Source organism: Sciurus vulgaris (assembly GCF_902686455.1).
Source record: "Sciurus vulgaris genome assembly, chromosome: 8".
Lineage (NCBI taxonomy): Eukaryota > Metazoa > Chordata > Mammalia > Rodentia > Sciuridae > Sciurus > Sciurus vulgaris.
The window spans coordinates 12,554,749-12,681,198 of record NC_136468.1 but is presented as its reverse complement, the minus strand read 5'-3'; the positions used below and the strand labels follow the sequence as shown (position 1 = coordinate 12,681,198).

The 126,450-nt window shown below is 45.7% G+C and overlaps 6 protein-coding genes across 17 annotated transcripts; 5 read left to right on the top strand and 1 right to left on the bottom strand.

Annotated features, from left to right (window-relative positions):
* Positions 1 to 13,446: 13,446 nt before the first annotated feature.
* TAS2R40 (taste 2 receptor member 40) lies at positions 13,447 to 14,418 on the top strand (the record flags this gene model as incomplete). Its single annotated transcript, XM_079152622.1, has 1 exon — positions 13,447 to 14,418. One exon carries the CDS (start codon positions 13,447 to 13,449, stop codon positions 14,416 to 14,418), a length of 972 nt encoding a protein of 323 aa, XP_079008748.1.
* An 18,976-nt stretch (positions 14,419 to 33,394) lies between these two features.
* GSTK1 (glutathione S-transferase kappa 1) lies at positions 33,395 to 38,881 on the top strand. Of its 5 annotated transcripts, none has more exons than XM_079151485.1 (8): positions 33,407 to 33,577; positions 34,122 to 34,203; positions 34,403 to 34,645; positions 34,793 to 34,893; positions 35,051 to 35,086; positions 36,791 to 36,907; positions 37,247 to 37,340; positions 37,623 to 38,874. In XM_079151485.1, exons 1-8 carry the CDS (start codon positions 33,506 to 33,508, stop codon positions 37,670 to 37,672), a joined length of 795 nt encoding a protein of 264 aa, XP_079007611.1. In that variant the 5' UTR covers positions 33,407 to 33,505; the 3' UTR covers positions 37,673 to 38,874. The 5 variants fall into 5 exon arrangements, with proteins under 5 accessions (XP_079007614.1, XP_079007611.1, XP_079007615.1 ...); XM_079151486.1 differs by having other exon boundaries at positions 33,413 to 33,577; positions 34,403 to 34,531; positions 37,623 to 38,848; XM_079151487.1 differs by having other exon boundaries at positions 33,438 to 33,577; positions 34,119 to 34,203; positions 37,623 to 38,881.
* A 7,778-nt stretch (positions 38,882 to 46,659) lies between these two features.
* TMEM139 (transmembrane protein 139) lies at positions 46,660 to 48,512 on the top strand (the record flags this gene model as incomplete). Of its 2 annotated transcripts, none has more annotated exons than XM_079151100.1 (4): positions 46,660 to 46,781; positions 47,144 to 47,190; positions 47,646 to 47,895; positions 48,113 to 48,512. In XM_079151100.1, exons 3-4 carry the CDS (start codon positions 47,663 to 47,665, stop codon positions 48,510 to 48,512), a joined length of 633 nt encoding a protein of 210 aa, XP_079007226.1. In that variant the 5' UTR covers positions 46,660 to 46,781; positions 47,144 to 47,190; positions 47,646 to 47,662. The 2 variants fall into 2 exon arrangements, with proteins under 2 accessions (XP_079007226.1, XP_079007227.1); XM_079151101.1 differs by having other exon boundaries at positions 46,765 to 46,781; positions 47,069 to 47,190.
* Positions 48,513 to 48,520: 8 nt separating this feature from the next.
* CASP2 (caspase 2) lies at positions 48,521 to 71,481 on the top strand. Of its 4 annotated transcripts, none has more exons than XR_013765719.1 (12): positions 48,521 to 48,658; positions 52,235 to 52,385; positions 52,789 to 52,956; positions 53,104 to 53,185; positions 53,769 to 53,863; positions 54,121 to 54,297; positions 58,341 to 58,469; positions 58,621 to 58,711; positions 61,723 to 61,860; positions 61,995 to 62,104; positions 62,228 to 62,540; positions 71,470 to 71,481. XR_013765719.1 is itself a non-coding variant. In XM_079151098.1 (11 exons), the coding sequence occupies exons 1-11, from the start codon at positions 50,003 to 50,005 to the stop codon at positions 62,357 to 62,359; spliced, it is 1,347 nt and encodes a 448-aa protein (XP_079007224.1). In that variant the 5' UTR covers positions 49,933 to 50,002; the 3' UTR covers positions 62,360 to 64,883. The 4 variants fall into 4 exon arrangements, 2 of the variants coding, with proteins under 2 accessions (XP_079007224.1, XP_079007225.1); XR_013765720.1 differs by lacking the exon at positions 48,521 to 48,658 and adding an exon at positions 49,933 to 50,076; XM_079151098.1 differs by lacking the exons at positions 48,521 to 48,658; positions 71,470 to 71,481 and adding an exon at positions 49,933 to 50,076 and having other exon boundaries at positions 62,228 to 64,883.
* CLCN1 (chloride voltage-gated channel 1) lies at positions 69,337 to 100,931 on the top strand. 3 transcript variants are annotated; one of them, XM_079151095.1, is made up of 23 exons: positions 69,337 to 69,597; positions 72,538 to 72,658; positions 73,057 to 73,188; positions 73,753 to 73,881; positions 74,100 to 74,233; positions 75,342 to 75,419; positions 76,483 to 76,561; positions 81,568 to 81,693; positions 81,980 to 82,064; positions 82,278 to 82,379; positions 82,689 to 82,773; positions 83,029 to 83,178; positions 88,003 to 88,072; positions 88,248 to 88,358; positions 90,723 to 90,936; positions 91,152 to 91,285; positions 93,370 to 93,602; positions 93,975 to 94,080; positions 94,366 to 94,445; positions 94,667 to 94,705; positions 98,041 to 98,145; positions 98,223 to 98,309; positions 98,871 to 100,931. In XM_079151095.1, exons 1-23 carry the CDS (start codon positions 69,418 to 69,420, stop codon positions 99,240 to 99,242), a joined length of 2,952 nt encoding a protein of 983 aa, XP_079007221.1. In that variant the 5' UTR covers positions 69,337 to 69,417; the 3' UTR covers positions 99,243 to 100,931. The 3 variants fall into 3 exon arrangements, with proteins under 3 accessions (XP_079007221.1, XP_079007223.1, XP_079007222.1); XM_079151097.1 differs by lacking the exon at positions 69,337 to 69,597 and having other exon boundaries at positions 72,593 to 72,697; XM_079151096.1 differs by lacking the exons at positions 69,337 to 69,597; positions 72,538 to 72,658 and adding an exon at positions 72,664 to 72,733.
* A 173-nt stretch (positions 100,932 to 101,104) lies between these two features.
* On the bottom strand, positions 101,105 to 109,845 carry FAM131B (family with sequence similarity 131 member B). Of its 2 annotated transcripts, none has more exons than XM_079151792.1 (7): positions 109,580 to 109,845; positions 107,073 to 107,182; positions 106,703 to 106,738; positions 106,322 to 106,415; positions 105,834 to 106,031; positions 104,233 to 104,376; positions 101,105 to 104,021 (listed from the first exon to the last, which is right to left on the bottom strand). In XM_079151792.1, the coding sequence occupies exons 2-7, from the start codon at positions 107,124 to 107,126 to the stop codon at positions 103,549 to 103,551; spliced, it is 999 nt and encodes a 332-aa protein (XP_079007918.1). In that variant the 5' UTR covers positions 107,127 to 107,182; positions 109,580 to 109,845; the 3' UTR covers positions 101,105 to 103,548. The 2 variants fall into 2 exon arrangements, with proteins under 2 accessions (XP_079007918.1, XP_079007917.1); XM_079151791.1 differs by having other exon boundaries at positions 109,584 to 109,744.
* Positions 109,846 to 126,450: the final 16,605 nt, after the last annotated feature.

Genomic DNA, 126,450 nt, shown 5'->3' with positions numbered 1-126,450 from the left:
ACAGAAAACTCTCCAGTGTTTCAGGATAAACAGAGGAAACAATGGGCTTCCTAAGACCCCCTGGCAAACTCCCCCTCTCTAGGAAGATCTTTCCAGTCTGTTGAATTGTTAAATGGCTTTTCTCCAAAAATCATCATTCCAGGTTTGTTGGGTGAGCTGGATTGTGGGAAGTGTCAAGAAAGACTTTCTCTGTCTCTGTCCTTGCCATTAGTTTTTCTATTCTTGCAAATCCTTTCTCCGGCCAGAAGCATCCTTCCAGGTAGAGCCCAGGGCTCTCCAGATAGGTCAGGAACTAAAGCAGCCTTATTTTCAGGTTTTAAAAAAAAGAGTATAGTGATATTTTAATAAAAACCATTATTTCCCATCTAATTTAAAGTTTCTCTCCAGTTAGACCTGAACCACAGAGCTACAGCTATAAGAAAGGGTCAAGAGCTACACCAATTAGACATCAAAATCCAACTTTCTCCCCTTGCGACTGGATGATCCTGCTCCAACCCCAGGACCTAGGAACTCGGAAGGGCAGGTTGCCCATTACTCATAGGCTAAAGGCTGTGTGGCAATCATGAGGCTAAAACCAAAATTACCTGGTGTGTTTCTACTCCCTCTTTTCCTGCTTGCTCAGCTGGTGCCAGTCCCTGGGAGGAGGCAGGGTGGAGAAGGAAGTAAAAAGTATAGAATTTATTTAACCAGGCCTGGAACAACGGTGAGTACTCAATGCCCCCTGGCTGACAGGTGCCCAAATACCGACTGTGGTAAGCAGAATAATGGCCCCAAAGACGTCCACTTCCTACTTTGTGAAACCCATAACTGCCACCTGACATGGTAAAGGAACTTTGCAGATGTGATTAAGTCCAGAACCATGTGATGGAGAGAAGCACCTGGATCACCCAAGTGGGCCCCATCTAATCAAAGGGTCTTTATAAAAGGGAGGTAACAGGGTCAGAGAAGATGATGTGACAATGGAATTAGAAGTCAAAGTGATGTCATTGATGACTGGGAGCCCAACCAAGGAATGGGGGCAGCTTGGAAAGGTTGGAAAAGGCAAGCAAAGGGATTCTCTAGGCAGCTCCGGAGGGAATGCAGCCCTGCCGATACTCTGACCTCAGCCACTGCAGGATAATGATTGTGTGCTGCTACGCACTCCTAGATCTGCCGCGCGTTCTGGTACCAGTCACAGGAAATCCATTCACTGAACCCCTCATGGGTTTCCAGACCTTGGTAGAAGGATTCTTGCAATGCAGCTTTGTCAAAAGCAGTTTCTCAACCCTGGGCAATGTTTGTCCCCAGGAAGCATTCGATAATGTCTGGAGACAGTAGAGAACATTTCAACTGGGGGGTGCTGCTGGTATCGAGTGGGTTGGAGTCAGAGATGTTAAACATCCTAGGAGGTACAAGAAACTCCGGAGAGAACAATTATCTGCTCCAAAATGTCAATCGTGCCAATTTGAAAAACAAAAATCCTTATCTAAAACAAGCAATGAACACTTTGACAACTTACCTGTTTTCTGTTCAGCAGGCAGCTCCCTTCAAGGGATTCCTTTCAAAATATCCTGAGCCTGGTTAACTAATGAGGGTACCTGGAAGGGAAGCACATCTTTTCTTCACTCCACCGAGCACTAGAAGTTCAGGAAGCACCCCCATATTTCTCTCTCTCTCTCTCTCTCTCTCTCTCTCTCTCTCTCTCTCTCTCTCTCTCTCTGTCTTCTCTCTTAAAGTGTCTTCCTCAACTCATGGGTTATATAGAAATGTGATTACTTCAAAAGTCCCTGTGGTTTTTCTAGGCATCTTTGTTATTAGATTTTAGAGTATACTTTATGTATGCTCTCGATTATTTGCCATTTATGCTACATCAATCATCACAAAGAAATGATAAATTTTTAATGATGGATATGCCGATGACCCTGATTTGACGATGACACATAGTATACATGTGTCAGTACATCACAATGTACCCATTCTCTCTGCTCTGTAATTAGAGGCAGCTGCAGGAAGTCCCTTGCCCTCAGATTTCACCAGGGAAGAGAAAGGCATCGATCTCTACATTGGCATTGCCCTCCAGAACCAAGTACCCTCCAGGGTACTTTTCTTCTGCAGTGAACTTTTGGCGATGTGTGAAAACATTTTTGGTTTTCAGAATTTGGGCAGGATGTGGAAGAAGGGGAGTTGCTGCTAGCCTCCAGTGGGTGGAGGCCATGGATGCTACTAACAGTTTCAGACACAGAACAGCTTCCCCCAGCAGAGATTGGCCCAGCCCAAATGTTCATAATCTTGAGGTCTCTCAGGTTCACTTCTCCCAGGGACTCCCCTGTGCTCCACTCAGTAGCAGCCTAGGGCAAGCCTGAGGAGGGTGACGGTCCTACCAAGGGTTCAACTCTACCAGTGATTCCCTGGAAATTCCCAGTCTCACCATCTTTGGCGGGGAGGGGGAGGGAGAGCATTCTAGGGAAAGTACTGGAAAGTTGCCACTCTCCTCTTTTGCAAATTCCCTTCAAAAAAACCTCTTTTATGTAGTTGGAGGTGGGAGACAACTGAAGGATCCTTCCTCTAGATTGTAGAACCCCTTTCACCATTGATTTCCACCTGGAGTACTTAGCAAACACTTCAAGAGCCCAGTGAACGTCCCAGACCTCCCCTGAGACGTATGGGGCATTGTTGGGTCTTGGAGGTTCCCTGTTAACTAATTCTGCAGGGAACCAATATAGGTTAACACTTTCATCCAATAATGACTTTCATTTTCTGAATGTGTCTTTCACACAAATTTTAGAACTGGAGTTCGTAGAACACATTCTGATGTATGTATCAGAGAAAGAATATATAGAAACAAAGGAAGAAAAAACAGGAAGCAGAACAGGGCTTGTGTGCTTTCCCCAGTCCTTAACTGAACAAATACTCTGTTCACATGATATCTTCTTACCAAAATCTTCCCTGAACACAAAATTCAAAATATACCACCACCACCCTGTGCCCACTTCCTCACCCTACTTTATCTTCTACTTTCTGAGGACCTTCTGAGCTATTTCCCAAAGAGGCTGCACCAGCTTACCTTTCCACCACAAGCAGCATACAGGTAGTCCAGTTGCTCCAGGTCCTTGTCAACACTTGAGACTGTCCTGTTACTCCTCCATCCCAATAGGTGATATCTTGTGATTTCTTTATGTGCATTTCTTCAATGGAGGAAGATGTCGAACATTTCTTATTGACCATTTGTATATCTTCCTTGGAAAAAAATACCTGATCAAATCCTCTGCCCATTTTTAAATGGGTTATCTTTTTATTATTCAGTTGTTAAGAGTTCTTTATATATTTGGAATACCCCTTTTCAGGTGTATGGCTTGCAGGTGTTTTCTCCCATTAGATGACTTGTCTTTTCACTTTCCTGATTGTGCCCTTTTGAACACAATTTTTTTTTTTTAATTTTGATGAGGTTTCATTTATCTCATTTTGCTTTGATTGCTTGTACTTTAGGCCTCATATCTAAGAAATCACTTCCAAATTCAAGGTCAGAAAATTCACATTTATATCCTCTTACATTTAAGACTTGATCCACTCTGAGTTGATTTTTGCATGTGCTATGAGCTGGAGGCCAACTTCACTCTTCAACGTGGATATCCAGTTATTGCAGCAACATTTTTGAAGACTCTTCCTTTTCCCATTGAGTAGTCTTGGCACCCTTGTTGAAAACCGAAACTTCATTCTCTTTACGATACTCATTACCAACTGAGATTGTATCATTTTTATTTGTTTATCATCTGTCATTCCCAAACTCCCTCATTACCCTCCCTCTCACCTCACCCTCCCACATACACAAATTGAACAGTACATTTTATAAGGAACTTGTCTCTTTTGCTGTTCATCTCCAGTGACAGAGTGGACACGTACTAAGTATTTGTTGAATAAGTGAGAAAACACCCATTGAGAAACAAGGGCCACTGTATGCATCAATGCCTAAGTGTAGGTAATCTATTTAGAATCTATTTAGGGCAAAAATAATGTTTGAACACTGTTTAAATGAAATTTCATAACCATTCCCTGAATTGGATGAGAAGAGTCAAAAAAAAAAAAAAAAAAAAAAAGCCAGAGAAAAACTTTAATAGAAACCCAAATGCAAGGTTAAAAGGACTATCCAAACATTAAGAAACTGAGGCACAAGGAAATTAGCTGCTGAAGTTCATACAGTTAGTATGTGAATATGAACCCAGGCAGAATCTCCCCAGAATCCCTCTTTTTCTTTCTTTTTTTTTTAAGGTACTGGGGATTGAACTCAGAGGCACTCCACCACTGAGCCTCATCCCCAGCCCTGTTTTGTTTTTTATTTAGAAACAGGGTCTCACCACGTTGCTTAGGGCCTCACTAAGTTGCTGAGACTGGCTTTGAACTCGAGATCCTCCTGCCTCAGCCTCTCAACCACTGGGATTACAGGTCTAGAATCCCTCTTAACCCTGCTGGCCATTATACTGTATGCTATCCTTTGTGGATATATTTTATTGCGGAGAGATATTCCACATATGTCATTAATGTGTTCTCACAGGGCAGTTGCCTCTGCAGTTAAACCAAATTAGAGAAAACTTTCCGGATTTTTCCCTGTGTTAGAGGATGGCTTCCCCAAATTTCTCCAAAATCTGTTGATATAAAAGTGCACAACACAGAAAAATTTTGAGTCACTACTGTGGTTTTACTGCATAAGGTGAAAATTAACTGGAATGTTCGTTTGCTATTCGTATATAATCAAACTTTACAAGCCATGAAATTAATTGCACTCTTTTTGTTAAATGCCTAAGTTTTCTAAAAAATTTTGTAAGGGCACTGTCAGATAATCTGGAGTTGAGTAATTACTCCAGATACTGTATAACCCGCATAACCTTTTGTCTTGAAATTGTGTTTGTATAAGGAATAATTGCTAGAAACATTTGATAATGTACAAAGTAGTCTATAATGACATTCTTCAATACATTTTTATATTTTTTGTTACATCCCACTTTTTGTAAATATGCTCTAAGAAGCTTGATAATAAAAGGTATTTATGTATCACAAAAAAAAAGGACTATCCAAAACTCACTGTTCAATTCTTTGATAATCCAATAATGACCTCAACAGGTGTATGGCCTTGGACAATCCCCTCCCTTCTTCTTAGTGGACTCACTTCTACATGGGCAGCTCAGGTGCCACATGGGTCCTCAGATTACTTGCAGCATTGTTATCCTACTATTTTGATATTTGTATGGTTTAGAAATAGACTCTGTAGTGATCTAAAATTTGTCTATTCAAAGAACACAGTTTTTATTTGCAATTTACCTTTGAAAATAAATACAATAAATCTGTTACTAAAAGAATACTCGGTTGACAGACATAACTCTGACCATGAGAATAATCAAAAATCTCCCTAAAAAGTGAGCTGACAAAACTTAGCCAACTGCCACCAATAGAAAAAATTTTTCAAAGATTTTCCCAAAGCTCCTACTTAGAAAGAACATGACTGCTCACTAGTGGATGAATTTGGATATTGTTCTGAAGACTTTCCAAGAGAAATTCATAAGCCCCATCTTGTGGTGAAAACTGTTAACTACGCATTAAAGCTAACGCATCCTTCATTGGTGATGGAAGGCAAAATTCCAAGAGACCACTGAAGACTCCAGGGTCTACAGGAATCAAGGGTATGAATGTCTAAGGACAAACAGATTGGACGTAAGAAAAAACAAATCAGCTGACTGGAAAATAACTATTTTACCACACCACATAACGTTTACTTGTATGAAAGTAACGTTTACTTGTATGAACGTTTACTTGTATGAAGGTTGTGTCTTAAATTCAAAACTGAAAAACAGTTAAAAATAGAAATATTTTAACATTTTCTTTCACTATTTGTTAGCTTTTGTCTTAGAATCACTTTTTCTTTGGTACCAACACATCTTGTTTCTAGTTGCAATGTGAACAGAATTCAGCGTTGGCTAGGAGCCCTTCACTAGGAGCGGTAGGTACTTTCAAATGTGAATCTTTGCAGAATTGCTAAGGTATCTGTGCTAGCTTAGCCTTCAAATATCTCTATACTTCATTTTCTATCACGTATCCCACCGTGGATCATCCTTCATGGTAAAGGTAAGAACTGATGAAGGTTCACTGAACAGTGGAGGCTATCTTCACAAGATCTGAAATCAATAAACCATTTGGGGAAGTCAGTTTTCAGTGTATCACAATTTCATCATGGAGCTGAGGCCATCAGTTACATTTTTAGAACAGAAAATAGCACTCAATGATTCAATGCCTGATATATTTCTCCATAATGTTTTATGACTATTTGTGCATGTCTTTGCAGGGAAATATTCAAAGTGTTTGTCCACCCAGAACAAGCTATATGATAACAATCTTTACTGCTTAGCATAAGCAAGGATTTTTTTTTTCCCCTTAGGTGATGTAAGCTCGTTTCTCTCAACAGCTCAACAATGCTCCTCTGTGTTCAGGCGTGACTCAGCCACCCGCGCCCTCTGTGCGGTGAGCAGACTGTGAAGCTAAGCATCCAACTCATCAACACTCTGCCTCAAGCCCCACCAGGAGATCCAGCTCAAGTGTTGAGCACTGTGTCCAAGATGTCTTCCATTTTTAACTTCTAGCAGAAAACAATTCTTACTGAATAATGCAAATGAGTATATGTAAAGCTTGTGTCCTTACATAACTTGCCACATGGAACTTAAGTTTTATTGCAAGTTCAATGTTAACACCATCCATACCAGGAACAGCATCATACAACCACACAAATCTTCCACATTCAACTGTGCAAAAGCTTCTTCTCTTCACAAAAATTAATTTCTTAATTACTTTTGGGCACACGGTCCAAAATATTTTCAGTCATGTAAAAATTCTCAATACCACAGTGAACCAATGAGCAAATTATTACACGGTTTACTAAATATGCATCCTGGTCAGCTGTAATAGCAAATGTTACCATTTTAAAACTTTCTCACGTAATTTTTCTTTCAATCTCTCAGCTGTATTTCCATTGCATTGAACAATAGTTATTTCTGATTACTTTTACATTATCAAGTGTTTACATCTTCTCAGGACACACAGAATTTTCACTTCATTCAGTAGACAATCTTTTACAACTTGTTATCTGTGAAGAATTTGATGCCCTTTCACTTAAATACATAACCACTTGTTTAATAAACAACAAATACAAACCTTGTTGACATTTCAATTCTCTTTTCAGTTCATTTAGGTTTTGATCGCACATTTTTCTGTGTCTCTACTCTTTGTTCCTGCAGTGGTTTGTTTCATAAGGACAAGTAAGCTACTTTCTTTCATCACATTCTTTGTCAAAAAAGCATATAAGAATGTTCTTCGATTTAAGAAGTGGAACAAATGACCCTCTCAGTCTATGTTCCCTTTCCTTCTTTTTATAGAGCTAGGGGTCCAAGAAATTTGTTACAATTCTACCACTATAAATGGAACTTCCCCAAGTTGAAAGCTCAGGTCTTCAAATATTATTATTTCCTACAGTTGGACTTCTCGACCTGGTCTCCTTCTGTTTGATAGGAAAACACCTCCTCTTAGTCTTCTCCAAAATGTCATTCAGTCACTTGCACCAGTAACTTCAGCAGCACTTCTGTTGTCTCGGAATTGACCCTAGAGCTCAATTATGAAATGACAGGGTGAGTCTTCTCAAAGAGCAGTGACTCCCAACATTTCCCACTCCATATTAGAATGAAAATTGAGAGATTTGAAAATATGGTTCCTTGGCTTTTCTCCAACAACTATTCAGAACCTTTGAGGATGGGAGAGAGTATGGAGGTCTTTTAAGGACCCTTCAGGTAATTCAGCCAGTGCCAGCATACAGACATGGCAGAGCAGGACAGATTGAAAGAAGGTGGCCAATAGCTGAGGCCAGATGCCCAACTGCAAAGTTAATAAGAGGTTGCATTGCCAGTCCTACTACCATGAGCCACGATTCCAATGACATCCCTCCTTCTCAGGGTATTTATATAAAAAGATTAGGGAAGGGAGAGAAGGTGAAGGTTACCAGAGTGGTGGGCAGCAGAGGGGAGAGGTGCTGCAGAGTCCCCTGGAGACCTCACAGGGGCTCTCACAAGACAGCCAACAGATGATGCCTGGCCCTCAGAGGACACGCTTGGCCAGCTGGTGTTGGCCAGGGAAGCAACGGCAACCACCAGAAAGCGCATTTACAACAGCAGAGAGACAGAGAGACTCTGTCTTCTGTCCCCTCTTCGCCACGCCAGCAGAAACTAGAAGTGGGAGAGACGCATGTCCCCTAGTCCATTCTATCCCTGCCAAGCCAACCAGATGGAGTCTGAGCCCAAACTGTTCTAATGAAAGGGAGGAGGTGAGATGTAAATCAAATATGAAACTCAACTGGACTGAGTATTAATGAATAATTTTTTAAAAGACTAGAAAATATGAAACCTGCTCAAGATACCACCACAGGAAGGGAAAGAGAGGCTCACCACCATGGAGCTGAGCACTGTGGTTGGGGGAAGAATTGTGCTTATATCCTTCATAGAATCATGACTGCTCCACAAACTAAATAGATTTTAATGTTTTCTTAGTCATACCAGGCTAAAAACTGCCCTTGCTGGATATGGTTGGATTTTTCCTTCCAGAGGTGAAATCTGTGTTCCTTGGGATCACACAAACATGGTGGTAGGGTGTGGGTCTGTCCTACAGCCCTTTCTGAATCCTTACATGGCTGAAATGAAAGGTCTACATTTCATCTGAACCCAGATTGCAAAGTCTCCTGGATACAACAACTAGATCTCTGTGGGATCCACCAACTCCTTTAGCAGATTACCAAACCCTTTCTGTGGGCAAAAGGAAGGTTTAGCAGCTTTCTCAAGTGGAACACTTGAGGGCTGTCTTCAAGTCCTATCTGCGTTGACACCCCCACAGAGTCATAAGACTGGGCCAAGACATAGAACCCTTTTGCCAAGACCCTCCCCTTCTCTCCCTGCCTTCTCCTCTCACCTTCCTCTTCGACTTAGAAAGACATTTTCTACTCTGGGTGGTAATTGGAAAAGAAGTGAGAGAAAAATGACTCCCCAAGTCATGTTCTTCCAAATCTGCTCTATCCTATACCTGGACCAAAGATTTTGAACCAACTACCAAATATTTGAAATCTTTGTTCTTTGGTTCCTCTATGAGATCTTTCCTAAAGTAGAGATGCCCCCTATTTTAGTTCATTCTATACTCATAACAGAATACCACATATGTGATAATTTATTTTTTTAAATTTATTTCTTATGGTTCTAAAGCCTGGGAAGTTCAAGGTCAAGTGTCCTGTATCTGGCAGGACCTTATTACTAAATCATTCCATGGCAAGGCAGAAAGACAAGAGTGAGCAAGAGGGAGTCAAACTCACTTTTATGATAAATGTGCTCTTGAGATAATGACATGAATCCATTATAAAGACAGAGCCTACAAGACCTAATCATCTCTTAAAGGCCACATCTGTCAACACTATTGCATTGGGGGTTGAATTTCCAACACATGAACTTTGGGGCACACATTCAAACCACAGCACCTCTGTCCCACCTCCCCAGATGAGAAGGAATCACAGTACAAAGATGAAGTGTACGAGCATGGACTGTGAGTGGCTTGGGTCTGTCAGTGTGGAACTTCAGCACTGACCCCCACATGGAGCCCGCCCACTTCTCTCCTCCTGGCCCCTCTCGCTCATGCCCTGGGAGCTGCAGGCAGACCCTGCACACCATCCCCCTCTGCTCTTACTCTTGAAATAAGAGAAAAACGTGGATTAAAAACCAACCAAAATGGTTCCAGAACAACAGAAATCAGCAGTTATGTGCAAGAAATTTGGGTAGATATTATTTATTTTTACAAACATATATACTGAGACAAAATAAGCAAAAAAAAAAAAAAAATGAGTTGGTTTTTTGGAATATGTGGAGGCTGCTGACCCCTACAATTCTGCTCCCCCAGGGGAGACGACAGAAGTTAATGGGCCTCCTACAGCAGCAGCCCAACTTGCCATGGCACCTGTTTCTGGTTTCTGGCTAGGATGAGAAGAGTAGCTATGAGCATGCTGATAAAAGTCTCTGCGTCGATATGAGTTTTTCTTTCTTTTTAAAATGGTTTTGTTAATACGTGATACTTATACACAACAGTGGGGTTCATTTTAACATATTCATATATGTATATGATTCGCCCCATTTCAAACCCCAATGTTTCCCCTTTCCTCCGACTCTATTGATCTTCCTTCTATTTACTTACTGTTTTAATCAGGGCATTATAGATACATATAAAAGCAAAATTCCCTGTGGTATGTTCCTACGTGCCCAGAGCATAATGTGGTCAGTTTCATTCTGCAGTTCCTCTCTTTTCCCATCCCTCCTCCTCCCCTTCAATTCCCTTCTTCTACTCTACTGTCCTCCTTTCTATTTTCATGGGATGCCCCTCTTTTCTAATTCCTTATTTCTCTCTAGCTTCCACATGTGACACAAAACATTCAATCCTTGACTTTCCAGGTCTGATTTATTTCACTGAGCATGATGTTCTCTAGTTCATCTACATCCAAGAATGACATAATTTCATTCTTCATTATGGTCGGGTAAAACTCCATTGTGTATATATAACATATTCTCTTTCATAACTTGGCTATTATGAACCATACTGCTATAAACATTGGTATGCATGTATCACTACAGTATGCTGATTTTAGTTCCTTTAGATAAACACCAAGGAGTGGGATAGCTGGGTCATGTGGTGGTTCCATTCCTAGTCTTTTGAGGAATCTCCATTCTGCTTTCCAAAATGATAGTACTAATTTGCAGTCCCACCAATAATGTATGAGTGTACCTTTTTCTCCATACCCCCACGAGCATTTATTTGTGTTCCTGATGATTGCCTTTCTAACTGGAGTGAGATGAAATCTCAGTATGTTTTTCATTTGCATTTCCCTGATTGCCAAAGATTTAAACACTTCTGTTCTTATATGTGTTGGCCATTTGTATTTATTCTTTTGAGAAATGTATATTTGGTACATTCACCCATTTATTTCTTGGGTTATTTGATTTTTCTTTTTCTGGTGTTAAGATTTTTTATTTCTTTATGTATTCTGTATATTAATCCCCTGTCAGAAGAGTAGCTGGCAAAGAGCAGAAGACAGAGACTCAAACCCACAGAAATAAAGATATGGAGGTATCTCCCGGGCACGGAATGTGCTGTGCTTTCTTTCTTTCTCTGGACTTCCAACAACATGAAATCATAAATTTCCTCAAGACAAAAAAAAAAAAAAAACACAGATACAGTCATCTGATAGTTGATAAAGGTGCTAAAAACATATATTGGGGGAAAGACAGCCTTTTTAACAAATTGTGATGGGAAAATGGAATAGTCATATGTGGAAGAATGAAACTAAATCTGTATCTCTCATCCTGTACAAAAATCAACTCAAAGTGGCTCAAAGACCCAGAAATTAAACCTTTTAAAAACACTGCAACTGCTACAAGAAAACACAGGGTCAACACTCCAATATGTTGGCTCAGGCACCAACTTCCTTAATAACACTCCTAAAGCTCAAGAAATAAAACCAAGAATCAACAGAGATGGCTTCAAATTAAAAAGCTTCTGCAGAGCAAAGGAAACAATTAAGAGTGTGAAGGGCGAGCCTAGAGAAATGGAGAAAATCTTTGCCAGCTATTCTTCTGAGAGGAGATTTTTATTTCTTTTAACAATGGTTTCTTAATTTTGCAATATATTACTTTGGTGCTACTTTATGCAAATGTGACTAAAAACACAATAGAATTTTATAATAATAAATTCCTAACTTCTTCATTTTAAATAAAATTAATTTTTATCATCCCTCCATGTATAGTATAAATGCCTAACATAATAAAAATTGCCCAATATAATAGGGAAAGCACACAAGCCAACAGTACGTGGCAGTGAGCCTGAGTGTCAAGAAGGCATTAGGAAGACAGGTGTGGTGGCACAGGCCTGAAATCCCAGAGGCTCGGGAGGCTGAGCAGAAGATTGTAAGTTCAAAGCCAGCCTCAGCAACTTAGCAAGGCCCTAAGCAACTTCATGAGACCCTGCCACTAAATAAAATATTTTTTAAAAGGGCTGGGGATGTGGCTCAGTGGTTAAGTGTCCCTGGCTTCAATCCCCGGCACACACACACACACACACACACACACACACACACACACACACAAAGGCCCAGGAACTCAGGGATATTGATAACACACTGAAAAGTAGATACTTTACTCAAAATAAGCAGCTGGTGCCCACCTTCAATCAATTTACCATGCAGATCAAATATTGCCAAATCTTCTAAATTTTCAAGAGAAAACAGATTTTTGTGTGTGTATACATGTATATAATCTTTTAAATTCAAATATTGGCCAATTTTAAAAGTTAATCACTGATTGACTCACACTGTCCAGTGCTAGACAATGCAAGATAAAACATGACTGCAAGGCCAAGGTCGGTCCACCTGCATTCGTTTCTAGCTAAAACTTCAGTCCTCCATGCGATCTATGAGCAACATGCTCTTTCAGCTTCATAGAAGCATGGGCCAGTCCGACCCCTGGTTCTGATTTAGTAGAGTTGGGATGAATCCTGGATATCTACATGTTTTTTAAATTACTCCAGAGTTCACTCTGATCCACAGCGAGAGTTAAGAAGTAAGAAATTTACGAGTTATGGTGGTTTGTCACTTTTCCCAATTTCAACACCATGTTCAGAACACTACAAAACCTTCCCAGCCTAACTCTACCTCCTCCTGAGCTCAGAGTTGTGCAGAGCTTAGTCAGTTGTTTTTGGTGACACATACACAATGAAGACGGAGGGTCATGGATACTTTCTTGTCTCTAGTTCCCCCAGATGGCTTCCATTGCTGGCTTCTCTGTGTCCTACTTGAGGACCTTGTGAAAGCTGGCCTTTCTGGAAGACACTTGGTCCTAAGTAAAAGATGCTCATGCATGAGTTCATGGTAATTTCTTATTCAGACAGTAACCACGGGAATAAAACCCTCTCCCACCGTCAGGGAGGTAAGAAAGTGAGCTGAAGAAGGCACATAAGAGGAGTAGTATGCGTTCTGACAGATAATTTCACAAGTAACACAGGTCTTGGAAGACAAGTGAAAAGGCTCCTCATTTGGAATTCTTGTCCTACCAGGCGAATATGGACTGAAGTAAGAAGGTGCTGAGCTGAACACACATTGCAAATTCTATCTGATGAGCTCCTGAAAGTCCAAAACAAATGGGTCTTTATGAAAAACGGAGACAGAACCAGTAACCAGATCCTCTCAAAATTTGCATGACAAGCCTCTAACTTGCAGTCATGTGACAAGCAAATGAAGAAAAACTGGAAATAACCATTAACTAAAGGGAAAATTACAATAACGCTGGGGGAGGGTCAGAGGGTTACAGAGCAGGTACCCGTTCTTGGTGTGGAAACCTGAAAGGCAGAGTCAGGAAAAAAATGATAGTGGCAAATACAGATGCCACAGACAAGGACATTTCTGGGTTTAAAATCACCTTCACATTGGTGGTCTCTGGCATCCAGTGCATCATTGGTGTCCTTGGGAATGGCTTCATTGTGGCCATCTATGGGGTTGAGTGGGTTAGGGACAAAAGACTCCCCAGTGGGGACTACCTGATGTTCATTCTGAGTTGTTCCAGGATCTTTCTACAGATGTGGGTGATGCTGGACATTACTTACAGTCTACTATTCCGAGTCACTTATAATCAAAAGAGAGTGTATGTATTCTTCAAAGTCGTCATGCTGTTTCTGAACTATTCCAACCTCTGGTTTGGTGCCTGGCTCAACGTCTTCTATTGTCTCAAAATTGCAAACTTTACCCAGCCTTTGTTCCTTATGATGAAGAGGAGAATCACCATGCATCTGCCTCGACTTGTGAGTCTGTCCTTGCTGGTTTCTCTCGGTTTGACCTCTCTCTTCTATAAAGACACCTTCAATGCGTATGTGAATGTCTCCCTGCCTGTTCCTTCCTCCAACTCCACTGAGAAGAAGTATGTCGCTGAGACCAACGTCGCCTACCTGGCTTTCTTCTATTACTCGGGAATCTTCGTCCCTCTGATCATGTTCATCCTCGCAGCCACTCTGCTGATCATCTCTCTCAAGAGACACACCTTACACATGAAAAGCAATGCCACAGGCTCCAGGGACCCCAGCATGGAGGCTCACGTGGGGGCCATCAAATCAACCAGCTATTCCCTCATTCTCTACATTATCAATGCTGTCGCTCTGTTCATTTCCATGTCCAACATCTTCGACACCTACAACTCTGGGAGTATCTCATGCAAGTTTGTCCTGGCTGCCTATCCCGCTAGCCACTCAATACAGCTGATCCTGGGCAACCCTGGGCTGAGAAGATCTTGGAGACGGTTTCAGCACCGAGTTCATCTTTACCTTGGAGGGCAGACTCAGTAGCTGGAACCCAGAGAGTGTGAGAAGTTCTGGCCCAAAGAACTCTGCCCTTTTTCTCTCCTCATCTGTTTTTTATCCCCAAACCTGCTGACTCTTCTCAGGTAACTGAACTCATTCATGAATGTAAAGCTGAATTAAGTTGAGACTCTAAGCAGAAGTAGCTAAGCCATTCAGAGATGGGCTTCTGAACATGCCTGAGCTGGTTTGTTGGTATCCTGCCCTCAGCTCTTTGCTCTCCCCTCCCCTAAGATTTAAGGAGAGGGAGCCAGACATTTCAATTTGCTTGGAACAATCTCTGCTTGTTGTGTGTTATCCATTGAACATCATTTAATTCTCAAGGACATCTTGGTCTAGATGGAAAATTATGTGGTCAACCTACTGCAGACCACTTACGAACCCACAGTTAGGGATAAGGGGATTGGTGAAGGGCACAGCATGCAGTCCCGGAGGTAGAAGACTGCAGAGAAACGGGATCCAGGGAAGGACGGCTGGCCAAGATCACCAAGTGTGCAGAGGCTGCAAGGAGAGTGGGGAGTGCAGAAAGAGGCTTTGGATCTGACTGAACGGAGGCCATTTACATGGTCAGTGGAGGGACAGGTGGCATGTGTATTCCAGGAGTTTCCAGAGATGATGATGAGCGAGCCCAGAGAGCCCAGGGATGGAGGGAGGGTGTTTGGAGACCGAGATGAAATGGACCATGGCAGGTGGGAAGCGGAGGGTCAGTTGAATGTTTTACTTTCCCAAATGGGAAGGGGTCAAGTGAGAAGAGAGGACAAGAAGAACGAAGGAAAAAGAATGAAATGAGCAGAAAGAGGCCAGAGCACAAGAGCATCTATCCGTTCAGCGACAGGGTCTGCGGCGAGGCAGTGGCGCCTCGGGCTTCCCCGGCTCTGGGTCATCTTGAAGTAGCTGATGGGGCCAGGGCAGCTTCCCTGGGAGAGCTTTGGAGCAGAGGGAAACCCTTCCTCCTCACTGTCACTCTTCAGAATGGAGGATCATCAGCACTGTCTCAAAGGGCCATTCACACAATAGGACACCCACCCCTAGATACCGTGAAACTCGAAAACTAGGAACTCAAGCTTTACTTTTATTAGGTATTTTTATTTTTATTTTTAGAATATTTTTAGCTATAGATGGACACAATATTTTTATTTTATTTATTTTTTTACATGGTGCTGGGAACCGAACCCAGTGCCTCACGCATATCAGGCGAGTGCTCTACCACTGAGTCACAACCTCAGCCCTATTAGGTATCTTTAAAATGCATAATTACTAAGGAAAGTATAAAAAGAAAGCTACCTTCATAACAGGCTAAGGTAGCTCTCAAAAGAAAATATGAGCATGGTAGCAAAAGACTAAGTTCTGAGCTCCTGAGTCCCCAAGCATGTATTTTAAGAGACTTCCTTATATTTGTAAATTGCAAAAATCACTCACACACACCCCACTGTCTCTCTTCTCTATTTCTCTTTCTCTCACACACATAATATCCCTTTATAGTTCAAATGGCCTGAGACTTTTCTAATTGGAAAGTAAAGTATATGTGAAAACATACAGTTTTGATAGTTTTCTTAAATGATACCTTATTTATTTATGTGACTATTTAAGGTTAATATAGCTGTTCCAGTAAGACAAAGTAGATTTGAAGTTTCATCCTAATTCCTAAAGAATAGAGAAATATGCATTTTTCCCCAACAACGCATGCTGATAAAAGGGCATTCATCTTCACTAAGAGTATCTAATGCAGCACAGAGAAAAACAGAAAATTGGTCTGAAGTTGCCATTACCCTAATGAGTCCCATGCCAAGATGAGAAAATGGATAATCCTTCTTCATGCTTATTATGAAGAAATATCATCCCATTGTTTGCGAGAGCCTAAGGCAACAAGCAGAGAGCTGACAAGAGCTTCAAGGACAACATCCTCATTGTCACTTAGTCACCCTGCCTTCAGCTAGATGAAGTTCTCTCCAAATCTCTTTCTTCCATTCTATGAAGCCCAGCTAAGCATCCAGAGAAGGCCAGAATGCTTCGCCTCCAAATTAGTTGACTTTAAATAGAAATCAGAAATCCTAAATGAAGACAAAAACTGGATTCTGTTGGATGAAAGTCCATAATCAAATGCAAGTCTGGCTTGCTGTTGTTCCAGAATCCTTGCGGGATGCTCCCTCAATATGCCGAGGAAGGCTAAGATTCTAGGGTGAAGGACGATTCACTCACAAAGTCCCTTTGTCCATCTGTTTGCCGTGTGGAAAGCTGAGCAACTCCTGGTTGCCAAGAGAATTCCAGTTGAAGAAACAGTACAGAGTCCACCTTGTGGAACCCTCAGGTGAGGGCTAGACTGGCAGCCAAGGCCGATCTAAGGCCTGTGACTTGAGGGGCCCCAGGTTATCCTCAATCCAACACCACCTTCCCCTTCTAATTACTCTGGTGTCAGTTAAAATGTCACTGTGATTTCTGCTGTCTGAGTTTTCTGTGCATGGCATCTCTTTTTTATTTTCCCAATTGTTCCTTACTTTGGGTTACCAGTTCAACCTACCTAAAACAAATCTCGAATTAGGGGAAGGGAAGAATAACCAAGGGCAGGAATCAGAAGCAAAGACAGAAAGAAAGGGAAAAGAGACACTAAGAGAGAGACGCTTCTATTCTGACTGGGTTTTCCCAGTCCCTCTGGAGAGAAGAATTTTTAGGGGAGAGTTGAGAGGAATGGAAATGTCTTACCAACTCAGAAAGATTGGTTTGTGGGAGCAGATTGGAGGACAGAAAGGCTGAGGAGCCAGTCCTTAATGATTGTAGGCTGTGGGAGCTCTCTGCATGGCTCACTTGGGGGAAACGCTCACTTCAGGTGGGCTCTGGGAAGAAGTAAAAGGTTACATACACTGACACAGTTTCTGTCGATGGAAGGAGAATAGGAGCATTCTAGAGTCTGGGATGTGGCCCAGGAAGGGCAGGTCTGGACAGGAAACCACAGTAGGTGGCAGCAAGTTTCAGAGTGAGAGGTTGGAGCAGAAGAAACTATGAAAGGGAAGGCGACAGGCATTCAGTGCTGAAGTCAGTCTGGGCCAATCTGTTTGGAAGAAGCTCTCTACTGACACTGGTCGAGGCCTTTGGGGATTGTCTCTACACCATGAAAACAAAAGATCATACAAGAGGGGAACATTTCTGGGTGGGACCCTTACCAATTCAGGCTGTGGCACTGTAAAGGTGCTCCATCTTGGGACCCTCGCCCGTCAATCAACTTCCCTGGGAGAAAAATTGAATTTTTTTAAACATTCTAGTTTGTCTTTCATTTGATTTTCATTTCTTTTAATAAGATGCCCTGCGAATTTTCCACCTTCCTTCAGATTCATCAGAAGAAAATAAGAGAAAATGGTTTTAAAAACAATTCAAAGAGAAAAAGAATCCACAAACATTGAGGGTTTGTGTGTGCCTTGAAAGGGGGAGAGGGGACCAGGGAAGAACTCCAAGGTGGAAGATTAGTGGGAAAATTCCACAGGCTCCTGGGCTAGCTTTCTCTCCCTACTCCCACTCCATGCAGTCCCTGGGTTTGAGTCCTGGCTCTGCTATTTACTGGTGTGTGACATGGGCATGTTATTGCATCTCTTTGAGTCTCAGTTTCTGTATCTGTAAAATGAAAATCGCAATGATACTAGTACCTACCTCCTAGGATAATCTCACTCCAACAGATGAGTGAGCTAACACATCAGTACACAGTGTCTGACCCAGAGGAAACCGTCAATAAATGTTAGTGTTTGTACACTAAAAGGAAGCAAAGATAGGCCGAGAGGCAGGGTATCTAGAATGAGAGCATTCAAAGCAGGCCAGTTGCGAAAAGGCTGGAGCCCACCAGACTGGGCAGATGCACCCAGAGGGCTAGACCTTTACAGCCCCATAGACTTGGTCAGGAGGTCAGAGTTCAGCAAACTCTTTTTGCCAAGTGCCAGATAGTAATATCCAGTGGGTAATAACATTCACTGTGAGGCTTAAAGAAAATGACATAGAAGTATATAATAAACTATAGACCATCGTACAAAGATTAGTGCATGTATTCGTTCAACAAAAGTAAATGCATTCATTCAAAGGTTAAATCAACCAAAATTTCCCCCTCCAAGAGTACAAATATGGGGAAGAGTAACTGATAAAATTACGATGTGGGAAATATTCCAAATTTTGTCAGAGATGTATCTTAAACCACAAATGTTCACAATGAAAATGTTTAACCTCTAAAAAAATTTTTTTTCCATCCTGGTCTTTCTCCTTTAGCTCCTTCACAGCACGGAGGGGAGAACTCAGGGTAGAATCTCTTCTTCTTAAAGAACCAAGCAGAAGAGGTAGGGATTGTGAGAAAAAAAAGTTCCACGGAGCATCTTCAAAGATTCTCATCAGAGCCTGAGGATGCAAAACAGAAAAGGGTCCCATTACAGTGAGACCTCTCTAGGGAAAGCTGCCCTTTGCATCTCCTGCCTGGAGCCCTCGAGACTGCAAATGACCCTGTGGTTTATTCAAACCAGTTGCTGGATGATAGACTGATCACAGCTGATGGTCCTGAGTGCATCTGGGACCAAGAGCGAAACGAATGTTTACTAGGGAGGGAGGAGGTAGCAATGAGACTCCAGGATAGATCAAGGACCCCACAGGTCCCTGTTCTCATCTCCCTTCTCAGTGGAATAGCCCCTAGTACTGATATTCTGCTCATAAAGAATGATCTGCTCACCTTTGGATTCAATGGCCCAGAAAATGCCTTGATAAGTCAGACCAGTCACTTGGAGGTCAGATTGGCACAGAGCTCTGGGACCCTCTCCCAGCTCTTCCTCGCAGCCTTAATCTGCCTCCCAGGAACGATGGAATATCTGTCAGAGGGATTCTGCAGGGGTGTGGATGAGGAAGGCTGGAGTCTGTATCCTTGGTGGAGGGTGGAGATAAGTGGAGCCATGTCTTGTGCCCTCACCCCACCCCTGCCCTAGCATGGACTTTACAAGATGGCCCACTCCACTGGAGCCGCTCCGACCAGGCTGTGGCACCAGCAGGTGGAAGTGGGTGAGTATTCCTCTGCTTTGTTGATGTGTGACGATAGCAGCAGGAGAGAGCTAAAGCCCAAGGGAAGCTGGGCCACTAGGTGATACAGTACAAGAAAAGCAAACCACGTGACTGCTCAGGGTCTGACCGAAGTTTCTCAGAGAAGACAAAGCAACCCTCCAGCCAATCAGTGCCCAAACCACCTTGATGAGAGAATGCTGAAGTTCCAGCAGCCCAAGATCTGCTCTCCAGGCTGCCTCATGCTGCCTCCTGACAAAAGGAAACGATTCACTATCTCCTCCCCGGAAGACTGTCCAGCTCAGCTTCTCTGTGCTCCACAGGCTTAGCCCAGGACCTTGCTCAGCACGACGTATCAAATGCCAAGGGAGATTAATGCATTAATTAAGATTCACCAGATGAGTAAGTAGGCTAAAATGATTTTCTCCAGAGTATATTAAGTTAGCTGTATGCTTGTGTTTGATATCTATGTGTTTGATTACGATTTCTTGGACTTTTGTGAGATTTATCACAATATAATAAAAGCTATCTCTAAACAACAAGAGATTGTTTTAACCTTTTCCTTAACTAACACAATAAGAAGTTAAACAATTAGAATGCCTCTACCTTTACATTTTACCTTTCATGGGTTATTTAAATAATTCATTCTTATACCTGTATTCTAACATCCAAGAATATGAATTCAATTTATATATTTAGCACTTTTCATAGTAACTGCACCAGATAGAAATTTTTTTGTTTTCGTTTTTTGTTTTGTTTTGGTTTTTTGTTTTAAAAGCTAAGTAGCTAAACAATATGTCAGACAAAGTCCTGATCTGAAGAAGTTGATTTTAAAAATTTGAAGCCTCGGGCTGGGGATATAGCTCAGTTGGTAGAGTGCTTGCCTTCCATGCATAAGGCCCTGGGTTCAATCCCCAGCACCGAAAAAAAAAAAAAAAAAATTTGAAGCCTCTGTCCCGAGTCTCCAACATCTCTGACACCCTGAGGAGGGGCATTCTTGACAGCTCCCTCTGTTTTAAACCTCTTCAGGATTGGCTTCCATCTCTGTTCAGCTGCGTGGTTCTTCTCCTGTTTCCTTGTCAATCATGCACCCTTAAAACATTGAAGTCATTCCCCAATTGTACCCTTTATGCATCACCACCAGTTAGGTGGACCAACCACCCAGATTTTAAACTAAAAGTTCTGCTACCTAATAAACTCTGTGCTGGAGCACACAGGCCAGTTGGTCATGCTAGCACCACCCAGATGACTGAAGCTGTGTTCAGATTCAAGGATGAACTTTCAACTGCAGCTATGTTCTTCACTCCAGATCCATTCCTTTAAAAGCAGGAGGCACACACACACACATAGACATTTGGACTACACACGCACACTCCCACACTCACCCACACCCACACACACAATACCTGCTCAAAATCCTCCAAAGACTTCCGGCTACCCATAGACCTTCCCACTGGCATGCAAAGCCCTCCACATTGTATCTCTGGTCTACCTTTGCTGACAGGTCTTAATTCTTTATTTTATCCACTCTACTGAAATAATCATTCTTTTTTATTTTAATCTTGGAAAATTTCAAACATACACAAAAGCAGAAGAAATAGTGCACTGATTCCTATGTATCCGTTACTCAGCTTAACACCCATCAACACTTTGCCAATACTGAGCACTGAAGGCTTTTGAGAGGGTTATTATATGTTTCAAATATTTCTAGTAGCTCTATCCCAATAGATTATGTGACTTCTTTTGCTTCCGGCTAAATTTTAGTTCCTATCCAAGTTAATTAGACACTGAGATCCATCTTTGAAACACAATGTCTGATCTGTATGTGTATCATCCTTGTGGGAAAGCTCTATACATTTTCTCTAATTCATCTTCAACAATGTCTTCAACGTAAATCATTTGGGCACAAAAAGTAGAAACCAATGCAGCGTGGATTACTAATGTCATTCAGAGATTTGCATGGAACCCCATCCAGGAAATTTCAGGGACTCTGACTGGACAACCACCAGAGAGCCTCCTCCTCTCCTCTCTTTTCTTCCTTCCTCTCCCTTCTCTCCACCAACTCTCTCACTCGGCAGTTCTGTCTTTCAGCATCTCTCTGCACATCTGTTCTGAGCTCCTCTCTCCAAACCACCTTTCACTGGAAGGATGTTCATTAGTCTCGTGATTGCTTATAATTTCCTCTCGCCTTTCGTTTCAGACTTCCAGATGTGTAGAGTTTTCTGACTTCCACTGTGTAAATAACTCCACTGTGACGAAATTCAAACCAGCAACATGATGGTGCTGATTAGGGAATTGAAAGAAAGCGCACCAGCTACGCTCTCTGGATGGTCGGAACCGACTCCAACACACGACTGTCTCCCTTCCAAATACAACAGCAGAAATCTTGAACATATCTATTCTAGAGCCACATGGTCTAGGTTTCAACATGGTATAGCTCTGTGATCCTGTCGAGTTGCTTACCTCTTCTATGTCTCAATTTGCTCATAAATTTGCTCATTTTAAAAATAGGGATAATAATAAACTATGTTTTACAGGGTAATTGTAATGAGAAAAATTCTTAGAATAGTGCCCAGTATTTAGTATTATAAAATACATCCTACTATTCAGAACCGAGGAGCCAGTGGTGGTGTTTGGAGTTGTAGCCACTAGATGGCGACCTCCTCTGAACTCGAGCTAATTTATGATCTTTTCTGTAGAGGTATCAGCAACTCAACATTTTAACAAACCACAATTTGATCATATGAATTAACTGACAACATTTTTTCCCTCTTTTAAATTTTCCCTGTGAAAATTTTCATATTTTCATTTTAAATTCCACTAAGAACAAAGTTACTGGTCCTTTTTAATTTTTTTTTTCTTTTAAGTTATACATGACAGTAGAATGTATTTTGACATATCATATATTCATGGAGTATAACTTCCCATTCTTGTGATTGTACGTGGTGTGGAATTACATGGGTCGTGGATTCATATATGAACATAGGAAAGTTATGTGCTACTGGCCTTTTCATGTGGCCACTTCTAAAGCTCTAAGCAGAAGCTATTTTCAATCAAAAATTGCTGGTCTCCTTGACCAAAGTCACATTCATCCCTCAAGGGGTCAACTTCCTGGTCTTTTCTCTCTTCTTCTGGTTCCGCTTCCTCAAAAGAAGACAAGATGGCTTCAACACTGATTTGCGTTATTATATTTCTCACTAGCCACTGAAGGGAGATCATGAATCAGTTCAACAATAGTCTAATTCTAGAAATATTTATTGTGTGACTGTATGTATGATATACACTGTCAGATACAGACATAGAGGACATAAAGGCAAATAAGACTCATAAGGAAGCAAGGAATTTTCTATCAAAAAATCTACTCATCTTTTCAGAAATAAAATATTTACTTTTTGATGAACCCAACAACCTACTCTAAAACTTACATAGAAGAATAGGAATTATTGAATAGTGAGTATCTCTACCAGATACAAAGATACAGTAAGTTATAAACTCAGATAACAAGAAAGAGGGTATATAGAATGACTCAGTTATCCTTCAAACTTAAGATATGATCAAAGTAAACTACACGCAAGTGGGTAAAGGACAAATTGCTAAATGCTGCTGAACCTGGAGCTAACTATTTAGAAAGAGACCAAGCTGGGAACTATCCTGAAACTTTATATAGAGGTCAATCCAACAGGATAAAAGATCTAAATGTAAAGATTAAGGTCATAAAACTAAAAGAGGAAAACATAAATAACTTTGTAACCAAAGGGTGGGGAATGACTTACTACACAAAATCCCAAAAGTGAGCCCATGGTTTTGGCTCAGTGGTAGAGCACTCGCCTAGCACATGTGAGGCACTGGGTTCGATCCTCAGCACCACATAAAAATAAATAAATAAATAAATAAATAAAGATATTGTATCCATCTACAACTAAAAAAAAGTATATATGTGTTTTAAAACTCCCAAAAGTGCACATCATAAGGCAAAGATTGATTGGCTTTCCATTAAGTGAAAGGCCAGGGAGAAGACATGATATCTCAACTTTATGAAGCCACTAGAGAGGCTGTACAAGGAAAGCAATAGGTAGGAGAAACCCACTTGACCAGCAAACAGAAGAAGTGTTCATGCCTACTTGTAACCAGAACTATGCAAATTAAAACAACAATAAGAATCAGTCATGGTCTTCTATCCAGGGTTTCACTTTCCTCATTTTTGTTACCCACAGTACAAAATGAGAACAGTATAATAAGAGATTCTGAGGGAGAGAGAACATTCACAGAACTTTTATTATGGTATATTGTTATAATTATTCTATTTCATCATCACTTACTGTTGATAAACTCATACTGTGTCTAATTTATAAGTTAAACTTTATCATAGATATGCCCATTTAGGATAAAGAAGAGTGTACATAGGGCTCAGGACTATTTGCAGTTTCAGACACCTTCTGGGGGTCCTGGAATATGTCCCCTGTGGATGAGAGCGGACCACCCTACCATTTCACGTTCCTCAGAACAGCCAAAATTACCAAATGTGGGTGAGAATGTGAAGAAAGGAAAACCTTGGTGCTTCTGGCAGGAGCGCCACAGCCCCATGATTCTGGTGGCCACTTATCAGCACCTGGTGAGGTAATGTGCTCACGTGGCCGTGGGCTCAGAGACCCACTGCTGCTTGCGCTCCCAGGAGAAAGTCTAGCGCAGGCTCACGAGGGGATGTGGATAAGGATCTCCTTGCACGGGTCTTTGTGGAGGAGCGAGCCGAAGTCATCCCAGACCAGGACAACGCGTGGATGAGGTGCGCTCGTGGCCAGGATACAACAGGACACAGCCATCAGAGGCAGAGAGCCACATGTGTCCGCAGCAGTGAGGCGGGTGTCACGTGGAAAACAAGGGGCAGAACGAGTCCCCCAGCCCGGTGCCAGCTGTGTTTACGGGATGCGTTTTAGGAGGTGATGATCATACCCAGGGTCATCACCGATCACAAGACACACCTGTGTCACATACAGCATAGTAGGTAGAAGGGTGGCTTCCAGAGTGGGACCCCTTAAGTTCAGATCCTGGCCCTGCCACCAACTCGCTCTGTCGCATGTGCAAATCCCTTAACCTCTCTGTAAGTCGGTTCCATTGTCTGAAAAATGGGAGCTAATCATGGTAACTACTTTATGGGGACATTATAAGGATGACTGAGCTAATACAAGGTGCTCAAACGATACCTGTGTTGTTGCTGTTATTGATAATAATATGAGTGGGGTATCACGAGTGAAGAGGAAAAGATTTTTAAAAGGGTAGGGACTTGTATCACACAATACAGTCAACTGTGAATTGAAAGGAATGAATAACAAAACTCTACCTCAGGTTAATAATACACACACTTACCTGCCCAAAGTCACAGTGCGGTGGAGGGTACTGACAATTTCAATGGAATATGGGGAGGTCTGTCATAAGAGAACGCACAGACGGCAACAAAACGCAAAAGGTTATCTTAAGCCCGTGGGATAGCCTGCAAACTCCCGAAGGAGCAGTAGGGTTCAGGGCTTAAGATTCGGGGCCTGAGTCAGGATACATGTCTCCTAGCCTGTGTACTTTGTGGAAGTTATACTCTCAGCTTGTGGACACCCAGGCCCTAAGAATGTACCACTGGAACGCAAAGACCCCAGTGGAGTCTCACCACATAACCTTACCCTTGCCTGAGCCTTCTCTGCAGGTCATCCTGCCTCTGGAAAAGCAGCTCCCCGCATATCATCAATGGGCATGTGGAAGTTAAGCCTGAGATTGGATTTCCTCGCTGCTCCACTCAGAACACGGAGAGCGGAGCTGACTCATTCTACTGCAATCCTCGGCAAAATGAGGATGTGAGCATGGTGATCATCTCAAATACGGAAAGCAGAAGATGGCAGCTGCCACCTTTAAGATCACAAGGAAGTAATTACCAGCCAGAGGCAAAGGGTCCTTTGAGCAACTGGTTCATGGGCCCCTGACAGTCAGCCCTCATGCTGTCATTGGCGTGAGCATGGCAGGTCACTAGACACTGCATCAGAAAGAAGCCACCGGGCAAACACATTGAATCAGCACCTAGAGTGTTATTTTGCCCAAGAGATGGTTCTTGATCCAAGAAAGGGGATTTGATCTCTGGAGAGTTTAGAGTGGAAAACACTTAATAGGTTTGCTCATTTTTCTTCTGGAAGGAGCATGAAAATAAAAATTCTCAAGTGGCCTCAAATTTGCTTAGGGTCTGACATTGCAATCAAAGAAAAAGAAAACAAACACCACAGGAATTCCTAAAGGCACAACCCCCGACCCCCAAGACAGAACTGAATGACATGTTCTTTAACATTTCTGAAACTAAGATCAGGTGAAAGAAGACAAGATTCATTCTTAGAAACTAAGAATTCCAGGCAAAGGAAGTGGTCACCAAAGTTTCATGTTAAGTCCGCAGGAGTTGGATCAGGATCTCAAAGGTTCAGTTCACACCTCCACCACACACAGGCTTTAGGCTCTTGTATAATTTCCCCATCAATAAGGTGAAGATGATGGTGACGGTGTGAAGGGCTGACAGATCTGGCTCCATGAGAATGTTCTAGGCCAGACTCTAAGGGAAATGACTAAACAGACTCCATTTTGCTCTCAGACTCCATGTTATGTAGGAAATAAGCTTCTCCCACGGGAATACCCGCCTCTGTACCCATCATCAGTTACTTAGTGTGACATGTTTAGCAATCCAAAATGACAATTCTTATGTAATGAAAAATTGCTCTCTTTTGATCTCTATTGCTCTTAACCAATGTACCACGTGAATGGTAATTGTGTGGATGTTAGTAACCATTCTTTAGTTTGTACCTAGGTAAGGGTCATTTTGACCCACTTCCCCCTCTGTCGATGATCTCATGATGTTAGTTTGTAATTTTGAATCATAGCAACAGACACACGATTGATGTGATTTTTGGTATAAGAACCCCTACAACCCTGTGGTTGGGGCTGTTCTCCCAATAGCCATTTTTGGGGACATTGTGTGAGACAGTCAGCCAGCTGGCTTAATAAAAACTCTCAAATTTGGACTTCTCAGCACTGATCTGTCTGTTCTTAAGTTGCGCCCCATAACAATGGTACTTACCTGAACAGCAACTTTGGAGAAGTTTGTCTGTTTTTTCTTTAAAGTTAAACAAAGCAAACTTATCATCAAATCTACTAATCCCACACCTAGATATCTATCCAGAAAAATGCAAACCCATGTTCACACCAAGACTTGTATGCAAATAGTCACAGCATTGTTCATAATGGTCAATAACTGGAATACTAAAGTGTCCATCCTCTGGCTAATGGATAAACAAAATGTGGTTCATTAATACATTGTAATATTTTTCAGCAATAAAATGTGAAAAAAAAAAAAAAAAAGATTCCTGGTGCATGCTACTACACTTAGGAACCTCCAAAGCATTATTGCTAAATGAAAGAAGCCAGATGCAAAAGACTACATATTCATATGAAATTTAGTATGTGAAATTTAAATATATTTATATGAAATGCCTACAACAGGCAAATCCATAGAAACAGCACATCAATGGTTTCCTGGGACTGGAGCTGGGAGTGGGATTGAATGCGAACTGGCACAAGGGGACTTTGGGGGACAATGAAATATCCTAAGACTAAATTGTGGTGAAGGCTGCACAAATGTATAAATATACTAAAATCCACTTAGAATGGGTGAATTCTACAGCAAATAAATACAGCTGCTCGAGGGCTGGGGATGTAGCTCAGTGGTAGAGCATTTGTCTAGCACGTATGAGGCCCTCGGTTCCATCCCCAGCACCACAATGAAGAAATAGTTGCTGGGCTGAGGAGATAGCTCAGTAGGTAGAGTGCTTGCCTTGCATGCACAAGACCCTGGGTTCGATCCCCAGCACCGCAGCTGAAAAAAAGTAGTACCTACCTCATATGATTGCTATTTACAAAGCACTTGGAAGAGTGTCTTAAATGTAGCAAACTCTGTGTGTGTTTGCTAAATAATAAAAGCAAATATTTGTGGTGGTGTGGTTCATCACAGGGGTATATTACTAACAGTCCCTGTATGTTTTTCTGTACCACAGGAAGCACTTCTGACTACCCAAGCAATGGAATTCCTTCTCTTCTATAAAATATGCTCATAAAATCACTAAGCTTGAGGTCATTCAACCAGAGACTGTAAAACTTGTCAGATGGCCAACCTTTACCTGCCCTGAATCCAGCCTCTCTCCTGCACAAATGTTTCAATATACCTTTGTGTCTATTTGCTCTGCCCTCTCCAAACTCTGCACTGAAGAGCCATTGTCAGTTCCTCTAGACCCCAGAAATGGGCTTTTGCACACATTGCTGGCTCTGTGGAATGTCCACCTGCTCCCCCAACACACATGCCTCTCCCTCTCTCTCTGCCATGGATGTTTGTGTCCCCCCACACTTTATATGTTCAAATCTTCATTCCCCACATGCTGGTGTCGGGAGGTGAGGACCTTGGGAGGTGACTGAACGGTGAAGAGCCCTCAGGAACGGGATGAGTGGGATTAGGAGACCATGGAGCTTCCTTTCTCCTTGCACCATGTGAGGACAAAATAAGAACCAGAAGGTAGGTCCTCACTGGACAGTGAATCTGCTGGTGACTTTATCTTGAATTCCCAACCTCTAGAACTAGAAGAAATAAATTTTGTGATTGATAAGCTTTCCAGTCTATGATAACCTGTAATTGCAGCACTGTCTAACATACGTTCAATGGTCTGTTTCCTACCTACCATTCAACTCTTCATTAGGTCACTTACCTGGGAAGTTGTCCCTGCATTTATGGTACTCAATCCTCCCTTACACACACACACACACACACACACACACACTTTATATTGAATCTGCCAACCAACTTTCTAAAAAATTTTTTATCCTTTTTAGATATACACGATATTAGAGTATATTTTGACATATTACATATACATAGAGTATAACTTATTCTAAATAGGATCCCATTCTACATGATGAGGAAGTTTCACTGGTCATGTATTCATATATGAATATAGGAAAGTTATGTCCGATTCATCCTATTGCCTTTCTAATCCCATTCCACTCTTTCCTTCATTCCCCTTTGTCTACTCCAATTGTGTGTTAGCATCCACATATCAGAGAGAACATATGGCTTTTGGTTTTTTTGGGATTGGCTTATTTCATTTAGCATGATAGTCTCCAGTTCCATCCATTTACTGGCAAATGTCATAATTTCATTCTTCTTTATGGCTGAGTAATAATCTGTTGGGTATATATACCACATTTTCTTTATCCATTAATCTACTGAAAGGCACCTAGATTTGTTCTATAGCTTACCTATTGTGAATTGAGCTGCTATAAACATTGATGTGGCTGGGTCACTGTAGATCAAGAACCAATAAATGGGATGGTCTCAAACTATACCTTCTTCACGGCAAAGGAAATAATCAAGAACTTGAAGAGAAAGCCTACAGAATGGGAGAAAATCTTTACCACATGCACTTCAGATAGAACATTAATCAACAGGATATACAAAGAACTCAAAAAACTTAACACCAAAAAAACAAATAACCCAATCAATAAATGGGCAAAGGAAATTAATAGGCACTTCACAGAAGAAGAGACACAGTCAACAAATATATGAAAAAATGTTCAACATCTCTAGCAATCAGAGAAATGCAAATTAAAACCACCCTGAGATTCCATCTCACCCTAGTCAGAATGGCAATTATCAAGAATACAAGTGACAATAAATGTCGGTGAGGATGTGGTGGGGAAGGTCCACTCACACATTGCTGGTGGGACTGCAAAATGGTGCAACCACTCTGGAAAGCAATATGGAGATTCCTCAGAAAACTTGGAATGGAACCATTATTTGACCCACTTATCCCATTCTTCGATATATGCCCAAAGGACTTAAAATCAGCGTACTTTTTTGCTTTTTCACGCCCATATGGAAGCATTAGCCAGGTGCGTATATTCCCCAGCACTCAGAACATTACACAGATCAGAAAGGACACTCAATAAACACCAGTGTGTTGATTCTTAACCAGAGGTGATTTTGAAGCCACAGGAGACATTTGTAAATCCTGTCCCCTCAAATTTTTCCTTATGCATCTTATCAGTCAATCTCTACTATGCAAGATTTAGGAAAGCTCACTGATCTGCTTTCTACAATGAAATCTCTATCAAGATGCCAATTACATTCTTCAGAAAATAGAAAAAATAGTCCTAAAATTCATTTGGAAGAATAAAAGACCCAGAATAGCCAAATTCTGAGCAATAAGAACAATTCTGGAAGCATCACAATATCCAATATCAAATTATACTACAGAACCATAGTTATGAAACAGCATGGTATTCGCATTAAAATGGACACAGATCAACAGAAGACACAAAGACAAGCCCAAACAAATATAGTCATCTAGTCCTCGACAAAGGTGCCAAAAATTTACACTGGAAAAAGGCCTTTTTAACAAATAGTGGATCTCCATATGTAGAAGAAAGAAGTCAGATCCCTGTCACCCACACAAAAGTCAATTTTCAAAGTGAATCAAGACCCAGGAATTTGACCAGAAACTTTGCAACTTGAGAAGTCATCAAATTAAAAAGCTTTTGCTATAGATAAGTGCTAAAGTTAAGGCAATTTAGAATCTTTTTCCTTATGTAAAAGGAATTATGCTATAAAAAGTTTTCTAAATTACTATTACCTCAGTATTTCATGAATAAAATGAAATACAGAATTTTTTAAAAGGTCATGCACTTTGAAAATAAAATCTATGTTTCCATGCTGAATTGTTTTCCTGCATATTTTTAAATTAATATCACATGAGAAAAACAAAAGTATAATTGTCATTTTTAAATTAAATTTTCAGTCAATTAATTTAGTTTGCCAGCAACCGAAAACAACATATCTTACTGTATTTTGTACATTCTTCTCTGTTAGTCAACTTTCCATTGCTATAATAAATGCCTGAGAAATACACTTATAAAGAGAAAAGAGCTATTCTGACTCACAGTTTTGAGGTCTTGTTTTGTTTTCTTTGTGGTACTGGGGATTGAACCCTGGGTCTTGTGCTTGCAAGGCAAAGCACTCTACCAACTGAGCTATATCCCCAACCCAGTTTTGAGGTCTTGTAAATGATTAATAGGCCTGTTTGCTTTGGCGCCTGTGGTGAGCCAGCACATAGTAGCAAGAGCATGTGGAGGAGCGGAGCCCCTCACCTCACGGCCAGGACAGACATGAAAAAGAAAGGAGAGACTGGGGTCCCACAATTCCCTTCAAGGTCATGGCCCCAACCATCTGAAGACTTCCCACTAGGCCCCACCTCCTAGAGCTTCCACGGCCTCTCAATAGTGCTGAGCTAGTTACCCACACTTTTAACACATGGACCTTTGGGGGACATTCCAGATGCAAACTAAAACATACATCATGGAGAGGTAGAGACTGGTTCTTTGTGTAGCCTATAGTCATTTCCTAATGAGTATACAAGAGAAGCTGAATCTTTATTGTGTGTGAGTTAATTTCCAAATGAGTAATGTTCAAAGTAATTTTTTAAAATTATTTACTGATTGATTTTTTTACAGACTGCATTTTGATTCATTGTACACAAATGGGGCATATCATTTCATTTCTATGGTTGTACACGACGTAGATTCATACATTCATGTAATCATACATGTATATAGGGTAATGATGTCTGTCTCATTCCTCCATTTTTCATACCGCCCCTCATTTCCTTCTAAATAATCCAAAGTTCCTCCATTTTTCTACAGCTCAGTTCACAATAGCTAGATTGTGGAACCCAGGGCCTTGTACATGTGAGGCAAGCACTCTACTAACTGAGCTATATTCCCAGCCTGCATGTACTGCATTGAAAGAGCATTAAAAAAAAAAAAAAAAATCTCATGTTCAAAGTAATTTTAATAAAATTAAATGAAAAAAAATTTAATGCTGTTTCAGTGCAGTACACGTGGGCTAGGAATATAGCTCAGTTTGTAGAGTGCTTGCCTCACATGTACAAGGCCCTGGGTTCAATCCCCAGCACCACAAAAACAAACAAACAAACCTCAATGCAGCGCATGCAATCCCAATTTAAGACCTGACAAGTTTGCAGATACAAATAGGGTAGATCATTCCCCATTGTCCCTACAATTACTGTGGGATAATGATGAGTCTGCCCCACCAGTCTTTCTCTCTTTCACGCACTTAGAAAAATGTAGAACTTCCCCTCATTTTTTGCTCCTCGTTTAATGAGCTTTTCAATGATCTGATGATCAAAGATACCAGGTGCTTGATGCACCAAGTTTCAACTCTTGCAACTTACATTCTCAAAATCTGCTGCAGTCTTCTGGAAGCTGTAACTGTATATCCTTTCCCAGGCCACTTAGGGGGATTAATTGGGCCTGCAGAGTCCTCCTTCTCTTATCCACAGCTTCACTGTCCCGAGTTTCACTTCCCCCATAGTCCACCAGTGACGGAAAATAGTAAGGGAAAATCCTGAAAGAAACAAAATCGTAAGTTTTAAATCGCCAGCCTTTCTGAGTAGCTTGATGAAATCATGCACCTTTCCCACTGAGGTGTGAATCATCCTTTCTTTGTCCACAGTATCTCCACTGTACATGTCACCCACCTCTTGGGCATTTAGCCATCTAGGTTGTGGTATTTGTTAGCACAAAGGATGGGGCAGACACAAACTTCACAGATCATCTCAGCTTTTTACTCAGGAACGAAGTTTCGTGCAGAAATGGAGTAGGCAGGAACAGGGTGGCGCCTCTGATGGATCCACTTTCTTAGTGGAAAATGAGCCACTAGCCAAAGGAGGAGTCTAGGTTTATATTGATTACACTGAGAAGTTTGGGCACTCAGGAATTTGGGGTCTGTTTTACTGGGTGAGATAGGAGGGGGTCTGGGGTCAACGGTCAGTATCTGGGATTTCTCTTACTGGACCAGATGGAGGGCTTAGGGTCAGAGGTCAGGATCTAGGATTTATCTTTTATTGGGTCAGATGGAGGGTCTGGGGTCTGTGATCAGTATTTAGGAAAGGAATTGTTTAGGGAAGGATCAATGCTTTGGCCTCTTTCCAGAGATTATCATTTCAGACTTAATGGATATCTCCTCCCTGGGGCCTGTCTTGTCACTGGGAAAGAATGTATTGGAAAGAATCAACGTATGCCTTCTCCCTCATCTCCTCAGGCTACACTATGTTGGAATTTTTCATTTTCCATATCCAATAGTATTGAAGTTCTTAAGTTCAAGTTAACTCTTATTTTATTTAACAATGGTTCCAAAGTGCATGCTTTTAGTGCTGTTTTTTGTTATGATTATTCTATTATTGCTGTTAATTTCTGTGCCTAAGTTACAAATTAAAATCATAGTTATGTTTGTACAGAAAAAAAAAAAAAAAAAACAGGGTTTGGTACTATCTGTGATTTCAGGTATTTCCCTGGGGATCCTGGAATGTATTGGGAGGGTGGATAAGGCAGGACTATTATGTTGTCAATTATATTCCAGTCATTGTGCTAATTTTTGAGAAAGGAAACACAAGAAAATGTATAACAGGGAACTTCTACAAGGTACCAGTCCCAAGAAGTTCATGCAACTTTTGCCAAGTAACAATAATACAGCTAATATTTACTGAAGGGCCTTCATTTCTTAAAACTCAGAAGTCATTATATAGCCCCTATTTGCCGGCGGAATGAGGTCTAAGGGATCTAGTGGTTTGTCACAGGAGCACGGCTAATTGGGCGTCCTGCAGGCATCTCAGACCACCCCCCACGTCCCAGACTCCACCGCACACCAGCAGAGACTGCAGGTGCAGTCCCAACCCTCTCTAGCCCCTTCCCCCTCTTCTCCCGGGGCACTCAGCTCCGTGCAGACGCGAAATCTCTCGCCACTCGCCCCACTGGGGCCCTGGAAGGTCTCTCCACCGAGGCTGCGCGGGCGCGCGGTGGGCGGGGCGAAGGGCGGGCCTGGAAGCAAAGCGGGCGGAGCTCCGGGTCACCCGGCAAGGGTGTTCGCGCGCAGCCTTCGCTCCTGCAGCGGCCGGCCTCGCTTCCGTCTCCTCCCGGCAGCATGGGGCCCCTCCCGCGCACCCTGGAGCTCTTCTACGATGTCCTGTCCCCGTACTCCTGGCTGTGCTTCGAGGTGACAGTGGGGGAGCCTGAAGGGCGAGGGCACAGGGTGGCCGAGCGCCGAGCAGTGAGGCAGAGGCCTGCAGAAATTCCTGGAGCTGCCATGGAGTTAGGACAGAGAGCATTCCGGGGTTAGGACGGGGAGCGTACCGGAATGAAGTTTACTGTGTGCTTTAAAACCGGATAGAGTCGGAGTCCTTATTTCCAAGTAGAGCCCTAATTTCCTAATATAGTACGGTTGCTTTCCACAATAGTGAGAAGGAACAGGAGCAACTCCAAACAAACAAACAACGCCAAGGCCACCTCTTGCTCTGATGTCAGCTTGGGGTCAGGGTGCACAATAGGATGGAAACCATCCACAGGAGCAAAGATCCTGGAATCGTTTCTAGGACGAAAGAGTATTTTGACATTATCACCAAATAATTTCGTGTCCTTGTCACCCATGCTGTGCACGTAGAGCTTCTGACTAATTGGTTACCCTGAGACATACCATCCCTTTCCTTCAGCGTGTAACTTTTTCTGTGATCCACATTGGCTCTCCTCCCCTGTGCCAGTAGGTCCTGTGCAGGTATCAGAAGATCTGGAACGTCAAGCTACAATTGCAGCCCACTCTCATTGCAGGAATCATGAAAGATAGCGGTAGGAGGGAGAAGCATTTGGGGTGGGTGGGTGGGTGTTGCAGGAGGGCTGATCTCAGTTGTCTGGAGGAGCTGTCCTCATCTGGGTCTTTCTATTGGCACCTGCAGCTAGTAGTTTACCCTCTGCCCTTCACCGGGAGGGAAACTCCAAGCCTGGGACTCTGAGGTCTTTTCTCAGCATGTACAATTCTCCATACCAGGAAACAAGCCCCCAGCTCTGCTTCCTCGCAAAGGACAATACTTGAAAAGTGAACTCAGTCTCCTGAAACACCATTTCCAGGTTCCCATCAAATTCCCCAAGGATTTCTTCTCTGTGATTATTGACAAAGGTGAAGAGAACAGAATGCATGTGGGGAATCAAGTGGAGAGCAGAGCAGCTAGAAATCAAAGGGCCAGGAAGGAGGGACTCAGCAGACTAAGGGAAGCTACAGGATCAGAGCAGGGTGAGCTGAAAGCCATGGGGACTTCAAAGAGAGACTGAACAGGGCATATTGGTCAGAGAAACTTGGTATAGGGCTCCAGGTGGTAGAGCCTTAGGGACAGCACAAGAGCTGGTCCTCCACCCTGCCTCTGAATGTCTCTGCCCACAGGAAGTCTATCTGCCATGCGATTCCTCACGGCTGTAAACATGGAGACCCCAGAGATGCTGGAGAAAGTGTCTAGGGAGCTATGGATGCGAGTCTGGTCACGGGTGAGGGCAGGAATCTGGGAATTCACTGGGGGGTGGAGGAACCCTGGATGATATGACCCTTTCCAGATCCATTTCCCAAGTCCTGATACTGCCCTCCCCTATTGTCATACCCCTCTCCTGCCATACTGCTTCCTGCTGAGCACTCTCTTCTTCCCAGGATGAAGATATTTCAGAGCCCCAGAGCATCCTGGCTGTGAGTGCCCTGGCTCCGTCCCCAGTGCCATCACAGGGAACCTGAGAACAGCCTGGCACTTGGGAGTGCAGAACACTGGTTTTCATGCTGCGTGGGAAAGGCCCTAGTGGTCTGGGGAGAAAGAACGTTTGTGTCTAAGGGAACAAATCACCAAAAAGCTGGAACTAGGAGGATTCTCAAAAGAATGTCTCAGAGGCTGGGGGTATAGCTCAGTGGTAGAATGTGTGCTTAGCATGCTTGAGGCCCTGGGTTCAATCTGCACCAAAACAAAAGTCTCATGGTTGTAAGAGGAAATGCAAAATGGGCAGCCATGGATAGAATGTATGTGATGAAAGAAGTCAGTGGGAGAGAGAGGAGCAGTGTTAGAACTCCAGATGGAGATAGATGGAGTATTCACAAGTCTCCAGAGACCCCAGCACATGCAGAGTAGAAAGCAGGAGACTTAAAAGACATAAAAGGGACACTGAGTGAAGAGCTCAAAGCATCATGCCAGACAGATACAGGGGCCTTAAAGTAAAACGTTCTTTAGGATTAAGTCAGGAAATTCAGAACAGTATTTTTCCTCCAGCTTACAGAAGATAGAAGAAGCATACTCATACTTAATGTATGAAATGGTGAATCATACCAGTTAAATGTAACAAAGATCAGTCAGTACATCTGCTGGTGTCTTTCTTTAATCCTCTAAAGTAGATGCATATTTTTAACCTGCTTTTTTACTTAGCAATCATTTTCTGCTCCAACCTTAACTTTTTGAGGGGCTGTCATTTGCTTCTAGCATTCTACCTTCTGGCCGTATTTTTGTTTACTTATTCATTCTCTGTTGTCGAACACGTATTTGGTCCGGGACACATTCTCTTATTTAACCTGTCAAAGACAATGAGTCCTTAGCATGGACTTCATGAAGTCAGGTTGCAGTGCTTCTCAGCCTGGGCAGTACATGAATAACATCTGGAACAACTGAGTGCCACCCCACTCCTGGAAATTCCAATAGAGATGGCGGGGGTGGCGGATAAATTGTACATTAGGATTTTTTTTAAAACTCCCAGATTTTAATGTGCAGCTCAGGGTGGAGAACAATTGATCCTAAACTTTAACAACCACCCTTGAACTGAAATCTTTATCATTCTCTTGAAACCAGCTATGTGGCTGTAGCCATGACCTTATTCCAGAATCCTCCGAAGTTCCATGGAAATTACAATCCAGCCACTGATTTAGAAAAGCATGAGAGCTGGGGGTATAGCTCAGTGGTACAGCACTTGCCTAGCATGCTCCAGGCCCAGGCTTCCACCCCCAGCACAGTAAAACAAACAACGAAGAAACAGCATGAGATATCCAGGAAGTCCAAGAAAGAGGAAGAAAGCACTTTGAACTTAAATTCTAAGGACTTGGAATCTAGTGTTGCTGCCCACAAATTCTACCTCTGAGCTAATAATCTACAGCTCATTCCTGAAGGGAAGAGGTAGGGCTAACAGGTTTCTAAGATGCTCTCTAACATTTAAATTCTGTGACTGTGCTCCCTGCTCTTTTCACTCTCCCAAGATTTTAGAGAAACAAGAGTTTCTTTTGACAAGCATTGATCACCACTCATGGGTGGGTCAAGGCATTGCCAGGAAAGCTGGGGGCAGTAAAAGAAAAGACCAGAATATTCTCCTGAGCTCCACCTCCACAGTGCAGACACAGTTGTATTTCCTCACGTCCCCTCAGGCTGCAGAGAAGGCAGGTCTGTCTGCAGAGCAAGCCCAAGGCCTTCTGGGGATGATCTCCACAGCAGAGGTGAAGAAGAGGCTCATGGAGGTCACAGAGGTGGCCTGTAAATATGGGGTGAGTGACTGTGTGTGTTCCCAGGCCCCATCCTGAAGGTAGAGCCTTAGAGTCTCTGGGCATGGGGCTATGAGCCCTCCTCAGCTCTCCCAGGCAACCCTCTTTTCCCTTCCTCTTCCTGAGCCCAAGAAAGTTGGGGAAGGAGCATGTTAAGAGAAATTCAAAGCCTGTGTGCTGTAGAAGCAGAGAAGGTGCCTGGGGTCGTGCAGCCTCTTATCAAACATCTCTTTGGTGACTTTGCTTCTATGATCCCCAATAAGTGTTACTGTAGCCTTCAGCCCCAGCCAATAAACACCTGCTCCGCACCTTGCCCCCTGCGCTATTAACTGCCTTCTCCAGGCCTTTGGACTGCCTGTCACCGTGGCCCATGTGGATGGCCAAACTCACATGCTGTTTGGCTCTGACCGAATGGAGTTGCTGGCATACCTGCTGGGTAAGTTCAAGTTCCCACTCTCAACTGCCTTCTATCCCAGCCCCACTTCAGTTATATCAGTTGACCAGATGGAAGGATTCAGAGCAAAAAATATTCTCCGCACTTCCAGTAAGTAAGCCTTGGAGAATCAGTGCTGCTCAGGGTCAAATGGGGCGGGAGGAGCCATCCTCCCCACAGGAGAGATGCAAGCCTTCTGGCTTCCTGGAAAACCCCTGTGGGACAACCTCTTCTGCCAATACACCTGAGAACAGCATGTAGAATTCTGTGACTTTCTTCATGCAGGAGAGAAGTGGATGGGCCCTGTGCCTCCAGCCCTGAATGCCAGACTTTAAGATGGTCCTGCGGGCTCTTGGTATCAACAAGCAGCCCATCTGTCTAACCCTACTCATTGGAGTACTGGACTTGGATTTCTCTCTGATAGGGGTGTTCTCTGTGGCCCCAGGGTCTTTCTCTTTTCCTGTCCCCAGGGATGATAGGGAAGGAGCCTCTCCTTAGCTGTGGCTACCTTTACTTCTGTTCCTCATTAGTGCCTTATGGAAGCCCAAAATTCTGCTGTCCCACAAAATAAAACCAATGCCAACAGGCAAAACCTTTCTAGGACTGAGTCTGCCTGGTGGTGTTGCCATACCCTCAATCCTGCATCATGTCCTTCTGCAGTAGGAGTGAAGCACGAAGAGCCCCTTCAGGACTCAGAACCACAACCCACCCTGCCTGCTATCCCTCTGTGAGGCAGACATGGGGAAATAATTCCCGCTTTCCTTACTCAGACACGTACTCGTCTCTTTCTGGGACAAAGGACTAAGGCACATGAACTTTGTAACTAACCAGTTTGCCCAGATATGGAGTAGATCAATAAGTGCCCATCAATGAAAAAAGAAAATGTGATATACATATACAATAGAATGGTATTCAGCCTTAACATAGAAAGAAGGACTGGGGATATAGCTCACCTGGCAGAGTGCTTGCCTTGCAAGCACAAGGCCCTGGGTTCAAATCCCCAGCACCACCAAAAAAAAAAAAAAAAAAATAGAAATTCCATGTGTGACAACACAGGAAAGCCAAATACATCATACTGATTCCAGTGAGCCAGGCACAGGAAGGCAAATATGCACAATCTCACTTCCATGTAAAATCTCAAAAGGTCAAACCTGACATAAGTAAAGTAGAACCGTAGTTACCAGAGACTGCAGTCAAAGGGTGGGAGTTGGAAACTGTTGTCTACAGGGTACAGTTTTTCACAATCAGTTGCTCATCATGGTGCCTGTATTTAATAATAATACATTGTCTATTTCCAAATTGCTAAAGGAAGATATATATTATTCTCACTACATAAAAATGACAAGTAAGGGCATGGGTATGTTAATAGACTCCATGTAATCATTCCACAATGTATATGTTTATTAAAAACATCACACTTTACCCTATAAATACAATTATTTGCAAGATAAAGATATTAAAATATTACATAAGTACTGTTAGAAAAAAAAAGATGTAATGAAATTATGATTTTGTGATGTTCCATGTTTTGCCCTGTCCCCACAGTGCTGTGCACACAGGCCAGCACTTCAGGGGCTTGCAAATGGCTTTGCTCTTGCAATCACTGTCTTGAAATTCTTCATAATTTTTAATATGCAGCCCTGCATTTTCATTTTGCACTGGGCCCCACATTCTGTGGCTGTAGCTGATCCTGTAAGCACGTAATACCTGCTGAGAAAGCACTTCCCGAGTAAACAGAGCAAAGAGGGAAGAGAGGGAGAGAAGAGGAAAGATGGAGGCAGCAAGGAGGAGGAGACCGCAAGGTCACAGGAGAGGAGAATGAAGTTACAAAGTAGAAAAGTCAAATGGAGATTGCAGGACGTGACACCTCTGGGAAGGCAGGGCAGTTAAGTGAGAGTGGGAGTCTGGGTGCAAGGTAAGAGTTTGGGACCCATTACCCATCATCTTCCTTCTCGAAGGAGTTGCACCCCTTTTTCCAACAGCCATTCCCACATAGAAGCAGAGAAAGGTGGCTAGAAGGCAGCAGAGGCTGGGAGGCCAACTGGACCACTGCTGACTTGTCCCATCTCCTTGATTCCAGCCAAGGAAGTCCCTTTAATGCCTGGGCGAAAGTAAAACCTTGGCTTGAATCAGACCCACACCTTTCGAATTTTTAATTTTTTAGGTATCATAAATTTATTATAAATGGCATGGAAAGCATTTTCTTGGTAAGAGACTAGAGAACTGCAGTGGAAGGGGCAGCTAGCTTCACGTGCTGCCATTTGAATAGTGATTTTTTTCTACTCTTATGGTTTGGATGTGAGGTGTCCCCCAAAAGCTCACATGTGAGACAATGCAAGAAGGCTCAGAAGAGAAATGATTGGGTTGTGAGGGTCTTAACCCAATCAGTGACTTAATCCCCTGATAGGGATTAACTGAGTGGCCACCCAAGTGGCAGGTGTGGCTGGAGGAGGTGGGAATTAGGGGTGTGGCTTCAGGGTATATATTTTGTACCTGGAGAGTGGAGTCTCTCTCTGCTTCTTGATTGCCATGTGAGCTGCTTCCTCCCACACTCTTCCACCATGATGTTCTGCCTCACCTCAAGCCCTGAGGAATGGAGCCTGTCTTCTATGGACTAAGACCTCTGAAACTGTGAGCCCCCAAATAAACTCTTCTTCCTCTACAGCTGTTCTGGTTGGGTCTTTCAGTCACAGCCACGAATAAGAAATTTTTATTTATTTCAGTTAGGTGCAGTGGCACATGCTTGCAATCCCAGCAACTCGGGAGGTTAAGGTTGGATGATTGCAAGTTCAAGGACAGTCTCAGCAACTTAGGGAGACTTTGTCTCAAAAAATAAAAAGGACCAGGGATATATAGCACAGTGGTAGAATACTCCAGACTCAATCCCCCCAATACAAAAATCTATATCTTTTTCAATATTTATTTGTTGAACCTCAGTTTAAATAAATCACTAATGTGTAAATCTGTCTTTAATCATTATTTAATGCTTTCCCAGATTACTACCTCTAAAGAAATAATTCTAACTGCTTTTTACAACTAAGCCCATGTTCAAGAGTGTGGCTGGCTTTAGCTTGTGCCAGAATGGAAAGATTTGAAAAGGGTATGTGGAGCAGGCAGGGAAAGCAATTGAGGGAAAACCAAGGGATCAGAAGATCATGACTCATTAAATCAGTAAGTATTCACTAATTACCAATAAAAGATACGATGAGTTTTTATTCCCTGCCCCACGCCTATTGCTGAGCCAGGCACAAAAGGGGTGTGGACAAACCCCGCTTTCCTCCCTGGCGCTCTCGGATCCCCCGCCTGCCCACCACTCAGTGTCCTCTCTGAACCCCAGCAGCACCTGGTCACTTGGAACCTTGTCTTACAGTAGTTGTATAGGCATCTTTTCTCTCTGGACTGTAGCTCCCAGTGAGTGAGACTCCTCTCTGAACCGTCTCTTGAATGCACCTTAGAATGTCCACATCGCCAGTGCAGGATAAAAATTTGTTGACCCTAAATTTGATAACTCCTTCCCTCAGAGCTTGAGGAAGCAGAGTCCCAGCAACAGGAGTGAGTGTAGCCAGCTACACCTTCTTTGGACAGTAATTTGGCCATACCTATCAAAAGCCTCACTTTGAGGAAATGTTTCTTACATACACGTGTGAATAACGACACATGGAGAAAGCTATTAATTGCAAAATTCTGAAAACAATCTAAATGGTTATCAGTTGGAAAATCATTAAACTAATTAACAATTGTTTCCTAAAATACAATAAAATAAAAGACATATTTTATAATATAAAAATGCATTTCAAAAGATGGAAAAAATAGTATTTGCCTATGGAATTGACTGTGAAGGGATATGAGAAAACTTTCCGGGCAATAGTAATGTTTCACATTTTAATTGGAGTTGAGGTCACACAAGCATATGCCTTTCTCAAAACTTGGGGAATGGGAGACTTAATATCTGTATGCTTTGTTCTATGCAAATGTTACTTCAAAGGAAAAAAATTACCTGAAAGCAAATATTGAACTCCATTTTTGTGCATGCTGAAGTATTTAGGCAGAAGTGTGCTGATGTTTACAGACTTCTTTGAAATGTACCAAAGATTAAGATACATTGATGGATGGACAAAGGAATAGATAGAAGGACAGATTCATAATAAAGCAAGTGTATATAATGTTAATTGCAAAATCTAGCTGGTGGGTACACTACAAAATTCAAAATTCTTTTATATGTGTGTGTGTGTGTGTGTGTGTGTGTATATATATATATATATATATATTTTTTTTTTTTCCTCCCAATACCAGGAATTGAAACCAGGGACACTCAACCCCTGAGCCCACATCCCCAGCCCTTCTTTTTATTTTGAGACAGGGTCTTGCTAAGTTGCTTAGGGCCTTGCTAAGTTGCCAAGGCTGGCTTTGAACTTGGGATCCTCCTGCTTCGACCCCCACCCCACCCCAGCTCCTGGGATTACAGGTGTGTGCCACCATGTCTGACTATGTATTATGTTTGTGTATTTGTGGTCTCTGTGTTGGGGTAATGTGAACACAGTTATCCAGAAAACACCAGGAAACTGCCTCTGGGGAAGGGATCCAAGAGACCAGTTTGGCACTACAAGGAGACTTGCTATTAAATTTTAATTATTAAATTTTATACCACAGCTATAAATTAATTTTAATTAAATAAAATAATTATATTTTAGTAATCTCTATCTTTGACTTTTATGTTCTTTAACATTTATTAATATCCACATGATACTTTCTCAGATACTGTCTTTAATCATTATTTAATTCTTTCATATGGTGTTTTGTCTCTCTACCCACATCACAAAACCCTGAAGATCCAGATCAAATATCACCTCTCCTGGGTAGGTACCCTTAGAGGTTAGCACCAGATTTTATGCAATGTTAACAAATACTCCGCGTCTCCACATAACATAGGTCCCAGTCACAGGATGGTGCCCCCCCCCTGCTGGTCCCACACAGATGTGCCCTTTATATTCAAATCACAAAATTCCACAAAACTACAGCTCGCCAAGGTGAGGAAAACAAATAGGGAGGGGATGGTAAACTGCGGCTTAACTTCCTCCATTTACAGATTAGAAACTGAAGCTCAGAGAGGTTATGTAACTGAAGCAAGGGCACACAACTACCCTGATGCCGCCTGCTTGCTGGTGTTTTTCGGGAGCATGCGTGTGGGACTTTTGCCACCATCTGCAGGCATTTTGTTGTTGCTGCTCAGCAACTACCACGCTCCTCTCTCAAGTTTCAGGAAAGCTTTTGGTGGCCTCCTGCTGAACACCTGAGCTGAGGCGACTGAGGCGACTGGCCGATCGCCATTGTTTGTGCTCCCTTTTCTCTTAGGGAGCATTGTGCCATACTAAAACTGGTGGTGAGGCTGCTGGCACAGAGTTTTCCTCCGGTATTGGAGGATTTATGGCTTCTTTGGAAGAAATAAGGTGATTGCAGAGCACAAAGCCTGTCTAAATTAAAAAGGTCACGGCTCCAAATTTGATTCTGACTAGATAAATCATGCATTTTCTCTGGTTTCCTCTTCTGTAGCATGAAAATGATAATCAGACTTACCCCTCATGATTATTATTAAGGATCAAATTGATACAGCCGTTTACCGGTGACGAGTTCTGCTCCTTCTAATGTTGAAGATTGAACACTAGAGAAGCATGCCAAGGCAAGCATGTTAAGCAGGTTTTATTTAAAGCTAATGATACAGACTTCTCCCCTCCCCGCAGGAAGAAGGGGGCCATGGCTGATGTTCTGAAGTCCCAAGAAGTGAGCGCACCCTACATCTTTTATAGGTTAAATTCTCTTTTGTTCTCCAGTTCTCTCCCCCCTTATCTCTCCTTCCTGCCTACATGACTAGGCCCAGTTTTGCATTAAGTGAGAACATGGGCAGGGGGAGGGCCAAGGTGATTCAGGCAGGTAAGGGCCCAGAGGGCATTAATTAGCAGCTCCATGCTTGCAGTCCTTGATAAAGGCAGGTAAATTTGGTAATCAATGGGATCTGGAGCTCCTTGACATTCCATTCTTCCGGGAACAATCTCCAACTTCATTTCTTCGAATTGACCCGATCCCCTATTTCTACACTAACTACCTGTTCCCAATTCTGGCTTCAAAATGATACCCTGGGTGTGAGCCCAATCAATTTTTTTCTACACACCAATATCCTTTCAGAAGAAGCTAGCGGCATTGACATTGGGCCCTCTGGTCTTACGTAGATGATGAAAGGTTGGTATGATGATACAAAGCTGCAGTCTTAACTTCTGCTCCTGCCTCATGTGTCCATGACCTTCCTTTATCTTCTGATGGTCTTCTGTGCTGCCTGAAGAGCAGCATTCCATTATATGGCACGTGACAGTGGGGAAAACAGAAGGCATCACTCCTACGGGAAGGCCAGAGTGATACCCGGAAGGTCACAGGTATTTTCTTAAATCATCATTATGCAGGCAGCCACAAAAAGTGTTTGGAGGGGGACGATGCGGTGGCTAAGAGCCAGGGTTGTGGGTTCAAATCTTGACCCCCAACTCTGATTAGCTGCCCAGGTTCCTCGAGTTTTTGACCTCATCCATAAAATGGACATGATCACAGTGACTACCTAATGTACTTCAAGTTACTTAATTTATGTATTCAAGCACAGGGCGCAGCACACACCGTGCTGTACCACAGATCCAGATTCAGAAACAGGATCACAGGAATGCACAGTGGAGACAAGCAACCATTAAGACATCCAAATCTCACCAGAAGTCACAATCATCTCATTTCCTCCTCTGCTCCCCCTTCCTGGGTCCCCCAAGAGGAGGTGGGTGGGACGGGCGAGTAGGCAGAGAGGGGTGATTTAGCCTCTCACAGATTTGTCAAAGGCAGACAAGTAGAAAGTGGGATGATAGTTAAATCAAATCATGCATTTTTCTAAGATTCTAATGTAAGGCCCCCAAAAAGGAAACCCCAACTCTGTCCCATGGATCGACAGCAACCCCAATCAACTGCAGGAGGCGTCACTTGATGCAAACCGCAAGAGGTGTTTATTCCAGCGTGCTGGGACCCAACTCGTGACTCACGCAGGAGTCCAGGAGTCGAGTCCCGAGCAAAAATCTTGTAGGTTTATAAAGGCAGAGACCACACATCACATCGGGAGGGGTCGCACACGGAAGGGAAAAGGGGAACAAAGCTGCCGGGAAAATTCAAAGGGGGTCTGGGTTTGCTGATAACATACAACATGTTTCACAATGTTTTACAACAGGGTGTAGATTCTGGTGTCTTAACTGCCTGAATACTATCTTGCTCCAATTACTCTTTTACTCTCTGTTTGGGGCTGTTTCCTGGAACCGCTTTAAGGGCTTTGTTCCCGTCACTGGGAGGGAAACCTTAGGGAGTTGAGATAAAACAGACAGCTTAAAAAAATGTCCATTCTTTCACTTAGTTAATGAAAAACAAAACAAAACAAAACAAAAAAACAAACAAAAAAAAAAAGTAAAATCTTTGGGAAACTGGCCATATGTATTCAGAACAATAAAATGTTTCACATTGTTTGCCTCTCCATAACATATCTTAGAATCTGTTCTCCTCTTAGGGTTCATCAGTCAACCCAAAAAAGAAGGAAAAACTACCTGTAAGAAGATGTTGATTGCATTATCTTTAAACAGTTTTACTGAGAAACAATTCACCCTTTTCAAGTGTACAACTGAGTGGAGTTTTTTAAAGTACAGTCAGAGTTCTGTGAGCATCACCACTAATGCTAGAACATTTTTGTCATCCTACCAAAAAAAAACCCATTTAGCAATTACTCTCCAATCTTCCCTCCCCTACCCTAACTGAACAGTAAGCATGGCAAATGGTGGAAACAAAGTAACCACTCTCTTCCACTTCCCATGTCTGCTTTGTATAGAGACACCTCAGGTGCATACTGTCACCAGCTGGCTGCTCTTCCCTCTCTCCATCGTGATCTGAGACAAAGGAAATGACCACTGCCCATATGTACTACTGCACACACATTCCTTCTCCCTCTCTCTCTCTCTCTCCACTGCTGGGTTAAATACTGATGAGTGCCCAGGAAAGCTTGCAGTAAGAGAATGTGTATAAGGAATGTGACACCTGAGGAAATGGAGAGGGGGAGCTGACCATTTGCTTATCGCTTATCTTCTATCTTTAGGAGAGGATCCTGGCTGTGAAATGTGCACTCATAAAACGTCTGGGGAAGTCCACCTGCGCAGTGGGCATGCAGCCATCCTGTGCAGCCCCCCGGCTTGTAGGCACATGCAGCCCTCCGTTGCATCCCAGTGACTGCTGCTGAGGAGAAAGTTATAAAATGTCCAAAGCCTCTCTGTTGAGTCTTCCAAATGCTTTCTTTGGGATTGGAAAACAGTGGGCTGGGGCATTTGCAGCCCTGGGGTGAACACTCTACACATCCTCTGCTGCAGCAGCCTGGCTGGCCCCCCACAACTGTCCCTGGAGACTCTGGATTCTATTTGTGCCCCTTTGTGGCTGCTCCTTTTCCCCCCAGCTAACCGCAGAAGGATCAGAGCCCAGTCTCTGCGGCTCAGGGATATGGCAGGCTCCAGCCACTCTCCACCTCCCGACCCCTCCCTCACACACTTACTGCCCCACCCACAGCTGCGGAGTGGCTTCTGGAGCCACAGTGTCATGAGACCTCCAGCAAGGTGGCTTCTGATACAGGCACCAACTCCCCTGGGTTCACACCTACCCTGTGTCAGGAACACAGCTAGTTTCAGGGATTCAGAGATGACGGAAACGAGTAACTCTCCTTAGGAAACAGTGGAAGACAAACAGAAAAGTATATGACCAGAGAAAAGTCCGGATAAAGGAAGGAAGCAGTGTTGTGGATATACAGAGAGGCTCCAACGCAGGTATGCACCCTCCACGTGAATTTTGAAGAATCAAGAGTTAAGCAGGCCAAGAAACACACACACACACACACACACCTCTGACAGATCTGAGGGAAAGAGTCAGTCTGCAGAAATGGCAGCCAAAGCTGGACTCAACACTCCATGCCACACCATGGCTCGCTGAGTGCCAAGCCCGGTGTGATCTACAGAGGTGAAAGAAGCCACTGTCTCTGCTCCTGGTCAGAGAAACAGGAAGAAAATAAATTACCCAAATAAAAGCAAAGTGCCCAAGGCTGTGACTAATTTCCAATGCATCGAAAAGAGGAGAAAAAGGTTGATTCTACTTTGGGTCCTAAGTACAAAGATCACTGGGAGTGTGTGTGTGTGGGGGGGCTCTCATCAGGGCTTTGTCTGCATAGGTGGAGTAGAAATCAAGGTGGGGCAGGAGGAGGAGGTCGGCCTTGATGGGAGAGGCCAGGAGGAAGACTGGGCAGGACAAAGGATTGGGGCAGAAGAGAGGGTGGGGCCAGCGGACTCCGCCTCCTCCCCCAGCACTCCCCCACACCGGCCTGCTTCCTGTAGTCTGTGGAAACAGGTGAGCAGGAACTCCTGAGGCCCTTGGGGGGCGGGGCTGAGGGTCGTGGGATTGGGCTGGTGTGTCAGGAGGGCTCTGCTACGCAAACCTCAGGGAACGGCAGGCTGGTTTGGGGGTATGGGCTGCTTCAGGATTGTTACTGTGAGTCGGAGAAAAGGTTTCCCCTGCCCATTAACCTCACAGCCCCTGTTCTACTATCAGGAAATTGGAAACTCGTTTCGTGAGTTGGGGGGGGAGTGGTGTCCGGCAGATAAACGGGAGTGCTCAGGGCCTTTGTTCCCTACCAGGCCTTTGTAGGATCCTTTCTCACATAGTGTGTTCGGGTGGCTCTGCTGCGGCCTAGCGTACTTTCTCCCTTCTAGAGCATGGCTGACTGTGGGGATACTGGACGATAACCGGGACAGCCAGGGTAAGCGATGCACCCCTTCTCTCCCCAGCTGGGTCAGACTGAACGCCTCTAGCCGGGGAAGCAAAGGGTGGAGGTCCAACAGGAGCAATAACAGAGAAAGGGCAGGGCCTGCCCCATCACCTGGATTCCAGAGATGCCGGTGTGCAATGAGGCCACAGCACGGTGGCCCGCACTGGATTCTGATAGTTTTTAGCGAAGCTGGAAGGGAGACTACAGGGAAGGAGAGAGGACTGTGGGTAGAGCCATGACACAATCAATTGGGTGCTGGAAGTCTCCGGCTGGCTTCCTGGGACATTCACCTAGAGAATTATGGACTTGGGGTATCTGCAGGTCATTTATTTAAGACTGAAGAACCAGGAACCCAAAGGGGGAGTATATTTTGGTTACTTTGATACCTGGCACAGCCATAATCCCAATTTCTAGTTTACACACCATAGCTGTCTATCTCTTTGCAGGCATTCGGGGCAGGGCCATGGTGCCAAGCCAGTTGTGGGAAAGACTGGAGAAACCACTTCTCTCCCTGAGTTGTGCCTCCCTACTCCTGGGCCTGGCTTTACTGAGCATACGGCCAGACATAGCCCCTGTTGCTTATTTCTTTCTCATCTTGGCTGGCTTCTTCTTGTTTGCCTGCCTCCTGGCCTGTTTTCTGGAACGGGGGCTCCGATCAATGCCAACGGAGAGCCCAGAGGCCTCGAGCAGTGCACGGTGAGTGAGGGTGTGGGTGGATGACAGGAATACACACTGGGACCGTCCTTCTTCTATCCCTTTTGTCTCTTAGGTAGACCCGCTGCTTTCCTCTGTCACTGGAACTAGTGAGAGCAGGGGTCAAGAACCAGCAGAGGGTCTTTTGTGGATAGTGGAAAGGAAAAAAAAAAGGACTCCTTTCAGGAAGCCACTCATGACCCTATTTCTCCTCCCTCAGGGACAATGAAGCTTTTGAGGTGCCAACATATGAAGAGGCCGTGGTGGTGCTGGAATCAGAGGGCCGCCCCCAACAGCTGGAACAACCACCCCCTTACAGCACCGTTGTAATCCCCCCAGAACTTGATGGAGGACAGCCTAGCCAATCAGAGAGGCCCAGGACACACAGACTGCAAAGGCGAGTGGGCTCAGAGGGGGCTATGACCCCAGGAGGAAGCCCTGGAAGAGCTCTAATCAGCCTTCGGCTTCGGGGACCACGAGTCGTGTCCACTGCTCCTGATCTGCAGAGCTTGAGGGCAACCCCCAAAACGGAGCCTCTTACTCCACCCCCTGCCTATGATGTCTGCTTTGCTCATTCTGATGATGATGTTTTCTATGAAAACAACTGGACATTCCCCTAAGCAACTCTCTCAGGACTTATGGCTCCACATCAGACCCATTCATTCGTTTGACCAGTATTTCCTAGCGCCTACCATATGTCAAGAACCACATTTCTGCCTGGACATCGCAAATGGGGACTTGAATCCAGAGGGGAAGTCAGGCTATGGTAAGCCTTTCCCAGTGGAGAAGTGGGTAGCAAGATTTGAGTCTTCTGGCAACATTTTATGACCTACCCTATGTCCAATATTTCCAGAGTTAAATTAGAGGTGAGGTGTTGGGGTGATCCAGAGAAGCTGCTGAAGGAAGTGAAGTAACATCTGAGTGACAGCTATATTTCCATCTGTTCCAGGTTCTTTACCTCTGTTAGATTCCTCAGGCTCTCATCATTATTAAGCATTATCACCCTCATTGAAAAATGAGGGTTTCAAGGATCAGAGAAGTTAGATAACATGCAGTAGGGCATACAACTAGTAAATAACATAAAAATAACTTGAATTTTCAACTCCTGATTTCAATACAAGGCAAGGACCAGGAAGCCAGGCCTCCCACAATTGTCTCAATACCTATCATGGAACCGTTGCTATACAGAGGATTTCATACAAACAAAATGCAAGATCATTGTGTCTAACAGGGTGGGCGGAGCATTATCAGGGGTGACCCCAGCTTCCAAGAGGAGTAGGAGGGAGGAGGTCCCTGCTCCATGTGGGAAACAGTTACTGTGCCTCTCCCCTGCCCAGGAGCTACAATGCAGACCTCTCGAAGGGTCCTCTTCTGTCCAAAGCAGTGGAGTAAATTGTACCGGGTAGATACTTCCGGTTTTGACAATGGATAGATATATGAAGATCCGAAAGGATGTGAATGTGTTTCTTGTCAAGGGTGAAGGGTAGTATCCAAGGAGACTCCCTCCTGAATATCATGGAACGCGGGACCACCTGCAGTGTCTCCAGTCCCTTTGGCCTCACTCTGACCACTGGAGTTTTAACCCAGCCCCTTGTCCTGTAGCTTCAGACCCCAATGTACTGAGACTGGGATGCTCCTCACTTCCCACGCAAACCTTCATTCGTCGTACGGGTATTGTCTAGTGCCTTCTAGTGTTCTCCACCTAATCTCTGCATCCTGATCCCTCCGGGACACCACAGTAAAGCGACAAGTCTGGCCACTTTGGTCTCCTCGAAGTTACTGCAAATTAGCGGTGCAGGGAGGGTGGGAGGAGCCAGAGGAAGGGGCCACGATTTCCGCGGGAACCGGTGGCCAATCGGGTTCTTCAGTAGGCGGGCCTCGTTCTTTCCCCGCCCCTTCCCTTTCCGCCGGCGCCTTCTCTCGTCCCATTGGGCGGCATAGCTCGGGCGAGCGTTCTGGTTGCGCGCGCACCGGCACGGAGGCGGGGCCTGCCTGAGATCGGGGCGGGGCTGGAGGCGGTAGAGCGCAGGCGCGCGTGCCCTGGAGGTCGGGGGAGGGATGGTTTGTTTGGGTTGTGGGCGGTGCGTGCACAGCCCGGGAAAAGCGGGAAATGGCGGCGCCGAGCGCGGGGTCCCCGCTTGCCCTGCAGCAAAAGGGGCTAGTGGCTGCTGACCGGAGGCGCAGGTAAGAGGGGAAGGGGTCCACGGGGCCTTAGTGGGGCCCAGGGAAGCGGACCGCGCGTGCAGCCCTGACGCCCCCTCTTCTCGGAGCCCCTGGAAGCAGCCGTGTCCAGGCTCGCTGCCAAGGGTGGGAGGCCCTGAGGAGCCCTCGGGGCCGCTCCGAGCCGAACTCCGCGCAGGGGCGCGCGATCAGCCCTCTTGGCCTTGCTGTTCGTGGGCAAAGTCGGCTCCAGCCTCCCTTTGTCCAGCCCAGGGAGGCTGTGCATAAGAATAGCTCTTTCCAGCCCTGCCAGACCTCGGCTTCTCTAAAACAGTCTCCCTTTCTTTTTTCTATTTTATGAGAAACTATTCAATATTCCCTTAAAAACCGGTGAGCCTTTCTGCAGACTTAAGTGTTTGGCCTGGTATACATTTGATTTGGATTGACAGTTTCATGACCTGCATCGTTTTCCGTATAATGACCAGATTTTTTTAAAAGAATTCAACACAGGCTTGAGGCTTAAGTATTTGAGGCTCCTGTGTCTCCGAGCATGTCACCACTTCTGCCTTAGGGTTCCTGTGACCAGGAGTACATACTGTAGTGCGTCCTGGTCCAAACTAGGACCAGGCCTGGGAATTGACCTAGCACTTCGGAACAGGCACATTCGGAAGGACACAGAATCAAAACTTTTTAGGACTCCCTTGCTTCTCTACCTCCACCTTCCAAAGATGTCCTAAAATTCAAGGTGATTGGAAACTTTTGAAAAGTTGACATTGGAAGCAGGTGTGCAGAGAGTGGATCGTGTTTCCGATAAAAAACTGATGAGTTGTTGGTTGAAAATTCAAGTACCAAGTCTGGTACTTGTGAGAGTTAAAGCTGAGTGAGTTGTGCTATGGATGAGACTGACTGCCTAGGGAAGAGAGTCTTTGTTGGGGGGCCCTTATGCAGTATCAACTTTAAGGTCAGGTCAAAGGTCTTTCAAAAGAAACAGAAGCATGGTAGACAGAGAGGACCTGGAGAGAATGACGTTGTGAAAAACTAAAGGAAGAGAAAGTTATAAAGATCTTTATCTCAGATTCCTCAGGGATGTTATCAGTTTGAAAAGAGATCTGCTTCTGCTTATGAACCACGTTTTGGAATAGCAGGAGTATTCTGAATATCCCCTCTGCATTAGGTGCCCACTTGCTCTTCTCTTGTATATCTGTATTCCTCTCAGACTCTGCTTTTCCCTCTAAGTATCTAGCCCAAGTACATCCGTTTTATAGATGCACAATATTTCACTGATTTTGAGATTCATGTTTTTCTTGCAAATTTTGTCATTTTTGAAGTCAGGATGAAGGCTTAATTAACTAGGTTTTAGGTTGTAAAATGAACCTGTTACCCTTCTTTCACTGCCATCAAGCCCTTAATGTTGTGCATTGGAAAACTAGGCACACCTCTGCGTTTACATACACGGGGCACATAGATGATATATGTTGGAAATGAGAGTCTTTAAATCATAAGCAGAAGTTGATATCTTTCCATACTGATAGCAACACTAAGATATCTTTGAAATACAGATATCTCTAATAAATTACCAAACTAATTTAACCTTAGTTGGAGTGTGATTTTAAGTGACACTGATTGTGTTCATCACTGGTATTTATCTACTGGGATTTTGTGTCATACTTTCTACCTATCCACATATGATATGATTCTGATCATTTCTAGTGTCATTTTGTAATGGTAACTTTTGTGTAAATAATCCAAAGAGCATGTGACTATTAAATGTGGCCATTGGCTTCAGTTTTTGCCTTTCAATTAAATTATTCCTCACTCAAGGTCATTTTAAACTTATATTACTTTTAGATAATTAACATTGATCTGTCTGACAGATGTGTTCCTTCTCTTGAATATATGTGTGCTTGTATTCATTATCAAGATATTTCCATCCTATAATTAGACCATTCATTTCAGATAGCCTCAGTCGTATGTACTCCACAAAGAATTTTGCATTATTCCCTTAGGATTGGTGTGTTACTACTGTTGAGTACATCTTTGAATTTAACCAGATTCAGTAAAATATGCCTAGTCTTTGTTATTCTAAGTCCCCTTCTTTTCGTTCATTTGTCCAAGCCTCTTCCTCTCCATTCTCTGTCCCTTCTTTTACTTGACTGCCTTTTCATCTGCCTGTTGTCTGTAGGTTATCAGGAGTTTGTGGTATGCATCCTGACCATCAGGAAACTCTGAAAAAGAACCGAGTGGTGCTGGCCAAACAGCTATTGCTGAGCGAACTACTGGAACATCTCCTGGAGAAGGACATCATCACTCTGGAAATGAGGGAGCTCATCCAGGTATCTGGAGGCAAGAGAGAGGAGCCAAGGAGATAAATTGGTCTTAGGGGTGGAAGAGAAGATGATAAAGTGTAGAGAGCCATGGTACACTAAGGATATGGAAGTGCCTTCCTAATTGTAGAGAATTTGACAGAAAAGACATAATGGGAAAGACTACACCCGTACAAAACTTTTTCTGTAAAAGGAATTTTTTTTTTAACAGTAATTTTTTTATTGGTGCATTACAATCATACAAAAGAGTGGAATTCACTGTGATATCATTTGTATGGGCACATAACATAATCTGGTCATTTTCATCCCTAGTAAAGGAATTCTTGAGTGAGGAAACCACTGGAAAGCTTATGTGAACAAATGGAATTATAACTAGATAAGTGTGCTTTCATGTTTTGTTCTGGTCTCTCAGGCCAAAGTGGGCAGTTTCAGCCAGAATGTGGAACTCCTCAACTTGCTGCCCAAGAGGGGTCCCCAGGCTTTTGATGCTTTCTGTGCAGCACTGAGGGAGACCAAGCAGGGTCACCTGGAGGATCTGTTGCTCACAACTCTCTCTGGTCTTCAGCAGGTATTGCCACCGGTATGGAGCCCTAGAAATGTTGTGACTTGAAGAAGGGTTACTTTGGGAAGGACTTTTTTGGGACAGGGTGGGAGGCTAGATTTTGTTTTATTTGGACTGAACTATCTCCCTAAGGTCTATCATGGTAAATCCTGAATTTTTTTACAGTTGAGCTGTGATTTCGACATGAATCTCCCCTTCCCAGTGTGTGAGTCCTGTCCCCCTCACAAGCAGCTCCGTCTGTCGGCAGGTGAGAATTAATGGGTTAAAAGGGGTCTCACACATTGATTTCCCCCTTTTTTTGAATGGTGCCTGGCTTTTCCTTAACTGAGACATATCTCGTACTGGGAACGCTTCCTTCAGTGAATTTGTTAGGCACTAGTAGGGCAATTTAAATAGTGCATCAGCTGGGCCCATTTCCCTCTCATCACAGAAAATATTCTTCTTGGTGATTGGCCCATTGCACAACTTACATCGGTAGAAAATTTCTACACAATTGACTTATCTTCTCTTTAAGACTGAATGAGAAAAAACTACATTCAGGGCCACCAGCCTGATTATGTAGCCTAGTGATTAGAACCAGGCATTTATCAGATAACCTTTGTAGTCATTCAGTAAATTGAGCATCTACTACATGTAAACACAATGAAGAAGACCTAGTGGTAAGCTGAAATGAGCAGGATCTGTGCCCTCTTGGAGTGTACCAATCAGGGAAGTAAGAGACCAGTATTTATTAAAACCGTAGCTCAAAGGGGTGTGTGATGTTACAATTAAATGGTAGAATTGATGTTTAAATTGCATACAAATTTGTCTGCTTCCTTTCTGTACTGCAGACGCTATGGAACACTCCCTAGATAATGGAGATGGTCCTCCTTGCCTTCAGGTGAAGCCTTGCACTCCTGAGTTTTATCAAACACACTGCCAACTGGTGAGTCTTGCATAATAGCTAGAGAGTTGGAAATGAGATACGTTTTCCTGGGCCTCTGGACCTAGTTTTCATGTGCAATGACTTACTGCCTATTAGTCAGAAAGTCATTGCTGGTGAAGCCTTCTGTGGGCATGTCTCTTATTCACCTGGTGGCATTAAGAAGAATATATCTTTGGTGGGAGGGTGCGTAATCTAGTGAGGGAATTATAGTTCCTGTCATTAAGAAATTCGTGGTCTAACTTCCCCCCACTCCCCAGGCCTACAGGTTGCAGTCTCGGCCTCGTGGCCTGGCATTGGTGCTGAGCAATGTGCACTTCACTGGAGAGAAAGACCTGGAATTTCGCTCTGGAGGGGATGTGGACCACAGTACTCTAGTCACCCTCTTCAAGCTTTTGGGCTACAATGTCCATGTCTTACACGACCAAACTGCACAGGTACCTGAGGCTGGAAAGACTGGCATGTAAATTAGAGGGTTGGGCAACACTTGGGGGCAGCCGCATCTGCCGCGCCTGTGCCTGCTGGAATGTGTCCTAGAAGCTATTTACTCACATTCTCACCCGCTGTCGTGCTTTTCACCTTGCAATCTAGTAAAGAAGAATTAGAGCCATCCAGCTGTTTGGGTGTTGACATCTCAGGGTGGCTGTGCTTTCATGGAGTAATAATAGTCCAGGGTTAGGATCTCACTTTTACATATTCAGAAACTTGATTCCCAGTCTCTCAGGTAGGGAGGAGATCACTGGGATTCACCCTAACTAACTCAGAAAAGATATTTATAAACTGGGAGTGTGCAGAGCATTTACTTCTTGCTCGATACCACTGCTTAGGAGCTTAATTATTTTTTAAATGGTTACTTTAGAAGATATAATTCTTGCTAATAAACATTTGCTAGAATTGTCCCTGTGAATACTATTTAGTGATAATCTACTGCATTAACATATGGGGAATTCTGTATTTGTAGCAGGTTTGGCCCCAAGTCCTGCTGTGGGTAGATTGCTTCGGGACTAGATTCTCAGACTATAAATAGTTTCATTGGGGCTGTTCCTCATTAACTGCAGTGACGAAGCTGCACCAGTACTGACTTCTTGCCTTTAGGATTTCTCTTGAAATTAACAATCACCTACTTACAAGTTTATTATGAACTTTATTTTGATTCCTTAATAATACTACCTTAAACTTGCCTTTGGGGTTTTCAGTGGTGAAATTAGAATTTCTAGGAGATTCACTTTGACCTGTTGAGGCAGAGCATCTTGGTTTTGTGTTCAGCATTTGTTCCGTGGCCTTTGTTCCTCAGCTGTCCTACTTCTGTGGGATAGTCACGTATCTGCTGTCCCTTGGCTACAGCCAGTTTCATCAGTCAGTGCCCAGGTGCTGTCCTCTCTGTGCTGCTTGCCAGCTTCCCTGTAAGAACTGAGCAGAGTAGCTGTTCCATAGCTGGAACAGCATCTTCAGTTGTCTTGTACTGAAGTCGGTCACTCGCTTGCGGGAGAGGTCTTTGGCCATGCAGGGACAAGGGTAGCCTGTGTACCAATGACAGAGGGAGTCCTGTGAGAAGGGCACTAAGCAAAATGTACACTGTGTATGTTTCCTCACAGGTTTGGTTTAGACATTCATTTCCCTAGGAGTCTGTTAGATGATGGTTTTCTAAATTGTATACAATTGATACAGGATTTGATACACATATCTGTTAAAGATACAATACTGAGTCACTGAATCAGCTGTATACTGCTCTATTTTGCAACATTCAGTAGATTTGATGAATGCCATTTCCAGTCATGGTAAACCTGATGCAGATTCAAGGACCTGCTGAATTCTCATTCTCTGGAAATAGTGTTCTGTAACTGGAGTTTCACTAAGGCCTAATTTTGAGCACCTTATAATAGGGGACTGTTGCTATCAGAAATTTTTAAAATGTGGACCTTGAGTTGAAGGTACTTGAGATAGTTTAGGGAGTCTTAATATCATCCAAAAAGGAAGTGCATCCTCTTATATTCCTAAAGAGGGAACAGGATTAGAGACACCATCTTCTGTAGAAGTGAAGAGGAAGAACCCCCTGGGAAGATGTGGTCAGAGGATAAATGAGGCAGGTGAGACTTAAAGAGACTACTAAAGCAGAGGAGAGTGGTGGCATCCTCGGCAGGGAGAACAGTGTCTAGGTAAGAGATGTGTGAGTCGTAAGCCAAGTGGTCACCGTGAATGTTGCTGCTTCCTTATAGACCTCTCAGGAGACTACTCTTTTATGTAATTCTTTAGCAAACAAGGAAACAGAACCAAAAAAGTTAAGATCTTTTTTCCCCCATTAGACCTTTTTGACTTTAAATTCCTTTAGAAAACAGGCAATAATACCATTAGTCCTAGTGAATTCTTTTGTTGATAGGGCTGGAGAGAGCACAGAACTCTCTCTGCCCAGCTATGTTTTCAGTATCTGAGGAGATTGTTAGTCCTAATGACTTAGCATACATTAAGAAAGGGAGACACATTTTGAAGTGGCAGATTTCCACTTAAACAATGTGCAAATGTTTTTAACTTCCATTGCAATTACAGACTACTTTGACACTGTAGGAATGAGCTGTGGGTCATCCCTGGAAAATGCAGACATCTATACAATTTTGTGTATGATTTCAAAGGATTCACAGGTTCTTTTCACGGGTCTCCCAACCCCTAGGCAACACACACCCAAGAGTTAAGAACTCTGCTATTTATAGAAGTACTGCAGAAATAAATCTACAGATCCTATTTTAAGCTATTCTACTTGTGGAAAAATTCCTCCAAATAACTAATCTGCATTTGTTGAATGGTTTAATCTTATTTAAATTCAGCTATAAAGGATGTATGTTCTTTCTTTGGGTTTTGTTATCCTCCATTTACTGACCTATTAGTTTCATGAAGTTGAAAGTATTCATGTGTTAATTGCCTAGGTAAATATTTTATTCCATTTTTCAGGCAAAAGTAACTTAACTATTAACATGTTCAATTCTATTAATCATCAACTCCAGAGGAACATTCATGATCATGTATTCTCTTGAAATTATGTATTTTATAAACAAATGAATTTTAGATTTTTTATTAACTTAAGATTTCCATTGTGGTTGGCTTCTGTTTACCCCAAACATATGGATCCTTTAAAAAAAGCAAAAAAAAACTATTTTTCTATTTCAAGTTATATTTCAGTCTTTAGACTCATACCTACATTACGTTTCAATTATATATACACAGAAATATTATTCCAGATAAGTAGATCAGTAAGTCTCAAAGCATCAGAATCAGCTGGAGGGCTTGTTAACAGTTTGCAACAGGAACTTTCTCACAAGTTCCTGTCTGATGCTGCCGTTGATGCTTTAGGGATCACACTTTGTGAACCAGTAAAATATCTGTATTAATATTGTTTTTATGGGTTAGGTGGATGGTAAATAAATGTGGGCAGTAACTGTTCTGCCTAGAATAGCATCTTTTCATTATATATCCTTGAAATTCATAATCAAATGAATTTGTTTTCTCACTGCTCATCTCAGATAGGAGAGGGACCCAGGGAGACAAAGGTTTGAAAATTATTATACTGTAATATAATATATAACTTCCTGGCGGATGAACCAAATGTTCAAGTTAGTGGTTTTCCTGTAGACATTTTTGTGCAAGATAAACAAGATTTCTTGTTTCAAACTACAAGACTACAAGGTTGATCTGTAATAGTTTTTTTTGAACTGTAACATGATTACTCTATTAGACATGCATGTTATAATAATGACAGGCACAGTGATTGATTCCTTTCTATGGAGTAGCTCATTTAATCTTCACAAACTAAGAACATTTGCTTGTAATTATTTTCCTATTGAGTGGAAATTGGAGCCTGGAGGGACTAACCAACTTGTTCCAGTCTACAGACCCAGGTTCATGCTAGGTGGCTATGGATATCAGAGTTCTTGGAGACAGTCCGCCCTGTGTGGAATTGTCCATCACGGCGTGCTCTCCCTGAGCAGTGTTTTATGCAGACACCGTCATTGTCTCTTGGATATTTACAGTCCCTGACAGAATAAAGCAGACAAGTACTGCTGTTTTCTCCTGTCAGGATGCTTTTAACCCTCTGTCACAGAGCAGTGTATTTACTATAGCTGAGTAATGGCCCCCCTTGTGCCATTATAAGGGCACTTGTTCTAAAGAAGGATCTGGTTGATTGCAGGGAACAAATCACAGTTGACCAGCTCATGATGAGCTTCATTAGTGACTTGCTTTAGTCCAGGAGTTTGTATCCTCTCTCAGTGAGTCTGTGAATCTGTATGCAGTTTTGTGTCTGAAGTCATGAGCATTTTTCTGACAAGTGCAAAGTTTTCTTTAGCCTCTCAAAGGGTTGACTTATTTGCCACAGAAATATACAGAAAACATTTTATCTTGAATAGCTTAGGGTTTCAAACAGAAACCAGAGACTGGTGCTTATATTGGTGCTGATGTCAGTGAACAGCTCTGAAAGGTGTTTTTCTTCTAGGAAATGCAAGAGAAGCTCCAGAATTTTGCACGGTTACCTGCACATCGTGTCACAGACTCCTGCATAGTGGCACTCCTTTCACATGGTGTGGAGGGCGGCATCTATGGTGTGGACGGCAAACTGCTGCAGGTGCGTGTGACCTAGGGGAAGCCAACAGTTGGCTCTAGGCTTTGTCACTTCCTGCCTGCCCTCTTTTCCAGCCGTGGCTGCTGTTGTATGTGTAGGACTTCAGGATTCCTTACTGATGACTTAACCTCTCTTCTCCCTATTTCTTCTGCAGCTCCAAGAGGTTTTTCGGCTCTTTGACAATGCTAACTGTCCAAGCCTACAGAACAAGCCAAAAATGTTCTTCATCCAGGCCTGCCGTGGAGGTGAGTGCCTGGCAGACCGGCACCTGGGTGGTGGCTCCTGGGCAGCCTCCACCAGCTCTCACTTTCCTGTTTGCTCCTCTCAGGTGCTATTGGATCCCTTGGGCACCTCCTTCTGTTCACTGCTGCCACCGCCTCTCTTGCTCTGTAAGTGTCTCCCAATGCATGGGGTGTGCTGGGACTTGGGCAGCCCCTGGCGCTCAGGCTGGTCAGCTCTCTGTGCACCACCATATCCTGTTCTCAGAGTTCTCTTGTCAGTGTCTTCACCCTTTTTTCTGAGAACTTGTACTCTTTTCTATGCTTATTAACTCTGATGCACTTTTTTTTATTGTTACTCATTCCAGTTAAGGATTTTCTGTCTGTTTCTTCTTACCTCTCACACTTTCTCTCCTTCCTTTTTCTTTCTCCTTCTCTCTTCCCCCTTGTACTTTTCTGTTCACCTATACTTCCATTCTTGCTTCCTTTTTATCATCCATGGACCTCACAGGATAACAGTGCAGAATCTATTTCAACCTTGGACTCCTTCCTGAGCTGCTTCTGTCCCTCTTCTTTTTTCCTGCAGTCTGTTCTACCCCTTTAAGAGGCAGGCCTGTGTGACAAGGCTCAGAAGACACCACAGGCCTGCTTCTCACCCTGGAGGAAAACAGTAGTAATTAAGAGTTCTAAATTTGGAGTCAAATTCTGACTCCACTGCTTAGTAATTATTTGAAGAAGTTACTTGACATTATTTTGCCTCAGTTTTCTTTGTATAAAATATAGGCAGTTATACCTATTTCATGAGGTAGTGGTGATGATTAGATGGAATTGTGTACAGCAGAACAAGTTTAGCGTGGTACCTGATTTAGGGTAAATCCACAAAGCTAGCTATGACTGACGCGTGCAGTGCCCTCAGGGGGCTTATAGTTTGGGTTGAAGTCTACTTTGTCCACGCATTCAAATTTTTTAAGCTGTTACATAATAGCTAATATTTTCCTAATCTGTTATCACCACAAGATGTAGTGTATTGAGGTTCTACAACATGCCTAGTACCATGCTGCATACTATCACAGAAGCAGAAGAGGATGTGGCCTCTCTTCTGAGCCTAGCAGTTGCTCTGGAAACTAAAGCAAATATACATGAAGTAGCTCGAGACTAGTTCTCAAGCATGGGTGAAACTAGAAACCACACATATGAGGAAGTACTTAGTAAGAATAGATCATTTTAAGTGCAGTTGTTTGAAGAGATTTTTGTGGATAGGATAAGGTTCAATGTGAACCCAGGATGTATGATTTACATAGGTAAATTTTTTATAGTCTTTGGAGAGTTTTTCCAAGAAAAGGAGTTAGTATAATATGACAGGCACCTAAGATTAAAAGGATGTGTTCCCCCTTCCCCCAGCTGTGGAATCCAGTTAAAAAGCTGACATCTAAGTGTGTAGTGAGGTGTGTCTGATCACAGGAAGTGGGTCCAACTAATTACAAACCTATTACTCGCAGTTGAGACTTTGGACTTTAACAGATGACAGTATGGAGCTGTTGGGAGCTTAAGAAAGAAATAGTATGATGACCTTCCCCCCGGAAGGTCACCATGCCAGAGAGCTGCTCTAAGGAAAGAGTATATGAGGACACAAACCTAATTTTGCATTCAGTCCTCTTTTCCCAAGTCCAGAGCATTGCCTGCCCCTGGTGGCACTTATAAATATTTAATGAGTGAATGAAAATTTACCCGCCTAAGAAATTATAGTAATAATAAAACATTAGGAGATACTGTAAAGAAAGAACCAGTAGCAAACACGAGTAATAGATCTGTGATATGAAGGCAAGAAAGGAGTTCCCTGTCTCTTGAAGGACACACTGAGCTTGGCCCATTTCCTTAAGGACTCATAAACAGCAAAGTGAAATAAAGGCCTTGGTGTTCATTTTCTTCTGAATTCGGAGATAACTACAGTACTGGATCTGGATAGGGGAAATTGCTCTTTCCTGGAGTAACCTGAAGTTTTGCTCTACCTCTCCCCCTTCTCTCTCAAACTGTGTCCATTGAAGGATATTCAGTTGTTCCTTTGAAAATTTGAGCTTTCCTTCTGCTGTATTTGCTGATACAATTAATGTCTGTAAAGTGTGGCCCCTGCCTAGTTGATAATGGCAGTCGCTTAGTGATCTATTATTCAATCAGTGAATCTTGGTCCTTTGCCCACAATTCTTCAAGCATCCCTCCTTGCCAGACTCGTGCGTGTTTCATGGAGCAGGAAATACTGTGAGAGCGCACACACCTTTGCTGTTGAGCTGCAGTCCTCCCTGTCTCCCCCCACCCACCACCAATAAAGCAACATTGAAAAATAAGGCTCTGTCTTGGGCTAGATAAGCCCTGAGTTGAGAGTTTGGGCATGTGCTCAGTGTATGCTGGGAAACTGTCCCTGAGCTTGAATAATGATATTCTTTTTCAGTTTTGAGGAGAAAAGAAGTCATTCCTATTTTAATTTCTTCATCTTTTAAATTTCTCTTAAATCTTGGATGCCGGCTATAATTTGTCTTATAAATATAAACAAGTAGTAAATGCTTTAAAAATGCCAAAACCACCTGGAAACTACTGATTGTGCTTAGTTTTATAGTTTATTTTACTGATAACATAGATAAAAGTTTGATTTTTATATAGCATACATGTAGTAACCCTAGTTTTAGTTTATTGGTTTTTGCTTATGTAATAAAACCAAATGAATTAATATTCCATTGCTTTCTGCAGTCAAAGCACTGAGACTTCCAGGTATATTGCTAATTGAACTTAGATGACTTTTTGTCCAGCCCTGTGTATGTGCATGTGTTTGAGTGCAGTACCTGGCCTAATAGGTACCCCCTGGATAATGGTGCATGCTGAGAAAGTAATAATTTTTGTTTTTAAATTCATCTGCCATAGGTTGGAGACAACAGCTGGAGGTGCCTCTTCCCAGTCAAGGTTGTAGGGAACTTGGTCTTCCTGTGACAGTCCACTAGAGAAGGGAGAAAGTAACATCTTTGTCCATTCTGTGTGCCCTTCTGCAGACGAGACTGATCGTGGTGTCGACCAGCAGGACGGAAAGAACCCTGGGTGTGAGGAGAGTGATGCTGGGAAGGAGGAGTTGCTGAAGATGAGACTGCCCACTCGCTCTGATATGATTTGTGGCTATGCCTGCCTCAAAGGTATTTCCAGTTCCAGTAGGAGCCGAGAAGATACACGCTAGGCTTGAGTTTTTCATGGTGCGGGATGCAAGGTACCAAGGAAGTCCACTTGTGTGAGGGAGGATCCCCATGACCTCCACGCCTTCTGGTTGTAGGCACTGCGGCCATGCGGAATACCAAGCGGGGTTCCTGGTATATTGAGGCACTCACTCAGGTGTTCTCCGAGAGGGCTTGTGACATGCATGTGGCCGACATGCTGGTTAAGGTAAGGCGCATTGGCAGGCTCCACAGACCCTCACATCTCCATAGCGTCCTCCCTTCCTCTTCCCTGGTGCCTGTGAAAGCACGAGGTAATCTCAGACCTGGACCGCTGGCTCTGCCTTTCCAGGTGAATGCCCTTATCAAGGAGCGTGAAGGCTACGCCCCAGGCACAGAGTTCCACCGATGCAAGGAGATGTCTGAGTACTGTAGCACTCTGTGCCGTCACCTCTACCTGTTCCCGGGACACCCTCCCACGTGATGCCACCTCCCGTGGCCCGTGCTGTTGGCGGCCACTGCATCACCAGAGGCACGATAGAGCCTTCTTTCTTCCAGATGCATGGTTTCTGTTCTGCCCCCTCAGGGATTTGGGGACCTCCCAGGCTTGTTTCCAGTGCTGGTCATCTCTGCCTTTGTGTGTGGACTCTAGGCCAGCTCCTTCTGTGTGACTCTCTCCCTGTAGAGCTGGCTCTGGCTGGACTTGTTGCCAGGAATGTTTTGGCTGCAGCCAAAGAGCCTGGCAGATGGCGCTGTGAACAGTAGCATCATGGGGGAGGGCATGCGGGCTCCTCAGTGTTCGTCACTAGCCCCCAGGACTGCTGCAGGGGCTCTTTGGTTGTCACTTTTACTACAGTAGTTACCAGGTCTCAGAGAGGGTCTCACATCTGTTGTTTTTTCCTATCCCAGCACCATTTATCCCAGAGTGAGAGTTTGGAGGGTGTTCTAAGTTAACGTTGGCATTTTCGTGACTTTGAAGAGGCAGATGTGACTCAGACACACCCTCTGCCGTGAGCATCAGTTCCTGTGCATTCCCTGTGGGACTGCGGGTCCCCAGTGGAGGGCAGTCTTCCCACTTCACCTTGGCTTCTTCAGGCTCCAGGAACCAGCCTTTCATCAGGGGCTGGGGTTTGCATGCTTTGCTCCTGGGAGTGTTAAAGAGCTTCCTTGGGCCTTCGTTCCCTGAGCTGTTACTGAAATGAGCCCTTGGGGAGAGTGGGCAGAAGGCCACCAGAGTGGTGTGCCGCCTCACACTGACATGCCACCATGTCTGCTTTCTCTTTCCTCTAGCTGTCCCTTTCTCTCCCGTCCATGCAGTCAAACTGCACCTCACATCTGGATTTCTGGAATCACTTTCCAGTTTTTACCTCCCTCCTTCACGTCTCTTCCCTTTGCCTGTACTTCCTCCAGTTCAATGCTGCCACCATGTCAGTGGGAAGTGCCGCTTTGCTGGGTCATCTGGCTTCGTAAGGGTATAGTGTAGTACCTTGCTCCTGCATTCTACTTCATTGTGAGACTTGATTTGATTTTATGTGGTCTTCTCTCCCCTTCCCATTCTATTTCAGTGAAGATATTACCACATACATTATTATTCTTTCAACCTAGAAACTTTATTTTTGCTTCTATGAAACCTTCCTGTTCTTAAGGCAATCTTTTCCATTTCCATTCTTACCCTCTCCAGCCTATTACCCACATAACATAATAGTTTCGGGGTTTTTTTTGCTTCTTCATTATGTTTTGGGGGCATTATTTTAGTTTTTCGTTTCTTAGTACAAGGGATTGAACCCAGGGACACTGTACCACTAAGCTACATCCCCAGCCCTTTTTATTTTTTATTTTGGGACAGGTTCTTGGTAAGTTACTTAGGGTTTCACTAGGTTGTTGAGGCTGGCCTGGAACGTATGATCCTCCTGCCTCAGCCTCCTAAGTCACTGGGATGATAGGTGTGTTCCACTGTGCCTGGCCACCTTTTGGTTTACAAATGTAAATCTGATGATGTCATTCTCCTGTTTGGAACTCTTTGGCTTCCGATTACTCGCCATAAAATTCAAAATCCTTACCCTGGTTTGTGAGATCTGGCCCTTGCCTTCCACTTGAACCTTAGTAAGTAGTGGCTTCTCACTGTGCTCTGACCCTGTGGCCTCCCAGTGTCTCAGCTGTTCTAAGCTCTCTATCCCCACTGCTCTTCCCTGGGGTGGCATCTTATTCAAGTTTTGTGGAGGCCTTCCCAGCCTGTTGTCTACAAAGAATCCTCTCTCTGTATTACTGCTCCCTGTTTAGTTCTTCTTTTTGGTTCTGGGGATTGAACCTAGGGGCATGCTTCCACTGAGCTGTATCCCCAGCCCTTTTTGTTTTTGGACACGAGGTTTCACCAAATTGCTGAGGCTGGTCTTGAACTTGTGATCCTCCTGCCTCAGTCTCCCTAGGAGCTGCAATTAAGGTGTGCACCACCGTGTCCAGCCTGTTCCACTCTTTCCTTGTACTTATGGCAACTTGTAACCATATATTTGTTTGTTTTATTTGTTCATTTTTATATTCCCTCCTAGGATGTAAGCTCCAAGAGGGCAGAAACCCTGGCTCTCTAACCTGTGTGTCCCCGATACCTGGCACTTATTAAATCTTTAGCAAATGTTCCTTGAATGAAGGAAAGAGGCCAGCAGCCAGCCCTTGCTAGAATCCTACTTTTTAACAAAATTTCCCTTTTGACATTATACAGTTGAGTATTTTAACTTTGTGTTTTTCCAGGTGTTTTGTTTTTTTCCACTGGTATTTTTAGCTCCTTGAAGACACACAGTGTGTGAGACGACGTCTGTCACACCCCCTGGTGCCTAGCGAAATACCAGGTTTGCAGTAGTCAAGGTGCTCAATAAAAGTCTGTTGTGTGAGCCAGGTGGCTTGGAGACTTGCCTTTGGGTCAGTGTAGGATGGACGTATTTGAGTGACCTAGCCTTTCCACTGCCCACTGCCAAGATTTGTATTGCCATGAGGTGCCAAATAAACGTTCATATTTGTTACTGTTGTGTGCCTGGTGTCTGTTTCTGTAGATACTCAGGTTTCAGAGACCCATGCGTCTTCATTTTCTTGGTGCCTTGTCCTGCACCATCCCTTGCCGCCTCACAAGGCATCCCTAGAGCTGAAGACCCTTATTTTGCTGCCACTCTTTCATACGTTGGCATAGCTGTGGGTTTGATTTCTCATCTTCAGATGAGGTGGAAGAATCATTAACAAGCAGTGTTAGTTGTAGCTTTTAATTATGGGATGGAGCCTCAGTGACGGACTGGACTGGAATAGGAGGAAAAGAGGGAGCGAATAGTAGGATTCCATTTCTCGCATGGTCCAAGTGAAATTCAAGGTGAGCAAAGGTCGTAAGAATTCTAGGGCAGCATGGAAGAGATCTAAGCAGTGGTGCTCCTGGGGCACACGTCTGCAGTGGTAAATGCAGGTGTAGATGGGCTGCAGGGTTTAGCAAGAGATGGAAGGTTCTGTGGGCATATTTGGTGGAAATCAGCTGCGGGACTCTGGGAAAGTTGCTGAGGAGTTACAGACTGGGTGGGGTGGGGGCAGCTGTCTAGGAAGAGGGAAAGGGCGTAGTTAAGCTAAAGCATGGCACCAGACAGAGGGAATCCAGTGTGAGAACACCAGGGGCAAAAGGGCACAAAGAATGGACTGAAACCAATTGGTCATGCTGTTGGAGAAGGATACAGGAACCCCAGAAAGTTTAAGCAGTTGCCGGGATCAGGGGAGTAAGTAACCCATTTTCAGGACAGGAAAGCTTAGTGAGGTCTGATGTGTTGGAAATTTCAGAACAGTGTTTGCTGAGCAGAGTCCGTGTCCTTGCCACCCGCCCTTGAATCAGGGCGTCAGGTTGAATTTCACAGCTCGCTTCCCTTCCCCCACTTACCTCTGCCAGGGGATTCTCTTCTAAAATTATCCCCCTCCCTGAGCTGGGGGCTGCCCTCTGCCGCCCTTCCCCATCCTGTTTTCACAAACGGAAAAGGAAAACAGGAAGAAGTGAAACCAATGAGATATCAGACCAAAGCTGGGATCCTGAGAGGGGAGAACTGACCAAGGAGAGATGAGGCGACCTGCAAGGGATGGAGGGTGGGGCCTGAGCGAGGAGTCTTCCACCTCCCAAGGCCCACAACAGTCTTTTTTCCCACTGTTTTTGTTTGTTTTGTTTTTGTTCAGAAGAAAAATAAGGCTCAGAGACTCAGTTATCATTTATCATAAAGAAACATAGCATTTTGAGAGCATGAATTCTAGAATTATCTAGGAATGATTTTCAGCGCTGGCTCTGCCTTTGTTGGAAAACTTGGCTCAGGTGATTCACATTGAACCTCAGTTGCCCTTACTTAAGAAGGAAGAAAACGTTTCTACCTTGAAAGGCCCCACTGAGGATTAAATGTGATGCAGGGAAAAGTTGATCATATTTGAAAAGCCAGAAGAGGGAGAAAGAGGCCTGCTGATTGCTACAGGGAAATCCTAGTCCGCAGGCAATGGATAGAAAGAAACCGAGGATTTCCCCCTGTGCTGGGGCTTGAATCCAGAACCCAAGCTCTCTACCATAAGCTACATCCTCAACCTAGGACCAAGGGTTCCTAAAAGGCAGAGCAAAGCCCAACAAGGAGTAGAGGAGAAATGAGCCCCAGTGTGGTCTTTCACAAAGAGACGGCGCCTCAGAGGTCCTTGTAGTTGCTCTGCTGGAATTTCAGAAGGGGGCGTGAGTGCAGTGCTGCCTGGCCATGGAGAAGACATGGTGGCTGAAAACACCACGACTCTTGGATATGTCGCCCCACCTGCTGAGGAGGCTGAACTTGGAATTGGAAAATAAGAAAAACTAAGAAACTCCATACCTAAATTTTGAGAGAGGCATAGGACTATCATATATAAGCACCTGTACCCCCCAAACCCAAACTTCACTGCCACTTACACCCCATGTGGCCACTCTGTACAACTTTTTCAAGTAACGGTTCCATAGGCCTGCAGGTTTGTTCTTGATCCTCCTAATTTGAGCACACGGTTCTTAGAGTGGCAGTCGGTGCTTTCCTTTTGGACTACATGCTTCCACTGGGTTTGGCCAGGCGTGAGCTCTTCCCTGGCCACTCTGGTCTCTGCCTCCAAGTCTGAGTTGTGACGGGCTGTTCTGTTTACCTCCAGAAGAGACAGACTCCACAAACAAGTGAAAAATCTTTTCTGTTTCTGAAGGGCTTCAATAATATAATGTCACTTTCCACTCTATTTTCTTTATTGAGAAAGTGTTCCTTTCATTTCACACCAGTTCCTTAGATCCTTCCTTATCTACTGCCTGCAATAAGAGCAGGTATCTTCACAGAACCTTTAGTCCCTATTGCACATATTTGTCATCTTGAAAGGTGGATGATAGGCTTTGGAAGTTATGGACTAATGATAGGAAAGATAAATTTTTTTTCAATTTTATTGGTACATAACTGGCAAATAGACATTGTACATGGCATTCAACTTGATGTATTGGTATATGTATACATTGTGAAATGATCACTACAATGAAGGTAGTTAACCATCATCTCACAGTTACCTGTGTGTGTGTGTGTTGAGCATGCTTAAGCTCTACCCTCAGCAAATTTCAGACACAATACAGAATTTCAGTCACCATGCACATTAGATCTCCAGAACTCATTTGCTAACTGAAACCTTGTACCCTTTAACCACCATCTCCCCAGTGCCTACACCCCTGACCCAGCCCCTGGAAACACCCTTCGGCTCTCTGCTTCTGAGTTTCACTGCTTGAGATTCCATCCATGAGTGAGATCATGCAGTATTTATCTTTGTTTCTGGCATATTTTACTTAGCATGATGTCTTCTTGATCCATTCAAGTTGTCACAAATGGCAGTTACCTTGTTTTTAAGGCTGAAAATAGCCAATTGTATATGCACACCACATTTTCTTCCCATTCATTTGTTGATCTGTTGTTTCTGTATCTTGTCTGTTGTGAATAGTCCTGCATTGAACAAGAGTGTTGATTCTCTTAGAGTGATTTGCTTTTCTGTGGACACGTACCTAGAAGCAGGACTTGCTAATAATATGGTCTTTCTATTTTTAATTTTTTGAGGAATTTCCATACTGTTTTCCATAAACACTGTACCAGCCTAGATTCTCACCCACAGACCATAAGAGTTCCCTCTTCTTTGCACCCTCTCCAACACTTACTGCTTGTCTTTTTAATAATAGCCTTCCTAACAGGTGTGCAGTGATACCTCATGGTTTGGACTTGATTTCTCTGTTAGTAATGTTGAGCACCTAGAAAAGGTACTTTTAATGATATGCCTCTTCCCAATTGCCTTGCGTGATTCCATTTAGTTTAGGTCAAAATTAACATTGTGGGCCAGATGTTTGGTGTCTCTACTTTCTGCTCCCTGAATTGAGATGAATGCTAAACTACACTTTGCCTCAGTTTATGGCTTCCTCCTATAATGAGCTCATAGGGAAGGAGTCTTAGGAAAGTGTGTGAAATAGACACAGTGCTGAATGGGGTAAATTGGCCTTGGTCAAAAATTATTTATTGGCCTGAAAGGGGAAGAATAAGAGGTTACTTCCCCATCGTCTTGTTTGTTGGCTCATCATGGGATGCACTCCCTTCCCACCACCGTGCCTATGCCTCCAGCTAATTTCCGCTTCTCCCTGTTATCTGCCTGTGCTGACAGAACCTTCATGGGCTCCACAGTTTAAGTGGGGGCTCAGTCCCTCCCTGTAGATCTGGGCTGGCCATGCGCTCGATACATGTGAGTCTGGGAAAGGGGAGAAGCTCGAGAACCCAAGGCTATTACCTCTGCTTCCCTCAAACGTTCCACACCCAGGGGGTGATAAGGATGGGATCAAGGGGCTGGCACCAAAGGTTATTAGCAGCCAGAGCAGACAAGGGCAGAGAGCTGAAGGACTCAGCAGGGAATGGGGTAGGTCGGAGAGTGGGCAGATAGAAGTGCAGGATCTAGGTGAGAACTGAACCCTGCAAAGATACCGAGCAGAAGACCAGCCCACGGAGAGCGATGGCAGAGAGGCACCAGCTGCTCTCCCAGGTGAGTTTCCTGACTTGGTCACTTCAGCACCGCGCCCTCGCCTTCCATGTGCTGAGGAGGGGTGGGCACTGGGGCTTCAGTGCAGACCACCCGTGCAGCACTCAGCCTGAGCACACGGAGCAGCTTCCCACCCTGCCCCAGTGATATTTATAGAGGAACCAGTGACCTGGGGCTGGAAGCCTACTAGTGACCAGGGAGGGGACAATGCTGCTGGCTCATGAAGGGAATTCCCTGTGGGGCTGTCCCACAGGTTCTTATCCCCACCCCCACCCAGCACTGCACTCACACCTGCTTCGACCCCAAGCAGATCAGATGTGGCTGGGGGGGGGGGGGGGTCATGTGATGGGGAGGCATCTATAAATAGCTGGAGGTGGGCATGGTGCCCCAGACGCCTTGGGGACAGGCGAGAGCAGAGGCTTAAGGAGCTGCCCTGGGGGGAGGACGGGGTCGAGCAGGCCAAGGCCTGATTAGGGCTGGGGGGCAGGCCGCATGGAGCGATCCCCGTCACAGAGGCATGGGGGTGAACAAAGCTGGTGGGGGAGTGCCCCCCAGTACCAGTACATGCCCTTTGAACACTGCACCAGCTATGGCCTGCCATCTGAGAATGGGGGCCTTCAGCACCGGCTCCGAAAGGACGCAGTTCCCCGGCACAACGCCCACCCCACACAGGTAAAGTCCTCGGGAGGGAGGCGGGGACAGGGAGAAAGTGGGGCCAGGGACCGGTGAGTTAGGAATCAGGTGAAGAGAGGGAGCACTTTTCAACTTTGTAAAAAGTTCGTAGTAATATGTTCAAATTATGAAAACCTTTCAAGGGTGTGGGCTCACCTAAGTGTGCACTCTAGAAACACACGTGCACATTTCTGTAGTCTTTACTAACAGGATAACCAACTCCTGTGGGGAGGCAGCAGAAAGAGATCCAGGAGAAGCTCCTGCTTACGTAACACACGCAAGGTGATTCGAGTTGGAGCCCACATGCTCTGCGCTACCAGTATTTGCCACATGCAGACCCTGGGGGTTTCTGCCATGCAACCCCTCACAGAACACACACACTCAGGAACTCTTCTGCAGAAGGCAGAAGACAGGAGTTGGGACAAGTGGAGAAAACAGGCTGGTGGTTTGCCAGTAATCAAACACCTACCTATGTCTAAATGAGCAGAGAAATGCATTCAAGCTTTTAGGGGTTTGAGGACATAGCTCGGTGGTAGAGCACTTGTCCAGCTTGCATGAGGTCCTGGGCACCACAGGGGCAAAAAAAGGCTCTTAGATGACCAGACTGATCAGAACCTATTATGTGCACCATTCGGAAAAGTGCTGATCCCAGAAAGGGAACTGGCCAACTAATTAGGGATAAGCACCCTCCAGGGGTGGGGGTCCGTGGGTTTCAGGCATCAAGAAGAGGGGAAATAGAAACGGGCCTAAGGAAAGTGGTGAGATCACCCTGGAAGGTTTACAAGTCACGATTAGTAAGTGTACCTCTGGCCACAGAGAGTGCAGTGTGTGACAGGGTGGAAGGTGCCCAGAGGATCAGATCAGACTTAGAAAGCGTTTGCTGACCGGGATGTGGTTTCTGTAGATGTGAGGCTGGAAGCACGAGGGGTGGGCTGTGCAGGTCAAGAGGGTCCTCAGTCCTGACCCATCCCCAAGGGTAACCATGGAGGCAGCATGGGGGAGGTGGAACTTGGGGAGCAGGACATGGATGTCAGTGCAGGATGCAATAGTGAGAGACGGGGGACCTGTGTGGCCTCTGACCCAGGCCTTGGAACAACCTGGCCTGGACAGAGGGCCCTCCTCGCCTTGCTCTCATTCTCATCAGGGTACTGGTCACTTCCGGAGGGGGAGCATGACAAACAAGGAAAGCGCAGGTAGAGCACTTTCTGGTGACAGGACACTGGCCAAACCTGCATGACGCCTCAGGTGGGAAAGAATGACAAGATGGTTTGGAGAGGGCTCCGGCTGGTTTGTCAGGTCCTTGAAAGCAAAGAAGCAGTTTGGATTTAAATTTTCCTTTGTTAAATTTTTATGATGGGAAATTCCAGAGTTACACAAAGCAGGGAGGATTGTATAATGAACCCCCAAGTACACGACCGTCATCCACATTTCATGCACCTCACTTCCTCTACCCTTCACACACACACAGGACTGTTGGCGCGTCCCAGACATGGCACTGCTTAGAGACTTGGGTTTTGACTTCTCGCCTCCCCTCCCCTCCGCTGCTGCGGTGTGGTGGTTAGCACTGGCCCAGCCGGATGGATCTGGGCCTCATGGTACCTCCCAGCCCAGGTTTTGGTAGAAAGCACACCCTGTCTAAGCTGTGCCAGCCTACGACCTCAGGGAGCTGAGACAGCCCCTGTTCTCTAAAGTCCACTGGGAGTGTCTTCTGACTCTGGGTCCCAGGCAGGGTTCTGAGGGGAACCACTGCCTCCCTGGGCCACTAGCCTCACCCTAGGAGATGAAGCAACTGTAAGCAGAGCAATTAGTGCATGCCTGTTCAGGACCATGCATAAAATAGCCGCTTGTGTTGTGAAATCAGAGCTCTTCTAGGTGGCTCTCCCAGAATCAGCAAAATGGCCTGGCCTAACCCTGACCTCAGAGGATGGAGTTAGCATAGCAGGGGGCAAAGAGGGTCATTAAAAGTGGTCAGAGTTCTTATACATACCACACAGACACATCCTAATGTCAGGAGGGGCTGCTTTCGAGTCTGACTGTGCTGATCTGGCTGCTCACCTTGCTTTGGGAAGAAGATTGATTGACTTCCCTTATCAGGCCTGATTCCTGATTATGCCTGTGAAGCCTGAGAGATGAGATGGATGGGGTTTATCCAAGCTCAACAGGGGACCCAGGGGCCACAAGGAAGGCATTCACAGCAGGCGCTATAACCAAGTCATTTGTCTCCATGAACGTGTACCACTTTTATGTATCAGTAAAAAATTAAAGTCAAGCCAGGTGCCCTGGTGCATGCCTGTAATCCCAGTGGCTCAGGAGGCTGAGGCAGGAGGGTCTTGAGGTCAAAGCCAGCCTCAGTCAAAGCAGCTCAGTGAGACCATCTCTAAATAAAATATAAAATAGGGCTGGGGAAGTGGCTCAGTGGTCAAGAGCCCCTGAGTTCAATCCCCCAAACCCCTAAATAAATAAATAAATAAATAAAAGTGCTAGCTAGGAGTTCATCCTCACCTGTTCCAAAGAGAAACCCCAGGAGGGAAGTCAGCGTCAGGGGGTCGGGGGTCTTGGAAGTCATAGAGTCCTACAGATAGCATAGTGACATGTGAAACGCCTGGCTGCTGCGGATGCCCAGTCTTAGTGCAGTCTCTGTATCTCCACTACACGGGGAGCCGGCCTCCTTGATGAAGGCACCCATGAGTACAGGGTGAGGAAGGGACGAAAGGAAGGGGTGTGTGTGTGTGTGTGTGTGAGTCGCGGGGAGGGGTGGATAGAACAGAGTAGGAGATGTGTGACTGGGGAGTATAAAGGGGAGAGCAGGGAGCCCGCAAAGCGCCCTGCACACCGCCCTCAACTCCCAGGATCCAAAACAGCTGTATTTCTTGTTGCCTGTGCATCTCCTGCTGCCCTCTGCCTATTCTGCATGGAATCGACCATTCTCCTTCCATCCAGATTTATGGCCATCAAAAAGAGCAATTCTCAGACAAGGAACAGGACATGGGGATGCCCAAGAAGATGGGCTCCAGTTCTACAGTGGACAGCAAGGATGAGGACCACTATTCTAAATGTCAAGGTGATGGGGACTGAGGAGTAAAAGACTCTGGAATAGGAGGTACAGGGATTGCGAGAGTACCCTGGACGCTCCGTTGTACGTACCTCCCTCTTGCACACACTCATAAAAGCCCTCCTCTAGGTGCTAAGGAAAAGACACTTAGCCCACCTCCTTCACACTGCCTTGTTCCCTACTGTCTCTCCCCCTATCCTAAGAAGCGGGAGCTTCAGGAGGGAATTCACGGATTTATGGGAGTTGGCAGAAATGTAAGGAGAAATTCAGCAACACACACAGACCTGACGTCCAACTTCTCCCTCCACTCCTCCACAGCAACCCGGGGCGTGACTGCTTAGCTGCTTTGTCTGTTCTTTCTTTCTTTCTTTCTTTTTTTTTTTTTTTTAACCCTTTTCTCTTCCTAGATTGTATGCACCGCCTGGGACGTGTGGTGAGAAGGAAGTTGGGGGAAGACTGGATCTTTTTGGTGCTCCTGGGCCTGCTGATGGCTCTGGTCAGCTGGTGCATGGACTATGTCAGTGCCAAAAGCCTTCAGGGTAGGCTGCTTGGGACTGGTGCCCTCGGCCTCTCCCCACATGGAGGCTGTTCCTAGGGTTTCCACCTCGGGCAGGCTGGATGGGTTTGGATACAGGAGGAGGGCAGACGCCACTTGTCTGATGCAACTGGCCTCAGACAGGACCAAACTCATCAAAGACTCAAATCCACTGTTCGTGGGTACCCCTCTAATAGGTTGACCCACTCGCTCCAGTCTCCCCAGGATCTTCCCAGAGTCCCAGGAACCCCCTCAGTTCTGGCCAAGCTGGGTGTGTGGTCACCCCATGGCCTCCAGACAGGGGCTACAGTCAATCCTCAAGTATGACTTACAGCCCCAGCACCTGCCTGCAGGAGCAGAGGGAACTAGAGCAGGCATTCACCTCCTGCGACTCAGGTTTCCCACGTGTAAAATGAGAGTAGTACCCCTGGGAGAGGCAAACAGGAAGTCCACAGCCTGGCAGCCCACCAGCAGGATGTCTGCGGTGCAGTGCACAGACATGGCGCGGCAGTGATCGCCATCTGCCAGCGTCTCCTCCTTCTCTGACCCAAGGCATGTGTCCCTGCAGCCTACAAGTGGACTTATGCCCAGATGCAGCCCAGCCTTCCTCTGCAGTACCTGGCCTGGGTCACCTTCCCGCTTATCCTCATCCTCTTCAGCGCCCTCTTCTGCCAACTCGTCTCTCCCCAGGCTGTTGGTGAGAACCTGCTAGGAGATTCCTCTCAGTCTTGTTGCCCGCAGACTATTCCACTCTGACTTCCTCCTGTCCTCCAGCCCCACTTCCAGCCCTTTGGTGGCCTTGCCATGGTGCTCCCCAGCATAACCGTCTTTGGCCCTCCCACCTCCCATCCCCCTCCCCACTCCTGCTTAATCTCCATCTCGAACTTGCACATAACCCTCCTTTCACCCTTTCAGGCTCGGGAATCCCTGAAATGAAGACAATCCTTCGCGGGGTTGTCCTGAAGGAGTACCTCACGCTCAAGGCCTTTGTGGCCAAGGTGGTGGCCCTGACTGCTGGGCTGGGCAGTGGCATCCCCGTGGGAAAAGAGGTGGGTCTGAGTAGAGAGAGAGCACGAGAACAATCCAGAGGGCACTGCGGAGCACTAAAGGACTAAAGGCAAAGCCAAGAGGCAACGGGGAGGAGACACTGGGAAGGTCCTCTCCGGGGCTGAATGACAAACACATTACAGCTGGGGGCTTTGCTTTAGAGCAGAGTCTCTCACCTGGGCACCCTCGACACCTGGAACTGGAAAATTCTGTGCTGGGCGTATTGCCCTGTGCAGCGTGGTATTAAGCAGCGTGCCTAGCTCTAGAAGTCAGAAGCAACCCCAGCTGTGACACCAGAATGCCCTTGGCATTGCCAACTGTCCCTGAGGGGTGAAATCTCCACCTAGTTGAGAACCACTGCCTTGGCCACAATCCCCTCATTTTAACATGAGAAAACAGAGACCTAGAAAGAGGCTGTTCTCCATTCAAGCTCGCCCTCCCTTCTCAGTTCATCCTCACGCACTTTGCCCCCTGCTGTGGACACTCTGCACTGCACCCAGTGCAGTGGAATAGGTCACCTCCGACCTCTGGTCAAGAACTTCTCAGTGCTTTTCATACCACTTAAAATGGGAGCCTCTAAGGACAGACTGAGAGACCGACTGACTGACTCCCTCCCGTCTGCCCAGTCTTCCAGCCGGCCAGCCCGCCCTGCTCCCTGTGCTGGGCTCACGAGGCTCTCCCCACCCCTCCACCCACGCTGGTCCCCACACGGGACTCCTGCACATACTACGCATCTGCCGGAACACTCCTCCTCTGACGCCCACGTGGCTCACTCACTGCATTCAAGGCACTACTGAGCTTCAACAGGCCCAAGGAGGTCCTCCCCAGGCCACCTTCATCTAGGCACATGTCCCCACCCACCCTCTTCCTTCCCATCTCTCTCCTTACCCTCCCTCCTTGGCTTCTCACCTGGCACGATCTGAAAAGGTAACAGGCAGGCTTATCATCTTCCTCTCTGTTGAAGCACCTCAAAGGCAGAACTTCTGTCTGACCCCCTTCCAGCACCTCGTCCAGTTCCTGCAGCAGGAAATATTCACTTCTTTGGACCCCATGACACCTCCCCTGCCCTGTGGCCTCTCACCCTGAACCCTGGCTCTTCCTCTCTCCCAGGGCCCTTTCGTCCACATCGCCAGCATCTGTGCTGCGGTTCTAAGCAAGTTTATGTCCATGTTCTGTGGGGTCTATGAGGTAAGGTCCACCATGCACCAGCTGGTGGAGAGAGCCAGCCACGTGTGCACAGGGGGCCGGGAGGGCTGCCTCTGCTCCGGGCTGACCATGATGACGTTGCACTAACCATGCTGCTGTTCCCTGGTGGCCCTGCCTGCCCACGTGAGCTGTCTAGCGCCTCTCTTCAGCCTGAGCTTGTCCTCCTAGTGCACACCTGTCCTGTCTGTGCCCCTCTGTGGTGACTGGGCTGTTCTACCCTCATGTTACCTTGCTAGTCCACACAGCTGGACCCCCCATCAGTGCCCCTTGACGCTCCCTCCTGTGCTGCCCCTGTCCCTTTGCAGTTCCTGACCCCCACCCTGATCTTGCTTACATCCCGCCCGCCTGTCCCCCCTGCCATCCCTGGCCCCGCGTGCTTCTCTGTTGCAGACCGTGCCTGGGCAGCTTGACCTCCTGGTGCCAGCCTGCGCGGTAGGCGTGGGATGCTGCTTTGCAGCCCCTGTTGGAGGCAAGTTTCACTTCCTCCCCACCCCAGTTGCCTAAGCCAGACTTGGAAAAGGTTTGAGTGGCTGCCACAGCTTTGGGGTGGAGAGGGATGTGCTCACCAAAGGGGCTTCTGGGTGGGCATCCAGGGAGTGACCGGAGATCATCACCCCTGACCTCAGTCCCCAGTGTTATTCCATCAAGGGGCTGAGTATTCTTCTGAGACTAGTTGCTGTTTTGTGCAGAATTCGTTGGCACTTTTCTGTCTGTCCTCACCACCTGACGTTTTTACTACTCACTTCTCACCACGAGTGCCCCCATCTCCAGCCCCCTTTGGTCACTTCCTGTCTTACCTGCCTGGCATATATTGGCTTAACTTTTTATTCATCTTCTCTTTTGGCCTTGAGCCACGAGGTCACTTCCTGTTTGTCGTACTCACTGAGTTTCTCCTGGCCTGGGAGTCACAGGGGCAATGGGACCGTGGTGATTCCCTATGACTTAGGCCTCTAACTCTGCCTTCTTCCTGTCCCTGTGTGTCTCCCCACCTCTGCCCCTTGCCCTCCTCCTCCCTCCTGCCTCTCTGTCTGTCTCTCCCTAGTAGCAGCCGTACTATTACACTGATATCCTGACGGTGGGCTGTGCTGTGGGGGTCGGCTGCTGTTTTGGAACACCACTTGGAGGCAAGTGCCCCTCCCACATCAGGCCCCCTGCCTGGCCCTGCTCACTGAACAGTTTCAGTCGGCCTCACCAAGTGCTGGAGCTAACTAACCATTTTCTTCTTATCATGAGAACAGCTTTTAGTGAACATTTACCAGTGTCTGGAATGTTCTAAGCTCAATTCCTGCTGAAAGCTGTACAAGTGAGCTGTTACAGAGGAGAGAACTGAATTAGAGAAGCAAGTGACTGGAGCAAGGGCATCATGTTGGCAAGCTGCCAGGAACTAGAACCCAGGCAGTCTCGCAGTCCCCTACTTATCGAACCCCCACTTGTATCATCACATCTTTTGCTGTCATGTATTGTGTCTTGTAATAGGAGAATTTATGCACTTCTCTCCCCAAGGGAAAACTTACATTTTGATGTGTTCTATTAAGGATGTGGGAGTTTAGGTGGACTTTATTTAGATTAAGGACCATCTCTAAATGAGGACTCCTTATGGAAGTTTTTTCTTGGTAGCAAATTATAGTTGAGTTTGACTCTTCCTACCCGTATAAGGCAAGCAGCGGTCTTTCCAACAATTTTTCTTATCATGGACAACTAACAGATGAATGTGATTGGAAAAGGCTGTTCTGTATATTCATTCGTCAAAATCAGTTGTAGCTACACTAACAGGGCAGGATTATAGGGAGCATTCATTGGATTCATTGGTGATAAAACGGTTACCAAGTTAATAACTGAAGGAACAAAATACAGACAGGGCGTATGCTTTTCAAATGACCACCTGCTAGAGGTTCTTTTCGAAGATAAAAATGTGATTGGTCTTTCCCTAGAGGAGTCTTCCAGGTCGCTGAAATGGCTTGGCTCAGGAATGGGGTACAGGTTGGAGTTCAAAGTTAATGAAAACGTACCCTGCTGCCTGGTGCTGACCCTGTGCCCAAGCACTCAGCACAAGGAGATGAGGGACCCATTGGCACTTCTGCTGTCAGCTCTAGTCGTTAAAGTCATTAGTTCCTGTCAGTGGAACCTCTACTCAGGTTAAACATTCACACTTACATCCATACCCACATATGCTTTTACTTACTCTTTAGCCTTTCAAATCCAGAAGCTCTAAAGAATGTTTTTAGACGAGAAGAATTCCATTATTGTAATTTTGTTTCTATTAGCCATTAATCTGCATTTTCTCCATAAAACCAAAATTTCTGAGATAAGTGAGGAAGGTTTTTCTGGTCGTGTGTAGGGCATAGGCCAGGCATCACCATAGGAAAGTTACAGATCATTGCCCTCAACAGGAATCTTTAAGCACTTAGCTGTGGACAGCGGAGCATACCTGTAATCCCAGCTCTTCAGGAGGCAGAGGCAGGAGGATCACAGCCTGGGCAACTTAGCAAGACCCTGTCTCACAATAGAAATTAAAGGGCTAAGAATGTAGCTCACCAGCAATGTGTCCCTGGGTTCAGTCACACATACAAGAAATAAAAGAAGGGGGGAAAAAAGAAGAAGAGAGAAGGAAGGAAAAAATAAATTATTAAGCACTTGGAAATGAAGGTGCTGTGCTCAGGCTGTTTATATTAAATGACAAATGTTAAAGGTCTCTGTAGGTGGCATCATTTGATTTATTTTTTCATGAATATAGAATAATTCTGAAAGGAAAAGTTAGTCTTAAGATCATTTATTCACAGTGTAGGCAAGTCAATTCCTTACACCCTTGAAAGAACTGTAATTCAGCATTCTACTGAGATGACAGGCATCTTTTTACTGTCATTACGTGTCAGGCATCATGCTCAGTCCTGTGCTTGCAGGGTGCTCATGTCTGAAATGGGGGAAAGACACGCAGATCATCAGAGCCCACATAAGTGTCCTAGTGGCAGCCTAGGCCAAGTGCAGTGGGAACCTACTCCTGGGCTGCCTGGGACAGTGTTCAATATGAGGTTTCACTAATAAGGAGGGAATTACAAGGAAGACAGCGAGGCAGGGCATTCTGGACAGAAGGAAAAGCATGAAGATCAAGATCTGGGGAACTGTCATTACAGTAGGTGAGTGCTGTTAGGGGGCAGGAAAGGGAAAATGAGAGATGAGTCTGGACAGGTAAATGGGGCAGAACCATGAAGGTCTTCACAGGCCATGACAAGAAGGTAGGTTTTATTCTGTAAGCCAGGATTTGCCCAAGTGTGTTTTACAGAACACAGTGCTTCATGGTGTTCATAGATATAACAGGTAAAAATGGCTCCAAGACCAAATCAGTTGGATAATGCTTGATTAAACATGTAGTTTAAAAAAAAAAACACTGGAAAGGTTATTAGAACATCTGAGATGCTGACATGCATCGTGAATGCCCAAAACGTGGCTGGAAACATTTCCCACACAATTCTTTTGGCAGCGACCGTCTGGTCTTGTGGGACTTGTGTCACACAGACCTGACTTTGGGAAGTGCTGTGGAGCATGGAAGCATTTCGAGGAAGGAAGAGACGTGACCAGCTTTGCATGTCCATCCAATCCCTTTGGCACATGTGTGCAGGATAGAATTGGCCTGTGGATTAACAAGATTAATCTAAGATTAACAAGAAGACCATTGTCATAGTCCTGATGCTAGATGACAAAAGACTAAACTGGGCAGACGTAGAAGAGATTAAGAAGAGGCTGATAAATATGAGTGGTAGAAAGGAAAATTGGTGTGACCTGGTGATTGGTTTTATGTGAGGTTTGGAAGGATAGACCTAGACTGACAACCAGGTTTCCAGCAAAGGCAGCTGAGAGACAGTGGTGTTAGTAACCAAGGTGGAAGACATGGGAAGTGAAACAGCTGGAGAGCTGATAAAGTTCACTTCGCATATGTTGAACTTGACATTCCTGTGGCATATCCAAGCAATATCAAGCAGACAGCTGGGTAGGTGAGTCCAAAACCTAGGAACTGGGCCAGAAACAGGTTTGCTAATCATAGGATGTAGGTGTAGCTGGCACCAGGGAAAAAGTGAAATTGTGAGCAAGAGAGGGAGACCAAGGACAACACCCTGGGTTGAGTAGAGTCATAGGAACCCACAGAAAAATAGAGAAAGAATCCAGAGTAGGAGAAGAGAGCAGTGTCCCAGACCCAAGAGATGAGAGTTTCCAAAAGCTGTTTGTTTCTTTAAAGCTTTGTTTCCTTTTAACAGCACATTTTGTGTTTGGCTCAGGCTAATATTAAAATAAGCTCTCGTTCTTGAGCACACAGTGACAGACTGCTAGGGAATGTGTCCCAGATCCACATTGTAGGAAAGAAAATCTAGCCCAGGATTTCAAAAAATTGTTGTAAAATATTAATAAGTTGGAAAGTTTCACTGAGGCCACTCAAAGCTGATCTTGCTTTTGTTGCTAACAGAGGAGGGAAGGAGCTCTGCTGTACCTGACCCCGCTGTGGGAACCTGCCTCCCCTAATGGGATTGGAAGAGCAGGGCGGCAGGAGCGGTCAGCAAAGCTGCCCCAGGTCCCCTCGCCTGGTGCCACCTGCTGAATCCACTCACTCCATTCTGTTCTCTCCCTTCCACAGCCTAGTCTTTCCCTCTCCTCTCTGATGTGTGCCTCGCGCTGTGCTGATTTCAGAAATCCGAACAAATAACTAGGACTGACAGTGCCAAGTGCTGGAATAATCCAAATCTGAGAGAACCAGGGGATGTGTAGTTTCTACCTGGGGTGGTTACCCAGAGAAGGTGACATTGCAGCTGACCATAGACATCCTCCACCAGAACAGAGCAGGGCTCCATTCCCTGGGCACACAAGACTCAGTATAACCAGTTGACTGTCCTCTGCAGATGAGGAGGCAGAGACCCTTGTGGGATTTGAGAGACGTGACTTATGAATAAAGAATAGGGAGAAAAAATCCTAACATCTGAGATTCTGCCCAAAGGGGAAGGCAGGTTGTGGGTTGCAGGCACACCCACAACCAACCATTCACTGTGGGAAGAAAAGGGACAAATCCTGCCATGTTCACCAGGCCTTATCTCCATCTTACTTATGCTGCATCTCTCTGGGTCTCTTTCCTCATTTTTGCTATAAAGATGAGGCTTAGCCATGTTTTAGTTAATTTCGTTATCAGCTTTTGCTTTGCATCTAATTGAAGTCCAACACCTTTATTTTATTTTATTTTTATTTACTTATTTGTTTGGTACTGGGGTTTTTACCTGGAGATGCGCTTCCACTGAGCTACAGCCCCAGCCCTTTTTACTTTTTATTGGAGACAGGGTATCATTAAGCCCAACCCACTTATTCTTAATATGTTTAAAGATTTTTCTCTTTGCATCTCTTGAATGCTGTTTTTATAAATTCATTAGCATCCCTTACTTAGTCCCCACCACCCCTTGCTCTTATTCTGTGGATCTCCCTCCTCATTTTCTGCTCCAGTGTCTCCCCTCAGAAATAGTACTAATGAGGACTGCTAATTGGCCTCCTTTTACCTCACCCACCTTTCTTAAGCATGCTTGTTTCTATCTTTGAGCCTTGGTTACCCCCCTTGCTTTGGTTTCTTTAAGTCAGGTTTTCGATACTATTTTTTTTTTTTTTTTTTTTTTTTAATTTGGATGACTTCTTTGCTTTCTTTTCTTGGAATATTGAGTATTGTCAGTTTGTGCAAAACCCCCTCCTGCTTTTCTTATTTCTCCATACCCCAGCCTAGGAAGGTAGGTAGCAGTCAAGAGAGTCCCTATGAATTGTGAGCTCTGCGGGGCAATTCTGTTGAGTACCCGTTCTGGAAGCTTCTGTCTTTTTAACCTTCCTGTAGAATGTTTTCAACTGCCTTTAAACATCTATTGATATTCAACAGTTGTGAACCCCTCTCAAGCCTACATACTAAGGGCTGGGCAGACACAGCCCCTTGAGCCTTATGGTCTGGGGGTTGAGAGCCCATTTGTGTCCCTTCTCTTGAGCCCAGGCAGGCCTGCGGTTTGCAACACCAAGAGACATTGCCCCAGATTCAGATTTAAGTTTCAGCAAAAACTCCCCATGTCCAAGCAGTGGGGCAGTGGGAGTGTTTGCTGACCCCACTTCCCTGGCCCCCTAGGAGTGCTATTCAGCATCGAGGTCACCTCTACCTACTTTGCCGTTCGGAACTACTGGCGAGGATTCTTTGCAGCCACGTTCAGCGCCTTTGTGTTCCGCGTGCTGGCCGTGTGGAACAAGGATGCTGGTAACAGCGAGGCCCTGGGTGGAGACAGTGTGACGGAGGTAGAGGTGCTGGTGAAGGGACACGGGGGCAGTTTAGGAAAGGAGTGGGTGGGATTAGTTAGAAGCAGGCCCAAGGTTATAGAACAAGGACCTAGGTCATGGGGTAGGGAGCACAACTGTGGAGTGACTGTGTACAGAAAAATGGAACTCACAAAGGCAAGGAGAGATCAGGCTGTAGGCACCGCGCTGGTGACCCCTGGCTGGCTGGCGGGAGCCCCCACTGGAACCCCTGCCTTCTCACCCTGCAGTCACCATCACTGCCCTGTTCAGAACCAATTTCCGAATGGACTTCCCCTTTGACCTGAAGGAGCTGCCAGCCTTTGCTATCATTGGGTCAGTGGGGCCACCTGCTCTGGGTGTGGTGAGCAGGGCGTGGGGTGAGGCTGTGGACTGGAAGGGACCCGAGCAGGGAGGTGCGGCCGGCCGGCAGGGGGCGGTGGGTGGAAGGGGGAGGTGGGAGTCTGGTGTCTGTTTCCTGCAGTGGCTGGGTGCAGGGGTGCGGGTGTTGTGCCCCTGAGGTTCCAACCCTATAACTTACGCCCTCAGGATTTGCTGTGGGTTCCTGGGAGCTGTATTTGTGTATCTTCATCGCCAAGTCATGCTCGGCGTCCGAAAGCACAAGGCCCTCAGCCAGTTTCTTGCTAAGCAGTGAGTCACTGCCCTTCCCTTGCCCTACCCATTAAACGTTCTGGTTTCTCCGCAAGTTCCTCCCTCTCTTTGTAGAAGGCATTAAATGCCTCTAGGTGGCGTGTGTTAAACAGTGGGACAGGAATACTGTGGGAAGGGCAAGTTGTGTGGGCTCCTCTATAAAGATTATTTTCTTTGGCGAAGAGAATGCTCTTTGTTGAACGACCTGAGACTAGGGTGGACTGCAGGAAACTTGAGCTTGCCAAAGTTCTGTGGTATTCACCGTGGGTGGCTAGTCTGGGGGGAGGGTTAATGCTGTTTCTTTTTCAGCCGCCTGTTATATCCTGGAATTGTCACTTTTGTCATCGCCTCGCTCACCTTTCCACCAGGAATGGGTCAATTCATGGCTGGAGAGGTCAGCCCTAGGGAGACTGGGGGGGGCGGGGGGGTGGTCAGGTCACTGCCCAGGTCTCTAAATCAGGAAGGGAAGAGACAGCTCAGGCTTCAAAGCGTGAACGGTTTTGCCCAAGGGTGGACTCTCCCTGAGAAAAGGGACCCTTGAACAATGAGACTGGGGAATGAGTTTGCTAAAAAAAAAAAAGAGAGAGAGAGAGAGAGAGAAATACGGTCTCTCCCTGGAGAACCTGCTTGCTCTGCTTCTTCCCCTCAGCTGATGCCCCGTGAAGCCATCAGTACCTTGTTTGACAACAATACGTGGGTAAAACACATAGGTGACCCTGAAAGTCTGGGCCGAGCAGCTGTGTGGATTCACCCCCAAGTCAACGTGGTCCTCGTCATTTTTCTCTTCTTCATCATGAAGGTACTGCTCCCCACCACTGGCCCCGTAGACCTGTCTGCAGTCTAAGAAGCCAGCGTTTGCCTGGGGTAGGAAGGGGTGAAACTCCACCTGGGCTTTCGCAGAGCTTAGAAAAGAGGCCACTGGGAAACCATAGCAGAAGCTGCAGAAGGGAACCCACATCTGCGGGGATTGCTCTGTTCACGTCGACGTCACCATGTTTGCCATAATTATAATCACCCTTCCAATGGTTCCACTTGTTATCTTATTAAGGCATCAGAGAAGCCAAATAAACAAGGACAAGATAGGGTTTAGCAATATAGGTGGCTGTGTAGAAACCTTGGATTAATTAACCAAATTCCTCCCACATATTAGATGATTAGGTACTTCATTCTCCATGTATCTGGTAATTCATTTTTCAGGAGATCTACACATAGATTTTTCTCCCCAGTCTGTGGGTAATCTTTTTTCTAGAATTTCAAAGAGATAAAATATTTAAATTAATTTCATTAGTAACTATAAATAATTTTTATAAATATTATTATTCATTTAGATAGTCAGGTTATTAGGATTTTGCCACACGCAAGCCATTTTTTCCTAACTTGGATCAGGATCTTTTTTATGTCCATTCTTCTTCATACCTGCCCTTCAAAAATTGTGTATTTGTATCTTCTCAATTATTACCATGTACAAAGACATTTTTAATTTCCAGCCCTGTTTGTGACATCTAGACAATTTCTGATTGCCTCTTTCCCTTTTGTTAAGATTGTCCTTCTACTAACAGCGTGTCTTGCCTAAATAACCCCAAATTTTTCTCTCTATATTAGTGTTCTCATATATATGTCTACCTATACTGAACTTTCATGGTTTTGAATGCCTTGCTATTAACTTATGTATTAAAACCTTTTATGAATATATATTTGCCCAGGATATGAGTCACTAAGTTATATTTATATTGTTTTTGCAATACAGTGCGTTTATTTATTCATTTGTTCAAAAATTGTTACTAAGCCAGTTACTATGTGCCAAATATATAATACTTGATCACTGATCTTTGGCTAATCTTATGCTTGCAGTTGAAAAAATTATTTTTAAATATACTTTCTTGGTTTTTGCTGCTCATTTAATGTGCTGTTCAATGATCTTATAATTAGGGGTACCAAGTGTTTCACTCACCAATCTTTCCACTTATACTCTCAGAATTTGCTACAGTGTTTGTGTGTGTTCTTCCCAGTCCAGTCAAATGGGTTATAGTCAGGTTTCTGCCCTCTTAACCACACAATGGGTTAATTCGATTCATAGCTTCCATATTTTGAACACTTGATTAATTTAACCCTTCTTTATTTCTTCAAAATATTTAAGAATTTTGTTGTAAAGAAGTTCTCAGCATCTTGTTAGGTATTTTATTTCTAGACTTTCATTATAGAGTCTGTCTTCTCTAATTATAAATCCTAGCCTCCCATTTTGGTCATTGAGTCTACAAGTCCATCTGTAGTGGGTAAATCCAAGTTTTGATGATATTTCAGAATTTATTCTCCAGTGATAATTGTGGTTTTCTGATATTTCTTCAGACAGAGCTACTTCGTAACTTTGAAGTCACATATACTGTTAAAGTGTCAAGATTTTTTAAAGTTTTAGAGAAACAAAATACTGTATATTTTTCAACATTTCCCCCTCACCTCTTCCCACCTCCCCAGATTTCCAGTTATATATCTGGATTGCTCTTCACAGATTAAAACTTATTTTGAGAAACCAATCTGGATACTATAGAAGAGCTCAATTATATATTGCTGTAACTAATTGCTCACAAATTTAAATCCTTGATAATATTTATGTCAGAAAAAGAAACACACACTTCCTGGACTATATTTCAAGTCCAATAGTTTGCAGTGAGCCCATAATATTCTACAATGTTTATAAACATAAAAGCACTCATTGCTACAAATCCATGAAGTTTCCCAGCATTTTGCTGCTTAATAATTGGACTCACAGCCATGCGCTTATTTTTTCCGAAGTTTGAAAAATAGGAAACACAGGCAAATTAAAATGTAAAAATTATTGTATTAGTCTCTTCTTCATTTCTGTGATGAAACACCTGAGGAAGGCTACTTTATAATGAAAAGAGATTCTTTCAGGCCCACAGTTCTGGATAACCAAAGCACAGTGGCTGTATTGGGTGATGACCCCTTGTGGCAACAGGGAGCACGTGTGTATGTCTCAGTGTGTCTCGTGTTCACTCCATCTTCTTATAAAGCCACCAGGAGCTGATCACTAGGACTCCACCTAGATGACTTTAGCTGTCCTAACCAGTTCTTGAAGGCCCCACCTCAACACCATACTCATGTTTCTGCCCTCTTAATACCACACAATTGGGATTAGATTTCAGAACATGAAACCTTGGGGCACTCACACCATGTGCAAACCACAGCAGTGAGTAAAACTGCTTTCCACTGTCGGATTTAAAATTTAGTGCCTGTGGACTTCTGTCAGTGTCACACAGACAAGTGGGAGTCTTAGTTCAGCTCTTTCATAATTTTGAGGAAGGGAATTTTTGCTTTATTTTTATTCAAATCATGGAAAGTATCATCATGTTATAAGTCAAATGATTATGAATATGATTCCAGCTTCTCAATTTCCCTTTCAATAAGTCTAACGTTACTACCTAGTATCCTTGTGTTCTCAATGGAGCCTGAAAACATTATGTTCTCTGTAGAATCCTTTCTGTCTGATCATATCACTGTGTTTCATGAAGAGTCCAAATGCAGTGGAATCTGTGATAATAGGTCTCTAGTTTCCCAGTTCTCTAGAATTGGTGATTAAAGTCTTGGGAATTGTGTTCCATATCACTTCTGGATCTTTTCTTTCATGTGTCAATAACTGAAAAAAATTCTTACTAATCTCATGTATCATTCTTTGTGCAATGGAGGTTGATAACTTCAGAGTCTTCCCCCACCCGCCCCCATCAATCCTGATCCTATTCTTACACACGTTTGGAGGATAATCTAGTTCATCCTCTGAAATCAGATATATCAGTCATCGATTGTCTGTATTACTGGAGCCTTTGGCTTAAACTGAGCTTCCAAAATTCCTGTGGCTTTCATGTACTTATTCCAAAGAGATGCTCATGATAATTCAAGAGGTCTGAAACTGTTAAACGTCATAATAATTTAAGAAGCTTAAGCTACAAGTACCTAGAATCCTGTGTCCTACAGTCTGATGTATGGCCTCCAGTGGGGTCTGGTCATCTGCATTTTAAACAAGTGCCTCTGGATGAGTATCACTCTGTTAGGTATTTTAGTGACTCAGCTCTGATAGCTTTTTCTGCTTTACATGAACACTGTTTGACCAACCTATCATCTTTCCTTCCTTCCTTCCTTCCTTCCTTCCTTCCTTCCTTCCTTCCTTCCTTCCTTCCTTCCTTCCTCCCTCCCTCCCTCCCTCCCTCCCTCCCTCCCTCCATCTTGCCAACTTTCATGGAGCCCTGTGCCAGGGCAGAGAAGGTAATCACAAGATGCATCTCTGTCCTAAGGGAATCCTCAGTGTTATTTCTTTATTCTGTGCAATTAACTTTGTGGTTCTCAACTGTTTTAAACAGACATATTCTGACATGAAAAAGTGTATGTTTTGTCTCATCTCAGAGCTTCTGGGATGAAGCTTCTTCAGAGTCTTCATTGCTGTCTCTTCAATTCAGCCTTGACTGATAGTTTTTCTGAGGTTCAGAAAATTAAAAATTTTATTTCTTATTAGTTGGCAGTGCAGTTGCAACAATTTTAAAACTGCAAATCCTTTAATCTTGGCTGTTTGTTTTGAACTTTAGCTGTTACCATCTTTCACCTAATTAGTTTGAGTTCCTTGTCTAGAATCGGTTTACTAATTTTGGAAGCAATCATAAACCTGTAGCTGAGTTTTTATATTAGTGTCATACCTTTATGTCTTCTGCAGATATTTCAAATGTTCATTCTGTTTCTCAATTCATTTGTATTCTTTGCCTTAGAAATGTGCACACTGCTTTAGCTAAAATTGTCCCAATTTCTCTTGGAATTCTACCTTTTGCAGTTGACCTTGGAGATCTTTTCTGTTGTATTGGCTGCCTAATTGGCTCTCACTTCGTCCTTTCAGTACAGTCAGGACAGGTTGATTTTGTGTGTAGGGGGCAGGTGGGGATGAAACCAAGGCGTCTCGTATGCTAAGCATGCTCTCCATTACTGAGCTGTATCCCATCCCCAGATCTAATTTTTCAAAGCAAATGGCTCAGGCAGAACAGTCTTCTTTCAGGTTCCCCTGTGAGGTTTACCATATAGGGAGCTTTGTAAAGACATATGAAAGCTAAATTCATCACACAATAAGTCACCAGGACTTCAGTGCCTACCACTTAGAGCTGGGGCTCCTTTCCAGAAATATTACCCGACCAGGAAAACAAATCTAGCTTTAAGAGTTTCAGGCTGCTCTAGAGGTGAACCGTCTGGGCTAAGTGAGTACCGTGGGCTCTGTTCTTTGAGGCAGTGAAAGAAGGATCCTCTGGGGCTGTATTCCTCATCCTAGATTGTCAAAAGGAAAACCATCTTTCAAAGTAGTAGGGATGTAGGTTAGCCATCTAGAGGAACTTTCTTATCCTGTTGTCTTTAGTGATCCCTCATCCCAAAAGTACCAAGTTTTTGGTTTTGGAGAAAGGATGACAGACAAGATGGCTTCCAGAAGGATTAGCTATCCCTGGATTTCTGTGATGACTGTTGAAGTAGGAAGGATGAAGTGAGGAGGTGTGTGTGTGTGTGTGTGTGTGTGTGTGTGTGTGTGTGTGTGTACTGGGCAGAGTCGGGAGGGTGCGCTAATACTTCTTTGTTACCCTAGTTTTGGATGTCCATCGTGGCCACCACTATGCCCATACCCTGTGGAGGTTTCATGCCTGTGTTTGTGCTGGGTAAGTCTGATGGCATCAAACTGGCAGCTGCAGTCCAGGGCACTGAGAAACAAGAAAGAACGGGGGTGCTTGGCATTCATATTTGCTCTTAACACTCTTGAGAGATCATCCTGAAAACACAGAGAAGGGGGAACTTGGGCTTCACAGCACCCTGCTTCTTTTATCTTCCCGCTAGGAGCTGCATTTGGAAGACTGGTAGGAGAGATCATGGCCATGCTGTTCCCCGATGGGATCTTATTTGATGACATCATCTACAAGATCCTTCCTGGGGGCTATGCAGTAATTGGTGAGAAACATCCCACTATTTGGTAAACAAACATTGGATACCCCAAATTCCCACAACCCTACTCTCCCAGTACATCTTCATTCCAGTGTACACAATATGGTTTTAACTTAAGGCTGTCTAATTAAACTTCTGTGCAAATAATCAGCCCTTGGCTCTGACACTCACTAGCTCCTTTTGCACTTCTGTAGGCCTTAGTTTCCTCGTGCGGACAAGGGATAATGGGGATTAAACATGAAAACATCTTGGATCATGTCTGGATGTTCAGTGAGGGTTTTTTCTTTCCTTCCAAAGAATCATGGGATCAATAATGCAGGTGACTGGCCCAGGTATGCTCAACATAAGATGGACTTATGCTAATAGGGACTAAGGACCCAGATGCAAGAGCTGGGAATCGGGAGCTCTAGGTTCTCCTGCGACTTCTTACCTGGACCACCATGGAGAAAGCTGCCTGAGCCTTAGTTTCTTTGTTCTGAAGTGACTTCTGGGATGGTGCTATTACTAATGAAGTGACTGATATAATCCCCAGGATCATCACGCCTTGTCCCACCCTTCCCTCCTCTCCAAAATCCCATGTCTTTCTTAGGTCGGTCCTTTCCCAGGTGGAGAAGCCCTAACCAGCTTTATGGCTCATATAGTACCCTACTCCCCCATCACGGTCTCATTACAAAGTCTTCCTTTGACAATTAGAGCCAACTATTTTTTTTGTTTTGTTTTTTCCCGTATTTTTGATTGGTACATTATAGTTATACACAATGATGGATTTGTTATTATGCGGTCATGCATGCACACAATGTAACAATATAATGTGGCCAATATCCTTCCTCAGCATTTCCTCCTTCTCCCCTTCTCCCTCCACCTGGTCCCTTTCCTCTATTTTACTGATTTCCCTTCAGTTTTTGTGAGAGTCTCCCCCTCCACTTTTCTGTTCCTTTTTCCTCAATAGTTTCCACATATGAGAGAAAAACATATGACCTTTGACCTTCTAGTTTGGCTTATTTCACTTACTACAATGGTCTCTAATCCCATTGATTTTCTACAAATGACATAATTTCGTTTTTGTTTTTGGCTGAATAAAACTCCATTGTGTCCATATACCTTGTTTTCTTTATCCATTTGTCCCTTAGAGCCAGCTATTCCTATTCTTTCTCTTTGTGCCTCTCAGGTGCCCCTCCCCATCCACCCTGGTGGACATTTCCCAGTCTCTCCGTCCTGTGATGGTTGTGTTCTGAAGTATGCTGGGCACATCATCCAGTAGTGTCACTCCTCCCAGTATTTCCCTTTGTGACTTTTGCTTGTTTCATTTTCACATATACCATCCCCAACACTTTCCCACAGGATAGCTCCCTTAACTTGAAGTACAAAATATAGTCAGTGCATGAGGGACTATTTGGATCAATGAGAAAACAACTCAAAAAATAAGCATGATAGACTCATAGAATGGTAAGATTTTGGATCTGCAACAGCTTTAGAAATCATTTAAGGTGAGAGCCTGGGATTACAGGGAAATTCAACTCTGTCTGTAGAGGTAGGGCATAGAATCAGGATCTGATCAGGTCTCATTGCTCCAAGTCCACAAAATGATTCTTGGGTTTTCACTCTATTCCCTCTTTAATTGAGGTTCAAGGTAAAATACCATCATAATTTTATTACAAAAATTTCTTTTTTCTAGTACTGGGGATTGAACCCAGGGACACTCTACCACCTAGCCACACCCCCTTTTAATTTTATTTGGAGATAAGGATCTGCAAGGCTGCTGAGACCAACCTGGACTTGTGATCCTCCTGCCTCAACCTCCAGAGTTTCTGGGAGTACAGACTTATGCCACTGAAACAGAGTATTTTAAAAACCAGTTATGGAGCTTGGTGTAGTGGCATATGCCTAAAATACCAGTGACTCTGGAGGCTGAAGCAGGAGGATATAAAATTTGAGGCTGATCATAAGTTCAAAATTTTAAAAGGGCTGGAAATAAAGCTCAGGGATAAAGCACCCCAGGTATCACAGATAAATAAATAAATAAATAAATAAATAAATAAATAAATAAATAAATAAATAAAATTCAAAAATAAAATGATCCAGACTTTCAAAAACAAAGAATAGATAAGACATCACTGTCTTCACTTTATAAATTAAAATCTTGGCACACACAAAGATTCTGTGATTTACTGAAGGTTACAGAATGAGATCTAAAGGGTGAATTTCCGACAGGTCTGCGTTCTAGCCCCTACTCTGGACAGATTGTTATTTTGGGAAAGGTAGCACTGTCAAGGTGCTGTCTCTCATTCCATGTGATTCCCACGTCTCCCCAAGTGCCCTCCGTGCCCGCCATGGCAGCCCTAACCACTGACCTTGCCCTTGTCATTCTAGGTGCAGCAGCGCTGACGGGGGCCGTGTCCCACACAGTTTCCACAGCTGTGATTTGCTTTGAGTTAACTGGTCAGATTGCTCACATCCTACCCATGATGGTAGCTGTTATCTTGGCCAACATGGTGGCTCAGAGCCTGCAGCCCTCCCTCTATGACAGCATCATCCAGGTCAAGAAGCTACCTTACCTGCCTGACCTTGGTTGGAACCAGCTCAGGTCAGGGGCACTAGCTAGAATTCAGATTTGATGAGGGGGATGAGGTTGAGATGGAAATCAGGGTCAATGTTGGGAAGCACTGGTTTTAATTATTTCTGTTTTCATGTACTAATAAATACTGTGAGTGACTGAGCAAACCTCAAGGGAGGAATGGAAGGGACAGCAAAGACATAGGCCTGTGGTGGGGCTAACCACCCTGCTTTCTTCCTCCATAGCAAATTTACAATCTTTGTTGAAGACATCATGGTACGTGACGTGAAGTTTGTTTCAGCTTCTTGCACATACGGGGAATTGCGATACCTGCTCCAGACAACCACGGTCAAGACTTTACCACTGGTTGATTCAAAAGGTTAGTGGAAAGAAAATCTGAGCTGGTGACCTAAACTGGGTTTGTACAGAGGCAGGGGAGGCACTGTGGAGCAGGCTTGCCTTTAGAGCCACCCTCTTGCTCTGGGAGGCCCAGCCTGGACACCTTAGGGAACTTGATCTTCCTAAAGGAAGGAAAAGACAGTCACAGCAGTCAACAAGGAGACAGTTAAAAACTCAATTAAAGAAATGCAGTTGCTTCTTATTACTGGAGGCACTTCTGTTCTGTACAGTCATCACGAACACAAAATTAGTGAGCATTGTACTAAACAATTGCCCCTAGGGGAAATACAGCAATAGGTTCCTTAGAGCCTCTGATGGCAGCATATAACCTTGTATTATATGTATTCCTCTTTAAAGATACTTTACTTAATAGATGTTTGTGATTTATTAACATTGAACTTATGGAAACAGCACTGTAGTCACTCCTGAATGAAGTTTACCTAACACACATATTTTCTCCAGAAGGCATATCCCAGCCACCTTGTGCTCAGGAACACTAGACAGCACCTCAGGACCATGGCGTTATGCTTGGGGATCATTTTAAACAGCAAAATCACCAACACAAAGCTTAAAGATGCAAAAATTGTGGCATTAAAAAACCTGCGAAAAGAAGACTTTTTACGGTACTCGAGCTGATAGGAGAAAGCTGAACACTATTTTTTTCAACCCCAGATGGGAACTTGAGCATAGGGAAACTTGAATATTTTGTTACTCTATACATGTCTGTGAATTACAGCAAAATCACCTCTAATATTGATTTTGGGTTTTGGGTTACAAACATACTTTACTGAGTAGGTGAGTTCACAAATAGGAAATACATAAATAATGAGGATTTTTTTTTTTTTTTTTTTTTTTTATGGTGCTGGGGATTGAACCCAGGGCCTTAGTGCTTTCAAGGCAAGCACTCTACCAACTGAGCTATATCTCCAGTCCTACATGAATAATGAGAATCCTATCCTTTTGCTACTTAACTAAATCACCCCTGTTCTTTAATGCTTGACTTAAGGAAGAGATGTAACTAGGGAGGAATGAATGGCTTTAGTAAATGGTGACTTCAATTTCTCTTCCTTCACCATCCCTCTTGCCCACATTTGGTACTTTGTCCTGCCTTGTGTTATCATATCGTGGCTTATATATTTATGTCTTGTCTTCCTCACTGTTTCTTAAAGGTAGCAACTAAAGTTTCTGTATTTACAGAGTGCCTTGTTCTAAGTATTTACTGGATGTTCAATAAATACTTCTTAGTGTTTGATTTAGTGCAAAAGAGAAACATCAGGTGGGGCTATGTGGAGCCATTAAGATTGTTAATTCTGATTTCAAATAATCATAGTATCCAAATTTCTTAATTTAGACATTTTCTCCAAGCTCAGACAGATTCTATTATCTTCCAAAGCAATAAATCTTGATTGGTGCCAAGGTACAGCCTGTGAGGTGCAGGATTTTCATTGTAATGACTGAAACTTAGTACAATTTATCTTGGTAACACTGCTACGATTTCAGGGGCTTAAACCTTAATGGAAATGTTAATTACTGTAGCAGAATTTCTAGAAACATGTACAGACCTTCCCAGGAAAAGTACATATTTTGTTTATGTCCTAGAAGGACCCAGTTTAAGGGATGACTTGTCAAACGTGAAAGGCACTGTCCTGGTTTCCCTTATTCCAGGGTAGAAGACACATGCTTACATTGCTTGTACTACTTTCCAAGTGTGCGCCTGTCATACCCTGTTCGAATGGCTTTTCACCGTTCATTCTACTTGGACAGCCTTGATTGGTTCATTTTAATACCAAGCTCCCCTATTCGCAAACATACTATATGAGTGCAGCATCCAAATAAGTACATTTAGCACCAGTTAGTGTGCTACCGATTGGGTCCGTAAGTGCTAAATGTGTGAAATGGAAGGAATGGAGTGAGGTCAACCTTGGAGGATTTTTGAAATGAGTTTTTAGGAAGAGGACTGGAGAAAGAAGCAGACCCTGGGTTTCGGCTGCCCCTGGCTCGGTCGAGCCGGGTGTCGGAGCACAGTCCGGAACGGCCCCCAGGCTGAGCGTGGGTTCCCCCCAGATTCGATGATCCTGCTGGGCTCCGTGGAGCGCTCAGAGCTGCAGTCCCTCCTGCAGCGCCACCTTTGTCCGGAGCGGAGGCTGCGAGCCGCCCAGGACATGGCGCGGAAGCTGTCGGAGCTGCCCTACGACGGCAAGGCGCGGCTGGCTGGGGAGGGGCTGTCCGGGGGCCGGCCCGAGTCCTTCGCCTTCGTGGATGAGGATGAAGACGAGGACCTCTCCGGGAAGAACGAGGTGATGCAGCCTGGAAGGGCCCGGGCAGCCGGACCGAGGGGCGTAGGGAGAGAAAGTTGTCGGCAGGGGTCGCCAGCGACATCTCCACCATTTGGCGATGGCTGGGCTGGACTATGACAGGTGCAGGGAAACTAGGAGAGGGAGATCAAATGTGGGTGGATGACTGAGAAAGGCAGAATTCTGGATTGGGTGCCAAAGAGACAGTCCTCTGAGTCCCGTCCCTAAAGGAGATAAGGTCGTAGGTGACTCTGGGAATTCAAAGGGATGTGGGAATCTGAGCCACGGGAGGAAGAGAGTTAGATTTCCCAGGACACCCACGGGAAAGTCAGGGAGAGCTCTTCTCAGGTGCTGAGAATTTTCTCTTTCTTTCAGCTGCCTCCTCCTTTTCATCCTCTTCCTGCTGCTCCATCCTCCCCGGAAGAGCCCAATGGGCCCCTGCCCAGCCACAAACAACCACCGGAAGCCCCTGAGCCTGCAGGTGAAGACCTCCTAGCAGACCCCCCAGCTCAGGCATTGGGTCGAGTCTGGGCTCACCACCTAAGGCCTACCCCTCTGAGAGGGTGTGAGGCTGGTGATGGTGAGAGGGGGCTCTTAGTGCCCAATTCTCCATATTACTGTCCCAGGGAGTGGGGACAGAGGAGGAAAAGAGGTGTCTACAGAAGTGAAGCGCCTGGGATGTGCAGTCCTTTGGTGAGAAAGGGTCAGGGACCACTCAGCAGGTAGTCCCTAGCCGTTTCTTCCATCTGTGCACCACTCTTTTCAGGTCAAAGATGCTCCATCTTCCATTGCCTGCTGCGCTGCATGCTGGGCAGAGCTCGCCCTGCAAAGAAGAAAACAACCCAGGTGACAGGAGATGTGCTCAGAGGGCCTAGGGAAAAGGGAGCTTGTCTTTAAGAAGTGGGAAATCATGGTCCTTAGTCAGGGGAGCAGAGATGCCTGCAGGGATGGCTTGGAAAGAAGGCTTCTGTGGCCTTGGCCAGGGAGAGGCGACTACTGCTTCATTGGAAACCATAGCTAGTGTGAGACGGAAAGGGAAAGACCTGTCTCGTGTCTTTCTTCTCCAGGATCCGATGGAGTTAGTGGATAACATGTCACCTGAAGAGGTAAGTAAGAGAAACTGCAACCTGGGGTAGATTATTCTGTCCAGTGGACAATTTTTTTTGCCATTTTTTTCCTACTTTTTTCATTATGTTATTGTAAGGATAAAACACAAGTCTAGACACGGAAGGGTTTAGAGAAGTGGGAGTAAGGTATGATTATGGAGAGCAGGGAGCAGGTGACCGGGCCCAACAGTGTTCTCTGAGGGACAGAATCATCACAGAAGAGGAAAGTTCTGCGCCCCGTGGGAAAATGGGACCATGCTGATAGGAAATGCGCCTTGGCTCTTCTGAAGTTGAGGGGCTTTCCAGGCCAGGCAGAGGCCCTTCAGGAAGGGTGGGACTTACCTGAAGTAAAATGGCACTAGGGCACAGCACTAACCTCAGGGGTAGGGAAGAAGAGCATCAAAGCTATCATGGAGAAATCCACCCTGGTGGTGGATACTGTGCTGGCCCATCAGGCCCTGAGGCTGTCAGGCAGTGAGTCTGGGACCTACAAATAGAAGACAAATCATGCTGATGGTGCTTTGTGGGGACAGGTGCCTATCTCCTAAAGAGGCAGTTACCAACTTCACCGTAGAAAACCCAAATACTGGCTGTGCTTGGTTGTGAGGCGTGAACAGAATGTGGAACAGTGGTTGGGAACCCAATCAGAAGAGGCCCCAGGGGTTGTAGAGGAGAGGAAAGAAAAACCATTAGCAACTATTCCATGTATCAAAAGAGAATGCAGGCTGGCTGCAAAGCCTGGAGAGGCAGAGCTTTTAAAGTGTGTAGCTGACAAAGGACCACAGTGGATACATCTCATTGGATATCCAGAATAAATATGTGCTGCAGATCAGAAGTACTACAGGTTCACAGGAAGAGGTTGTGAGTGGATAGGAAGAAAGAAAAGAGACCTTCCCTTTCTCCCCTGCCACCTCTCCAAACACATGCCCTGGTGATACATGACTTAGGAAAAGTCAGATAGATGATCCCAGAGGCAAGAGAAGAATCCTTCTTTGTGTCACAAACAGGAATCAGATGGGCCACAACTGCACTCTGGGAGTACTTAGTTAAGTTGCTGAAGTCAATAATATAAATACATATGCTTTTATTGCACCAAAAAGCAAAAACCAGAGGTTGGTGTGGTGGCTCATGCCTGTAATCCCAGTGACCTGGTAGGCTGAGGCAGAAGGATCACACGTTTGAGGCTAACATCAGCAACTTAGTGAACAAAAGAACCAAGGATGTAGCTCAGTAGTAAAGTGCCCCTGGGTTCAATTCCCAGTATCACAATAAATAAATAAATAAATAAATAAATAAATAAATAAATAAATAGCTAATTGATCAATGTGGCTTTTTAATGACTGTTGGAAATAAAGTTCAGCCAGACATAAAAAGAAGATAGATCATATAATTCTAGCTTGTCTTTCCCAAGGAAAATTTTAAGGAGCTACCAACTCCCATGTGACCAATGAGGTATTTTGGAAAAATAAGGTAAAAATTCAGGATATTTTGAACACATTTTTCAAATCAAATCAGATCAGATGACAATCTTGACAATATCAAGATGCCGATATTGACAAAAAAATATGAGCGAACTTATGGGAATTATGGAAAGAATTCAATATGATAAGAATTCACCCAAAGTCCCAGTAATTCTGCATATTCTGTTAGAGTACACACGGTTAGAGCTCTGGTTTTTAACTGGTGCTGAGCTTTTTGCAAGGCCCTACAGCACCATCCTCCTCCCTTTGGACAGAAACAGGGGCTTTAACATGGTCAGCACACATTTCTAGAATTCTGGCTACACCCATCTTGGACATTGTGTACTGCTGCTTCCTCATCTGCAAAATGAAGATGAAGATAGGGTTGTTGGGGAGAATTCAATGAGCTAAGACATGCAAAGCAATTACAATAATGCTCGGCACGGAGGAAATGGATATGTTGCTGCTGCTGGAAAGGCAGACAAGAAAGCTGAGCAGGCCAGAAATGATCAAGAAGAGGACAGGATCCACTCAACCCATCCTGTAATACATTCTGTCCGCAGCATTCCTGCTAAGTGCTTGTCCACCCTGTGCTGAGGGTTGGTTTAGCCTTGTGGGAACCTTTAGTCAGGAGATTGAGTTAGGAGGAGGCGTGACTATCACTCCCCAGAAGCCTCAGGAAAGGACAGATGGAGGGAGCCTGGACCACACACCAGACCCTCGAATGTGGTGACAGCCTTTTTTGGTTTTCTCTGAAGCTTAGAGGTATAGATTTGGACAAATAGGGAAATAAGTAGATAAAGTACTATATCACTCAGAGAGTACAGACTGCAGAAAAATTTTAGAAACTCTTAGGTCCATTTACGACATAATGGCTTGTTTGTAATCTTGGAGGTTCCAATGTGTTTGTCTAACGTCAAGAGGATAGCTGAAGCTGGGTGTGAACGCCTGTAACCTCGCCTTGGGAGACCAAGGCAGGAGTATTTCAAATCTGAGGCTAGCCTGAACAATTTAGCCAGACCCAAAAGAAAAAATAAAAAGGGCCTAGGATGTAGCTCAGAGGTAGAGTTTTTGCCTAGCATCCACAAGCCCTGCGTTTGATCCCCAGTTTAAAAAAAAAATATATCACTGGCCTTTGTGCCTCAATGATTCTGTCATAGACCAAAATCAAAAACTAACAAACTGAAACCAGCTTTCCTCAAGTTACCTAAGTGCCGTGGGATGCCAGTCTGCTCAAATTCAACAAAAATTCAGTGCGATGGACTTCATCAGAGGTTGCTATGCTAATTTCTTCATATGTACAGCAGTCATTACGTGTAACATTGTTAAGAGCACATGTCTAGTAGGCAGAGGTAAGACAAATGCCAGGCAAGGGTGAACATGACCAGTGCCATTTCTGGAAAGGAAAGACTCACAGAGTTCCATGAAAAACAGGGAAAGCATGTCTGACCAGGAGAGTCAGGAATGACTCACAGGTGGGGAGAGGGTCAACACAGGAAATCCAGGCGTGGAACAGCAGAAGGCGCATTTGAAGGACAGAAAGCAGTTGGGTTTGATTGGGGCAGTGGGTCCATAGGAATAGTGGAAATAAGGCTGGAAATGTAGGTCAGAAGTCAGTATTTGGGGGCCCAGGGGGGAAGGTTTGGGAGACTGAAAGAAGAGCCCTGTTCTGGGTATTGGAAGGTGGAGGGTGGGTTTAAGGCCTGATGAGAGAGGAGAGAGAGGCACTGTCCTCTGAGAACAAGGAGGCCCTGCTGACCAGCTGGTCAACAGTGATTCGTGCGTGTTTCAGGGTTTTGGACAGGGACAAGGAGGCTAGTTTGGGTCTAAGCTGGGCCTCCATGATACTGGTGACGTTCCTGCTCTGCCTGACAGATTGAGGCCTGGGAGCAGGAGCAGCTGAGCCAGCCCGTCTGCTTCGATTGCTGCTGTATAGATCAGTCTCCCTTCCAGTTGGTGGAGCAGACGACCCTGCACAAGGCAAGGCCTTGCGGGCTGCTCAGGGCTGGGGGAGGACAACCGGTGCCGGGTGCACTGACCTGTCTCTCCCCACGCAGACTCACACGCTCTTCTCCCTTCTTGGCCTCCATCTTGCTTACGTGACCAGCATGGGAAAGCTCAGGGGTGTCCTGGCACTGGAGGAGGTAATAGACGATGGGTCCCCCTTGAGCAGCAGGAGGGCAGATGGGCACAGGACAGAGGGGTACAAGTGGGGAAGGGACAGTCTGGGAATCCCTCCAGTTTTCCCATTTCTCACTCAGAGATTGGAGGAGGTGGGGGGACAGTCAGTGGGAGGTAGAGATGCAAAGCCTGTTATGCTACAGTCCCAAAGGGGGCAGGACTCTCCAGGCCAGGTGAGACCCAAGTGACCTTCCACCCATGGCATGAGTCACAGGAGTGTGCGGTGGGGAGGGAGGGCGGGGACCAAGGCGCTCGCTAGGAGGGAAGGGTCAGCAGAGGGCCCGAGTCAGGGGACCTGGAGAGCCACTGCTGCTGCACGTGCAGAGCTGTGCCTCACCTGCTGTCTCCTCCTGGTCTTTGTCCTTGTTCCCTGTTGTCCCTCCCTGCTCTTCTCCATTTCCTCTCCCTCTGTTCCTTTCCCACTACTGTTTCCTTTTGTGTCTGTTCTCACCCGTTTCTCCCCCATGGCCCTCATATCTCTCTCTCTTGCTTGGTCCCTCTTTCCCTCTCCCACTCCTCCCCAGCTACAGAAGGCCATCGAAGGCCACACCAAATCTGGGGTGCAGCTCCGCCCTCCCCTTGCCAGCTTCCGGAACACAACTTCAACTCGAAAGAGCCCTGGGGGACCGCCCCCTCCCACAGAGGGCTGGAGCCTGCCCGAGGATGGAGCTGGGGTCCTTGGAGCTGGGGGTGTGGCTCCTGCCTCCCCAGAGACTCCTGTGCCACCCCCGTCCCCAGAGCCCCCTCGCCCCCTGGCCCTAGCCAAAGCAGAGGGTGAGCTAGAGGAGCTGGAGCTGGTGGAGAGCCCAGGACCAGAAGAGGAGCTGGCTGACATCTTGCAGGGCCCCAGCCTGCGATCCACTGACGAGGAGGAGGAGGATGAACTGATCCTTTGACCACCTTCCAGGCGCTTGTGCGATGGCTGGGCTGCGAGGCCCACACCAGAGGGTGGACTGTGTGGGCAGGGGTGTCCTGAAGGCCACGCCTGTATTTTGCCCCTTCCAGAAATTTTAAAATGATAGCGATGTTCTTAAAAGAGGAGTCAGAACTGGGGTAGGGAAGAGTTTGGGTCAATTATTTAGACCGCTCCCCTGTTGCCAGGCAGGAGGTTATAATCCCCATGAAGGGCCCTAATATTACGTGGGGCTTCCTGGGTTTTCCTGTTGTAGGGACGGGGGTCCCTTCTCCCCTCACCACCCACTAATTCCCCAGCGCATTTTCCCCAGCTCCTTCCTGGTCTTGCCTGTCTATCCTTTTGTTTCCACAGTCGGGGAGTAAGGGATGGCCCAGAAGGACGGTGGCCATACTGGAGGGGGAGATGGGACCACCTCCTGGCCTTATGGACTCACTGCCCCAGAGTGTGTCTCCAGACTGGAAGCCCCAGCTTACACACATCTGCTCCCCCACAACGTGCCCCCAGGTCCTATCCTCTCTGCCACTGCCCGTCTCTGGGGCCACTGCTAAGGCAGAAAAAGCCAACTACATTCCCCCTCCTCTGTCCCCTGCTGCAAGCGGTGAGTTATGGACAAAAAGACCATCAGGGGAAGATGCCTGGAAAAGAAAAGGTTGCTAAAGGGTCCACATGAAAGGGGCAGTGTCTTGCTGCCAGCAGCCATGGCTCCATGGTATTGTCTGGCTCCCCTAGCAGAAGGCCCCATTTCCTTGTTGCCCCCGGTTGCCAGGTTACCCCCTACAAAAGCCATTTTCCCTTACCACTCTAGTGATTGACCTGTCCTGACACGGTCATCTCTGCTGAGAACCAAGGCCAGGGTCTCTTTGACACCCCTGCCCCTTGGACCAGCTCCTTGGATTCTTCTAGGGGTGGGGAATTGAGGGGCACTCTGAAGATGGCAAGCCATTTTGGTGCTTCCCACCTTTGGGGCAGTCAATCCTTATCTTATGTGGCTGCAGAGCACGCCTTAGCCTGCCTTCCTGAAAAAGAGAGGCCAGGTGTGCAGAGCATCCAGAACCTCCGCTCCACACCCCAGGGCATGGCTCCGTGCCCTCCCCCTCCCTGTCTGCCTTATTTAGTTCTGCAGGTGTGTCCTCTCCCAGCATTCTCCTCCTGCCCCTCCCCTGTGCCCAGTCTCTTCCATCCCCCAAATAAGACACTTGAAGTCAGAGGATACCACCACAGTCTGTTTAGTGTCATTGAACACAGCCTCTGGCCTTCTCCAGCATCACGGTGTTCCTCCACCTCCCCAGGCCAAGGGCAGACGCTGAGCCTGGGTAGGGGTTTGGCAGTGGGCATCCAAGCCCGTGCCCGTGTGTATATAATCTATAATATTTATATATTTATATAGAATTCTCTCTGTAATATATGTCATAGAATCTCTCTTGGGCCTGGGTGAGAAGGTCACATTAAGAAAACATGCTAAGACTGGCCATGAAAATGGAGATGTCTCAGACCTGGAACACGTGGGATGTATGGTGGGCGCAAGAGTAAGATAATGAATCCACCCCAAGATCTCCTCCTTGGAAGAGGATAAGAAGGGAGGTGGGGTGGGGGTGGAGGGGACAATGGAAGGGGGAGAATGGAAGGTTCCGATTTTCATTTAATAAATTCAGTTGAAAATGAAAGTGCACCCCCCCTAAAAAAAAATCATTTAGCAAGAGCAATTCCATTCACAAGAATATAAAAACAGCCCTGCCCCAGAGCTGCTGGAAAACGTGCCGCACAGCCTTTAACCCCAAAGGAAAAGCGACCCTTCCCCACCCCCCAGCCTTTTCCTGCACATGCCCCACCCCTCCCCCTTAAAATAGGCTAGAAGCAAACCCCCATGCACCCTGCCCCCAGCACCAAGAGGCAGTCCCTCCCTCCAGAAGAGTCCAGAGTGGTCCCGGGCTAGCTCCTCAGGTCTCCCTCTCCAAGGGGTGCAGCGCCTAGCTAAAGGCAGAACCTCCTGGCTCTGCTGTGATTGGCAGCACCCAGGGGGACACCACGCCCCAGTCACCCAGTGTGAACCCTACCAGTTCCTTCAACTCTTTAGACACCTTCCATCAGGGACCATTTGGCTTCATGGGAAAGGGAGGGAGGAAAGAAAGCTGCTTTAGTTTACCCATCCCAATTTCTCAGGGCCCTGAGCAAAAAGAACTGTACTGAATGAACCCACTTCCAGGACTGGACGTTCACCATGAGCTGAGGGAAGAATGCAGGGCGCTGGGGGATGAGACAGAGAGGAGAAGGCGATGCACTGACAGAGTGGGTCGGATAAGGCAAGGAAACGGCCTCGCGAGGGAGAGTCGCCTGAGCATGCGAACCTCAGCCACCTGGCCAGGAGGCAGGCCAGGACAGCTGCTGGGGCGGGCAAGCTAACCCTCCCCAGACCTCATAGGCGTGAGGCCCTGGTACGCCGAGTCAGGACGCATTAGCAAACACAAGAGGTATTTCTCCCATTCGGCCAGCAGTAGATGAAGTCAGTGAGCAGTCCTATACCGTGGCTCACCATGCCTACTCTCATTTCTGCTAAGAACCAACTTCAGGACAGCCAGTCTCCCCCTCCCCTGGCTGCACTTCAGGAGCACATGTGCATGAGGGTTGGAAAGTGGTGGAGGACAGGGTGGTGGATGGACAGAAGCACCCCAACTCTTGACCTTTTCACTCCAAAGCCACCGAAGTCGGACCTGTGGGGAGGATGGGTAGCTTGTGCTCCTGTCCCAGCAGAGGATCAAGTAGTAGGACCCCTGGCAGAGTGTGATATGACGCAGGCCTTGAACTGGGTCCTTAGGAGCACAAGGAAAGGGAAACAGGAGCAGGCTCCAAGCCTGAGGCTTCTGCTCCACCAGAATTTCACCTCTGCCGTGAGCCAGGACTGGGTCACCACTGCAGTGGGAGGGGTCCATTCTCCCCAGCTTCGCTCTGCCCTGATACTTCACTTCCCAGTTCACTCTGGACCTTGTCTTCACACACCCTCCAGAAGTACTGGGCTGACTTGCTGCTCCATGTCCCCACCTTCCAAACCAGAGTGGAAACTGGGGGCCCAGGGTGAGCGTGTGCCCCATTGCAAACCCATCCTGGAAGGAAGGATGCACTGATTCTCCCTTCTTCCTCCTCAGGCAGCCCAGGGAGGGAGGGAGGACACCTGGGAGGCCTTCTCAGGAGTTTGGGGAGGAGCTGACAAAGGGGCAGAAGGAATCAGTGCCCACCTTGGTCTGCAACCACCAGCCCAGTCCCGTGAAGCAGCAGCAGCACCAGACTCCTCCCTCTGCCCTGCTCGACCCTGAGTCCCCACAAAGTTATAAAAACGTAGAAAAGGCAAAGAGAAAAGTGTAAACAGCTCCAGAGAATTAGGGCAGGTGGGAGGAGACCCGGCCCTCATGCTCCCTACCAGCCAGGACACCTATATCCTGTGTTAGTATATCTGGTGTCCCTTACCCTCCTCAGGGCCAGGATCCCAGAACAGGGGGTGGAGGAAGGTAGGAAGGGAAGCCAGAGTTGAAGCAGCCAACCCCAGCTGGGTCTTTTCCCATATCTTAGAACCCTCCTTTCAACCACGGGACATTCAAGATCCTAGAATAAGCCACCGTGTTTGTACTTGATCTCATCAGTGACCCTCTTGACTCTAGGCAGGCCTTGAGATAAAGAATCACACTTGTACCTCCTGTAAATCCCAGCTGCCACGTCCACCTCCTCCCTGGCTTCTGATCTCAGAAGCCAAATTACCCACAGAGGGCAGACTGTCCACCCTGGACACAGACATGTCCTTCAGGCCACTCCCCTGTGCCCGCCGAGCCATGAGGTCTGCTCCTCACAGTGGGAATGAGCTGGGGCCACTGCCAGAGGAAACACAGAGTCGGGAACAGCAAGAGTGAAATGGAGAAAGGAGGCATTCAGACAGCACAGCCAAGGCTCCTGGAAGACGGAATCAGGGAGTGAAGAACTGAGATCCAGCCTCCAGCATGGCCACTTGCACCCCTGTCTCTGGGCTGCACATAGGCAGAGCCAGAAGGCCCCAGTCACAGCTCTTCTCTCCCCACCACGCCAGGTTCACAGCCATCTAGTTGCCTGGGTCTCAGTTCCCGGGCCTGTGATTTCTAGAGCAGAAGCCTGGATACAACCCCCGTGGGTCCTCCACTTTCCAGGCGAGGGCTGGAAGCTCCGGGCTCCCAAGGTCTTCTGCCCGGATCTCAGCTGTGCTGCTGGGGCCAGGGAGGGTCTGGGTTGCAGCCATGCCCCTCAGGTGGGAGTGGTGTGGGAAGAAGCTAGTTGTTGGCCTCACCCTCCTCCTCATCAAAGGACTGCACACCTGAAGATGTGACATCAGACACCTTCCTGCTGAGAGCAGTGGACACCTCAGGGTCTTCTCGTGGGGAAAGTGACTCCAGGTCCCGGCATCCTGCATCCTCTTCCTCCTCAGGGGCCAGTGGCCTCTTCTCCTCCTCGGCAGGACCCCTAGCCAGGTCCACCCTTTCCACCCCTTGTCCCCAGTCAGTGTCTGCCCCCAGCAAAGGTGGAGGCTCTTGGGCAGAGTATCCTGAAGCAGGGTGGACAGGCCCCATGTCATGCAGGCTGGGTTGTGAGTCATCAAATGCAGGGCCGAGGTAGGATCCTGTGGCTGGAGAGGCAATGAGGGACTGGTCACTGGCTTCCCAGGCATCTGACGACCCCAGACAGTACATGCCCTGGGACACATAGGAGTGAGGCCAGCCATCCATGGGGGCTTGAGCTAGGGCATCTGTAAAGAGAATCAGGAAGGTCGGAGGGGCCACAGAACATCGGAGGCGGTAGTGACAACACAGGACTGAGGGTAAAGCAGAGGGTGCAGACAGTGGGAGGACAGTGGGAGAGTCGAGACCAGCAGGGAAGACTTGACAGGCAGATGGAGTAGCCCAGAAGCTGGGGAGCCTCTCAGGCCCCAGGGGTTGGGTTCTGGAACCATCTCTCACCCTGACTCTCCATCAACTCCTGGTAGTTGTCACTGTAGTTGCAGCCCAGTGGCTCCTGGGTGGAGTTGACACTCATGTCCTCACCATCCATGGAAGACCAGGCCATGAGCGTGGCCTCGGAAATAGCAAACTGTTCCATGACCCCTGGGAGAAGAAGTGCAGTCACCACAAGATCCCTCAGGGAACCCGTAGACACATGCAAAGGGGGCAGAGACACCCTAGTGCACCGAAGCTCGGGAGAATCAGAATGCAAGCCACTCGTTTCATTTTAAACTTCACAGCAGCCACTTTTAAGAAAATGAAAAAGAAACGAGTGAAACTAACTTTAACAATAAATCTTACATCCTGTGTGGCTCTGTATGTACAAAAGATGATCATTTCAACATATCAGTATAAAAACTATTGAGATATTTTATGTTCTTTTATTTATACGAAGTCTGAAATCCAGTCGGTATTTTACATGTACAGCACATCTCCATGCAGACTAGCCACACTTCAGGCTCTCAGTAGCCACAAGTGGCTAGTGGCTACCGTACTGAACAGCACAGTCTTTGTATATGCCCTGAAACAAGGTGAGACTATGGCGACTTCCCAGAAGGTCAGAGTTAGGATTACTAGGGGAAAGAATTGGGGTCTTCTGGTGAGCTATCCTAAGGGATTAAAGTTAGGGGTTTCCAAAAGTTTGTCTTTGGAGGTTTTTAGGAATCGATCCTAGTAATAGATGGTTGAGAGCAGAAGCTAACTGGTAAATTTCAAGAACAACAGAGAGTCCCCAAAGGCATGTCCAGGCAATGGGGGTCCATAGTGTTACAAAACCAAAAGTTCAAGGAATTGGAGGGAGGAAGAAGGGCATAAGAGTGGGGATGGGTGCACTTGGGGGGCCCTATTCTAGTTCAAGTCATGAGTCAGTTCAAGCTTGTGTTGCTACTGGCCTACCTCCCTACCCCTCCCTGTCCATCGCCCTCCCCACTGCTATCTCCACCACCCATGAATTCTTGCTTTTCCTGCCAGACCCATCCTTCTTTGTAGGTATCAGACCTGCCATGAGAGCTCTCAGCCACCCTTATAGGTAAAGGACATGTCTGCAATGGAACCTACACTGCTTTCCTCAAACTAAACCTCTTCTGTAGACCACTCTCTTAGTCTAGTTCCCCGAGCATGCAGAGGTTGTCACAAGTAATGAGCCCAGTAAGTGAATTTCTGACACCAGATGCCGACAGGCTAAGGCTGGAAGAGATCCCCAAGGCCTCACCTTCTTTCACTTCTAGAAATATGAGTAGAAGCAGAGACTTTGAAGCCCAATGCTCCTACATTTCTCTCTCTAGGGGAGTCATGGGGTAGGCCCCCAATGCAGGAGAGAGAGCTTTAGGACAAGGGGACTCAAATCCCTTATCATTCTCCTCATTTCTATGATTATAATAAAAACATGTTTGAAGGTCCTTCTCAGCATTCAGTCAAAACACTTGCAATCAGAGCCATTGGGAAATGGAAGCCTGTGGTCAGCATATGGATGGGGCCAATCCTGCCCCAGGGAAACAGGTTGGACAGTCAGTCTCTGGCCATCCCAAAACATCTCTCTTGAGGGCCCGGGGTTCAAGTACCTGCTAAAAACCGTGCCTCCTTCTCGCCATCGCTGAGGTCGGAGTAGGCGTCCGTATCCCTGCGAACAGCCTCGTGGCTGTGTTGCGGCTGAATGGTCGGGGCCTTCCCCCAGCCCTGCCACTCAATCATGTGGGCCACCCGGCCTTGCCCCATGGCTGTGGGCTTTGTCACATGGTCCTTCATGCTTCTTGAGATCCCTAAGGAGCCAGACATTTTCCACATCGTCCAGAATATCACACAATTAGACCTTGCCCCACCAGCCCTGTCCCTGGCCATAGGACGCCATCCCCAGGGGCAAGTATCTCATGGGACTCAATATCAGAGGGACAGCCTCAAGGAGGAGGATGAGGAAGCCCAAAAGAAAGAACAGATAACTCAAGGGTGTGGGGATGTGGGTCCTTTTCAAGCCTGAAGGGGCAAGGAGGCATAGGCCAGGGGCTTGCGTGGATTACCCTGTCTGGATGCACCCCCAGGTCGGGAGTCTCACCTGAGAAAGATGACTTGGCCAGGGCCCCAATGCCGTAGGCGTTAGAGTTCCGTTTAAGCTTCGGAAGGATGGAAGTCGTGTCCTCCATGGAGAGCTGCAAAGGGAACGTAGGGGGAGGAGCAGAAGGACAAGAAGGTATAGGGCTGTCCACATGCGGAGAAGGGCTCGTGGCTTCTAACAGTAATATGCACTGAGGCAGGTCACATATCCTAGAGTCCCAAGGAAGTATATACGCCAATCACGCCAATCATGGTGGAGCATGGGAGGCCCATAGTGCCTGCTGGAATTAGGCAGCAGTGTCCTCTGGGGGCCTAAGGGAGACTATACAGGAGAGGGAGGGGTCAGTGTGGACTGGGAAAGGCCGGGCGCAGGGGCACTCACATTGATGCCGTCCCAGGAGAAATCAGTTCGCGTTTGCTGTAGGAGAGAAGAAAGGGAATGGCACTGCAGGCACTTCCAGGGGTACGGGTGGCCCCACGTTCCCCACAGGGATGTCAGAAGTATGCAGTGAGGCCAGCTTTCCTGAGACTAGCCTGGGGGAGGAGGATCTCAGCGTGGAATGGCTGGCATGTATTTTCAGGAAAGCGGGAAAAATGTTCTGTCAAAGTGTCAGTCTGCAGGAGTGTTTGGGGTGTTGCCATGAAATGTGGGAAGAGAATTCAAAGATCAGGCAGCTAGATACTTGGGGGCTTTGTTCATGGCAGTTCTTGGGGTCTCTGGCAAAGGGGACAGCTAAGCATGGAGGCCTCACCTCAGTAGAAGGCCGATGGAGGCTGCTCCCATGCAGTGAGCTGGTGCTGTCCATGTTGATTTGGTCCACATCCTTCAGGCCCTTCCAGTCCACTGCAATCACCTCGTTCCCTGAAGGGACCAGAAGGTTAGGTGCTTACTCTCGCCCCCTGGGTCCCTCCTCGGTCCTTTCCCACAGAATGCTGAGGCCGCAGACTGGCCTCCACAACCCAGCCCTTCTCAACAACCATCATGCTTTCTTCTGAATTCCCATCTCCTAGTGTCCCCAAATTTTTGGTGAGACAAATAATAATGCTGAGCCAAAACATTCAGTTTTAGCTCAACCAAGAATAGCACACTCAGAAAAAGTGTTTCATGGCCTTATTTATTGTTGTTGTTTACATAGAGTGGGAAGAATCAGAGGTTGGATTTTAGTAGGAAAACAATCCTCCATTCTATCCTGAGCAATCTTTGACAGTTTCTATATGGGATCTGGGCTTTTTCACCAATTTCAGTGTACAAAAAAAGAGCAGAACTTTAAGGGAATGTTTCTTGCCTAGGCTTTATTATTTGGGTGGGGTGGGGAGAAATGTATCTTCCCTCAAGGGAAGACCTCCATAAAAGCTGTTGAACTTGTGGACATAAAGGCCGAGTGACAAGGACTCAAGTGTGTTCCCTGAGAAGCAGTGAGAGCAGAAAGAGTGAAGGGTGAGATCAAGACACTACTGCACTGGTGGGAGGCAGGTGACAGATTCAAGGGGAGGGACAGGAAAGTAGAAGGAGACAAGTGGACTTTGCAAAATAGGTATTAAAAGAATAGGAAGTCAAGCTAAGTTCAAGAGGACCGAAGACATGGGCGGAGTAGATGGGTTTGCGAGCTAGCAGGGAATCTAAGAGGCACGTGAACCCCACAGCCCTAATGCAGGGTGGCATTAGGGGCAAGAACTTCTTGGATAGTTGCTGAGGGACTCAAGCATCAAATGGCTGTCTGAACCATTCGCTCTTAGGGATCTTTACATACAGAAGTTTTGTGACTCAGTTTGGGGTTACAGATCCCTTCTTGGAAAGGATGCACTGAATGGGGTCTTGGACACGAGGAGGCATGGGGCATGCCATGACATCTCTGACGGAGTTAATGGGATGGGGGAGGTAGGACTCCTGTCAAGCTGGCCAGCTCTCCCTTGGGGGCCCTGGGGGATGCTGAGATGGGTCAGGCCAGGGGCTGCGACTGGGATACAAAATATGGACATCTGCACGTAGCAGGAATGGGGCAGGCAGAGAACCATCTCTGAGGAGAAGGGAGATGGCGGAGGGCAGAGTGGGAGAGAGGGGAGGGAGGGAAGGTGGCCTTTGAGGAAGAGGGAGAGCTGAGTCAGAGCCTTGGGGGGCAGGGAGGGGGAGGGAAGGGGAACTGAGGAGAAGGGGTGAAAGCAGAGGAGGAGGGGGGTCTCCATGGAAATAAATCTGGTCTCAGAGAAATCAGGCTTCCGGAGAGTGAGTTTGTTTGTAATAATAATACGAATTATTCTCTCAGCCTGAGGTCACTCACTGGGGCGTGTAGGCGGGAGGACTGGGAGTTGGAAAGGGAAAAATTGGGGGTTTGGGAGCGGGCCGGACTAATTTGTTGAACGTTAGAGCGGAGTGGGTGTCTGGGGTGGGAGATCGGGAGGCGTAGTAAGTCAGAGGCTGAAGAAGGGACGGGTTAGGAGGCGCCTTCCACCTCCCTCAGTCAAAGGTAAATAAAGAGTCGGCCCCGCCCCGCCGGCCCCCGCTGACAGGTGCAGGCGGGTCCCCGGTTCCTCGGCGGCGCCGGCCCCACCCTTCCGAGAAGCGGCTCCGACCCTCTCGCAGCTCCAAACCCCAGCCTCCTCGGTGTCCACCCGCTCCCCGCTCCACCCCGGCGCAGCCCGGTTCCCTGCGGGCGCGGAACCCGTTCCCTCCCCAGGCACCAGGCTCTTCCCGCCCCCGCCCCACAGGGAAAATGCACGTGAACAAAGCAAATCGGGGGAGGCAGGAGCGGCGGGGAAAGGCAACCAGGAGGGTTGGGGGCAAATCACCCGAGCCGGATGGAGGTTGGCGGGGCGGGGGGCGTGCGGAAGACATCGGGGCCGAGACCCGGCGCGGGGCTCCTGGGAGGGGGCCGCTCCCGAGGCCGCGGGGCCAGGAGGCGCGGGGGGCCGCGGAGTGGAGGCCACGGCCTGGAGGCGGAGGGGTGAGGGGACCGAGAGTAGGGCAGAGCGCCGGGGGAGCGGAGGGAGCTGAGGGAGAGACGATGGAGAGGGACCGCGCCTGCGGGAAGGCGACGGGAGCGGGGAAAGAGCCGGCAGGGACGGAAGCCCTGGAGGCGCCAGAGGCGAGCCGGAGGACGGGGAATGGAGGGACCGCGAGCGGATGGAGGGAAAGTGGAGGCGCGAGGCAGGGCCGGGCGGGCGCGGGCAGCGGTGCCCGAGGGGCGAGGGCAGGGGTGGGGGAGGGGGCGCGCCGCGACCCGGGCCGAGCCTGCCTCCGCCGCCCGCGCCCGCCGCGTACCCACCCACAGTCCGCGAGCCGATGCAGCCCATGGCTCCGGGGGCCTCCGGGCCGGGCCCTCACCGACTCGGGGCGCGCGCCGGGGGGAGCGCCGGGAGCCGCGCCGCCGCCCCAGCCGCTCTGCAGCGCCGCGGCTGTCTCCGCTCGGCTCCGCTCCCCCCGCCCCTCTCCATCCCTCCCCACGGCAGCCTCCGTCGCCGCCGCCGCCGCCGCCGCCGCCTGGCTCCCCCGCCCGGGCTCGGCTCGCGGCGGCCGGGGAGGGGGCGGCCCCGGGATTGGCTGCGCCGGCGCCTCCCCGCCCCTGGCCCCGACCCTGCCGCCGCGCGCCCCGCGCCCCGCGCCCCTCGCCGCGCGGCCGCAGCCTTCCGCCGCCGGCCCTGCCCGGTCCCCTCCGCCGGGTGCTGGTGGGGTCGGAGGGTGCCGGGGCAGGAGCCCGGGGCCCACCCTTGGGCGCTGCCTGGTGGACTTTGAGGGCTGGGGGTGGGAGTGCCTGAAGAGAAAGTGGGGTGGAGTGAGACTACAGCCCGACTGAGGGCCTTGGATGCCAAATTCCGCAAACACTTGTTTTCTTCCTGGGGCCGCATCTGGGACGCACATGGGAGCGTGATTGGATGCAGCTTTGGTTGCTCTGCGTTTTCATGCGCGCTATTTTGTCCACCCAAACAGATCGTGAAGTCTTTGCCAGTGAGTCGTGTGTGAAGCTTCCCTGTGCTCTGTGCTCGCTGGACATTCTGCGATGGGTGTGGGGACCGTGCAGACCATCCAACTCCAGCCCTGGCCGGGCATGGGGAGTCTGAGGATAATTCAGTCACAGCTTGAGTGCGCTAAAAACATCAGGACCCGAGACTGGCTAGAGGACGTAGTTTTAAGTCCCGTTTAACTTTCTAAGCCTTGCTTTTCCTGGACTAAAAAGAGCGTAGGTATCACCAAGCAGGAAAGAAAGGCGAACCTCCCTTCTTGTCAAGAAAATACCAAGGGCGCCATGGTCAGGAGAGAGATCTGAGATGCAAGGGCTAAGGGTACTATGTCATAACAGGGAAGAAATGAACTCCTGGAAAGACACTTGAGAAACGGCAAGGAGCCCCTTTTGACTCAGTAGTACTCAGAAAGCCCAAATTGTGACACAGGCCAGTTGAGCCCCAAGGAATAGAAACAAACACTAGTCCAAAAGTGTTTGCTCTCCATAGCTTTGCTGTTCCTCCCAAGGTTGGAGTGAGGAACAGCAGGATGATAGGCCTGGGGCCCCTGATGTGTGCTTCTAACAGAAAGGACAAGTCTTAAACAGATGCAACTTCGAAACCTTCCAATTAGGAAAGGGGAGCTGCATCCTATGGCATTCCAGAAGATAAGGGCCAAGATACCTGGTCTATTTTCTGATACTATAACAAAATACCTAAAACCAGGTAAATTATAAAGAATAGAAGTTTATTTGGCTCACAGTTCTGAGGCTGGAAGTACAAGAGCGTGGGTGGCATCTGCTCAGAATCTGGTGAGGGCTTTCTTGCTGCATCGTGACCTGCTTGTGGGTGGGTATCACATAGGGGAACAGTAAGCCCCCCAGCTTTAGTCTCTTCCTCTTTTTATAAAGTTATTAGTGCCATAATGGGCGTTCCACCCTCATGATTACATCAACACTAATCACCTCCAAATGACCCTACCTCTGTATATCATTAACGCATGGATTTGGGGATTAAGTTTCCAATATTTGGACTTTGGGGGGAACACATTTAAGCCAGGCAAGATACTAGTAATCTAGTTGTAGAGCTGAGAGGCGAGATTACAAGAGAAAATTGATCTTTGATTTACGTACAGGAAGAAATAAACCAAATCAAATTATATAAAGCCATAGGAGAGAACGGAGAATAAGAAGTTTCAGGTCTGCTTGTATTTTAACTATGGAGACAGTTTGTGGCAGCATCTGATACCTTATTTCAACAGCAGAGAATTACACAGTATTTCTCCCCTGCCATCTACTATTGTTGGTTATACAACAGAAACATCAAATAGTTTCAGTCCTATAATATGTTGTTTAGCTGCAAAGTAAAGAAAACAAAAATAAATAAATAATACAAAACCAGTCTCCCTTACTCCAGCAATGCCTGAAAAGCTCTTTTACTTGGGTAGAGAAAACATTGACAGGTGAAGTGCCTTCCTCCACAAACTGCTGTCCCCTTACAGTAATCCCTGAGTAATATATATTAGTATGTTACCATGGTCCAAACATGGTTACCAATGCCTTCCTTTGGCCCCCTTAGCAAAGCTGTACGAGGCTGTATCAATCCAAATGATTTAAGTCAGGTTAGCATGAGGGATCCCAGGCCCTGGAGACTCATCCCACATTCTGTCCTGAAGATGTTTCCAGCACCAGAGAAAAGTAGATTATCCCTGGGCTCAGTGCAGACCAACTTCCTTCTGTTCCCTGCCAGGGTCCTCTTCCTTCCCGTCATTTACAGCATTCTCCCAGTCTCCTTGCCACCTTCTGAGCCAAGGCCAGAGATTTCAGTTCTAGTAGGAACCAGAACAATCTTTCTGGAGGACAATTTGATAATACTCATCAAAAAATCCTTAACGTAGGCATTGTTCTTGTGGTTGTTACTAAATTGTGGTACAACTATTCCATTTATAGAAATATTCTAAAGGAATAAAAATAGTGTATGGACAAATATTTAACCTACAGCATTCATCAGAGCAAGGCTGCTTACATCATACCTGGGGATTATTTAAATAAATTATGGCATATGTCTATAACAACATAATATGCCACCATTAATAATATTTTATATTAGTATTTGTTGACATGGAAAAATATTCATGCTATATTGTGACATGATAACAGGCAGACTATAAGAATCAGAGTATATGGATTTTTGTTTAAAATATATACACATTCTTCCTGTCACTTGTCAGTCTTTCCATCCCAAGTAATTTATGGAATTTCCTGATGAAATCTCATGTTTCACAAGGCTCCAAGCTCACTCATACTATACAGTTTGACCCTCAATGAAATCATAATATTAACTGGTTTATTTCCAAGATCTAAAAATACAGGACTTTGGCAGAATGCCCCTGTGTGCACTGTACTTCCTAACTGGTCCCCTTTGGGGCATAGTCCCAAGGTGAAATCATGCCTCCCATCCTCTGTTGTTGCTGGTGCATGCTCCTGGCCTCCTGCAGGTAGCTCTTGGACAGGAGGAGCTGATCAGGTTCAGTAGCAGTGGTGTTTATAAAATGTATTCTTGTTCGAGGATGCATGTGCAGAGTCAAGAATCCATAACCTAGGATGGGAAAAGTGACACCTTCATATGCACTAACTTTTCCACAATTCCCCATTGACTCCTGTATACATGTAGGTAGCAAGCCGTGGTAGAATCAGGTGTTGCATTGTGTCTTTATCACCAGTACAAATCACAGATGATTATAAGACAGTTGTTATAGTGTTTTACAATACCCATTATGTTCATCACCACTTCAAAATGATAGTAGTATTCAACTGTCTTTACATTCCTTACTTAATGCTATTTCTTTTAAACCAGGGACTTTGTGTGTGTATATTAGGCAAATGTTGTACCTTTGAGCTATATCCCCAGCTCCTTATTTAACACTTTTATAAAGAAACAGATGCATTACTATAACTCGATTTTATAATAACTATATTTTAATATAATTTCCTCCCTTTCATCTTTGTTTCTTTTCTTAATTTTTTCTTTCCTTGTTTCTCTTCCTCTTCCTCTTCCCCCCTCCTCTCCCCTTCTTTCTTTCCTTCTTCCTCTCATTCTTTCTTTCTTACCTACCTTTCCTTCCTTCCTTTCTCTCTCCCTTCTTTCCTTCCCTCCTCTCTCCTTCTTTCCTTTCTTTCTCTTCCTCCCTCCTTCCCTCCCCCCTCTTTCTCTTCTCTCCCTCTCTCTCTCTCTGTCTCTCTCTTTCTTTCTTTCCCCAGAACTGTGAATTGAACCCAGAGATGAAGCTGGCCTCAAACTTGCTATTCTGCTTCAGCCTCGAAAGTCCCTGGGATTACAGATGTGCGCCACCAAGCTCAGCTGTAATTATATTTATTTCATTTTATCCATTTAACACTATTTTGAGGGGGGAAACATGGGTTTTCCATATTGCCATACAAGTCCAGGGCTCAAAACCATTTAAGAACTTCTGCTCTCTGAAGACACATCTGGTGGAAGGGCACCCCTCTCATCACCTCTGTGTGTATGAACTTAATTAGCAGTTACAAACCAAATGGCCTAGTAGGATATTTATCATCCCATTTTATATCTGGGGTGTCCAAAAACTAGGGTAGGTTTGTTCCTCCATCTGAAGGTGAGGTGTGAAAACTGTGGAGAGGAACCCTGAGGGACTGCCTTCACACACCCAAGCACAGCCGCTTAATGATGCATTTCTTTTGTTTAAATGGGAGACATTAGATCGCCTTTAAAGGCCTAGGAAGAGATCCAACTGAGGGGGGCAGTTCAAAGTCCAAGAGAGGAGAGGACTGATTGCTTAGGCAGCAGCAGGTGTGTGTTGGGGGAGGGAAAGATGGGAGAGGGCAGCAGTTTGCATGTTTGGTGTTGGAAAGATGAGGGATTCCTGTCTGATGGCATCTATTCTCTCTGACAAAGAGACAAGATCATCTAGACAGTCAAGTAATAGGGGAGAGAGGAAAAACAAATCCATAACAATAGATAATATACAAGTGACACTTTGCAGTTGATCAAGAGTTGTCAGTCTGTTCTTAGGACAGCCCTGTAAGGAAGACAGTGTGGTGGCATTGCAGTTGAGAGTTAGGGTAGAGGTCCAACAACTTTCTTGTCCCCAGGATCACCCAGCTGGACAGAGAAGGAACTGGAGCTTTAAACACAGTTCAAAAGAAAAAACCCAAACTGGATCCTGTAGAAAAGAGCTTTAGTTGTACGTTTGTTCATTTGTTTTTGTTTTTGTTTTGTTTTTTGGTACCAGGGATTTAACCCAGGAGTGTTTAACCACTGTTTAACCACATCCCCAGCCCTTTTTTATTTTTTATTTTGCCACAGGGTCTCACTAAGTTGCTTAGGGCATCGTTAAACTGCTGAGGCTGACTTTGAACTTACAATCCTGCACCACTGTGTCTGGCTTGTTAATTTGTTTTTAAAATAAAGTTACTAGGTTCAAGAAATTCAATGGATACATATTCTTTCATTCTTGAATTTTTTAAAGTGCCCCTATAAGCAGAGAGGACTGTAGCTACTTACATTCCTAAATTTTGAAATGAAACAGCAATGATCTTTCCTTAGAATGACTTGTAACAATAGATCTGTCATGAAGTATCAGTGATCAACATCTAGGAAGGGGCTGGATTCTGAATCTTGGGGCTTCTAGGAGGTTATGCAGGCAGCCTGGCCTTGGGTCAGCTCTTAGGGGTTCAGAGAGGGTCCCATTTGCTTAAGGCAACAAACATGGGAATATTGATGCTAGAAAACCGGTAAAAACAATCTTGGAGTCTGGGTGGAAATCACAAGGGTTTGAGGACTATATAAGATGTGGATCTGTATTCTTTTAAGGGGAGTAATTTCCTCAATATTCAGTGAACAAGGTACCAGAAGTGGGGTTTGGGGGAGTTTGACTGCCATAAGGGACCCCATTCACATACAGAGATTGAAAAGAGCAAAGTCCCAGATGAGTGGGAGTGTTGGTAGTGTAGAATGAGTTTGGTAGGGTACCCTCCTTTTCTATTTCCTGGAATACTTTGAGAAGTATTGGAATGAGTTCTTCTTTGAAGGTCTTGTAGAACTCAGCTGAGAATCTGTCTGGTCCTGGGCTTTTCTTGGATGGTAGATTTTTAATGGCTTCTTCTATTTCATTGCTTGATATTGATCTGTTTAAATCGTGTATGTCCTCCTGGTTCAGTTTGGGAGGAGCATATGTCTCTAGAAATTTGTCAATGTCTTCGGTACTTTCTATTTTGTTGGAATACAGATTTTCAAAGCAGCTTCTCATTATGTTCTGTATCTCAGTGGTGTCTGTTGTGATATTTCCTTTTGCATCATGTATTTTAGTAATTTGAGTCTTCTCTCTCCTTCTCTTTGTTAGTGTGGCTAAGGGTTTATCTATTTTGTTTACTTTCTCAAAGAACCAACTTTTTGTTATGTCAATTTTTGAATAGTTTCTTTTGTTTCAATTTCATTGATTTCAGCTCTGATTTTAATTATTTCCTGTCTTCTACTACTTTTGCTAATATTCTGTTCTTCTTTTTCTAGGGCTTTGAGCTGTAATGTTAGGTCATTTAATTGACTTTTCATTCTTTTCTGGAATGCGCTCCATGCAATGAATTTTCCTCTTAGTACCGCTTTCATAGTGTCCCAGAGATTTTGATATGTTGTATCATCATTCTCATTGACCTCTAAGAATTTTTTTATCTCCTCCCTGATGTTTTTTTCATCCATGTTTCATTCAATAGCATATCATTTAGTCTCCAGGTGTTGGAGTAATTTCCTTTTTTTACTTTGTCATTGATTTCTACTTTCAGTCCATTATGATCTGATAGAACACAAGGCAGTATCTCTATTTTTTTGCATTTCCTAAGGGCTGCTTTGTGGCATAACATATGGTCTATTTTCGAGAAGGTTCCATGTGTTGCTGAGAAGAAAGTGTATCTGCTTGTTGATGGATGGAATATTCTATATATGTCTATTAAGTCTAGGTTATTGATTGTGTTATTGAGTTCTATGGTTTCTTTGGTTGGATTTTGTTTGGAAGATCTATCTAGTGGTGACAGTGGTGCGTTAAAGTCACCCAGAATTGTTGTGTTGTGGTCTATGTGATTCTTGAAATTGAGAAGGATTTGTTTGATGTTCAGGGATGCACCATTGTTTGGGGCATAAATATTTACTATTGTTATGTCTTCCTGATTTATGGTTCCCTTAAGCAGTATGAAATGTCCTTCTTTATCCCTTCTGACTAACTTTGGCTTGAAGTCCACTTTATCTGATATAAAGATGGAAACCCCCGCTTTTTTACTGGGTCCATGTGCGTGGTAGGTTTTTTCCCATCCATTCACCTTTAGTCTGTGGATGTCCTTATCTATGAGATGAGTCTCTTGCAGGCAGCATATTGTTGGGTCTTTCTTTTTAATCCATTCTGCCAGTCTATGTCTTTTGATTGATGAGTTTAGGCCATTAACGTTCAGGGTTATTATTGAGAAATGATTTGTATTCCCAGTCATTTGGCTTATTTTTGGTTTTTAAGTTGGCTTGGTTTCTCCTTTGAGTGCTTTTTCTCTAAGGTAGTTCCTCCCTTTGCTGACCTCCATTGTTGTTTTTCATTTCCTCCTCATGGAATATTTTGTTGAGAACATTCTGTAGTGCAGGCTTTCTATTTGTAAATTCTTTTAACTTTTGTTTATCATGGAAGGATTTTATTTCATCTTCAAATCTGAAGGTTAGTTTTGCTGGGTATAGGATTCTTGGTTGGCAATCATGTTCTTTCAGAGCTTGAAATATGTTGGTCCAGGCCCTTCCAGCTTTTAGAGTCTGGGTTGAGAAGTCTGCTGCTATCCGTATTGGTCTCCCCCTACATGTAATCTGATGCTTTTCTCTCGTGGCCTTCAAAATCCTACCTTTATTTTGAATGTTAGGCATTTTCGTTATAATGTGCCTTGGTGTGGATCTGTTGTGATTCTGTGCATTTGGTGTTCTGTAAGCCTCTTGTATTTGATTTTCCATTTCATTCTTCAGGTTTGGGAAATTTTCTGATATTATTTCGTTGAATAGGTCGTTCATTCCTTTGGTTTGTATCTCTGTGCCTTCCTCAATCCCAATAATTCTTAAATTTGGTCTTTTCATGATGTCCCATAGTTCTTGGAGATTCTGTTCATGATTTCTTACCATCTTCTCTGTTTGGGTGACTTTATTTTCAAGATTAAATATTTTGTCTTCATTGTCTGAGGTTCTGTCTTCCAAATGGTCTAGTCTGTTGGTGATGCTTTCCATTGAGTTTTTTATTTGGTTTATTGTCTCCTCATTTCAAGGATTTCCATTTGTTTTTTTTTTTTTTTTGAGAAGCTCTCTTTGTTGAAATGATCTTTTGCTTCCTGCAGGTGCTCTTTCAGCTTATTGGTATTATCATTCATTGCCTGCCTTTGCTCTCTGATCTCATCCTTTGCTTCACGAATCATCTTAATCATGTATAATCTGAAGTCCTTTTCTGACATTTCTTCTAACATACTGTCATTGGATTCTATTACTATAGAATCTAGATTTGTTTGGATCATTTTCTTCCCTTGTTTTTTCATGTTGTTCATGTATCTTCCCCTCTAGCGCTGCAGATCTGGTGTATTGCAGATTTCCCCCTATAGGCTTATAGTGGCCCTATAGGTGTCCAAAACCCTTTCTTTAAGGGGAGATCAATATTAGCAGTACCCAAATCAAACACTATGCAATCCTAGACCAAATAGCCCCTATGGGGACAATAACATCATGTAAATAAGGGAGAAAGCGACTCTGAGGGAACAGGTAAACAGAAAGAAAAGAAAGCAAGAAACGTAAAGAAATAAAAACTTAAATTTTTTTTTAAAAAAGGAGAAAAAAGAAAATCTACTGTATAATAGTTATATACTAATGAAACCTCCCAGTGTTCAGTAGCCTGATGTATGAGAGGTACCTGACAATGAGCTTCAAGCCTCCAGCAGGCATCTCAGGATGGGATTTGCCCCACCGAAAGATCGGAGCTACGGCTTCCAGGATTATCCAAGATGGCTGCTCTGGCTTCCAAATGTGTTGGCAAATGGGGCGCTGCAGTTCAGGGGTGGATGTGGTCAGCTGGAGGTCCTGGAGACAGGTTGCAGTTGGTCAGGCAGGTGTCCTGGAGGTCAGGTGTGTTTGGTGTGGTTGTGGGATCCAGGAGGCCGGGTACAATCAGTTGGTCTGGGTTCCCGGTGATAGGGCACAGTCAGTTGGTCTGGGGGTCCTGGCGGCAGGGAGCAGTCAGTTGATGTGAGGGCCCCAGAGTCAGGGAGTGATCGGTTGGGCTGAGGGATCCTGGAGACGGGACTCAGTCAGTCCGGCCAGGGGTCCTACAGGGCCTGGCTGTTGTCTCAAAATGGCGGCAGCCACGTGTAATCAAACCTGCAGGTACTGTAACAGTGACCTTCCAGGCAGCAGCAGGCAGCTGGTTCTCCACTGGCGGTCTGCGGTCAATCTGCTGGCAGCTGTCGGACGATCGGGAGGTGAACCTCGAGCGTTGGGTGATGGATAGGGGCAAGGCAGGCGATGGACAGGCGAGAGGCAGGCAAATGGCAGATGACAAATGCCGAGAAACAGATATCCTCTGCTTGAATCCAGCGTTGCGGAGTGACAAGGAACGCAGCCTCCCTCTAGACCGCCATCTTGGATCCCCTGTCCTTGGTAGTGTAGATGTTATATTTCCATAGAGTAGGGAGTGGCTACCAAATCTGCCCTGCTGGGCGAGGTTGTTCCGGTCCCCACCCTCAGATGGATTCCCAAGCTATCAATGAATAATGTCCCTGACATTATTATCAGTTTGCTGATAAACAAAAGGCATCTCAACATCTCAGAGCAGTTAAGTTATAGAGGAAGACATGATCCATAGTAAAAATCCTCTGGTTTCTGTTTTTTTTGTGGAGAAAAAAGGCCTCACCTGGTCAATTTCTGACCTGTTGGACACTGAGGAAGACAGATAGATTCCATTAGGGTAGTATGGATTACTCATTTGATGAAGTTTGAAGCCTTTCAAAATACCGGGTTCTGGTGCACTCATTCTGATGTTTAGAAGAGGAATTTTATCAGTATGGGTCACAGTGCTGTGCTGTCCTTGGTGCACTCCCAGATACACATCCCCAGGGGCTGACGCCTCCTGCATGGGCAGGTCAGCATCACTGAATCCATATTGCTCAGGATCCTGTGGTTCCCCTTCAGCAGAGGAGAGTGCCTGGCAAGTGTTCCCTGCAGACTCTCATCAAGGTTGGACTTCAGATCACATGTAAGTGAATTTGCCTGGTCTTTTCTTGGGGAGGCAGGTCTTTGGGAAAACCTGGAGGAGAACTACACTAGATTCCCTGGTTACGTCCACTATGGTTTGGATATGATTTGCCCTCCAAAGACTCATGTGCTGGAAGTTTGGTCTCCCAGATAATAGTAAAGAGAGGTGGCAGAGTGCTTAAGAGGTGGATCCTAGCAGGAGGTAATCAGTGATTGAGGATACCGTCTTTGAAGGGAAGAATGCCTTTAAGCAAAAGTGCCTTTTGCAAAAGCAAAAGTTAGATCGCCCAGCTAGATTGGGTGCTATGAGAGGGGGTTGTTAAAACTCTCAGCACCACCATTTTGTCCTTGTGCTGCTCCCAGCTAACTCCCACCATATGATGACATCTACCATGTCTGATGCAGCATGAGGTCTTGCCAGATGTGACCACTCAAAACTTGGATGTTTTACCTCCAAAGCCACGAGCCAGTATAAATGCTTTTCCTTATAAAGTATGCAGCCTCAGGTATTTTGTTTTAGAACGCAAAGTGAACTGAGACACCATCCAGACTTACTCATGAGAAAGATCAGTTTGAGAGTTGCTGCACCTCTCTCAGAGGGCCTAGAAGAATGTGAGAATGTTCCTGCTGCTCCCTGATCAGGCCTCAAAACACAGTCAAGGCCCCAGGGCACCATAATCATGACCAGGTCACAAGTGGCAGATGACCAGTTAAATTGCCAGGACCCAAGAAGCAGGACCTAGAGTCTGGGCAACCAGGAGCCAGAGCCAGGTAAATAATACATAATCCCAGAGGAAAGAACCAGGTGGGATCTTCAGAAAGCAGCTGCTTAGCACCCACAGATTGCAGAGCATTAACAAAGAAAGGAAGGGATCAGCTATGAAATACAAATGACAGTTGCTTGTCCAGCCCCAGGGGCTGTGACTTGTCCGTTTTATAGCCCTCCCTCCAGGAGAGTCAGTGAGAACCTGGAACTGGAAGACTCCTTCCTGATCATCGCCACAGCTGCTGGTTAATACTGATGCACTCAGGGAAGGGGAGCAATGATTGTCTCATCGGGCTCTGGAGCCTTCCCATCTCCCCTGGGAACTCAGCCCTTGCCCTTCCCTGTGGCTCCTCTAGGGGAGGAATCCTGCCTGATACTGGCAGGCCTGTTGGTTGGAGCTCCTTACTGTCAGACTTCTGTCACCACCAAGTGACAGCTGATGGCCTACCTCAGATTTCTGAATATACTTCCCCAACCCTGGATTTGGGGATATCCTGCAACCTCAGCCTGGATTCCTCTTTTAAATGCTTGCTTGGATGAAGATCTGCTCCTGGCAGAGTCTACCTGTCTGACTTTTTTGCCATCCTGGTCTTGCTGAATGGTACATTTAATACACAAAGAGTAGACGTGGCTGCCGCCTGCCATCTCCTATCGGCAGGTCCACGGACCCCAGAGACACAGAGGCATTTTCATGAAAATTAAAGAGCAGCTGAAACACAGGGCATTAACTGCAGGCTGCTGAGCGTTGGAACAAGAAGTCAAAAGCTTTGCTTTAGTTTCACAGAGGAGGAAAATCTATCTCTCAGATTTTTAAAGTCATGCAGCTATAAGTAGCCTAACTCTGGCCAAAATTTTGGGTCTTTCTTTCTTGGTCTATCATCCTGTCCCCTCATCTCTGATACCTTCCTAATAACCCTATCTTAGATTATTATTCAATGATTTTGATGATGACATTAAACACTGCTGATATAAACCTGCTCCTCAGTGTCTTTTTGCTCAGGTAGACTGCTTAGCTCCTTAAGAAAAATTGAGTTTGAAAAAATAATGTTTTCAGAAAGCAGGTCTCATGTTAAATTTTTTTTTCCATCATAAAATTTCAAAAAAGACTGGTGTTCTTTCTAACTTATGAGTTCCAGAGTAAACTATTCTTTTGTTCTTTGTATTTAAGAATAGGTGTGTAACCCCAGTGTTGGTGTTCAAGTCATTGTTTGGTTAAGATTTTGTCACTGTGATAAACTGATGGGCACAAGTCATTACTGTCCTGGGTGGGGATCCACTTGAGGGCTGTTCACACAATGAGTCAATCAAGATTGTCGTGGACAATAACTGCTTGCCAGTGAACCCACCCACACAGGAAAGTCCAAAGGAGACTAGAAGCTTGGAACTTCAGGTAATGTGTGTGTGTGTGTTTCTCTTTCTTTAATTAAAAAAAAAATTACACAAGTAGTGGGCACTTTTACAGAAAAATTAAAAAGAAAATCAGCCATCACTCTGTGTCTTACACTATTAACATTCTGCTGATATGTTTCCTTTTTTTTTTTTTGGTACCAGGGATTGAATCCAGGGGTGCTTAACCAGTGAGTGACATCCCCACATCCCCTTTTAAAAGTATTTTATTTAGAGACAAGGTCTCACTAAGTTGCTGAGACTGGTTTTGAACTCACAATCCTCCTGCCTCAGCCTCCTGAGTCACTGGGATGACAGGCATGTGCCACTGCACCCAGCTTCCTTTCAAAGACCTTTGTGCACGTGTACATTTACTAGGCGGCTAGGCTTGGTTTGTGAGAACCGTAGGGGGAGAGAGCACGAGGGCTTGGAGAGCGGACGTAGGGGGCTGAGTCCACCGATTGTCCAAGGAATTTAAGCACGTGGGGGAAGGCAGACAGAAAAGCCCACATGAATTGCAGGTCCCAGTGGGTCCAAAGATTGTTTGAATTAAGGTAAAAGAAGAGAAGGAGCTGGAAGATCAAAGAGAGAGTTGGATGGAGAAAAGGTGGCTTAAAAGTTAGATACTGAAGAGATGGAAAAAATACTATTTGAAGTTATATTGTGCAATGTGGTAGCCACTGGCCACGTGAGACCCCTGAGCACTGCAAGGGGACTATTCTGAATTGAGATGCTGTTAGTGCAAAATATACACAAATTCTCACGAGTGAGTACCCAAAACAGAAAACATTTCAGTAACACTTTTTAAGATATTGACATAATATTTTGACCTATTTTGGATATACTGGCTTAAGGGATGTTATTAAAATTAATATCATTTATTTATTTTTGTACTTTAAAATCATGTATATGGCTCACATCATATTTCTATATTTCTATTCTGTTTCCTGAGAATGAATGGAGGCGAGGCTCTGCCTACAGGGGTGTTAGGAAGAGTAGTGTTCTTCTTTCACTTCTGTTGGGGGACATGGGGGCCTGGGAAAGGGCACTTGTACCTGAGTCTGAGGAAAGGTGCGTGCCTCCTTCTTCCACCTGGCCACCCAGTGCTGGGCTCCACTGAAGTCCATCATCCTAAGCCCGCTCAATTTCCACGCAGTACTTGGGTTATGGTTTGGATCTTGAATGTCCCCCAGTGACATGATCTTAAAAGCTTGGCTGCCAGCTTGTGCTGTTATTGGGAGACGGTGGAACCTTCAGGAGGTGGGGCTTCATGGAAGGAAGTTAGGTCACTGGGTGTGTGCCCTTGAAGGGGACAGTGGAATCCTGCCTCCTCCTCTCATTCTCTCTCTGCTTCCTGGCTGCCATGAGGTGAGCAGTTTCCTCGCCTATCTACTTCCACCAGGATGAACTATGCAGTCACAAGCCCAAGGGCAGCAGGGCCAAGCAGCCATGGACTGAAACCTCTGAAACCATGAACCAAAATAAACCTTTCCTCCTGTAAGTTGATTTACTTCAAGTATTGTGTCACAGTGATAGAAAGCTAACAGAACCTGATAGGTGATTTCTTCAGTCAATCATAACTTCAAATTACTACTCAGAGGCAGATGACTTACAAACCTTCCATATAATTCTCCTCTGTTCTCTTCTCTTCTCTGGGTGTGAGTATCCTACTACCCATCATACTCTGGCTCATTCTGGGCACGACTAGTACAAATCACATGTTCTTGCTCCAAGAGCTGTGCCTTCAGTGGAAAGTGCCACCGTCCAGGTGGATGTCTGGAACTTGGGCTGGGTCGACCAGCTCTTCCCGCCTTCCTCCCCATATTCAACCCATTGCTACTTCTGCAAATAATTCTCTGTCCTAAAAAACTCCCTAATCTATGCATTTTTGTCCATCTCCACAAACCTCCCCTCAGGACCTGGAGCGCTACAGTTGCCTCTTCCCTATGTATGTCAGTCCCGCCCCTCCCGCCACTGTGCACGCTGCCTCTGGAGGGAGATCTTCAACACCCCAACATTTATCATGCCTTTCTTTTTCATCTAAAGCTCAGCAGCAGCTCCCTGTTTCCCCAGGATAGAGTTGAAGCTCTTCCGCATGCCCCGCAGCCCCTCTGCACACCACCCAGCCTTCTTCCCGGCAGAGAGAAGATTGCAGAGGACTCTGCGATCCTCGCATGACTGTCTGCAGATGTCACAGGGACTCCCAGAAGTTGCTCCTCTGGGAGGAATTCGTCCTGTCCCTATCGCCTAGTTAACTCCTGCTTATCTTTCAGGTCTCAGCTTGGAATCCCTTTTTTGACCTCCAGGCTCTGGTCACAGCTCCCAATTATATACTCTTTCAGGTCCTGTGACAACTACAGTGTTGGCCATAATTATTGGATGAGTATCTCCCACCCGTAGATCCCCTAAGGGCATGGACTTACCGAGACGGCTGGAATCATGTCAGCTTTTACTCAATATTATATTCCCAGCAACTAACAAAATGCCAGGCACACAGTATGCATTCAATAAATATTTTGGGATGAACAGATAGATGAATGGCTTGAGAATCCTTATATTTTATCAAATACAGGGTCTACCTTGATCTAGCACGCAATTTCAAAGATTCTGGAACTTGATTCCAGTCAGTAATTACGTAAGACTGGGTCTCCACCAGGAACGGTGCTGGGCCTACGCTGCTGCTACAAAGCAGACTAGAACAACTTTGCAGGGACTGCAGAGATTGTTATGTGGCACAAGGGTCCTCTAGGTACTTCTCACGCTTGGGTACAAAGGCTAGAACTGAAGCATGTTGTTTCAGTCAGATTTTTTGATGCTGTGACCAAAAGATCCAACAAGAACAACTTTAAGGAGGAAACGTTTATCTGGGGGCTCATGGTTTCAGGGGTCTCAGCCCACAGACAGCCAGCTCTATTCCTTGGGGTTTAAGATGAGGCAGGACTTCACGGTGGAAGGGTGTGGCAGAGGACCGCAGCTGGGAACAGGGCACCAGGAAGCAGAAAACTCTGCTCAACAGAACAAAATATAAACCCCCAAAGCATGGCCCCAGGGACCCTCCTCTTCCTGCCACACCCTGCCATCTCAGTGACCCCAAGTTCATTCCTATCAGGGGATTAACACCCCGATTAGGTTACACCCCTTCTAATCCAATCATTCGCATTTGAACTTGGTTTTCTTGTCTCACGCATGAGCTCTTGGTGGATCACCTGATATCTAACCATAACACACACTGACCAGTCTCAGCCTCTTTTGTTCTGGTAGACCCTTGTTTTGTGAGGCAATATCCATTTGCAACTTTGGTCACGCCTCTGGGTGGTGAGGTGAACAGCAACTCAGTGGGTGGCAGGAAGGACAGGCTAAGGAAGCGTTGGCAAGCTCGAGGGTTAGCTGACAAGTGCCCACTTCCTCTGTGATATCAGCCTTGTGGGTATCTTAGTAAAGGCAGGGGAGGTGGGGGGGGGGCGACTGGAGAGATGGACTTTCCAAGTCAAGTGAGGTAGGTTTCCATCTGTATTCAACCCCCACTCCTTAAAAATGTTTACCCCAACCCCAACCCCACCAATGACTTAGCTGGTTATTTTCAGTGACAAACATACCCACTTCGGGGCCAGGCTCTGTCTGATTTTGGCTTCCTCTGGGAGCAGGGAGAAGGAAGCAGCAGATGCCCCACTCAAGGCTGCCTTGGTGCCAGCAACCTGGCTGTGCTGCTCTGGGTGCCCGGGACTCTTTTCCTGTCCGCCCTTCTCAGCTCTCGTGGTTGCTGACTCTTCGCCATCTGACCATCTGCCTTCTCTGCCCTGCCGACATTTCTGTCCTGCTGACGCTTACTGTGCCTGTGGGTGCCCATCTGCCCAGCCTTTGAGGTAGAGCTCTCCTGCCTTCTATTGCTCTCCTGACCTCTGCTCTGCAGATGCCCGTGCAATCCTGTCTTGGTCCTGCCTCCTCACTGCTGGGGCAGACCTGATAGGAGAACGAGGTTTACATGGCGAGAAGTCCACCCCGTTGCTGGCCTCAGTGTCACCATGCCAAGCAAACACTACTGGGTGGGGGATTTGAAAAGCATTTTTATTTATTTATTTATTTTTTGAGGACAATCACCAGGATTACTTATTTTTATATCCAGAGTGCCTAGAATATATGAGTTATTTGGTAACTATTGGTTGGACTGAGGTTGGGGAAGGGGAGGGGAGGGAAGGTGCAATGGATGCTCCGAAATCGGCCTCCCGACCTGGAAGAAAGGAGGTGCCGGGTGGGAGTGCGTGGGGGCACACGGGGGCCGGGGTACGTGTGGTTGTCAGTCCTTCCTTTCTGTTGGGGAAGTCCCTGTGCAGAGCAGGAAGCTGCTTGGCTTTGGCCTTGGCTGCCAAGATCCCTGGATCTTGCTGGCCACTTCGTCTTCACTGGTCTTCACCACCTGACCCTTCCATTGGGTCTGCAGTCCCACCCACGAGGAAATGTTTGTATTGACAAGTAAGAGCCCGTGAGACCAGGAGGGCAGGAAATTTAGCCGCAAGTGAGAAACTGCAGACTGTGTGCACACAGAACTCAGGATGAGGCAAGTGCTCGCAGCAGCACAAAGACATGGTGGGTCTTACACTCCTCGCTTTTCTTTTTTTGGATTATAAAAATAAATACATGTTCACAGAGGAAAATAAACAGTATCGAAGTCTGCTGTCATTCCCGGCTCTATTCCCTAAAGCTAACTGCTATTAATAGTTTTTGTAGAAATCTTATGAAAATGTACTACTTTACAAAAT

Coding starts and splice junctions, on each gene's coding strand:
- GSTK1 (XM_079151485.1), top strand. CDS start 33,506: ATGGGGCCCCTCCCGCGCACCCTGGAGCTCTTCTACGATGTCCTGTCC. Junction 34,894..35,050: donor GGATGCGAGTCTGGTCACGG/GTGAGGGCAGGA, acceptor TCTTCTTCCCAG/GATGAAGATATTTCAGAGCC. Junction 36,908..37,246: donor AGGTGGCCTGTAAATATGGG/GTGAGTGACTGT, acceptor TGCCTTCTCCAG/GCCTTTGGACTGCCTGTCAC.
- CASP2 (XM_079151098.1), top strand. CDS start 50,003: ATGGCGGCGCCGAGCGCGGGGTCCCCGCTTGCCCTGCAGCAAAAGGGG. Junction 50,077..52,234: donor GCTGCTGACCGGAGGCGCAG/GTAAGAGGGGAA, acceptor TGTTGTCTGTAG/GTTATCAGGAGTTTGTGGTA. Junction 54,298..58,340: donor TACACGACCAAACTGCACAG/GTACCTGAGGCT, acceptor TTTTTCTTCTAG/GAAATGCAAGAGAAGCTCCA.
- CLCN1 (XM_079151095.1), top strand. CDS start 69,418: ATGGAGCGATCCCCGTCACAGAGGCATGGGGGTGAACAAAGCTGGTGG. Junction 88,359..90,722: donor TGGGGGCTATGCAGTAATTG/GTGAGAAACATC, acceptor TTGTCATTCTAG/GTGCAGCAGCGCTGACGGGG. Junction 98,146..98,222: donor AGCAGACGACCCTGCACAAG/GCAAGGCCTTGC, acceptor CTCCCCACGCAG/ACTCACACGCTCTTCTCCCT.
- FAM131B (XM_079151791.1), bottom strand. CDS start 109,611: ATGGGCTGCATCGGCTCGCGGACTGTGG. Junction 106,416..106,702: donor TCTCCTGGGACGGCATCAAT/GTGAGTGCCCCT, acceptor TTCCCTTTGCAG/CTCTCCATGGAGGACACGAC. Junction 104,377..105,833: donor GGAGGCACGGTTTTTAGCAG/GTACTTGAACCC, acceptor TTCTTCTCCCAG/GGGTCATGGAACAGTTTGCT.